Below are 110,484 nucleotides of genomic sequence, written 5' to 3' on the forward strand. Positions count from 1 at the left end.
GCAGAAACAAAAGCCAGGCTTGGACTATTTGCTATACACAGCAAATTAGTGTTCAGCGACTCTCTTTTTGGGAGGCTGAAGGGGAAAGGTTTTCCTTGATACTTAACTCTGCCAACTCTGCAGAAATAATTTACTCCTGATGGACATGGCACTGCTGTTAAGACTGATGAGCTTAACAACCTGCCAGACATGGAGGGTAAAGCCCTGAATAAATCACAACAAATGAAAATACTGTTAGCAGTTTCATAATTTAATGAAAAAGTACTTGTAAAAAGGGGACATCTGAAAAAGACCGAGTCCATCTTGGAAAATTGAATATATATATATATTTATATATATAAAACAAAATGCAAAAACACAAAAAAAATTGACAAATAAGGTTAAGAGGTAATACTTCAAACAGTTAGCCACCGAACACACAATAAAAACTAGCAAATGCACTTTGGGGACAATACTTGAGAACTACATAACCAAGGGCTCCTTCATATATCTATTAAAATCATGTAAAAATTAGCAAAACCATTGCCCGGACTGGAAACAACTGAATTAACCCCAGAAGAGCAGAAACGCTGAGTTTTGCTGAAGCACCATTTTCCCTCTCTTCTGTCATAGGCTTCCGGCCACAAAAAACCATGAATGCTTTGCTGACCTCCCAGAGAAGTGTTCCCAAATCAAGCTTCATAAAATTTCATGACCAGCGAGAGGATTACTAATAAATATCGAAGGAGAACTAAGAGAATCAGAACTGGAATACAAATGAACATTTGTTTACTTACTCTGAACGACCCATGGCTTAGAACACAAAGCATTTCCCATTAAAATAAAATATGTGAAAACCTAAAATGCTACTGCATATTTACACCAAAAGAAATAATTTTGAAGATACAGCTCTAGAAAGATCAATTACACAAATATACATAAAATCAAGAAGTGAAAAAAAAATATAATTAAGATGCGTGAAGCAAACAGAGCAGAAATGCCAAGTGTACTTTTTTTTATTTCACTACTGAAAAGTCCTCCAGCCCCTGACCTGCTAGTCCTATTGCAACTAGGGAGATTTCAAAGTTTAAAAACAATCTAAAAATGTCATTGCCATTTCCCAAGCTACAAGCAATAAATTAAGATTATGAAGAAAATCAGGTGGTTGGTTGGATTCTGCATAGTCATCTTCACACTGGGCAGGGAACACCTTTTGCTCATTTGGTCTAGAAGCAGAAAGGAACCATATGAAGCGCCCCATACAACCTACAGCCAGTGATGTGGGGAGAGAGGATGTTGCGTATTTATGAAATGTACAGCGTTTCAGAGAAAAACAGTGCAGTTGCTTTGTCGATCAACACAACACCATCTGGAAAACAAGAAGTTTGTTGGCATTCAAGCAAAAATCCCCTGCCAGTGAAACGAACAGAAAAGGATTCCTTTCCCTTCTCGCTTTCTCAGCACTGGCCGAAATTCAATCACTACTTAACAACTGCTAATTTTAAAAGGACATACAAAAAAAGTGTTAGTTTGGGAAACAGCAACTGATCCAGAGGTTGAAAAGCAGCTTAACAAAATAATAGATTTTCAGCAATTAAAAAAACAAAACAAAACATACTCCAAATGATGACTGGCTAAAATTTTACAGACCTAGATGCCAGAAGTAAAGCTCCTATGCTTGTACTCAGGCAACCAGGGTTGAAAATTTGTGCCTGGATAAAAAGTTTGGACAAAATTATTTCTAATTCAGCTTATTTTAAAAATACCAGGTACAAACACCTCTGGACATGAAATCTCAGTTTCAAGAGGAACCTGGCATCACCGGTGATTGCCTAAATTTAAGTGTCAAATAGCATTTTTCTTTGAAGTAGTACATCTACTTTTGTAAACACTATCCACAAAATTAGCCATCTGTACTTGTTAGCTGGGTAAAATATTTACAAGTGCATCCCACAACAAGCAACTATGTACAGAGATTAAAAAAACTGAAGTACTAGAAGTTGTATATTTACAAAATAAGCAAATTATTGTGAAGAGAAACACAACCTTCAGCAAGAGCAGGGAACGGGGCGGGGGCACGTCTAGAGGTCAGCGATTTTGGCAGCGCCAGCGACGCCTGCTTCCACCCTCCGCAAGGAGCCTGCAAACACCACTGTGGTTCAAAGCCTCCCGCAGAGGAGGATCGTCACTTAGTAGTCACTTTGGGCCTGATCCAGCAGAGCACACCAGCACGCGCTCATAGATCTGAGCGCGAACGTTCCCGGGGGAAACCAGCAGGACTTTTCACACGCTTATAACTTCCTAACACATCCGCAAGTGCACTGCTGGATCAAAGCCATACTGCAGGTGCCGTAAGAATGCAGTTTCAGTGTCTCCGTTTGCAGCCTCTTGCACCCACGTTAGAGCAATGCAAGGACTTCTTTAATACCTGACCACCACCACAAGGTTGACGTAACATGAACACGTTGCCTCGCACATAAGCTGGCAACGGGGAAGCAGTTTCCTGAATTTACGCAAAGATTAACTGCTTCGTGCTCTCCCAGGTGTTACCCTCTAATAAAGCACAGCGATTTCCACATGACCTTGTAACAATGCAATTAACCTTGCAAAGACTGCAAGCCAATTCACAGTTGAACAAAACTATTCTGATTTCTCTCCCCTCCCCCCATCCCCTACTGCAACTCTTCCTAATGTAGGTCCTGGACTACTTTCTGGAACCTTCTGATGCTGGAGCTTTGCACTGGTACACTGGAATACATAAAGGCTGAGTTACCCCGTGGGGGCTTCTAATCACCTTTGTACCGAACTGTGAGAAATCATATTCTTTTTGTTTCTATTGTGACAATCTCTTCCAAAGTCCTTACTTGGGCTCTCTCTCTCTGAGCTACTTCGTCTTAACCTCACTTGCTCCTTGTTCTCATCGCTTTCTGCTTCAGAGTCACTCAGCTCTAAGTCAGGACAGTACCCGTCGTTGTCCTGGTACGGAGCACCTTCAAGCGTCTGCTTGCTCCACAAGCGATCTTTTGTTGCAAGTCTTCTTGTTGGCTTTTCACAGCACCGGAGATCTTCTGTGGTCCTCACCAGACTGTTGGTAGCCTCTTTAAAGGACCGGCTAAAGTGTTCTATAGTAGATTTTCTGAAACCGCTCTGGCTGGCCAAGTGAGCCGTGAGCATGGACTCTTGTTCGTAGGGCGTCTGGCTTGAGCTGTCTCTCTGGCTTATGTCTCCAGCCCTGCCCATCAGGCCGTTGGACTTGGCTGCCAGCCTCGAGTTCTCCTGCTGCACCCGCCCATTCCCAATGGAAGACTGTCCGTGCAAAGCAGCTTGGAGCGCTAAGGGCTTCCCAGACGGCTGGCCCCGGTGAAACTCCGGCATCTGTATGGGGCCAGAATCCTTCACCTCACTCCGGGGCTTGCCAATCCCTGCCAGCAACCCGTTACTTCTGCTGTCATGCTGATACCTGGAGTAAGATTTTGCTTTAATTTCAAACGATTCCTTTGACATCGGCACGCTCCGTTTGCTGTAAGCAGTGCTGTTGTTGTCAGGAGAAAGTGGTCTGTTGCCAGGTTTCAGTGAGTTATTTTTGCAATCTCCTAGTGCTGATTTGGGCATTTTTAACTTCAGGGTGATCCTGGGAGGTGGGTAGAACAGTGTGTTCTCTAGTGCACTTGTCAGGGTATGGCCTACAGGAGAAAGAGACAAGGGAGCAGAAGAAAGAAAGGCTTTTTAAAAGAAGGGGATAATCCTTTTGTTATCTCAACAAGTTTTATAGTCCATTAGAAGGTCATTGAACAGTAAGAAGCATTTGCAAACAATTAGCGTGAAATTATTTTAGGACATTAAAGAGAAATTGGGATAAAGAAAACCGTTCCAAATTATCCACCATTTCAGAATTTAGGTAAGCATTTTAGCATTTCCATTAAAAACAACAATGTGCCCTTTTTATGGGGCTTTAAGCCAGTGAATTGAACCAGTTTTGAGATATGACTGAAGTAGTTCCAACAGAGTTATAAAAAAGGTTCATAATCAGTTTTGGATGGAGAAAAAACAATGCTTCAAACTGAGTTTCAATTTGGACTTAATTCAACTCTCTGCTTTGTATTATAAAATTCTCTAGACTTCAGAAGTCTTTTCACCCAATATATTAGTCTTTATAATATTATACACATACAGCACCATTGCAAAGTAGCCATCAAGCTATTCTAATAAGCATAAAAAACACGTGTATTTGTAAAGACATAAAATAAATTTAGTAGACATTTCTAATAAAATGCATTTACACAAACCCAAAGTGCTTTAGAGTACTGCTGCTTCCACAAAGTACCAGTCTGATCTAAAATAGTTTAAAAAACCCACTTTGTCAGTACTAACGAAATCTATATTTCAAGGGTAGGAAAAAAAAAAGCACAAAGATGTCACTCTCAATTGGTCATAAAAACATAGTATGTATCTTGAAAGAACAGAGCGGTCTTAATTTTAAATTGAGGAAATAGCTGCCTTCCCTATGGAAAAAAAACCCCAAAACAACAGTAATTGCACTGTAAATATACTCTTCCTCTTTCCAAATGCTGTGTTCCTTGTTTCCGATGGTCGCTATAAAAATGAAGGGCAGGGGGGGTTTTGGTACATCAGCATTCCTAAGCAGTTACTATTCACTATTAAAACCCAGAGTACTTAAACTCTTTTTGAACCAAGGAGAGTAACTGCAGTCAGCAGGCTAAGAAATGCCTCTTTGCACTGTTCATCAAGCATGCAACACAAGAACAACAGCGATTCCTATCAGTCATTCTTCTGTTTTGCCTGAAGGAACCAACTACTGACAGCAACCAAAAAACCTTCTCAGCTGGAAAACAGAGCAGCCGCGGAGAGCTTGCTGTGGGGGAACAGTGCTGTAAACCCGCAACCAAGGAGGTGAAAACACAGATCACCACCAGCTCGTTTCTGCTATCTGGATTCCTTAGTAATGGATAAGTAATAGGCATATACCAGAAATCGCCATAAAATAAAAAAATATCCAAGTAAATGTTTTAAGAGATTAAAGTGTTTTGTGTATGTTGCTACTTTTGTTGACTGTGTACTTGGACAAAGTTTTTAAAGGCAGATTTACAATGGTAAAAAACACTAAGCAGGAACCTAAAAAAGAACACGGTTTTAGTTTAAATACGGATAGAATTTGTAAATATTTTACATTTATATGATTACCTGCAGCAATTTCCTGATTAATGAGCTGAACTTGTAAATTGAAGACCTGTTCATGTACTTTACTGTGAGACAACTTCAGTTTCTCTCTCCTGCTTACCATGTAGCAGAGATTTCTTACCTACAGAGGAATAACAGGAGACTTAAGAGGCAATAAGAAAATAAATCCTGACATAGTTAGAAAAAGTGCATCATCAACAGAATTAAAACATTATGTGCAAAATCCCTTGGCAAAATTCTTGAGAATATTACTGAACACACGAAACTATGTATTTAAAAAATAGCCTGGAATCTTTTTAATTGCCAATTTAATGAATGCTTTGAATATATTCTGCTATATTATATATTATATAATATATTCTCCTATATCATGTATAGGAACAGTGATTGAACACAAAATTCCAGTCAAAAGAAAAGTAAGTAATTTCTAAGACTTGCTTGTCTTTATGCCTGCTTCCACTATGTACGATGCCGGGAATGTTACTGCAGGCAGTGCTGGATTCTCCCAGAATTTCACAGAACCACAGAACAGTAGGGGTTGGAAGGGACTTCTGGAGATCATCTAGTCCAACCCCCCTGCTAGAGCAGGATCACCCAGAGCAGGTTGCACAGGATCGCATCTAGGCGGGTTTTGAATATCTCCAGAGAAGGAGACTCCACAGCCTCTCTGGGCAGCCTGTTCCAGTGCTTGGTCACCCCCACAGTGAAGAAGTTTTTTCTCATGTTCAGGCGGAACTTCCTGTGTTCCAGTTTGTGCCCATTGCCCCTTGTCCTGTCACTGGGCACCACTGAAAAGAGTCTGGCCCCTTCCTCTTGACATCCACCCTTTAGATATTTATAAGCATCCCCTCTCAGTGTTCTCTTCTCCAGGCTAAACAGACCCAGCTCTCTCAGCCTTTCCTCATCAGAGAGATGCTCCAGTCCCCTCATCATCCTTGTAGCCCTCCGCTGCACTCTCTCCAGTTCCCTGTCTTTCTCGAACTGGGGAGCCCAGAACTGGACACAGAACTCCAGATGTGGCCTCACCAGGGCAGAGTAGAGGGGGAGGAGAACCTCCCTCGACCTGCTGGCCACACTCTGCTTAATGTACCCCAGAATACCATTGGACTTCTTGGCCACGAGGGCACACTGCTGGCTCATGGGTAACTTGTTGTCCACCAGGACTCCCAGGTCCTTCTCCGCAGGGCTGCTTCCCAGCAGGTCAACCCCTAACCTGTACTGGTGCCTGGGGTTATTCTTCCCTAGGTACAGGACCCTACACTTGCCCTTGTTGAACTTCATCAGGTTCCTTTCCGCCCAACTCTCTAGCCTGTCCAGGTCTTGCTGAATGGCAGCGCAGCCTTCTGGTGCGTCAGCCACCCCTCCCAGTTTCGTAAGGTCAGCAAATTTGCTGAGGGTACACTCTGTCCCCTCATCCAGGTCACTGATGACTATGTTGAATTAGACCCGACCAAGCACTGACCCTTGGGGCACACCACTAGCTACAGGCCTCCAACTAGACTGTACGCTGCTTATCACAACCCTCTGGGCTCTGCCATTCAGCCAGTTCTCAACCCACCTCACTGACCACTCATCCAACCAACACTTCCTAAGCTTGCTTATGAGGATGTCAAAAGCCTAGCTGAAGTCAAGGTAGACAACATTCACTGCTCTCCCTTCATCTACCCAGCCAGTCATGCCATCATAGAAGGCTGTCAGGTTGGTCAGGCATGATTTCCCCCTGGTGAATCCATGTTGACCACTCCCAATGACCTTCTCCTCCACATGCTTATTGATAACCCCCAGAATGAGTTGTTTTATCACCTTTCTACAGATGGAGGTGAGGCTGACTGGCTTATAGTTTCCTGGGTCCTCCTTCCTGCCCTTTTTGAAGACCGGAGCAACATTGGCGTTCCTCCAGTCCTCAGGCACCTCTCCTGTTCTCCACAACCTTTCAAAGATGATTGAGAGTGGCCTAGCAATAACATCTGCCAGCTCCCTGAGCACTCATGGGTGCATCCCATCAGGGCCCATGGATTTGTGGATGTCAAGTTTGCCTAAATGTTCTCTAACCCAATGCTCCTCAACAAAGAGAAAGTCTTCCTTTCTCTAGCCTTTCTCTCCTATCTCCAGGGTCTGGGATTCTTGAAGGCTGGCCTTAGCAGTAAAGACGGAAGCAAAGAAGGCATTCAGTAACTCTGCCTGCAAAATGTTTCAGAGAATGATTTTTAACAGCTAAACTATGTTTGTTTCCCCTGAAATTACTGCAACATTAAAAAGTAATACTATTTACACAAAGCTACCTGAGAGAGCCAGCCTGTTTGGACCAAAACTAACATGTAGATCACCTCTAAAAGAACACTCTGGCTTCTTATGCAATGGACACATTTTGGCTGACCCATTTAGCAGTTTATTTTCCAACTCTATTGCATTGACTCATGAGGTTCAACAAGGCCAAGTGCAAGGTCCTGCACATGGGTCAGGGCAATGCCCAGTATCAATATGGACTGGGAAATGAATGGATTGAGAGCAGCCCTACAGAGAAGGGCTTGGGGGTACTGGCGGATGAAGAATTGGACATGTGCTCACGGCCCAGAAAGCCAACCATATCCTGTGTTCCATAAAAAGAAGGGTGGCCAACAGGTCAAGAGAGGTGATCCTGCCCCTCTACTCCACTCTCGTGAGTCCTGACCTGCAGTATTGCATTCAGCTCTGGGGTCCCCAACACAAGAAGGACATGGACCTGTTGGAGCAGGTCCAGAGGAGGGCCACAAAGATGGTCAGAGGGCCGGAGCACCTCTCCTACGAAGACACAGTGAGAGAGTTGGGGTTGTTCAGCCTGAAGAAGAGAAGGCTCTGGGGAAAGCAGCCTTCTCTTATAGCAGCCTTCCAGTACCTGAAGAGGGCCTACAGGAAATCTGGAGAGGGATCCTGTCACCTGTAGTGTGACACCTATAGGGACACCGGTTTTAAATTTAAAGAGGGTAGGTTTAGATTGGGCATAAAAAAGACATTTTTTACAGTGAGGTTGGTGAGGCACTGCAACAGGTTGCCCAGAGAGGTTGTGGATGCCCCCACTCCCTGGAAGTGTTCAAGCACAGAACACAGAAACAGCGTAGGGGCTGGGTGAAAGATAGTTGCCAAACATACTTCCCCCAGCACTCAACTCCATCTGTTCAGAACTGGAATCCCTCTCCCCAGAAAAGAAATTTTAAGATTCCCAAATTTATATTCATCCCAAGACATAACAGAGTAGAAAACCTTGTGACACAAGGAAGTTCAGAAACTTTGAGACAGAGGCTTCAAACTAGGAATTACCTCCACTCAGAGTAAGTACATCAATTTAATCAAAATTTGATGCAAACCACTCAAACAAAAAGCTCAAAATGGTCTCTTGAAAGAAAAAAAACCCCAAACACCAAAATCCCAACCCTCCACTCAAAGCATGTTACGGATTTTTACATTCCTTTTCTTTTTAATAAGGATCCATATCCAACTTGGTCCCGGAAAAGGAGATCCAAGATTGATTATGACTAGATTCAAGACAACAGTTACACCGACGAGCACAAATCTCGACTCCAACACGCATCTCCTTGTATTTTCACGTTGTTCTCTCCCCAATGCTGTTTTCCCTTTTCTTACAACACTATTTTCTCTCTTCTGCTTTTCCTTCCCCTCTCCTCTCCAATGTTTCCATATCACATTTAGGACATCTACTTTATTTTGTTACCTTTTTTACATTCACTACCTGTCTCCACACACTTCAAAACTGCAGGTGCTCACTAGCCAACAGACCAACCTAATGGCAGCCTCTGAGTGGTGACAAGCCTGGTGTCTTTCCCCATCAGCTGCCTGAAAAAGGTACTTTGTATGTCTTCCTGATAAATTCCTGCTCTGAATTCTGTTGAAGGACTCCATCTTTTCAAACTACCAGCTAGCCAGCAATCTGAGAAGAGCCCAGGTAGCTACTGATAAAAGGATAATTTCCTTTGCCTCCTTCTCAGTAAAGCCACAAGCAGTGATAGACTCAGTGGGTTATTTTCAGACTGCTAACCAACCATACCACCTAAGGCAGCTACACGCAGTGAAAGCATCTAGGTCAAGAGAGCAACAAGCGATTCAGCCTGCCCGCTACATGGGACTAGCTGACACCAGCATGATGGTGAGGTATGACTCCTGAATCAGGCGTCACCGGAAGTGGTATGAGTACAGACCATCATTCTTCTTCTATGTGTGTGGAGGCAAAAAAGTCGCCATGGAAGTTAACCATCTACGACTTCACCTACTTGTCTTCAAATTATGAGGGTGAGAAGCTCTGCTTTAATATACTTTTAGGATTCTCCAAAAGCTTAATACACACTCAAAGAATACTTACTGCTTTACCTAAGCAAACTGCTTTTTCCAAACCTAGAACTGGCTAATGCTTACCATTCTATTGTAACCACTACAAAATGCCTTTTTAAGTACAAATCCAGAGTCCATCCATCCCAAGGCAGAAGGTGGGAGATAAGAATTTGTTAAGCCTGCCCCATTCCTTCACTGTTAGCACTTACTTTCATGTAATAAAAGTAACATTTTTTTGTTATTGAATCTGTATCACTAGCAACTACTACAGCCGATTCAAATAAATTTACTCTATTTTTCATATTTACTCAATTGAAGCTGAAATCAAAGAGTCAATTAGCAAATATGTCCATTGTGCATAAAAACATGCATCTCAAAATGCATAAAGGAATAACGTTTAAGCAAGTCAGGGAGACACTCCTTTTGCACTGGATGTCTCACTGGACTGAGAAGGGACAGTTCCTGAAAGTCTCTGCAGCAGGCAATGCAGCATATCAAAAGCTTGGAGCTAAAGGCCTTATTTTTTTAAATTTTTTTTTTAGTTATTTTTAAAATAATCTCCCCGTGTTTCCCACATTCCCACTTTCATCCACAAACAAAGAACTCGCTCATCTGCAAATAGTTTTCCAAAACTTTACCAGTTAAATTCTTACCCTCTCTAGATCCTGCCTCAAATGCATGAACATCCTCATGCGAGTATGAATGCTATCTTCTTTTGGCTGCACCAAGCCATTTTCTTCATCCTCCTTGGGAGGAAACAATGGTTTGTTAAAGTTACTTTTTCGCTTTAATTTCCAGTAATTGTAGATGAAGTCTACAGCAAGTTTAGGAAGGCCCAGTTCTGCAGCAACATCCTCCACTTTAACTAGCGAGTAAAACTCTTCTTCCAGCTCCCGGAGTTTCTGGGCTCGCAAACTGGTTTTCTCACTCTCTGTTTGCTTCTGGTCTGACACACCCTTGGGGTGCTCGTCAACATCAGGCAACGAATTCTGTTTGTTCTTGCTGTGCTTTAGACAATACGACTTGAACTTGACCTCATCCCCATCATCCAGGATAGTCTTCATCTCTAAACTATGCTCAAAGGCACAGGTGACATGAAAGGCAGTGATGCAGCTTTTCACGGAGCACTACAGACAAAATAAAACAAAAAACCTCAATCGTTAAGAGTAGCAACAAAGCGGAAAAAAAAAGAATTATCTTAACTACATGAATGTCCATCCCTACAAAACCATATTTTCTAAGCACTCTTGAAAATATCTGTTGATCTCTTTGAAGTTGGTATCAACCAATTTAGTATTTTCTCATTTATAAGCAGTGTTCAGCAGAAGGACCTTTCTACCAATATCTGACCCGCATAGTAGCAGTCCTTACACATCTCAGCCTTAGTCAAAAGAAGGCAACTCAGACTAACTCTTAAATCTCTGCTAGTGAACTAATTTGATAGCAAACAGCTACGAAGAAGTATCCAACGATCATCTGCACAGTAAAGCATCCCTGAACACTAGAAGAACAAAATACAAACACGAAATTGCCCTTCTCACACAGACTGAAGAGTTACCACAGGACAAGTACATACCTGAATGCAAGCACCAGTTTTCAGTTTGCATAAACTACACACTAGAGCCCATCGACTTGGTGGAATGTGAGACACCTTTGTGATTGGCTCCATCCTTTCTGGGCAAGCAATACTGACCTGTAAACAAAAAAACAGCATGGAAAGCAGTTATCCAGGCAATAAAAACAAGCTCTTCATTAATACCAGAAGAAGAAATATGACCACACATTTATCTCACTGCAAGATCGCCATGTGCTCATACTTCTTAGCAAGGGACCCTGAAAGATCCCGCATGAGAACAGTACTGTGGAGTACTACTAGTTTAACCTGGTGGCTAGAAGTTGCAATTCTTCAAAACATTTAAGGGATCTACAGCATGCCTCGTTATGAACCAGTTGAGAGACTGCAGTAAGTGACGCTTACGTTTATTTCCTTTTCATTCTGCTGTTTTGGGTTGGGTTGTTTTGTTTTTCTTCTGTGCTGCTTTAACAGGTCTAACTTAAAAAGTACCAAAATACAAGCTAGTCAGAACAAAATAGGAACACTTACTCATACTTACCGGAAAAGTTCCTTCTTTAAGATCCACAGATCTGCTACAATAGCTACTTCTGCCAGCTCACAATCTGGGGCAGAACCAGATCTATCAGTCAGCAGCCAGGGAAAGCCTCGCTTCCCAGCTCTGCCTCTCCGCTGAGCACTCCCAACGCAAGAGGTGATTCTAATACACTTTCCTAACTACAGATTGTATCAAGCATAAATTGAGAAAGTACACAACAAACTTCTCTTACTGCAAAGCACGGTATATTCTCTTGTGCCAGTTTTCACATACTTAGTCTGGATGATCCATTTCTCTCTGGTAGACCAGACTATGGATATTAATACTAAAAGAAAGAAAAAAATTCAGATAAGCACAGGATACCTTTTCCTATTCTTTGTTATGCTAATGTCCACATATCCATTGTGATAGAAATTTCTCAGCTGCCTGTTGTCCATACTGGGAAACAAGGACTGTCCTCCATAATTTGGACACCAAAACAGACATAAATTATCTCCGTAGGCATCCCCGAGCCACTCCTGACAGACTGGATTTATCCAAGGCCAGAAACAAAACATTGGCCACCTCTGAATGACCAACATGCAGAACTGGGTCACTATGAGAATGGCATGCGGCAGAAGATTTCAGTGAAAGAACTGTTCCATTCCAAGACTACCAGTCTTCAAAAGCTTGGATTTTGATGCTTACACAACACTTTTTGAATTTAGCAGTTGTGTGCTTTGGGGGCTACCTGCCTGAAGCAGAAATACAATGCTGGTTCTAGCTAGGATGATCTCCACACTTTCTATGAAGAATTCAACTGAACAGAGCAGATGTGTATTTCCAGTGGTGGGATAGGGGCCTCTTCTCAAACAGGTCAGATCTAAGAATTCAAAGGAAGGAAGTTCCTAGGTCATGCTCTGTGGCACTGTGAGGCCAGAATAAAGCTGATTCCTTAAGAAATTGGTTAAAGGTGAGATTTAAACAGCATTTTTTTTTCTCCCTAGAAAACTTTACAAGCATTATGCTACAGTAGTTTTCACAGATTACCCCCACAATAAGACTCTCCTAAGGAAACCCAGGGTATATATACTAGTTTAACGTGATAATTAAACAGTTTAGTTTACAAGAGCCAGTAGCCTAAGCTGAATTTCCTAGCTTCCCTTTGGGGGTATATCAACAATCACTGGATGCACATATTCATTTTAAAATCTGCTTAAATCCTTGAGGAGGAAATGCTTTACTTCAGCAGACCTCCTCTGAGAGGTGGACTTATCCAAAGATAGCAGCGGTCAGTTGATCAAGTCTGAGACTCATAGTTGCTATGCTCAAACCGAATATTTTTGTTCCTCTCTCCCTACCATTGCATTGCTCTAAGGAGCGTTTCAGTAGGTGGAAGAGACAGCTTTGCAAGAGCTTGGTTCATCATTTCCACATTTAAAAAAATTGATCAGCAGTTCATGAGTTAATGGCATAAACTGAGTCTAGTAAGACTTGTATTTGTTATAGTACTTCACCTCTGGTCCCTCAACTGCAAGTGACATCTTCTGGAATATACTGAGGTCAACCTGCTGCATGGCATTTCAAGAAGTCTTCATTAGGAAGATAGTGAGATGCTTCAGAGAGGGTCCAGGTTGTACCAGAGAAGAATAGGCAGGCAATATGTAATGCCCTCATCGGGTAGAGATGACAAACAATTTTAATCTGTTGCGGCCTTCCTGTAAATTGGTGGCAAAGTGACAAAGCTGTCCCTGAAACACTTGAATGGTTCCACAAAATCACGTCCAGTGCCCTGAAACATCATCAAATGTAGTTTTTTGATTCCAAAATGAAAGAGCTTTTCATCAACCTAACTTGACCTTGCTCAAAGCAGAGCTGGTTATATGTTGCACACGTATTTCTGAAACAATATCGTATAAAGATTAACTGCAATTCTCATCCCAGTTACCACTACACTAAGAGGCAAGACTTCCTTTGGGAATTAAGAGATTATATCAACTTGTCAGGTTGTCTATATTCCTTTCAAAAAGAAACCAGAATCTTCAGTGAATTTTTCTGGAGATTGAGTAATACCAGCTTTCCACTGTGCTTCCCAGCAGGAGGTGGGAATTCACAGGCCTTCTCCCTGTTTCTCTCTGCCTCTTTTAATGCTCTCCCTGCTACTTCCCCAGAGGGGACTCATAAGGTCAGGAAACATTTATGTTGGAAATACTGTCCATTCAGCTTGTAACGTTGCCTGTTTATATTACCCTGCTTTGTAAAAGCACAAAGAGGCACTTACAGAGTCAGGTGTGATTTATTTATACTGGCCTCATGCCGCTTGCATGTTTCTGATATTCAAAGAGAGGAGTCAAGGCAAAGTCTGTTTGAACTTCACTGCTCACAAGGGATCCAGAGACCAGAGAGGCCAACCTTTTCATTCCCCAAAACCTCCCATCCCAAGGCAGAAATGATCCATCTGCTGTAAGATGTAGCTGTTTTTTCTGTTATTTCTCCAGCTTGTATCAGGTTACATTTTGACTGCTGTACTCTGAAGAAGTTTTAACAGTGGGAGAGAGTGAAGATAACGGGCCATTGAAGCCTCTTATCTGAAACCATTATGCACATGAGCTGCCATCTTGTCACCCTGCTGTCCCCTGCTCCCCGGCCACCAGCAGCTGCACAAGTGCACGACCATCTGCACAAGTGGCTGGGAAGGGCAGCCCAGTGGCTGGAGCACAGCCACTCACAACAGCAGCTAAGGATAGTTAATTTGATACCCTTCCAGTCATAACAAGGAAAAATAACTTTCTGCTTCAACTACCACCACACTGATTGAGGGAGTACGTAACTGTAACAGGTTATCTAAGGCAGAGAAGGACCTTGCATTTCAAAACACTTGGTATAGGTTTTCTTGTCTCAGTGTTTCCTTTTATTTTTTTTTTAAAGAATGCCTTTTAAGAAAACATGAAATAGACTACACATTTACACTAAAAGACAATAAAGGCAGAAGAATAAAAGGATATAAACTGACAATGAGTACACTTTGGAAGGTAAAAACCTTCAAATGTCCCAATCAATCAAGTGTGGGTCAAGAAAGCCTTTTGACACCATTAGTTCACAAGGAAGGGAGGGAAGAAAAAACAGTTTAAGACAGTGCTGAATGAGTTAATGAAGGAAAATATCTGGTGCAATTGTCTGCAATGATGCTAGCCTATGCTTGGTGACTCAGGAAGTCCCGCTTTGAACCTTTTACCACAAGGCAGAGACACGTTCATGGCCCACTCCTCTCTGCATTCTGCCTTGCTCCTATTTATTTAGGCCACAAAAGGAAATGGCAGAGACTTCATAATTAATCTGTTTCTTTTTGGGGAGTTCCAGTGTACTACTATCTTGGGGAGAACAAAACCAGGTATATGAGAATACATATTCGCCCCTGAACTATCCATCCCCAGGTCTTCAAATTCTGGGTCTGTCTTGTACCCTGCAGCACATAAGGCCACAGTGACCCTCCAGACAGGAACTGACCTGCCATTTTAGCACAGATTCCCAAAGGTTTCTCTGGCTTCTCCAGTGACTGAATTGTTTTACAAGTGACAACGTAGGAGACTGAGAGAATGGATCCAAGAGGTATTTCCCACCCCTACTGGCAGGTGTCACCTCCTGGCTATGCCGACACACTTGGTGTTGATGTGGAGACGAGGAAGTGCTCGAGGCTTGGAGAGCCTGGAGCCACTGAATGGGCTGTGGCAGCAGCCGGATTTGAGCTCTCCCACCTGGGTGTTCCCCCAGCAGCTTCTCTCCCTCAGACAGAGGGAGGTGGGCAGGTGGGAGGGCAGTGTGCTCCCTGCCCTGCTGTCACCTGGTTTCCAGACCTGCCGGCGAGAGCATCAAGGCAACCACATGCAGAAAGGATCTCTTAGGAAAAGCAGTCTGCTCGGAGCCAGGAGAGCTTCCAGCCAAGACACTTCATAAGTACAGGAGGAGAAGCCAGGAGATAGATATATATATATTTCAAATTTAAAATAAATATTTTGGTTTTTTCTCAACTTTTCTCTCCTTAAAGGTGGAAGAGATGCCAGGAACTACAAGCAAGCCTGAAAGGAAAGTGCAGCTGCAAAGACAACCTCCTTGAAAAGCAGATATATGCCTGAGACAGAGCTAGGAATTACACATTGCATCTGGCTGCTATGTTAAAAAAACCCCAACCAAACCCAGAATTTTAACATCTTCCTCAAAGTTTTGCAAATGTGAGACCTGTCTGTGCTTGGGCAGCACGTTCAGAAAATAAGGCATTCATCCCTTTGATGTCATGGTGCCAAAAGATCTGGCTACCGCCTCACATTAAACCACCCACCGTAACGGATCTGTGGATCTTACCAGAAAAAGAGAAATATTCCAAGTACAAAATTAAACACAAACCCCACCTATACTCAAGTAAGCATTTAAACTTGATTCAAAGTAGAGGAAGTGTAAAGCTTCATTATTAAACTTACCATATATGTACACATAGATAAATCAAGAAAGTCTCTACTTATAAAATATAACATAGAAGATAAGAAGCCTCATCTCCCCATCATTCAGAAAAAAAATTAGTTAAAAAAAAACCCCTTAACTACAAATCTTCGAATCCATCCTACACAAATAATGCAATGGGGGGGGGGTACTTTTAAAAAAATAAATAAAAAAAGTAGGGGTATGCATATAAATTATACACCTAACTGAGCACACAAATTCATCAGAAAATAAGAGAGACAATGAAGCTGCAGTTGTACAGTGAACGCTAGCTGACATCAGTAACCCTTTCTAGCAGGTCACTCGGATACCATAACGACACCAAGAAGTTACTGCTGAGTAAATGGAGGGGACAAAGTGATTAATCAATGGAACATAAGTTGGACTCTTTCCCAGTCCTCACAGACTATGCAGACTCATCAGAATAAAGTCTGGTATTAAGCCAGAGAGATACCTTAAATCATGAGAACAAAAAAAGGCAGAGGAGGGAACGAGGAGGAGGAGGACAGAGAGGAGAGTAGTCTACAATACAAAAGAAGGCGGCAGAAATCAAGTTTTACCTCTGGAATCCAGAGAGCACAGCTCACATGTGCCCACTTGGTCCCTGTCCTGGTAGCTTTCATGGCACCTCCTCTTTTGGGACACAGGAGGCACTGAGGATGTATTCCAAGGACACAGGTGCGACACAGCCAGCTCCCTTCGGGTACTTTTAAGATTCCATAGCATGCCTTGGAGAAAAACAGGTACTGAGATCATTGCGCTGATATGATTTCACACACAAGTATTAATATTTATATGGACCAAAGCTTTCAAATACTAAAGGCACACCCTGGCCTTTACTTAATCCTTCTCTAGTCTCTTTACCTTAAAACAAGTCAAATGATCAAAGAGATAAACAGCCTCTAAAGTCTTTTTATCCTGGCTTCTTTTTAAAACATGTGCTGGTATTACTTGTTTATAATGTAAAACATATCCATTGTGATTGCACACCACCACTGGTGTTAAGAACCTTCATCTTTCCTTTTAGTGACTTTTAAATTTCTGAAGCAAAACCCAGACATTTCTTTAAATTAGCTTCTGCATCTAATCCTTTTTAAAATCACAATTTCCTACCACTAACAACTTTACACTCTAATGTAATTCTGTTTAGATGTGAAAGGATATGAGCTGTTTGACTGAAGACCATTTCCTGCAACATTAAATTACCTTTGTGGTTACAGTTCTGTGAATTATTTGTTACTTTAAATATTTGTATGATATTGCAACAAAAATCACAGCATATACTTAAATTATGAGGTGCTGGGTTTTATGCTTATTTCCTGAGTATTGCACTTAACCCCTCAGAAAATGAGAAATTTCTTAAGTTTTGCTAGGTTTGAGAATTAAAAACAAAAAGGAAAAGAGAAAAAAAATTAGTCTGCTTTCTGATTCAAAAAACACAGCACATTTATGTCAGGCCTGTAGAGCCAGAGACTTTCCTAAATTAAATCTTGCATTATGGAAACACCAAGATTGACTAACCCAAACGCTATTTTGATGTGACGACTGTTGTAAAAACCCAACAGGGGGAGCTGTAATCTAAATTTTACAAGAGATTTTTTTTTTTCCCCTCTTATGTGGCACATTCCCACCAGCATTCTTTCTATTACTAGTGCAGAAGAGGCATTATATCTAAGGTCACATTTAGGTGAAATTTTAGGAAACTATTTTCTAATTTAATCCAATCAATGAGCAGAGGCGGCCTAGACTACTAAACCAGGAACTTCACGATGTTTTTGAGCTGGCATGATTAGGGCACCTGAAGGAAATCTCTCGCATCTTCCTCCCCATCACCTCCAAACTGCAACTGCAAACAGACCTGAGGCTATGTGGTGAACCAGGGCCAATTCGGATTAGAAACAGAATGACTTTTCGTCGTCGTTGTTAGGATTAGCTCCAGCTCAGGCAGGTCTGGCATGGGGAAGGGAGAGGAGCAAAGAGGCAGCAGGCCATCAGCTCAAGCTCAGCTGTCAGCAGGCAACCACGAGCCTCTGACTGCAAATTCATCATTACTTTTGAAAAGGCACAAGCAGGGGCCGAAGCAGGCGGCCCAGCTGCTGGCCATATTCCTGTCACTGGCTGCGTTACTGGCACTGAGGCTCACGTGGCTGCTTCACGCGGTGAATCAGATCAGGAAAGCAGCCGGGCTGGAAGCCAGCCCACTGCAAGCAGGGAGATGACAGGTCCTTTTTCAGCCAGATACGTTTTTTTGAGTATTACTTGCAGTTGGTACAAAAATACATTTTTAAAAAAACCTTCTCAGTCTCTTTTTAATTTATAGCAAAAACTCCTTCCAGAACAGGACACACAGAAACAAAAGGATTCATATTGCGTTTTTGATTATAAGGATACCTCTGCCTGACTATGCTGAGCTTAGTCAGAATAAAGTCTTGGCTACATCTGAAACACTATAAACGTGAACAACATTCAGACCGAAAGCACGTTATTGCAGGTGCTTATGCCTTCTAAAAAAGATCAGTCTGTTCAAGTGCCTACATGTGGTTTCAGATGTCTAAATTTGGGCAGCCCATGTCTGGTCAATTGACTAATTGGTCAAGGAGGAAAAACCCCAGCTCTAAAACAAAAGACCCTTAGATTCTTCACGTATAGGGTAAGCCAGCATTTCCTGCCCTGTTTATCTTCAAAATCGGGTTTAATAATAGGGGAAAAATTGTTTATGGTCACAGAGGAAGTACTTGGAAGTCCCAAGAACACGCTTTGTGTTTCTATTAGACTGTAGATGTCCACATATTTACCATGCTAGGCCACTTAATCTACTGTAACTGTCAGGGTACAAAACTTCAACTTAGTATTTGTTCTGGTTTCAGCTTGGATAGAGTTAATTTTCTTCCTAGCAGCTGGTATAGTGCTGTGGTTTGGATTTAGGATGAGAGTAAAGCTGATAACACACTGATGTTTTAGTTGTTGCCAAGCAGTTGTTGCACAAGGACTTTTCCAGCTGCCAAGGAGAAGGCTTAAGCTGCCCTGCCAAGGAGAAGGTGTGGGGCGCCCAAGAAGCTGGGAGGGGACACAGCCGGGACAGCTGACCCAAACTGACCAAAGGGATATTCCATACCATGCAATGTCATGCTCCATATATAACAGGAGGAGTTGGCCAGGAGGCGGCGCAGCTCAGGAACTAGCTGAGCCTCAGTTCCAGGCAGTGAGCAATTGTGCTGTGCATCACTTGTTTTGTATATTCTTTTATCATTATTATCCTCTTCCTTTTCTGTCCTAATAAATTGTTTTTATCTCAATCCACAAGTTCTCCATTTTTCCTCTCAATTGTCTCCCCCATCCCACTGGGGGCAAGGGGAAGGAATGGCTGTATGGTTGTTTTATCTGCCTGCCAGGTTAAACCATGACAGTATTGCACCACCCTTCATACATAGAAAATCACAAAGCTCTCCAATTAACATTTAATATTAGTTCAAATTCCACACTTGCCAAGGTAAACTAAGGCCACAGGACAGCGTCAACATTTCTGCAGGCACTAACCTGATGGACACAGATATTACACTTGTCACAAAACACCATGTCATTCCCATCTTCACTGTCAGGGGACCGGCACACATCACAGATGACATCTTCATCGTATTCAATACCCAATCCTTCTTCAGTCTCAATAGCGTGATTCATGTTCTCATGACAGTGCCGCTCCAGCACTTCAATTGTCTTTTCCATTGTGTTTTCATCCAGGGGCCCGCATCCTGCAACCAAGAACAGGGAAAGGGAATTAGAGGGCAGTCAGTGCCTCAGATCGAGTCCGAGATGCAGGAAGAGAGAAAGACAACTTCTAGCAGCTAAAACAGTAGACACAGTGTCTTCTCTCTCATCACACATATTAAAAATAAAAAAATAAAAATAGAAAACCTTTTTCACTCACTGGCTAATTGTAGCATTATCTTATAAATACAAGTAAAACTTCTACTCCACTAGTAGTTCAAGTTGTACATAAAACGCAAGACTGCACCTTGAAGAAGACACTACAGCATAAAAGACAGACAGCAGTTTGTGTAATTGCTAGCTGCTCCCATATGACCCTCCCTCCACCTCCATCACTTTAAGAAACACTAATGACATCCAAAAACACACACAATGTTCTTCTGAAGACTAACTCCCTAGGAAATAAGACTTATCAAGAACACTTTACATCCTATGAGAATAAAGAAGTTGCCACCACCCAGTACCATCCAGTACACTACTTGAGTGATCGGCACAACGGATATGAAAAGTGGTTTTATTGTTTTCTTGGATTTTTTAAAATAAAATAATAATAAAATATAGTGCTGGCAATCCATGCTGTGTGTTCACTTGAACTCTGCACATGCTATATACATGTACCACTAATCAGACTTACTGTAAGCAGAACCATCTAAAAAGGATTTGCTACGAGACTGGTCCTCAGCTTGCAGCTGCAGGACATACACTGCATAAGAAACCCTATGATGTTCACAGCTGCAAGAAATCTCCAAACTGACTCTTCTCAAAATCCTTAGTCAAAAATGCTGCTGCCCATAGTTCACTATTTACTCAGACCTTCAAAGGTTGGGATATTCTTGTAACATTAATAGCAGAGGATAACATTTTAACTGCTGGACTATGCACAAAAATATGGCTACTAATTTGGATCCCTTGTTACAACTGATAAACAGGGAGATGGAAAAGATAAATGACTGCTGATACAAAGTGTCTTCTACTAATTAAACTGTTCTCTCCCATGCCTGCATATTTTCTCACTTCCTGAATGAAAAGCATTACAGGATCACTCCAGTGGGAAGCGACCTTCAGAGGGCTCCAGCCTAATCCCTGGCTCCAAGCAGAGTCAACAGTGAATCCAGACAAGGTTGCTGCTGAAGAGATATGTCTAGTCAGATCTTGAAAATGTCCACGGATGGAGATGTGTCCCCCAGAAAAGCTTTGGTTTTGCTAACAGTATCCCTGTATGCCTGGGAAAGCTTGTCCTTATTTCTACCTCTTACATACATCCTTTGGCACTGGAGCTCAGTCATGAGTTCCCTCCTTCAGCAAGCTGGTGTCTTGACACATCTACTTGTTTTCCTGAATGTCTGCATGGTTCGTTCTTGTGCTTGGAGGAGACTGTCCTCACAGTCCTGCTAGCTCTCTTCAGCAGTTCCACTCTTCAGAGCTGCCTCCCAAATATCACCTCCCATTTAACCAAATAAGTAGAAACCTGCTCTCCGGAAGCCCGGGACCAGAAGGCTACTTCCTTTCCTCAGTCTCCTCAGGATCTCAGTCATGACTACTTCATGGCTACTACAGCCAATGACATCATCGATTATCACATCCCTACAGGTTCTTCCTTGTTTGTAAACAGCAAATCCAGGAGATGTCAAGTATCTCCCTCTTTTGCCCACCTGTCCTTCCTAAAGGACCTGCAATCATCCATGGAAGAAGGCCAGCCACATAGGCTATTCCACCACAACTCAGTTACTCCAGTGATAATTCCAAGATTATTTTCCGCAGCTCACTGCCCCTCAACAGCCTGCTATACCCACAATTTGCATGGGGAAAAAGTTTACTCAGCTAGTTTTAAATGGGCTAACATGTGTGAAACTTAATTACTCTGTTAAGAACCCAGCATGCAAGCTCCTCAGAACTCTGAATTTGTAGCAATAATATGTTCAAGTTTAAGAAATGGAAACATCTGCTTTTTCTACACAAAATTTTTAACTTTTGAAGTCCTAAAATTAATTCCACCTGGTGTGGGCTTTTTCTCTCCTGCCTCAGTCTGCAGAAGTCACACATGATTTTGGAAGAAGTTTTTAGGCACAACAGGTAAAACACAAAACATTAACAGATTGAGCAAGTCATTATTTTAAGCATATTTACCTCCCATTTTTCTTAGCATTTCCATTTGGTTTTTATTCAGCAATCTTTAAGAGATCTCACACAGTAGACTACAACTCAAACAGCAGAAATTAACTGCTGCTTTTAACATTAGAACATGTTGTGAAATTACCCATTTCTGTAAGCTCTTCATTTAGCTCCTGAAGCCAAAAGATGTCCATGTCATCCAAGTCATAGCGACACATAGATTCTGCCAGTTCCAAAATGTTGATGTAACCTGGTTCTGTGGGCTCTTGGCTGGAACAGTGGATGTATTTTCTGGGTCGTGTATACAGTACTTCTTTTACCTTTTCTGCTACAACCCTAGAGTGGGGGAAAAAAAAAAAAAAAAAAAAAAAAAAAAAGAGTTGCAGCTTTTTAAGACCCATCTTTGAAAGACATGAAACATTTGCTACAAGTGCAAAGAAACCTAGTGTTTCACAGATTTTAAACTAGCCGGTACATGTAGCCAGGCTAGGGAAACAGGATTTTGTAAATGTCATTTCTTCACACAAAATGTGCTATGGTTTGCTACATATACAAAATCCTTTTTAAAATGTAAGCCTGTGCATATCATTTTCAATTTAACAAATGCTACTAGTGTGATGATGCAAGTGTTTTTGAAACCCACAGAAAGTATTATGCACAAAACCCCTTACAATCTTTGTTCTATATTCTTCTTAAATGATAGAAGGAAACCTTGCCAACTGATTTCTTGAAAATACCAGCTTTTTCACAAAAGCTTAATTTATTCTACTGCAGTGTGTGTGTGGGAGAAATGCTTGCTCTTCATTTGGGATAAACAGTCTACCTTTATTTTGTAAGGGACACTTTAGCCACGTTACATAACAAAAGTAATAATTTGTAAGAACCATTCTGATGCCAAGCAAAAAATGTAAAGGGAAAAAAAAAAAAACCAGCTAAAAATCATCCAGGAAGCAAAGGAGAAAAATATTGGTGTTTTCAATCTTTCAATTATTTTAAGAGATAAAACTCAGCGTTTGATTAGTACACTAGCCTATGAAAATGGAAAGACTGACCTTAGCTAGATAAAGTAAATCTTTCTCTGAATTCAATGAAAGAGGCCCTGCATGTGAAAGGAAGCCAGGGAGATACTGAGTGGAACAGTGCCATGTGTGAGCAGCTCTGCATGCTTTCTGGAGCGAACCCTCCACAGGACAAGGAGAAAAGAAAAGCTGTGGGAAATAAGGCAAGAGGAGTAAAGAAGGAGCAGGCAGCAGTCAAGCAATATCCCACATAGTTTTTACTGGACAATGTGGGTCGTTAATGTTAGCACAAACAATGTTGTTCAGCCGTTCTTCCTCCCCCTTCACCTTGCTCATTTTTAACTCTAGTTCCCTTGTGAGCTTTTCTTTTCTCTGGTCCAGCCAAATCTATAGCAATTTTTCCCTCTAATGTAATACTGCTGGTATGAGATGCAATATATTTATTTTTAATAACTTGGTACTGACAAAAGCCCCAGTGGAAATTAAATTATGCTGGTATCAGCGCTTTCACTGGACAATTCATTTATCTTCGTCTTGAAGACCACGCTGGCAATAACATTTCTATGTTGAAACACGCTCTGTTTTCACCAGGAATGGCTGCAGGACTACAGTGTTATGTTTTCCTAGTCTAAGCACAGCATAAGAGAACAAAATGTTATTTATTTATCTCCTGAAACTGAGATCACTGAACTTCTATAATGTTAAGCACCTATTTGTGGCAAGAGAAGGCAGAAAGGGTTAAAGCTCTGGCAACAAAAATTAAATTATATGAACAAGTGAGCAACTTTATCAGGTGTCAGTAACTACCCTGTGCCTATTGCTCTATATCATCATGCTTTATAGGGAAGCCTTTCAAGTAACATGTACAAGATTTGGGTTTATTTTTAATTTATTAAACTCACCATACTCAAACGAGAAAAGAGTTTTTCATTTATAGCAAAGCGTGACTCAGGAAGAGAGATCCCCTTTTTAAACTCACAATATAGATACTATAACAGTATACAGACAGAAACAGTTCTGGACTGAAGTGCCACAGAAATGTTTTCCAAATTGGTACTTGTTCGGTTTAAGAACACGCCTGAAGGCTGCTGCATTGGAGATTTAAATATAATAACAGAGAAAAGCTGACTGCATTTAGACAACCTATTTTTGAGAGACTATCTTCTCTAAGTTGACATTTTGTGCAGGTGATCTGCTTCCGATTACCATTACCTGAGAGAAGGCTGTGGAATAGTTTCTGGGCTGGCTGGAACTTGAACCCCTTTCTCCCATTCTTGTTTCCACGTGTCCGCAAAGATATAATATTCATCAGGGTTGACATGGTGAGAATCTGGTAGTTTCATGGCACTAATGAGATCCTTGCGGAACACCTGCAAGAAACACCAGGGAAAAAAGTGGCTTGAGAGAGTGTTGCATTAAAGGAAGCAGTAGGTATTTTTCTTAATCTACACTGAAACAATGTATATACCTTAATAATTTTTATGAATACCAACACACAAACAAGTCAGTTTGAAATTACCTAGATTATTAACTCTCAGTGTATCAGATGCAGTATGACAAGAAGTTTATGCCAACTCAAAACCACGCTCCTACCCAAAGGCTAATCAAAAGGAAGAAGGCTGTTATAGGCGACCAGGGAGAGGGGAAAGGAGACCTGCACCTGATTTAAGACTCCTCACAATATCACTTTCAAACAGCTTATTTTACTTGCCAGGCCGCAGGCTTTATCCCAACTAAGATACAAGGTAGCATATCCTTTTTCCTTCGCTCCGTTTAGCTACTTTGAACTGTCATATTCATCATGGGCTACGAACAGTTACCATGGCAAAATTGATGTATAGGCACTTGTTCATTTATTAAAGCCACTTGAAGTTTTACTGGTTGGGATCTCAGGGATCAAAGATGAACAGCTGCCTTTGCTGAAACATGAGACCCATGTTGCTCTGTGCCTGAATCCCAGCGATGCAGGCAGAGTGATGCAATCAACCCAGCCTCAGCATCCTTTAGCAAACCTATACGATGAAACATGCCATCATGAAACAAAGCAAACCCATCAGTGACAAACCAGCCAGCGATAACATTCAACTCTTGGCTCAAGACAATTCAGTTTTTAGGAGCATACAGCCACGACCATCAGTCATGTCAAAACTTACTTAATGTCAGTGCCTGTCAAATACAGGTGCATACAATTTAAATAAAAGGCATATGTGTGGGGTTTTTTCTCCACTGCTACAGTGCACCAGTTTAACATTCACAGAAGCAAAACAGTGACTGTGGCTTGGTGTTAGGGAGACATCACAACTAATTAGCTGTATTAACATAACGAGAAATCAAATCCTCAAAGGGCAATAAAATGAAACAGAAAATATCCCTGCAATAAGCTGTGGCAGGTTGAACTCTCTTCTTACTAATTCAGTTTTATAGCCAGAAGAGTAATAAAATATCTCCAAGCCAAATATCTTTGTGTACCCTTTTCAATTTGACAGCACCAGACTGGTTATGCCTACTACAAAAATTCTCAGCTGTTCTTGGAAATCAAGTACACATTATTAAAAAAGGCTCTATGCTAAAAACAGGTATTGAAATAGGCTGCCGGTGACCTGGAACATCAGTGGTACTTCATTATGTTCTATAACTGCATCTCACGTGGGCTGCCAGCAGAGCAAGCTGACCAAGGGGAACTCAAACCCACAGACTCAAGGCTCTCTTATTTCCTGCTGATGTGTTACCTGTTTTGGTTCAGACCAGACTGTTCACTCCTGTCCTCTGTGTAAAATTCCTCAGGTACCTAACAGGTCTGTATTCAAATCTGAATGACGAGTGAAAGCATTAAGACTGCAAGCATCCATTTTTTTCTAAGCAGTGCATGTACACACCAAAAAATAAAATGCAAAATGATTTATGCTGCTTAAAAGGCATTTTTATTTTCTGTGTTACAGGTACAGAACCAGGATTATGAGAAACGCTAACATGGCACAATTCCAACAAACTCTACAAGGAAAAAATAATCCAATAAATGAGAAGTGCAATGACTGGTTTAATTATCAGAGAAGATACTCCTCAAAACTTATCTGAGGTAAGTGCTTTGCAAACTACCTTTTAAGCCACTGACAGAATATAGAAGTAGAGTGCTTCATATCAAGCCCACTATTTTTTAAACATTAGATGAAAAATGCTATTAAAGGCATCAGTATCCTAACTACATTGCTTAGCAGCAAATTCATCTTCTGATCATCCATTATGTATGTGAACTATATCATCTCTATTTTTAGAGCACCAATACCCTGGAGCATCAACTTTTTTGTTGGTTTTTTGACTGCCGTACAGTACTGACCACAGCATCATCTCGCTGCAATATTAAGTTGTCTGCTTCAGATTTCTAAAATTTACAATAGAGGTACCACTGAAGGTCAAAGATTTAACCAATACAAACATAACTGTTGAAACCTTAAGGAACCCCAAAACTTGACCAAGACTTCCTAAGAATTGTCTATTCATACTTGTGATAACGGTGCAATTGAGTGTTTCCTGCAGACACTTGGAATCATTACAATCTCCAGCTCTCATCATTCTTCATTTCTTCATATGTGGCCAAGCAAGGTCTTCCAACAGTAAAATTGTCTCAGAGGACAAGGTATGAGAACACATGCCTTGATCACTCCCTCTGTATTTCCTTTTGTTGTGGAAATAAACCAGAACACCCAGGGGACCCAAAGAGAGTTTTCCAACAAATGAAGTAAATTTTGCTTCAGTAGTCAGCCTCAAGGCTATGAACTAAGCCAACTCAACAAAGAGCAGATACATGCCTTCAGGATTTAGATAGCTAGCTTTTCCTTGTGGTTGTTTCTTTTTGGACACTTACTCAAAAAACAATGCAGCTGCTTTACTAACTGCATCCATAAAGCTAGTATCCCTATGCATCCATAAATGTATCCATAAAGCTAAGTCCACTCCACAGCACATACTCTCCTCTGGGCAAGGACCACCTTCACTTCCACAGTTAGCCTATGAAGTGCAATAGTCATCTTTCAGTCACCCAAAAGCAGTTCTATTTCTTGCCACACATAAAACACAACCCTTCAACTTTATTTTAATATCATTGCTAATACCATACATATTAAGGAGACCTGAAAAATGAGCATGCTAGGTCTAGGCTAACAAGGTATTCCCATCTGGACACACGACTCCTCAAGAGCAGAGTTAGCCTAGTGCTGCGTGCTTTTACCATGATAGAGAACGGCCTCACAGAGCTGAATGACAACTAACGGCAGCTAGCAGAGCCAGGTCCATACACACAGAAATGGGAAACTCCCCACCACTGTAAGCATTCACAGTAGTTACTGTGTGACAGTGGGATTTAAAATAAAATAAAATAAAAAAAACAAACAGAGAAAAAAGAAAAAAAGTAGGTTTAGCAATTGAAAACATGACAGAAGAGATCAGTTTTAGCCCTGTTTACCATATAACACTGCTTGGTCTGAACTTGCCATTTCATTTTGCTACCAGGAATTTTTAGTTTCAGCTGAAAACAGTGCAGCATTTTGAAAAATGCTTATGTCATCATCATCATCTTAAGCGTTTTGTCGAGAAACTACTAATTATTTCACACTTTAGAGCTGGGGCTTAAATGTAGAAGAGGAGACCTTGTTCTTTGGTCAAGATTAGCTTTTTGCTCTACAGTAAAAGTCTGCCTGGATTTGCTGAGGCAATGAGAACTTCCTCGTCGCCTCTGCAGAGATGCACTGCTGTCTCTAAAGGCTTTAAAAGCTGAATTCTACAAAAGATTTCCAGAAATAATGATGCTCTGCTCCCCCACAGCACTAACACACCAAGCAATAAAGATATCACAGAGCTGTGGAAGGAAATATATGGTTCATATGTTTTATTTGTTTTTCAGACTTCTGAGTCCTATTTGGAAATGATGTTAGACGAGTATGTCCAAGGAAAATTAACTTCTTGGAATCCGTTTATAAATGCTTCACCAAAAGCTGTCTATGACTTTAACCCAAACTCCCCTGGAAGTGCTCTATGAAAAGTCAATATATAATTTTCCTCACAGGACCCTCCTGTGCTTGCTCTGTGAATAAATCAAGCCTGTGAAACAAAGAACACTATTTTGTGTGAAGTATCCTCATGCACTAAAGGTATCAGGGAGGATACAAGTAACGCTATAGAGAAACACAGTAAGCTATTAGCATCAAACACAAAGAGCAGGTCTTGACAATACAACAGCCTTCTACAAACCCCATCTTCACTGAACAATTCAAACATCAGATATGCACAGACTGTCAGGCACCTTTTGTTCATGACCACTGCAAACCTAAAACCACATTAAAAAAAAAGTCGAGGGGGGAAAAAAAAAAGTCAGATATCTTTTCCAATACCTCTCTGCAAGGTACTAAAGTTGACTGATGCCATTGCTCATTCACCTTGTCTTTCCCAAATGCATGCGTGAAGGAAAACAAATGGATTGTGTCATCTCTTAAAAATGGAAAGAAACCCTATTTCTTCTTGTTACACTCTCTGAGCTTTCAGTTACTTTGTCCACTAGCTTACAAACCCCCAACAAGGGTAAGCCGCTTGTCACAGGCGCCTAGGTCACAACTGGGAACCACACCTTTAAGATTTAAGTAAATTATGGGTTCACTGCTCTGTTGTTACAATCAAAGCGATATTTCTGCTGGATCGTATCTAACTGCTTCAGTCCTAAGGCTTTCCCCCGTGCCCAGCAGAGCCTGGAGCGAGTCAACAACACGTGTTTCTGTTCCTCACGCCCACCACTTAGGGAGTCAGAAGACCCACTGCCCTAGAAACACAGAGCGGCCACTTTTAAAAGGCAGGAGGGAACTACTACGTCCCATCCCGTCCCCTCCAAGAGTATACTGCCAGAAATCTTTCACAAAAAAGAGTGTGGAATGAGGGCCAGTATCTTCTCGAACCAGACAGAACTGAAACAGCTAGCATTTTCCTGGATTTTTGCTCTCCTTCACAACCCATCTCAAAGGCCAACTTTGAAATTCCAGATGCCAAACACTCAAACTCAGCGGGCACTTTCTGTAAAGTGTAAAGTAAATTACACAAGAGTTTTTCATCATATTTGGGGTCAAATAATGTTTTTTTTATTCACCTTTGAAAGGGTCTAGTAACTTTTTATTCTCATAAGCACCCATAAGCATTAAAGCTTACTCTACTATTGCAGTTCTCAAGTACAACACTCTCAGCAAAATTTAAACACATTTATAAAGCAGCATTTTACACCTAAAATCACCTTGTAATTAATAAAAGCCAAATTGTAATATGACCTATTACAAGCGTAATATAGCCACATAGTATCTGAGCATAGATAGTTTAATCTATGTATACATGTTTCACAGTATGTGCAAAAGACTGCCCATTTATGGAAGATGAAGCCATAAGGACAAAATTTGGTGGGCTCATCCTGGAGAGGCAGAATTTTTCTTGTTAATACATTGCAATCTGGGCATGAAGTTTCTGAATTAAGGCATTTTATTATAGAGGAGTCTGGAGACTCAAGACAGGGTGCGTTTTTTTGTTTGTTTGGGGGCTTTTTTTTATAGCAAAGTAAATAAAAGGCAACATAATTTTTAAATGGAAATGAAGCTACAGTCCCAGGCATGTATGCTGACTGGACTGAAAAACTTAAGATGTTAAAAAAGCTGGGACAGAAAGAAATAAGTGTAGCATTAAATTTGTAGGACTCAAACATCCACACAATTTGGACATGCACTGCAGTAAATCCTAATGTTCGAACTCCTAACCCCTAAAACTATTTTTATGGATTATCCAGGACTCAAGCAAATGAAATATTGTACTTTTCTTTTAGGTTGCCATGAATCTTCCTAGCCTCCTTTACAAGCATGTATAGGAAGAGCCAGGAAATCAGATAGTAAATCAACCCTACCTAACATCATGTCTCTGACAGTATCTCATGAGCCAGAAGAATGTGCAAGAACATGTCAAGTTTCCTTCTGGTTGCTAATCAGACATAAGATTCAGATTTTGGGACTAATCCTAACAATCAGTTTTTTAAATACTATTAATTTATACAGATACTTAGAAAAATCTGTACTCATTATCATCTGTCCAATTCCTTTTTTAATCTTGTTTAATTCTCAGTCTCAACAACTTCCTGTAGCAGATGAGCTTCAGTCTAATTACATCATGCATGGAAAGGATATTCTTTTAATTGCTACAGCTTTCCTAACTTTTGTCCTCATTCATTCCCCCCCCCGCCTTTCCTCCCCAATTCTTCCATCACAAGGACATGCAGGACCGAAGCTCTAGCTCTGCTGTTTCCAAGCCATTCATACTTTACTGTTACACTTGCTCGTTCACTTCCAGAGGTAAAATAGCTCAACCTTTGCACAAGCAAGCTTTTCCATGCCCTTATGCATTTGTGTCACCTCTTGCTAAAGAGTTCAAATAGCCTGAGATAGCTAAAATCAGATCATAAAAATAACCAATGAGGTAGCACCTGTGACTTGCCTAAAAGTATTGTAATTTTTTTTTTTTAAAATCAATTAACACAAGCAGGCTAAAAAGCAGCTTATTGAAATGCATAAGGCACAGTTATTCGCCAGAGGTCTTGAGAAGCCTGTACAGATGCCCAAGTGAATTCAGAATTTTCTAAGGTAAGCACATGCATAAAGGTGCCAGCCTCCTATGCCATTATGCATGGTACATGCAAAGCAATATGATTTAACCATGTTGCCCATTCACTCACAGAACAAAACTGACCGCTTTCAAACTGCAAAAAGAACTTGTTTTCTGACAAGAGTCTAGTCTTAGAGGGTGCTCCTCAGGATCAAGAACTACAATTTATGTGGCAGTTAAATGCCTCTAAAGAAGTTTCACATACCAAGTAATTAAAGCAGACCGTTTACTTGTGGAAGACAAGCTACATTTCACATGATAACACAGCTGTCACTATCAGCAATGAGGGATTAAAAACTACTATTGCTGTGAGATTCAAAACCCTATTAGCAAATAGAGGTAAAATACTGTCATCTTATATGGGAAGGGTTAAAAAAAAGCACAATTCTAACTTACCTCCTTTATAGTTTCAAGGGGGAGAGAGGATTTGAAAAATATATATATATAAGCTTGAGTGTCATAAAGATCTCTTAAGCTCTTTTGTGACCCCACTAGCCTAAGGGAAAAGAAATGGTCAATCGTTCAGGACGATCTAGCTAATAGGTTTTCCTTGCAAAAATGATTCCAACTACTCTGCCATCATTTTCTACTGCAGCTTCCACAGAGACAGGAAACTGCAAAGCACAGGCTTCATACTGAGCCAGACATCCAAGTGCCTCCTATCCTGCTACTCCCACACAGCCTACTGCTTAGGCCCGCAAGCCCCTTCTGTCTAGGTTTAAATCCATGAGGGGCAACATCACAAATGGCATGTGGCCAACATCATCAAAAAGGTCTGAAAAACTGTTATGACTTACACAACTGGTGTGCATGTAACCTTAACACAATTTATTTATTCAAAATAAATGCTAAAGCTAATCAGATAGCAGAACTTTTAAATCACCATTTCAGTAGTTTGTGATAGACTGCAATCCAGAAGGGGAGCACCAAGAGCCACAGTCTTGCTTTTGAAATTATGCAGAGAAGCACCATGGTCTGAAGGAGTGCTGTTACAGGCTTGCCTTGTTCTCACCTTCTTCTTCAAGGAGGAGAACGGGGTAAGTGGACCCTGGGTCTGACCAAGTAACATCCCTTCTGCTTTGATGTAAACCCTTGGGGTAAGTCAGGCTCTGGGAACAAGCTTTGACATTTGTACTCTACTGCTGCACCCCTTTGCCCCACAGTAACACCAGACAACCTCACTCCATTGAAGACCGTCCCCATACTTGCCTCAATTCTGAAGTGCCTGAGAGGCAATTCAAGGCAGAGCAGTCCTCAACTGCAGCCACTCATCATTTTTTATAGGCGACCATAGAGGACCACGGCACATACAGACAAGTCCTGTGAAGCAGCTGCCAGATACACTAACTTGCTTGTTGGTCACAGCACCAAAACCCAGCTTTTATTTGGATAGAGAACACAGGTACTTGGGTTGGGCTGGAGATGGTTGAGGAAGTAGAAAAAAGCCTATGTATCCACATGCAATTTAATTGAGAAAGCCAGGCTTACTGACATGAAAGAAAAATTAACGTATGAAGACCACGAGCAAAAATATTCCCAAACAGCTATTTATAGCTTTGACCTTTTAGATTTTCTGCATCACTAACTCAAGAAACAGCCTGCTGCCTGGCAAGCAGAGGTGAATGAAAGGAGAGCAATGCCAACTTGTTAAAGAGAGTCCTTGCTAAAGGGATGCTGTCAGCCTGAAATTTTAAATTTCTATCTAATAGATCTTAGACAACTACTACTACAAAAACCTTGCAGAATTACAACATGATTTTCGGAAGGGTGTGTGGTGGGGTCTCTTTTCAGTCTTTGCTTTACACCCTTGTCACCACTTGGTGCATAAATAATCAATTTCAATGCTCTGCTGACAACAGCATTTCATGTAATACACTCTCCAGCATATGCTTTTCAAGGGGTTGGAAGGAGTGCTTGCTTCTAGCAGAAGGAAACGAAAAACTGGAAGGATAGCCAAGAGTCTTACGCACAAGCAGTAGAGATTATTACTTTCACCTTTCCTTCCCCAGATGACTTTTTTTTTTCCCCAGGGTTGTTTTAAATATTGTACTTGGGACACTGCTCCAGAAGAAGATATATGCTAAGGTTTCTTTTTTTCTGCTTTTATTTTTTTTTCTCTTTTTTTTCCAGGAGGGGAGTCTTAAATGAAAGATGACAAAAAGATGCCAGTATTACTGGAAGGATGATGTTATGAAATACACTTTTTTAATTCCAAGTGTATATTCCAGATTTTGTTCTTCAAAGTTTCATACTTTCAACCATTAAAGGGCTCAAAATTTTGTCTTGGAACAGGTAGAAAGTAGCAAAGATGATCTCGAGAGGAGGAACTGAAAACACTGCTCATTTTAATTCCTAGAAGTTACAGCACACTTATATGCTATATACGTGGACCACATCTTCATAATTATTGTTTATAATGTACATACACACATAAAGACAGCATGGAGCAAAGGCAAAGAAAACAGTAATAGGACAATCCCTAAGAGGAAGAGACAAAAGAAGAAAGCTGGATCGCTGGGCAGAAAGAAGGGATGGGTAAGGGACTAGCACCGAGGTCTAGTTGAAACAGCAACAAATCTGGCAGTGTGTGTGTTTCAGTTCCCACTTGCCCAACTTGGCTAGTAACAAAGCTACTGCCTAGACAAACAGGAACAACAATTACATGACCTCAGTAGCCATGTGCTGTTTCAAGATTAAAATTCTTACAGAACCATAATCCTCAGACCAACATTTTAAACATAAAAAGCATACTAGGCTTTTTTTAACTGTCTTGGTGACTGTAAATAAGACACTGTGGAGCTAGTTCTGGCCGATTTAGCTTTTATTGAAACGTTCATGCAAGATTCTCTTTTAGAAATGAATCAGTGAGTTTTCTTCAATTAACTTGTGATAAAAATTAAGGTTCCTAAGAAAGGACATGTTCTGTAACATTTACCTTGTTCTTACTAAATCAAACTTATCTAGTTCACAGCATTTACAAAAGCAGCATGAAGTATGTTTGCTGAATAGCTTTTGCTGTATGAGCACAATCAATATAGTTTTTGCAACCTCTCAAGTAGTATCTAAGCAGGTAAAAAGCTGCTGGTATAGTACACAAAATTACTTCTGGGACATAACTCTCAGGTTTAAATTCTAGAGAAGCAAAGTGGGTTTTGTCGGTCTTTTTTTCAGTAACCTCAGGCATCAACAGTCATACTAGCATGCTGAAGGACTGACTCAGACAGAATGGGATAGCAAGTAAGGGGAATTAGCTACAAGAAATATTTCTCCCATTTGCAGTTATTATCTGACTTCAGCCCTTAAGAAAGCATCATGGTTTAGCCCCAGCTGGCAGCTGAGCACTACACGGCCGCTCGTTCACTCCTCCCCACCCCCTGTGGGATGGGGAGGAGAATCAGAAGAAAAAGGTAAAACTCGTGGGTTGGGATAAGGGCAGTTTACCCGGACAGCAAAGGAAGAGGAAAATAATAACAACAATACTGATAAAAGAATATATAAAGCAGGTGATACACAATGCAATTTGCTCACCACCCAGAACCGGATGCCCAGCCCATTCCCCAGCAGCAACTCCTCCTCCCAAGCCAGCTCCCCCTTATAAACGGAGCATGATGTCATATGGTATGGAATATCCCTTTGGCGGGTTTGGGTCAGCTGTCCTGGCTGTGTCCTCTCTCAGCTTCTTGTGAAAATTAACTCTATCCCAGCCAAAAACCAAGACAGAAAGCAAGCATCAATTCTGGAGAAGGCAGCCAACAAATCCTCCCCAAAAAGGGCTACCAGGAAAATGGCTGATACGACAGAGCTGAACACTGGATTGTACATAAATGTCATTTTATTCAACTGATGAATACAGATCCAGTGACAGTGGTGATAGGTGTAGAGGTCCTAACAGGTGGGGATGGCAGAGCAAAAAAGCTTTACTGAAGGTAAAGAGCCAAGAGTGAGAAAGTGGCAGAAGATGAGCAAACACTGTTCATATATATCCTGCCCACTTAAGTGTCTCACTGTTTTATTTTTATTGTGAAAGACACATTGAGGTGCTGAAGTGTGTCCAAAGAAGGGCAACAAAGCTGGTGAAGGCTCTAGAGCACAAGTCCTGTGAGGAGCAGCTGAGGGAACTGGGGCGGTTGAGCCTGGAGAAAAGGAGGCTGAGGGGAGACCTTATCGCTCTCTACAACTACCTGACAGGAAGTTGTAGCCAGGTGGGTGTTGTTCTCTTCTCCGAAGAAACAAGTGACAGGAAAAGAGGAAATTGCCTCAAGTTGCACCAAGGAGGTTTAGATCGGATATTAGGAAAAATTTCTTCACCAAAAGGGTTGTCAAGCACTGGAATAGGCTGCCCAGGGAAGTGGCAGTCACCATCCCTGAGGGTATTTAAAAGACACATAGATGTGATGTTAGGGACACGGTTTAGTGGTGGACTTGGCAGTGCTAGGTTAACGGTTGGACTTGATGATCTTAACGGTCTTTTCCAACCAAAAATATTCTATGATTGTATGCTCTCAAATCATCAGATCATCCCAGCTTTTTCAATTTCAAAGTGAGACTAAATTTCAGGGGAAGAAAGAACTACATGTTACTGTCTGCAAATGCCATAAGTCATTTTGGGACATCAAACAACAGAGCTCCTATAATACTCCCGCAGTGGGGAAAACACAGTTTCATGGAGAATTTGACAGGTAACAAAAGGACTCACTGGCACTATTTCAAAGCTCATGATTTCAAGGCTTAGAAACATGAAAACTACATGACAAAAAACTATCAACGACCAATCTTTAACCCTAGCTCTTACCTCAGCAGGTTTCTTTTGTTCATTTGCTGGTGTTTTTGACTTGCTCCTGTATTTAGAACAAGAAGAAAAGGAAGTGGAAGGACCTGTTAAAAAAAAAAAAAGACATAAAAAAGGACCATTATAGCTCATTTCATTTAATTTTTCAGTAAAACACAAGGCACTCCAAGCTCCTGAATTATCATAATTTTTTGACAAGACGTGGGCAAAAAACTCTTAGGCAGCCTGTAGGCTTGATTACAGCTCCTCCTGTTCCACTCATTCTTTGTAAAACCACAGCACATTGAGTTTATGGTTACATTCTGCTCTGCTCAATACAAGCAAGAGTAAACAAAAAAAAGCAGGCAGACCACTTGCCTTCATTTCCTTTCTAACAAAGTGAAAGGAGGAGCAGAACCAAGGAGAGAGTTTGCAAGTGCTAAAAAAAAAAAAAAAAAACAACACCCCACCAGCAAAGCAATGATACTAAAGCTGATGAGAGATGCAAAAACATCCTAGTGTGATGTCTAGACATTTCTGGGCAAAATGTTATTTCAGTACAGGATACATTAATGACTTGCAAGGAATATGACAATGAATCATCATTATGTATAGAGTTATTAGATAGGCACAGGTTTATAAGAAACAAACAAGACCCTACCATACGGGGGCGTGGGGGGGAGCAGTTTGCAGATAAAGTGGGAAGATGCAACCTCAGACAGATGCGTGCTAAGGAACATTTCAAATATAACTTTACTAAATTGTGTAACAGACCAAAATGGAATAGATCAAGAACCAGTATAATGTAACAATCAATATACTGGTTATAACTCTATCTTAGATATAACTCTAACATATCAAAGCCCAAATAGCTTGCTACCCCTAGTAATTTTGAAGTTGAGGCTCTGCACAACAAGAGACAACAGGATTCCTTTAAAACAAAATAAATTACAAAATAAGACCCTGGACAGTAAAATTGCTCTTGAATTACAGAATTCTTTTTCCCAGGTCTAAAAGGGAAAGACATATAAGTTTCTCTTCAAATTCTAAGTAGACTCAAAACTCCCCCCAGGTTTACAGGATCCTTCGACTCATTTTCCTCCCATAACAGGATTAAGAACACCAAAGACCACAGAACGCAAAATCAAGCAAGAAACATTTTTTTTTAATTATAAGAGGTGAAACGGTTTGCCCTCAAACCACAGAAGGAAACCACAAGGGGGTGATAGACCAAAGAAAAACTAGCAGGTATTACTTACTCTCATTGTCTGAACTGTCACTGGTGCTTAGATGCCTGTGGCGTTTCATCCTGACGCATCCTAAAGAGAAAAAAAAAGTTGATGGCAACCATCCTACCAGAAAATCACCGGCTGCTGGCTGACACCAAGCTCTTCACACTGAAAGCAAAGCTCCTCTGAAGAGCTTTCAGGCACATAAATAATCCCAGTTCAGCCACTATGTTTTATTTTTGCAAGCAACTATTAGACCACAGTATTATTTGTGAAACTGAGCACCCGCAAAACCAGCATGCCTCTGCTGGGCAGAGCGTGCTTGAAATTTTGCAGAAAGGAGTGCAACCTGCCAGCTGATTCCCGGCAGGGCGTGAGCGGCGGTGCTCTGCTCTCTGAGGAGACTCAATGTCCCATCTGTTCAGTCAGAGGAAGAGTTGCCATGGTGGCAGTCGCTAGCTGAGAGACAGTGGAGGCCAGGAAGTAAGGTGGATGCACAGCAAGGCAAGGATTTAGAAAAATAACTCACCTTAAAAAAAACAAAAAAACCCCACCCAAAACCACCAAAGGCATCCATTCAAAACAAAAGGCAGACTTTAAATACAGACAACCACAGAAAATGGTGACTGATGCCATTTAATTTAAATCATCTGATCATGGATTAGTTCACACGAAATGTGGTTTTCAGAAGTTTGAGATCAAGGGTATCAGTGAGAAACAGTTCCATGGTGCTGCATCAGATCCATTAAAATAAGGTATTCAGCATTTTGAAAATGTAACGCATACAGAGACTGGGGAAGAAGAAAATTCTGCACTACTACTTACAAAAGAAAGATCAAACTAGTGACCAGCTATATAATCTAAAGAAGTGCCAACAGAAATCCATATAGATTCTTAAAAGTCCTGCCATTCTATAATATTTAATGTTACATTTGTTAAATAAGAATCAGTAACACCTTAGAATTAATAATAATAAATGAAAATCACCCCATCTTTTTAATAGATTGAATGAGCAAATTATTAGAGAAAAAAAGTAACTTTTTTTTTTTTTTTAAAGTAGAAGATAGGCACAAGTAGGTTACAGACTGAAGTGTCCTATCCTAGGCAGACAAACCTGAAATGCCTACAGTATTGGAAGTGCCAGCCTGGCCACACCTGAAACTTAAACAGCTTCATTTCTCAAACAAAACAAAACCACATGCTGTTAAAAAAAGCAACACAGCTAAATATCCCATTTGATAAACTCTCCACGTTAGTTACTGTATAATAGGTCTTGAGATTATCCAAAGACCATGGCATAAAAAAAAAGATTTCCAGATAAAAGAAGCCTGTCCAAAGGTTTTGAAGAGATTGCAGTTGAATTGTTTGCAGCACAATTGTTTAATTTAGTGGAAATTTTCAGCAGCCTTTACATTTATGTGAGTGCATTTACTGAATCTAAATGCAGTGATCACTCAAAGTTTAAAACAATCCTTTCAACCTATCTGTTCTAAAAAGATATTGCCCACACTCCTGCAAGTTGAAAAAGGAAGCGACACGTGCAGTTTTCAACTGGGTAAACACAGAACTTCTGAGTCAGGTATTTAACGTGGGGGGAGGACAGATGGACACAGTGGTCAACAGGATGGGACATCAAAAGGTGTCATTTGTGTCACTTTAAGCAAGCTATAAACTCCCATTATATGACAGTTAATTTCACATTAATTCACCTTCTCACAGCTCAAACAACCTGGGGGAAGCAAGGCAGCCATGCTGTGCACAAAGACCATCATCCAACGGAAGACCTACATCAAAACCAAAATATGTAAGCCACCACAGGACTTCACGTCCAGCTAGCAATGTAGCATAGCTTGTACAGGCACTGGTCAGATGAAGAAACTTTCATGAATCTCTTAGCCAAAAGCTGTTTGACAGGTAAAAGGCTCTTGGGCCAGAAGGGCTTGTCTCTGTGCATGTTTTGGGAGCACCAGACTTGAAGTTAACTGCCAGCTAGTGAGGGGAAGACTAGAAGACTGTTTTCATCTTGCCAACTTGCACAGTTTAAAGGCATGGATTTAACCAAGAGCAAATAAAATGCCATTGCCTATTTGAGAGCTTGTACTCCAGCAGCCAAACCCAGCCCCCCAGAGCACACCGCCCTCCCTAAAAAGGAGCAGGTTCTGCCCGTAGCAACACTTTCTTTGCTGGCAGCCTTCAGCTCCAAACAGCCCTGGCTTACAGACCACCAGGCATGTTACATGACCTTGGGAGACACTGAAAAGATGTATTTAGGTGGGCCAAGCGGTATTCCTTGTTTTGATTTCTTAGCAAGAAACATAAGTGCTTGCTGCCGCTGCTTGCTTTGTTTCTGTGTTCAGATGAATTTTTGAGCAGTTGTTAAAAGGTGTTGAAAGCTTATGGCAAGCAATTCTCATCTCTTATAGTCTATATAAACAAGCAGCAATAAAACCTTTTCACTCCGTACTACAGACGGCTATCTGGAGAGCACATGAACATTCAATTAAAGTAGGGTCAAACACGAGGTTGAGAGAGACAAATGCAGGAGGGAACACCCAGGAAGCCTAGACTTCTGCCTGGGCAACTGGGAAAGCAGGGAGGAGATGGCTACTTCAGAGACAGCTTACACAGAAATGGCAAGTGTAACAAAATCTTCAGAATAGCAACCACATCTCTGCCAACAACTCCATAGAAGGAAAAAAAGCAACAGACCAAAACAAAACAAAAAAATAAAAAAAAAAAGTTGTATTTGAGAAGTGGATTTGTAGCAGCTCAGACAAGAGATTTACACCTCCATCACAGCAGACTGAAACAGGAAAAAGCAGTCACTCAGGGTAAAAGCCCCGAATAGTAGTAACACTGGATTCCTGCCCGATTTTTTGCAGCAATGTTAACCAGAAAAACAGTAAGAGCCCACAGAGCTACAACAAATCGCAGGCACGCTGCATCCAGGAAGACAGGTTATTAGAGTGACCAACGTGCTACAAGTTCGCCGTCTGTCCCTGCATGATGTAGGACTAAGCCTCAGCACCATTCAACAGGACCACCTCCGCAGGGGGCTTCACTGCTGGTTTTAACAGGAGACTCGACTCCTTTGCTGTACCCTTGAGCGCACCAGGACTGCCACGCAACTTCCAGCTCACTTCCACCCCAACGCCTGACAGCTTAACAGAAAGGCTCACTAACGATGTTTCTGCTCCTAGCCATTACAGAGGGATCCCAAAGTAACACCTGTTTTGTGGTAAAGCTCCCGTCTCACTCCTTCATCTGTCTTTGCAGAACACGGAAGAATCAGCAGCCGCTCAGTTCAGAAAGACAGATTCAAAGCCAGTCCCCACAACATGGAAACCAGTATCAGCCTTTCCCAGCTTCAGTACCATTCCCCTGCAAAGCAGTCCGGCACCTTCCAGTTTGTGCCTCAGCTTCAGACAACAATACTATTAGCCAAGTGATACAGTACAGAGCAAGGCTGCAAGCACCCCTGGGCCTCAATTCCTTGCAAAACACTGCGAAGAAATAAAAAATAACAACAAAATATATATATACACACACACACAGTTATATAGCCCTAAAAGGGCTAAATGTAGAAAGAAAGGGCAATCCACGCATATTAAAAACCCAAACTGAACAAGCAGAACCAAAAATCCCACAGAAATTGGTACAACCTGTCATATACCCTAGCTTTGCCCATTTTCTAACTTCACCCCTGAAAACTACGGTGACAATAAAGCCTAGAATAAAGGAGCACAATAATTTTTTTCAACATGTGCATCAAGACTTAATGAAAAAGTGAGAAATAAATTCATGAGATTGTCAGTGCCCTTTTCCTACCTCAGAGTATCAGTTATGATGAGTGGCATGTGGCAACACTGAGAAAATCAAGTATACAGTATTATTTTTACACACAAAATGAAAAATTTAGTGGTTTTATATCAGATAATACTTTTTTCCACAGAATAAAGAAATTTAGAAAAACAGCCTCAAATAGATGCTACTTATAAAAAAAAAAAAAAAAAAAGAGCTAAGAAAAGATGAGCTGTCATTAGGAGCATGACGGAAATGCCATACAGCAAACAGCTAAAACCACCAGCCTCCTTCCACTTCCTTTATCTTTATCCAGGTGTTTTGCAAGTGTGGACATTGAACTTTTTGTTTGAATTTTGAGAACTTAGTTTTAGCAATTTAGAAAGTTTAAATTTTCTCGCAGTTCCAACGTACAAGCTAAGAAAAACAAGGAATGCAAAGCAACTCAACACTGAAATGTTGCAGAGCAAAAGAGGTAAGTGACACCCCCCCCCCCAAAAGAAAAGCCTCAAGAAAAACCTTCTGTGCTGGTTTTGGCTGGGACACAGTTAATTTTCTTCACAGTAGCTAGTACAGGGCTATGGTTTGGGTTTGGGCTGGAAACAGCATTGCTAACACAGGGATGTTTTCGTTACTGCTGAGCAGTGCTCACACAGAGCCAAGGCCTTTGCTGCTTCTCACCACCCCACCAGCGAGTGGGCTGGGGGTGCACAAGGAGTTGGGAGGGGACACAGCCGGGACAGCCGACCCCAACTGACCAAAGGGATATCCCATACCATATGACATCATGCCCAGAATATAAAGCTGGGGGAAGGAGAAGGAAGCAGGGGACACACATTCGGAGTGATGGCATTTGTTTTCCCAAGTACCCATTACGTGTGATGGAGCCCTGCTTTCCTGAGATGGCTGAACACCTGCCTGCCCATGGGAAGTGGTGAATGAATTCCTTGTCTTGCTTTGCTTCTGTCCATGGCTTTTGCTTTATCTATTAAACTGTCTTTATCTCAACCCACAAGTTTTCTTACTTTTACTCTTCCGATTCTCTCCCCCATCCCATCCAGCGTGGCCGGGGGGTTGGAGGTGGTAAGCAGAGAGGAAACGAGGGAGTGGCTGTGTGGTGCTTAGCTGCTGGCTGGGGTTAAACCACGACATCTTATTTCTCAGTCACTGAGTAATGATTTTCACTACCTTAAAGGCAAGTAGGGGTACTTTGGCTGTGGATTCAAAATGTGCTCAAGCCTTATGGTCAAGCACATACTACCTTAAAAATTATAATTAAAAATAAGAACTTAACATGCCATGATCCAAAAGCTTTTTTTGCCTTTTTAAAAAATCCACAGAAAGACTAACAGCTGATCGATCACTTGTATGACCACATATACAAATTCCAAAAATGCTCACCTTCAGGGATCTTTTAGATGAAAATTAAAATACAAGACTGACATTAAGAAATCACCATGTCGCAAGCAAAACCATACTTGACTCTCCAGGCAATTATTGCAATGGCACATTTTCTAGCATAACTTTTAATATTAATTACCAGAGCAGTTCCTAAACTTGAACCATATTCCACCCCGTCACACTTCTAACTTGTCAAGCCATGGCTGTGTGCCTATCCCTGATCAGTTCACAAGCTTAAGACAAGAACCACAACTTAAAAAAGAGAAATAGGCCTCGTTCCCTGCCATCACCTAAAGACCTGAAGGCAGGTCAAGATGCCCTGAATCCTTTGGGTGTTCAACCAAAAATAACCCCAGGAGACGCACTCTCCTCAGCCACAGGCAGCAACATCACGCTGCCAGCATTTCTCCAGCTTCCCGAATGCTGCTGCTTATGTTGGGAATTTTGCCCTGTAGCCAAACCCAATGCTGGATCCAGCACATCACCGCACTTTCAAAGAAAGCCAGGAAAAAGCCATGCTGTACTCACCTGGCTGAAATTAAATACAGATCTCAAGCTAAGAGTAATCAACACATCAGCCAGAACATGCAAGAATCTGACTAAAAGGATAACACTGGTATTTCAAAAAATCTAGGGGACATGTTTTGTAATTAATGATTTCTAAATTATGTTTGGTCCTTTTTGCTTATTCACAAATATCTGCACTCCTGAAGTGAACAAGAAACAGCCACTTGCCTCTACTACCATTCTCTCCTTGAGGAGAATCAATGTTGCACTGACTTCAGGCACTTCCCATTTCTGAAAAGCTAGTTACCATGCATTACTCAAAAAACCCCCAAAAACCCCAACCCCCCCCCCCCCCCCGCCAAAACACAAAACAACAAAAACAGTCAAGCAGCATATGTAAGCAGCAATTAACAAATTTTCAGAGTCTTATTCAAAGCAAAATTCCATTTCAACTACCTGCAGAAACAACAGCAACATTTTTCCCTTTTCAGTTTGCATCAGTATAAACAACTAAATTTACCAAATAAACTATTAAGTTTATCTTCTTGTTCTGACACATTCCTCAGCATAGTTCATCATTAACAGAGTTCGCAGAAAGAAGGATGGGGTATCTCAGAGCCTGAATTCGCACAGCACATTAGACAAGACATCAGTGACAAGCGTACAAAATGAATCCTTAAATCCAGCCAAGATTTCTGAACAAAACAGTATCTCCAAGGAGTAGCAGTCCTTCCTTCCTGGCTTCAGTTTGTTGCAGAGAAAGGTTAAACATATCCATACACTACTCGGTACCTGTTAAGACTTACACAGAAGGAAAAGGCAACCAAGAAATTCAAGGAACTGTAACGCAAATATATCCTAGACCTGCGAGATTTTATTTTTTCACATTTTAAAATAGACTGACAAAAATGGAATTGGCTACAGCACTAAGGAAACTTTCAAGTGGGACAAAAAATAACCTACTTTATCTTATTAAAAAGAAAACCAGCATCTATGTATAAAAACCGAATGACAAGCTACATGCAAATCTCAGGTTAAAACGATGTACTTACATTTTTACAATATGGCTTGTCTACAAAAAAAAAACCAAAACAAAAAGGCAGAGGCAGTAGGTAGAAATTTCCAAGTCTCCAAAATGTGGTTTATGTAACTGTTAAATTTAGATTAGGAAGCAAATTATCTTGAAAGGTCTCCAGGAAATGTAGTACAGTAAAACCATTTAAATAGGTCAAATTTCATAGTCAACTGCCAGGGAAATTACGAAATATGAGTAGAGTTAATACAACCTTTCAAGTAACTAGAGGAAGAGAGATCACTTGTGTTTGGGTTTTTAATTATTATTTTTTAATATCCTATCTAATCTCACAAAAATGCTATATAAACTGGAAAAAACACCCACTCCGAACTTGAGTTAGCAATATTTGCTGCACTGAAAGGGTTGGAAAGGTTAAACAATTCACAGAAAAGGAAGTTTAGCAAAAAAAGTAACATTTTTTCTTTATGTCACTCTAACCGGAAAATTTTAAAAAAAATTAGTAATATACAGGGTTCTTAAGTAGAGTAGGGGTACCAGAGTGACCTCATCTATCCTATCCTCCCCTCACCCCCAAAATAAAATCTTCTTGAATTATTCTCTGAAGACTGTACTGGGGCTACCACAAAATAAAACTTTCCTTGCTACTATTTCATACTAAGTCTTGGTTAATGTAACAACCTGTAATTCAACAAAGGAGGAATGCACCAGTTTTTAGAAGCAGCACTACCAGCAACAGCCAATTCCTTTGTCATTAGGTAAATAATTTTAGTAGGCAAGGCACTGCACATTACAGAAATTTGGCTAGTAACATGGGTCTGACTGAAGTGCAATAGCAACTAGACCTAGTCTCAAGCTCTGATTTCCTTATACGTGACCTTTTTATATAAGGCAATTTGGCAGCTGCCACAAGAATACAGTGGGTTTAAAAATGAGAAGAAAAAAGTTCAAAATATTATCTTCCAGCATGACTTGTCCCCAGAAATAGTTACAATTCTAGACTGAATTCAGCTGATAGATGGTAAAACCAGGATGAAGAAACCCCAAATATAATACCTGCCCTGCATTCATTTATGGATTATGGGCCAAAAGGGAACCCTGACATCATTTCATGTGCCCTTCTACAATGATGATTTATCATTTGGACTAGTGCAAAGCACTTAATACCCATCATTTTGCTTTGTGAGTGTTAAAAGAGGGTAAGTGATGCTACTTCACATTTATAAAGTACTTTGATGATACAATAAAATACAGCACACCCCAAGTACAACTGCCTTTCCTATCTTGAAAACAGAAATGCAGCTTTTAATTTCCAGTGCCATGTCGGTGTGTCGACCCACCGCGAGGTTGGGAACTGGGGGGGGAAACGGACACAGACAGATTTCCACCAGAGGCCTTCAACTGAATCGCCTCATGCCAGGCAGTTTGTTAAAAATCAGAAATCCTTCTCAGAAGAGCAAGTCACCAGCAACATGCACAGTGCCACCATTACCTCAATAAAAGCTCTCCAAGGGGCTAGAAATTAAATCGTGCTCTCTTCCCTGAGCTTCCTTGAGACCCAGCAGTGACCGAGCAGCCTTATTTTGGTCTTTGAAGCCATCTGCACATGTTGGCCTGTACGCAGAGCAGCCAGGTGGGCCAGGCTTACATGGAAATATTTCTGCCTGTTAAACACTGTAGCTTTAGCATTAACACCCTGAAGAGGATACCAATCTGAGCAGAATCAATTTTTAAAACAATAAACAGTATCAGACTATCATTAATTCAAGCAAATACACCAATGTGTACACGGTTCTGCTCCTATCTCAGTCCTCATAATTACCTTCCGCTCCTGAGCACAACACTGTTTTTACACCAGCTGTTTGTTAACAGAACTACTGTTTTCCTAAAACAGCAGTAGAGATTTGGGGACACACACACAAAATTATTTCCTTCAACATACCATATTGTGTTTGAGCAAAAGCCTTTTTTTAAAATACAATAAAAAAGAAGAAGGAAAAAAAAAAAAAAAAAAAAAGCACTTTCTCCCCTGAAACCACAACCAACCCAGCACTACTGGAGGTGCATCTGCCCAGCCGTGGCCTGGTAAACACCCACCTCCTCCACCCACCTCCCGGCATCACTCCCAGTCAGGGGAAACTCTAAAATGAGGTCACAGCCCTCAGGAAAGGGAACCGCTGCCCTCAGCAGGGTACCATGCTCAGCCCTCAGTTGCGCATGGCTGAGGGGGTGCGACACCCCGCCAGTGCTCCCTCTCTGCCCACCGCACATGGCCGGGGGATCCTCCATTGGGGAGTGACAAAGCCCCCAGGGCCATGAAACAAGGAACAAGTTCCCAGCAGGAAAGTCACAGCGGCCTTGAACACATGGAGCACCCGCGGAGCGCCACCATCTCGTCCGCCACGCAGCAGGTCAATGCTGGAGGCAGAGGTGGCCAGCAGGGCGGGCAGGCCCACAGGGCAGGCAGGAGCACCATGTCGCCAGAAGGAAGCCATCACAGCTCTCACTTCCTCAGGCCAGTGTCACACAAAAAACCCCCTCTTGTCAGGCTGTTGGAAACTCCATGGCGGCTAATTGATCCCTGAAGAAAAAACCCCAGGAGGCAGGGGCTAGCTCGTGTATAGCCCTCTCTAACTACACACGTGCGCAAAGCGTTGCCAAAAAGCACCTAGCCCGGCTACGCATGCTTGGGAAGCTCATCTGCTCCAAGGAGCCCTCAGCAGGGGAAACTCGTCACATGTCCGTTTTACAGGGCTCCTTCAGAAGAAAACTCGTACCTGACATTAACACCAAGGCATCTAATAACCAAAGGGCAAAAGAAAAAAAGAAAACCCCACAAGCCCACGCGTACTTACTCAACAAAGACGAAGTTAAGGACAATGTCCGCTTTCATCAAAGACTGATGTGGATGTACTGCTACTAAAAATGAACCAGCACCAGGTCATCCATCGCACCCAGTGCTAAGCAAGGTAAACAAGGAGCTGGATGCCCAGGAGCTCCCCCGAGGGGTTCGACATCCAAAGTCGTCCACGTGCATGTATCTGCAAGGAGACTGCAGTCACGGGCGCGCCAAGTGCCGGCAAGAAACAGGAGCGGCACACACACGCTTCACCAATATGACTGAGCAGAAAAACCTCAGAGAGCGTTTAGCAGGGCTTTCTATTTTAAGCACTGGTATGATTCACGTTACCTTGGCTCTAAGTGTTTTGCAGTCTTTACCATATCTACCCTCACAATAAGCTCATGTTAAGCAAGCACTGAAAACCCTGACATTTCAGAGTTGTGGCGCAGAGCAGCCATACATCACGCGGGGAGCCGCCGGCAAAGCAGGCAGCTGCATCCAGGTCTCCCAAGCGCGTATGCTGCGACCTCACCACTGGCTGCCCTTCCTGCTGATGCACGCGTGGAGTCAAACAGAAAAAAAATATTTAAAAAAAGTATTAAGTCACTAAGCATTGCCCTGCTATTTTACAGCAATGAAATTGCACCCACAGCAAGGTGGGGGGGGGGGAGGGGAGGAGATTAAAAACACACAGAAGCGTCACTACTTAATTGAAAATTAGGCAGTAACGAGTATTACGTTAGTTCAAGTGAAGCTGCCACTTTGCCCTGTCTCCCTGATGCTGCCAGCAGTTGCCCACTTTTATCTGTTTCTCTGCTCTCTGGCTGCACTAACGCATGCTCTCATGACAAAACAGAGGTAAGGAACTAGTATCACAGGTAGGAACACAGGCAGGATATATTATCAAAGAAGGAAGGATCTAGAAATGTTACACGCTATTTGGGATTATGAAAAACAACTTTTCTATTAATAGCACAGGCAACCGTTCTCATATTCTGCAAGATACTCGCTTAAAATAATCAGTTAATTTTTTGGTACTTACTAATAAAAGTAGGTTTCACTGTTCTTGTTTTGTTTTTTCTAAATCTCAAATAATAAAAGAATCAACAACAGTAACCTGCATTAAATATTTTCTCTATTTTGACTCATTTATTTCTTGCTTATAATACTTTGAGAAGGCTAACCACTTTGCTGCAAAGTTTTGCATCACTAACAAAAGTTAACACATTGCAAAAGGTAGAAAACATCAAGTTGCATTTTTATATTCTACTCAAAGAATAAGAAAAAGCAAGAACACAAATATTTTCCTATTAAGAAACATCAAGTTGATAATTTCTTTCCTCATCTGACAAGAAATGGTTTTCAGTTACAAGTCATAAATAAACAATCTGGATTCTAAAGTTTTCCTTAAATAAAAAAAGGGCACTGAGGGGATCACTGGATAAAAACAATTAAAGGGAATGTACTGTCACAGCCAGAACTTAATATTTGGAATAGTCCAAATCATTGGTTGAATATTGACATCCTGCTATACTTCCTAGCATTTCACACGACACGTTTATATGTGGTTGCACTGTTATTTTAGTTCTCCACGTCAAAACATCAAAACATAATAAATCTTCTATTAAAGTTTTGCTTAAAGCACTGTTTATTAAAGTATATTATATATATAATATATATATTATTATATATATTATATATAAATTATATATATATATAACAGATAATACTTTATAAAGTATTTATTTAAAACTTTTTAAAAAGACAACAAAATTTGTCTTAACTCATTAATTTCAATTAATTTTAATGGCCAGTCAATTAATTTAATGTTATGTGCTGCAATATGTAATATATGACACACCAAAGACGTTAAGGGTTCTTTTAGTCAGATTTAAAATAGATTTATAAAGATATAAAGCGCAATCCAGGCTTCTCTAAATCACCAAATGGAGGTGGGAAAAGACATCGTGAAAGAGATGTTTGGACAAACTGATGTTTGTCCATTTTTATGTACATAGACAAAAAGAAAAATGAGTATTTTTTTCTGTCATAACACAAGGTCCAGCAACCACAAAATAAACAGCAAACTTGCCCATGGAGGCTGATGCTGCCCTGGAAAAGGGAATCAAAGGATCATCATACCTGCCCAAGGTTTCTAAAATGCAACATCTTTTTTAAGAAACCAGTTAGGAGATGTGTCCAAAAGACCACATAAGGTTCAATTTGTCATCAAACCGCCAAGTTGAGGCCAAAGTACTTTTACACTTTTTGAATGAGAGGACACGCTGATCAGGACTGACCATTAACACACCTGTAAATTCCTTCTTGCTTTTCCTCCACGTTGACTAAATAAACAAGATTAAAATGAGTAAGACTAGACCACCATCCTCCTAGTGTTCCTAGCAGAAAGCCTGTCCTACTCAACCTGTTTTAAAGCTGAATGGATGGAGGTGGCTTTTTTGGCACAGGAAAAAAGGTGCTATCCCAGAGGGTGTATCACCAACAGCACTGGTACTTGAATAGGTGGAGTCAGAAAGTACAGGAAAATACTATCCTTTCTACCCTATGAGGATAAGGAACTGTCACAGCTGACGTTCCAAAGCTGCAGGGGTGCAAGATAATGAACCTGACTCCAAAGCAGGTCCCTTGGTCCACTCTCCACTCATGTACTGGGAAGAACGAAAGTGCCTACAAGCCATGGAAGTAGGGAGGTGTTTCACCACACCTTTACTCATACGTAAGAGCCCACAACATGCTGCAGTTGCTGCACCTGAATCTCATGCTGTCAAGAGCAGTAATAAGATCTCTGCTGAAAAACAGGGAGAGAAAAGGAGAGGTTACAACTAAAAATGCAACTGTAAAATTGAACAAACAAAACCACCTTTACAGCAGAGTCACTCTTAAGCTTCCAAGACACAATGCAAAACTTGCACAGTCAATATGTTTTGTATATGCAACTCTGTTGGTCAGGGAGGGTTCTATAAACCTGTAAAGAAGTCTCCTGCCGTGCAGGACCTTACCCTGCACAACTGCAGGGCATGGGGCAGGCTGCAGCTGTACTGGTTACCAAGGGCTCTGCAAATGAAAGAAGGCACAACAGAACCCGTGCTCGGGCCATGGCAGAATAAAGCCACCTGAGACTCCTCTTCCACCATCCACCTCCCCAGCTCCGCAACAGCAAAAGCGACTGGTTGATCACACTGGAGCTACAACCCAGCAGCAGCTCAGGCATGGTCTGTCCACTCCCTCGGCCGTCCCTGCCAACCCCAACACTGGCTCCCCGTTAATACACGCACAGCCAGGCCACAGCGCCTACAGGACGCTTCTGACAGGCCTTAAGTAGATGAAAACACACACATTAATTAAATGCCTTTAGAAATGTGGTCCTTGGGCATTCCCAAATCAGCTGCACCAGAAACTATTTTATGAGGAGAACACCACGGAGAGCTGCGCGTTGATACAAGAGAGGCATCCTTCTGGCAAGGCCCAAGAGCAGCAGCGACTCCACCCACACAAGCCCGTCTGGTTTCTTTTGCTACACCCGCTGAGCCACACGGACAAAGCTTTATGGGTGAGCAACGCTAGTAGATCATTCACTTGGCCGAAGAGCAAGGGAATATCTTCTCCCTCCCTCCAGCACCACTGGAGAAAAAGTATTTGCAGAACATGAACCTCCAACTGCAGCTGTAAGGGGAGCGTGCCATGGCTTTAGGGTAAGAGATTAAACAGACTGAGACTACCCAGCTGAGAAAGGGGGATGCAGAATAGGAGAGATCTGCCACAACAGATAAAGGGAAGTGAACAGGATGAAGAGACTATTCACTGTTCCTCATGGCCCAGAAGACAAGGGACACACAAAGTTATCGAACAAACTTCAGAGTAAAGTAATTAAGAGGAAAAAAAAAAAAGTCATTTTGTACAAAATTACTTAGGGAAACTGAATGCTATGGGATGATGCAGGGGTTGAGAAGTAAACAGATTGAAGAGAATTACACAAACAGAGGACAAGGGCTATTAAACACAGTATCTCATGTCAATCTTCCAGAAATCCCAAAGTCAAAATTTTTACGAGAAATAGAGTCTATATGAGCTTTCTAATGCTTTCTTTCCCTAGGTGTCCACTGTCGACCATTATCAGAGACAGTAATTGGCTTAATTCTGCAAGGGAGTTCATCTGAAACCAGACTTACTCATAACAATTCACCTCTGTGCAATGGATTTTATTTTTTTAATAGCAGTTTCCAACCTGACCTCTGTGGACTAAACATCAGATAAGTGGTCTATAGGGCCATGGTAAATACTGAAATGAGTATGTATATCAGACAAGGTTCTGATTATGATGAGCACAACAACCAGAGATTCTGACAGTTGACATACTGTTACCCTGAAGAGTTTGTTAATTGCTGCGCACTGTAGAGAGCTATTCTGGTAAGTAAAAGATTAGATCATTCCCAGTGTGTTAATTGTTACTTTTTTTTTTTTTAAGACAAATTAAATAAACATGCTGTGCAAATACAGCCTACATGCACCTTAGGGCACTATCCATTCAGGATTTTCTTTTGGAGAACTCAAAAGAACGAGAGGAGAAAAAAAAAGTATCCTGGAACACTCTGAAACATATGCATGCACGTACACACACACACACACATATATAAACAACTGCTGCACCTCACAGATCTGCAAAGGAAAGAGCAGTCTTTGCCTTAGGTTACTGCCTCTGGAGGCACAGGTATGCCTTCTATACATTCAACACCTTAATCTTAAAATCACCATTAAGCATTGTTAAACTCAAGGAGGTTTCACCAGTGAATGTCACATAGCTATTAAGGAACTGTTTTACAAAAACAACAGCTTTGAAATCTATTATTCTGTCTTTTTTTCCTTTTCATCATTTTTAGTATCTGCCACAAAGTAGCAGACACACCCCTATTTATATCTACTCCCAACTCCTGTAAGTCATGTCTAAATCTAACATTAATATCTACCAACATACATGGTTGCAAACAAATGCTTTATTCCATTTTCTAGGTATTGCAGTCAAGCTTGCACACAGTTAAGAGAACACTAAAGAGAATGTGCTACAAGGACTTAAAATGGCTAGATCAGCTTTAAGCTACGGAAATTAAAAACAAAACCAAAAATACCAAAACCTCACCACAAAACCAAACAGGCTGTGAGAATTTCTCAAGACCCAAAACCTTTTAAAGTATAAAAAAATCAGAATATGTAATAGCTTGATGGTTAGCACTTTTACAGAGCAGGAATAACTGGAATTATAGCTTTCCTGAAGCTGACCAGTAAGACATTCTTGTTAAGTGACTTGTTAGCAATCAGACAGGTATTTAATACAGAAAAACACACAGAAGTTTATGCCTATTTAATGACTTCTCTATTTTTGTTGGTTTTTTTTCTCCTTCCAAGGAGATTCTGCAGAATCTTCCACGGAGAATCTGCAGAGATTCAATCCCTTTAATAACTAGACTTTCAGTTACACGTCTGAAGTTTAAGAATCCACTACACTCCCATTCCCTTCCATTTTTCCAAATCTGGATAAGTAGCACGATGTTCTCATGTGAATTCTTACAGGTTTATTATCTCAAACCTTTCCAAGATAAGCATCTGAAGTTATTCTGTCTCTCTCCTCACTCACAGGGAAATAACCCAAAACCTGCAGCCAGCACTGCGTTGCTGCATGCTTGAATTCTGTAAGCTAAACTCTTAAAAACCTACTTAAACAGAAAAAAGTAATCATGCTTAAACTTTTGCCTGTAAAGCCCAAACATGATAGTGATCCATCTCATCTGAGCCATTAATTTTATTAGTCAAAACTGTCCAAGGTCATATTTTCCAACTGCAACAGCAAAGTATGTTGCATTGTAGCCCTGCTAACAGTACAGAATCAGGTGGGAGGAGAGACCGATGCTGGTTTTGTGTTGAGAAGAATTGCTAAGCCCTGACCCCTCAAAGACAAAGGGATGGTGCAAGAGTAGTCAAGGCCAAAGCTCTACTTGTAGAAAATCAATGGATTATGCACAATAGCAACTGCACTCAGATGTTCAGAGCCCAGCTGGAGTCCATAGATCTGGACTCTAAATATCTGACACTGAAAACTAGAAAAAACACTCCCCCTCTCCTTTTTTTTTAAATTTTATTTAAACAGTCAAAGCAGAAGCAAGCTTTGAACTAGAAGTCTTGAAATTGAGATGACTGCATCCCTTCTCTTTGCCACTCCGTATGATCTTTGGTAGCCGGCCAAATGGCTCAGCTTAGCTTCACTTTCCACATCAGTCCAAAAGTTGAATAAGGAATACAACTTGCATCAGCAGAGGGCTTTATAATCACATTAGAGACATGCAAGAGAGATCGGCTACCTCGGTTCACTGGACAGTTTCAGCCATGCTTCATAATGAGGTACAGGTGTTGGCACTAATTAGGAATACCCAGCTCACTGCTGACATCAGCCCCTCAAAGCAATGACTGCACTTTAATCCTTTAAGCCACATAAAAGAAAAGCAGAGAGCAGGCAGACCAAAAAAAAAAAAAATTCTCTCTGAAAATGCCTCTGCAGAGGACTGAATTTTTTTTTTTTCCCTTAAGTAAGCAAAAATATAAGTGTCACAAAACTTCAGGAGTTTACTGTGAAGTATCTGAGTACGTAGAAGAAGCTAAACCTTTTGTATATAACCAGAGTTTTTAATTTTAGGAAGGGTATCACCGCATACGGTATGTATTCATCACAACTATCAACATTTACATCCAGAAAAGCAGCACAGAATAAAAAGGAGTAGAAGCAGCACACGTAAATATTGTGGTAAGATAAAATTATTCCATCTATGCCTACCAGCCTTCTAAGCATTACAGGGTACATCGAGATAGATTTTAACTGAAATTATTACAAGGAGTTCTGCAGGCTGGAACCTCATTGTTAACAACTTCTTTTATGACTTCCTCTCCTTTAAAAGGCTTTATATTCCTTTAAAATCCAGAAAACTTTTATTTAAAAGGTGCTATCTGAATGCTGAAGGTATATAGGTTCAATTTACACATTGTAAACACCAACACACACTTTTTATTTTATTTTTTCTTTTTTAAATATCAGTTCCTCCTTCACTTACATGCCAGGTCATGAGGTAGATGCTTTCGCTTCAGCTGATGACATCACAAGCTCCTAAAAAAATGAAAGGAGTGCTATTTAGGTACTAGGAGTGACATCAGGCATTTCACGTTTGACCTACAATTTAAATTTTTGGCAAGTAAGTGAAGGGTATATTATATTTTTATTGCAATTTTCCCAAGAAAATGATACTTTCATAATGTAAACCCTTAAATTCCATAATTCTCACTTAACATACAGAAAAATTAAATGCATCAGCTGTATGTACACATGCTACACTATAAATACACAAAGTACTACAATTAAAAGTAAATTCATAAGAACAATCTCAAAGTCGGCTTTGTCATTCTCTTAACATGAATGGGAATGAACTTTACCAACACCCACAAAACAAAATTTTAATTAGTATATTCTCTACCCTGTTTTGGGAACACAAACCAAAAAGTTCAGGTAGCAGCCTGATTATTCAGCTGACTTAAGGGGCTGATTTCTCCAAATACACTGATGCTTTCTTCCTTCTAAAGGGTCTTCTATGAACTGAGCACGCTTAGAAATTCAAAGGAGGGCAAATAAAAAATAAGTATAGAGGGAAAAACTCCATGTGGCTCCTGCCTTAATTCCTCAAGACATTCCTTTGGACCTCTCCTTGACAATCCCGGATAGCTCAGCTACGCTGGCAGGGATTCTGCTTACTCGCCCTTTTTAATCTAGTCCTGAGCCTTGAGCAATATTAAGAATGGGAATAGCAGGAATTTTTCCCTCCACCATCTGCCCGCATTCCCCTCCTGCAGGATCGCGCACATGTATGTTTTGTGTCCCATTGTAATGGACATGGCAAAAGCATTAAAGTTGTTCCACCCAACAGATGAGTTGCAGCACTCCTCGGAGATGTCAGCAGTTAGACCAGGGGCTGCCCTGGCAGGCAGTCCACCCCATGCCTTAGAGTAAAAAAAACTAACAAAACCAGGACCACTACGAGCTGGGGAACAAAGTATTAGAGAGTAGAAATTCAAGTAAAAAACCAAGGAACCGATAACTGCATACCCTGCCAGAAGAGAAAGAATAAAGGAGGAGGAAGGGGGGATAGCAATGTCTTTAACTGAAATAAGGCAGTTTCTGGCCAAAGTGTCAGCACCATGCTGTAACATTTCTGGTTCTCCACCCATCTGCAGTACAAGAAAAGGATACCACCACCCATCCACCGAGGAGTGGCACAGATCCTATTACTTAAGAACTATTGTTGCTCAACTTAGGCTGTGGCATCAAAGGAAAATGTTTACTTACATTTGGGGAGGGGGGAAAGAAGGGGAACACACAATATGTGAGCACACTCCTGTATGCTGACCTTACAAAATGTTAAAGGTTTTGGCTATGTTAATTTTCTTCGATTTAAGGTTTTGCCTTTGGGGTTTTTATGTTTGTGTGTTTTGGGTGGGTTTTTTTTTTTGTTTCTGGTTGGGTTGTTGGTTTTTTTTTTCTTTTTTAATTGTCCCAGTTTCCTCTTCCCATCTCCTTGACAGTCTCTGGCTATACCCCACATTAAGCAATTAATTTTGAGCAACATGAGAAGATCCGTAGATCAAAGCAGTACCAGAGCCAAGGCTGCCAAAACATGAATCACGCTACACAGGTCGGGTTTTTAACTTGAGATAAGCAGATACACTCCGCCGCCGCCACCACACACACAGCCTGAGGCGATCCACAGGGCCCACGAGCAGGAGACGAAGCACACTTGGCAGGAGCATCGATGGGAGCCTCCGGTCCCCATCCCAAGGGACCCAGCTCGCACGCAGCAGAAAAGATGGCGTGCCAAGCTGGCGCACAGCGAGTGGGGGCGATCGGAGGGACTCGCTTTAAAAAGCCCACTGCTGCTCTGCCCACAAAACCCCGGTATTAACGCTGCCTCTACCCTCCGGCTAAGAAATGCCAAGAGCCTCACCCATAAAATGCACTGGGGGAAGGAGGGCAAGGGAAGAGATGAAGTAAAGAATGAATAAATGCCTGGATCAATTTTTCGAACATGACTTTGAACAAATTTTTCTTATGTTTCATTATGGGATAATTCTTTAGTGTCCCCATTGAACCCCTTTAATGTAAGTTTTCCATAGAAACACAAGCAGAGCCCTGGTTGTGGCAGCTCAAATGGCATCATTAAAATGCAACACAGCCTACAACTTTTAAGTGTGAACAAAACCACAGCTTTTGCCTCTCAGCTGAACCACAAAACTAATATATTTTTGAACTCTTCATTAAAAACACATTTGTTTGCTCAGTTAAATGCTAAGCTGAACTCTGAAATATCAAAAGGTTCAACTAAAAATCTTTTCTTTCTCTAACCCTTACGCTACACAGTCATAATCTTCAGTCCCAACTTTACTTATTTCACAACCATGTACAAATGTACCAAATAGTGTGAAAGATACAGTAGCTGACCCCACAAAATACCACTCTCCTCTTTTTTTTTTTTCTTTCTCCTTTGGAAAGCCAGCCCTAACATACTAATTCAGAAACATTAAACTAATTCATCTGAAATCAATGAGCAGGAGACACTTCGCTAGTAGGTAAAAAACCCAGGAGAGTGCTCCCCAGCCTGGAAGGGGACCTCCCCGTCAGCAGCAAGTTGGGGAGCGGAGTAAGGAACACACAGGAGATGCTCGCCTTGTTTTCCACGCACACTGCTGCCGACAGACTCCTCACTTCTACTCCCTCAATACATTTGAAAAAGCAGCACGGCAGCAACAGAAACCGTAGCACAGAGAAACAGAAAAGCAAAAGAAAAAAATTTATAGGAACTAAAGGAAAATGTAGACACAGAAAACAAAACTTAGAAATGCGCAGTAGCTTTTCATAAACACTGCCTGGAAACTAAGTGTCACCAGGGGAAAAAGCATTTAGGAAGATTTGTTTCTTAAAATACAACTTTTAACAACAGAAAGCCATTTGGAACAAAGACCTATTTTTGCAGTTATCACTACTGTTATACTATCACTCCCTCTGTAATTTACCATAGTACTTACCAACAGCCAAGCCTCCAAACCAAGAATTGCACTGGTTGAAAACAGTGCTTCATGCTTTTCTCCTTACCCGTCCTGCATGGTGCACTACCATTTTAAAAAAAAAAAAAAAAAAAAAAAAAAAAAAAAAAAAAAAAAGGTCACAGAAAAAAAGATCTGCCAGGGTTCTGGAAAACGGCACCGACACAGGAGCAACAGCTCAGACTGTGCCTAACAGAGGCTCCACAGCCTCTCCAGGCGAGCCTCTTCCGCTTCGCGTGACCCTTACTGCCAGAAAGCTTGTCCTGGCGCTTAAAGCACTCGTCTTCCTCCTTCCTTGACACGGTTCAAGCCCTTTACCAGGTTTTTCTCTGTGCTGGACCCTGAAGATATCATCCCTTCCTTCCTTATACACCTAACTTCATGTTTGAACACTATGCTTAACACTTTTGTTAGTACATCCTAGTCTTTTCTCCAGATTAAATAAAACCCAGTTCCTTCACATTTTCTACATTTCTAATCCTTCTAGTCGTTGCTCTCCACCACCCTTTCTAAGGCTGGCGCACAATACCACTATGAGGTTGTGATGCCCAAAGCTGGTTCCAGCTGAACTCTTCCCTACACAGAAAACACTTTTTTCTTGTTCTAGAAAAACATCCTTTTCTGTCATGTGAGCTGCAGATGATAATTCTATGTTCAAACTTCAGTGCATTTGCTTTTGGAACAGCATGACCCTGTTGCCTCACATCCCAGCCATGAGCATTTATTGCTGCTGGGCCCATTGCTCCCGCCACAGAGCGGCTGCTCAGGCCCATTCAACCCCTCCTTCCACACTTCTCCAATCTGTCAAGATAACTCTAAGTTCAAAGCACCTTCTCGGACACATAGCTCCACCTAGTTTCATCTGGGTATTTAATGAGCAGAGTCCTGATTCCTTTATCCACATCATTAATGGTAAATATTAATACTGTACCTAGGAGAGACCACTTAAATCTCACAAAATTCACCTGAATTGTTTGAAACTAATTAAGTAGCTATCTGCCCAGTTTTCTAAGCAGCTGCAAACATTTCTGTGAGCATTTCACCGAATTCACGTTTCCTTAGCTTGCTTCTGATAACATGTGTTGTCTGATAACTTGCATCATCTACTGTGCAATTCCCACCTCACAAATTACTTTCAAGACTGAATTTTCTGAACTGGTCTTGTGATGCTTCATGTCTCCTTCACAATAAATAATCCCATGGATACAACAACTGCTTATGTGGGAAAGCTATTAGAAAATAATTGTATGATTTCCAATTTTTTATAGACTATTTCAGATATCTAATGCATGTAGCTAGCTTCCCATGGACTACCGGTAACATTACACAGACCTCTTACAAAAAGCAGATCAAGATATTAATACTACCAAGACAGCACAGGAGATAAAGCCAGTAGTTTTCAAGATTATAAATATAGTATGAAGCAGGAAGGTAATGGTACTCTTCCCCCTACAGTTCTGGAAAAATCATAATAGGAACAAGTATCCAAATACCAAAACAGTATCCACCATATTTAACAGAAGAGATACTTCCAGGCAATACTTACCCTACAGAGACTTGAAGTAGAAAAAAGTCACTAAGCTTTAAGAAAAGACTTCTAAAATCCTTACTAAGTAGTCATAACAAACAGAGTTGGATTTTTGCTTGTAATAAACTGTGATCTGATGCTGCTTTTTCAAGAGTTTCTAGCAGTGCTAACTACAGTGAGTATTCAGCAGCTTCTTGACTTTTACCTCTTCCACACTGGCTTAGTCAAAAAAGTAATTCAGTACAAATTCATGATCTCATTGTAAAAATCTAAAGATAGTCCATCTCACCTTATGGCAGGTCAGAGACGCAGAAAGCATCTAGCAAAGCCTGCAACTCTAGCACCTTCACTTCCTTCCACCATCACAAAAATATTTCATTACACCTTTATGCAGCAACAAGCCTATTCTTAATAATAACCAGTGACTTAGTAATTCCTAGCAACCAATTAAAATTTGCTGGGAAAACAATTTCCCACAGCAGCTTACCCCGTATTCCAACACACAATGCAGCAGGATGTCTAGAAGGATAGGTTTCATAAGGCAACTAACAAGTAACATCAAGCCGTTTTATGAAACACTCTGAAGTCCTGGGCCCCTAGGCACTCGGATGGAGACCCAACGCATCAGCTATTTAGCACGTGTGTAGCGCCAGCCATTCTGCAAAATACTCAAAATTTCTTATTCAGTGCTTGAAATTACTTGTTACACAATATAATTGACATACACATGCAAAAAAACGAGTCAAGGGCTGAAACCACTGCCCCAAAGGGAAAAGCTACCAAGACTGACAGACACACAGGATTTAACTTAAACACCCAACCTAAGGTGCACACAAAGTTGTTTATATTCTTCGTATACCAGCATGGGTCTGTAAGACATCAGATGTAATGGGATAAATTCAAAGAAAGAAGAAATTTAGACTTTGCATTAAGGAAGGATCCTGACAGTCACAACTACTGGTCTGTGTCCCCAGGGGAAGGATTGGAAGCTGCAGCTCTTGACGTTTAAACAAAGATTGGACAAGAGTCTCGGTAGCTGCACTGCCAAGACAACATGCTCTGGCTCAGCATTTCTCAAACCGGCCCGAGGGCAAGGCAACAACAAATGAGACCCGAGTATAAAGAGGAGGACTGCACAAAGCGGTTTGTTTGGCCTGTCTGCACTTAAGACTGCACACAGTCACACAGGCAAGTTGCTGTGGAGCAGCAAATACTGTGCATCAGCTGCTCCACAGTACACACGCATCTCGCTGCGTGTGGGTGAGAGCAAAGCAATCCCAAGTAGCTATTCCACCCTTATCTCTCTCTTCCCTACACCAGAGGCTGAGGGATATATAGACATCAAGGGATGCTACAGCATACAGCTGCATGAGAGGACAGCTACCGCACATCAGCTCAGGTATGTGCTCCTCTTATTCAAGGAGATGTATTACTTCAACCTGGTGCAGGATGCTCCTTTCTCCCAAGAGTGAGTATTGCCTGCAGCAGGTCGCATTGCAGTGTGGTGGAGTATAGCAGAAAGAGACCACAAATGCACGTGGCAGAAGCCTGCAGTAGAAGAGCTAAATTGGGATAAAGGTATCGGGAATTGGCAGCACGCTTCCCAAACTCACAAAGCCTAGAATAGGGTACAGGCAGAAGTAACAAATATATTTGATGCTACCTACTACCAGGAGCTGGAGAACAGGACTGTGAGTCACAGACCTGCAAAACCAGGCTATTTGTGAGGATCTGGAGCCAAAAATACAAATCCAGTTCTTGAGGAAAGGGAACACTACATGTCTTGCCATTAGCCACAGCCACATGTTGGCCAGTCAGATTTTAACTGTCAACCCATCTCATTCGACTGTCCTAAACAGATGCACTTGTGTGCATTTCCTAAAGCTGAGTGATGGCAGTACTATTTCATGTTGTATTCTGAAGGGAGGTTCAAGGGAACATTTCAGAATCAATAATCTAGATGACCTAGAAGCATCTTTTCCCATAGCTAATTTCCATTATTTAATGCAACTATATTTGTGCACAGTTATAGATATCTTTAGTAGAGATCTTAAAATAAAAAAATAAAATGATTCGCCAAGTGTGAGAACTTTTAAAGTATGTAACAGATGTTATGTTTCTGATGGCACAGCCATGCCATTCTCATACACTCTGTAGCAAGTCCCATGACCCCACCACACACACAAGAGAGTCACAAATGCTAAAAGCAGCATCGCTTATTCTTGCCGAGTCCTCCACACACTGACAATATAAAAGATGAAGGGCCAGATTTAGACTTCAGACCAAACTGTGCACTTCAATGCCTTCAAGTGAGATCTCTTACTCTGGAACAAGAAGAAGATGATGAAGAAACAAACCCCAGAAGGCTTTAACTCCCCATGCAGTGAATGGAAAGGTCTTTACAGTAGGACTCAAAGTGCCCAGCGCGTTCAGGACAGCCAGCTCACACACTGAAGAGGGAATGACGCCAGAAATCTCTCCTCTCACAGATTCAACTGCTGATTTGCAGCCCTGTAAACAGATACCTCCAGCAATCAGATCCATGCTTGGACCTTTCTTCCTCTTCTCCTCACCTCACACACACTCCTCAGGCGGCCAATTCAGCATCGTGTAAGGCCCTCATTCTGCACCTCACCTTCCCAGCCCTCCTCCTTGGCCATTGAGACTCAGCCCCAGACGCCTCCTCCCTCCCAACCACAGCTACCAAACCCTCAGTCCCTCTCCCTCACAGGACTCTGCCGCTGCCTGCCTGGAGCACACAAGCATCCATGGCCTTCCCCACCAGTCCACTTGAAGACCAGTCTGAGCAAGTTTTTCCTAATCTATATCGTACCATTTAGCTTCAACTACTTACTCACAGGATGGTCACCAATTGCTGGGTAGTGTCAGGAAGAGCTCATGTCTCAAACCACAACTGGCTTTTACAAAACAAATGAGCCTGCTGAACCTCTGCTCCTAGTGTCCTCAACACAAATAGAAAAAAACCCCAACCCACAACTAATCAACATCAGTTAGTTTTTAAAAAAAAGATTAAGAATAATTTATGTTTGGATTACAGGAAGAAAGCTATCTCATGGCTGGATGACAGTAGCCAAGAAAAGATCATGTTTCCTTTTCGGGATACGTTCAGTTGTAGTGCTCACCAGGATACAGAACGTGCGCTTTTGAGTTTCTCCACCTGCTCTGGGTATGAGCAATCCGAGTACTTAAAGCAGCATGGATATACTGAGTACACACATCACCTTTCATTTTATTTAACTCACAACAGCTAAGTCTATGCCAAGAGAAAAGTGCAAGAAAGCTGTCAGCATCTGACACTTACCAATTGCTGCATGTTATTTTTTGGTTAGTCCACGGAGTTACTCATCCTGAACAAGAAGTAATTTAATATATTAGTTTCCTCAATACAAATATTCTTTCTTCCTGGCCTTGAAGGCGGCCTCAGTGCCCACAGAAAAAAAAAAAACAACCTGCTGAACAGCTCACCTCATATCAAAACGTTTAGTCAGTATTTAACTGAAGGATAGTCAGTTCCCAGAGAAAAAAAGAAGGGCAAAAGAAAATTAACAGAGTGTTAACTTCACTTGTTCGTCACAGTGATTTGAAGTACTTTCAACATCCTTCAGCAAACTCAGGACATTGGTATTTGTGAGATTTCCTAAGGAAAGGCCCCCTGTTCTTTCTTGGTCAGACATCCGATCACCACACCAGCACTCAAACTGTCACCTCTCTCTGCAAAGAAACCCCATCAATAAATAAAGCTCTCAAGCTTTGCACTTAGACCGCAAAACGCCAGGCTTGGAACACAATCAAATGACAATTAATGAAGCAGCAGACACAAAAACACATTAAATGAGACTTCATCAACTTCATCCTTTGTGACTGTAAATTCCATAGCAGCAACCAAAAATGAATTCTTCTTGAAGATGATCTTAAGGAAAGGGTTGGGTTTTTTTTACTGCTATGAACGAAAAACCTGTGTCAACTAACTAATCCTTTGCCAAAGCCATTCCCGCTCACTCAGACAAAACACATGACAAGCTCTGAGAAACAAGCAGGGAAATTCTGGCCTCAGCGGAGTCAACAGGAATTAAAGTCAGTGCCAAAATGAAGTCAGAAATTAGCAAGGCATTTATCTGATGAATTTGTGAGCAGAACTCCTAAGCGACAAAACTGAGTTTATTTCTTCTCAAAATTTCTTGATGCAGACATTGGTCAATGGGGGGGGAGTTGCAGGATCAAGTTGTAATGCAAGAGAACTATTCCTTTAAAGCACCCGCTGCCAGAAGAGCTTACTGTCAAAAGGAAAAATGTGACCTTTAATAAAATTGTCTATACAGACCTTTATGATTTTTCATAGTTTAATAAAGACTTCTGCTGTATAACGCTGTCGTCTTTACGGAGGCAAAACTTTTGACATTGTTTTGCAAGGTGTTAAACTAGACGTACACAGACTGCTGCTCACGTCAGTATGGACAAGCTTCCACCGGTTCCGAGGAGGACGGCAGGTAACGCTGCTCTTCCAAACAGATTGGTATTTCTGCACTTCAGGCACATGAACGGCACCAAGGTCTCCCATGCTACGCTGCGCCAAACCCCATCAATGACCCAAAAAGAAATAAGAAAAAAATGGTAACTTGCTTTAATAGGTTTGCTCCCCAAGAGTTTTACATCACTGCTGCTTACCTGAAGCACAAAAACTCCTATAATCCTGTCCGTCCTGGAAAGCTCGACAGAGAAAGTGAACAGAGGAGCTGAGTTTTTCTACTTTGAGAACTGCCATCATGCAGTTAAACTCACAATTCTGACGGATGAAAGCTCTCATGAAGAGGCAGAGGTGCTACAGAGTACCCTAACGTGGCATTAAAACCTCTGAAAGAGAGAGACCTAAAGATGCTTTATCATGGCCAAAGTCATCTGGTACGGGAGCAAAGCAGACTCGACTTCCATAGTCCTCGTGCAAGGGCTAACACTAATGCCATTCCTTCAGAATTAAATGCATAAAACCAGTCTGATCATTGTAACGTAGTTACACTTCATGCAACACCTTCAAACTGTTAGAAAAGCAGGTTTCTCCAATAGATTGAGCTGAATACAGATTCCCTAAAATGATTTCAAGGAGGAAAGAAAAACAACCATTTTGACAAAAAAAAGTTCGTAAGGTAGAAAATGGTTAGAAAAGGATTTGAGGTTACTTTTAAGTGTTTTGAAAGTTACTCCACTAAACCAATGCTTTGCCACTGTCTTGTTTTTCCAGCAGTTCCTCTTGATACCTAAGTTTTCTTTTGAAATATACTTATTATCTGTACAAAACACACATCAGAAATTGTATTTACTTTACATCAAACACACAGATTCAACTTGCTTAACTAAGCACAACTTACGTATATACAGGCATAAGAGCACAGAAGTTTTTGTTAAATATACAAGCAAAATATTCATCAATACAAGCATTCACTGAAAAAAAATTGTTATACCATGAATGCTCTATTTTCTATGAATATTTAAAAAAGTACAACTTCATTTTTCAGTGGATGATACTTTTATTTTTTTGCAGCTAGTACATTTGTGTGGGTTTACATATGTGTATATATAACACCTCACATAAAAACACTGATGAGGAAAAAGCCTCTCTTTATTTGACCTAACAAACCTACACAAATCTTATTAAAAAAAAAAAAATCCCCAAAGGTCTGCCAAAATATTTTCAGGCCAATTGCAAATAATCTGTTAAGTCCATACTGTCTGGAGTCTGCTACAGAAACAAATTTAATTTGACCTCACTGATTTATAGGGTCCCGAGAATAATGAGAGACACTCACTAGAAACGCTGTTTTCTCCAATAACAAGGAAAAAGTTGGGAAGTCAAGGCAAACAACAGAGGGGACAGCCAAGGGGAAACTACAAAAGCATCAAAGACATGGCTCGGAGAGATAAGTAGGAACTATAAATCATGTTCAAGTTGTCCTGTACACTCGAGGCTTTTTTTTTCCCCCTTTTAATTTACTTTAGACATTTTTCCAACTTTTAACCCATTCATACCTCAGAAGTGGACTGCTTGAAATGTGAAAGTCAAGCATGCAGAAGCGAGTGTGCTGAAAACAAATTTATTTCGATAATCTTAAAAAAAAAGAATGAAATGGCACCTGCAAAAGCTATTAGACCTCAGCAACCTAAATTCATGCATAGCCCTGTTTGCTGTTACATATAGAGCCTTCTGAAAATCTAGAACAAGTACACAGAAGACACTGAACAAAGGCTCTAAGACAGCACTTAAACCAGATTAATCCATGCAATGGGAGTCCCGGGGCTCTGACTGACACACAGCTGACTGTCAGGAGTACAAGCTTTCTAACAACTTACGTCCCGCCTTCTGAAGTTTCATGGAGTTTACAGAGGAAGAAAAATGAAAACACCACATGTCAGATGTAGCAAAGAACCATACGTATTCCATTTAAAGCAATAAATGACAGAACACACCAAGTACAGATATATAAAGTAATTTTTAGTGTCCTCCTCTTTCATTGAGCTCGGGCCAGAGTCTTCATATTTGACAACAGTTGTTCCACAGTTATTTCACCTCTGTATAGGCATATAGATCTGATTGGAGCAAGTCAGATCTCCATCAAAACTGCAGAAGCACACATGGCTGTAACCTGCTAGTGACTGGCAAAATCTCGTTCTATTTCCACTGTCAGTAAACTCTTTGCACACTAGCTGTATTTAAAAAAAAAAAAGGGTTTTTGATCAAAAATGTCATGCCTACTACCAACTTCAACACACTTAAACACCAGAAAAACATTTGACTAAAGAAAACATTCTAAAATTTTCACAAAATGTCTTTGGGAAACTATAGTATGAGATCTTAAAAAAAATACAAAAAAACCCGCAAAAAATTAAAACCACCTAAATGGATGGATACCAGTTGCAAAGAGCACACAAAACCATCTTGCATTATTTTTATTTATAATAAAAATTTTGAAATATTTCATCTCACAAGTTTTGTCACCTTTTTCTTTTCTTTGGCCCCAAAAAGTGAAGAAGCATTAACAAAAAAAGGTGCAGAAAATTAATTTCTATAATGCAGACAAAATATTTTGCAAAAATAATTTTCATAGAAGAATCAATACCATTAAGCAGGAGTGAATTTTACTTCCTATGTATGCCAACAGCCATTACAATATTGCACCTCAAACAAGCACCTTGTATTAAGATCAACCTTTTGGTTCCTCCCTTACTCTTAGCACATTCTGTTGCAGAGCTGCAAGTTCAAATTTGTCAGGCAAAATGTTTCACTTACTTCTTAAGATTGCTCATTTCATGCTACGCTGGAAATGATTATGTTGTTAACATAAGGAAGACTGCAACTTCATTATCAGATTTAAGTATCTGCCTTTCAGTTGCTTAAATGACAGTTAATTTGATTTTTGTAGAACACCACAACTGTTCTCAAATTAGGCTGAAGTTGAAAAGTTGCTAGAACCCCCCCCAAACAAGGTTAACGCTATCAAAGCATAGCAATGTGACGACTGGTAACCCTCCCCTTGTCAGACCAGCAGTCATCATTCTTGAAAAAACACAGAAAACTATTTTCTGTGCTTGAAATAAGCATTTCTTCTCCTTCCTATCAAACAACATTTAACAAGGTTTACATTGCACTGCGGAGTAATCACCTGTTATCACTATTTCAGTCAGTTACCTGCTGGGAAAAGAGCCTATTTGCATGAAAGCAGGAACAGGAGTAGGAGTTTGTTACTCTTCTTCCCTTGCAAGTACCAATAAAAGTGGGAGAGGTATTACTCCTACCTCTCCTTCTGCTGACACTCCTCCTCACCAGGTAATTGCTGAGCCTACCATTTTCTTGTGGGTCTCCGTAACTTGCTCGCATGCTGCGTATTTTAGCTCCGTGAGGTTTTGGGTGCTTTTTTTTTTTTTTTATTAAAGCCAAAACCTGAGCGAGACATGGCACTATTTCAAACAATGAGTTCTCCACAGTCACTTTGATATCAAAGCCTGCAAATCAACACTGGAAGCATATTAAAGAAATACAAGCAAAGCAGAACAATAAAGAGAATTAAAAACCATAAGCAATCCCACTAGGGACATTTTTTCCTCCCTTGTCAAGATACACATTTCTTCTATACATTTTTTGTATTCAGCGGTTCAAGACGTAAGATCTTCTATGCGGCAGCAGAAATAAAATACTGCCATTTTATTCTGCTATACTTGATATGTAGGGAAGATTTAAATATTTATGCATTAAAAATAATAATTTTCTCAATATTTTCACGCTCTTTAAAGCAAACACTAGTTAAAACCTCTCTGGTCTGTTGGTTAAACCAATACTCACATTTTTAAAGTGGCATGAATGAAAGCTCAGAGTTTAGTTATGATTTTCACGTGTTCCTGAACACCCATGTTACAGTATCAACCTAATAGCATATCAACCCAACAACCTCAATGTCTTTAGTAAAAAACTTTTGTCTAAGATTTATAGCAGATACATCATTTATTTGCATAGGTGAAAGAAATTCCATCATATTACACGATAAAACTATATATCATAATTAAAAGCTACTTAGCGCAAAGGCATGTCCTATTCAGAAGTTCTCCTTCCACTACTTGATCATCTACCCAACAGCATATTCCAAAACAAGAACTACCTGTAAATTTAAAACACAACTTGGAAAACACTTTGTAATGCAGTTGTGGAGAATTAACTATTTGCAATAAACGCTCCAGGTCAGTTGTTTCGCTTTGCACAGCTCAGTAAGTGGGGTACCACTCTCCCTTTGGAGGATCCCAGGCATCCCAGTGTCTACTCACCCACCGCACAGCACTAATTCTTGGAAGCTGTTGGACTTGCTGTGCGTCAAACCACTTGCGCAGGCGTGAAACTGCTCTCTAGGGCACGAGCAAGAGCCTGAGCCTTTCACCAGCAAAGGCTACCACAGTCAGGAGCTTTTAGCAGATATGGCAGACCCTCAGAAAACCCTCAATAAAGAATTTTTTAGAGGGGTAAAAAAAAAAAAAAGGTGGGGGGGAAAGCCCTGGACAGTAGATCAGTGAAATAATACGTAATTCCCTCAGGACTATGTGACAAGCATATTCATTTTAGCAACCAGTCAGGCATGTGTATAAACCTGTTTTTTAACACATCCCTACAGCTCTAATTAAAACACAAGGAGGCATTAATGACACGATATGTTATATTCAGCATTCAATTCAACAAGCAAGAAACACAGCTCTGTAATCTAATGCTGTAACAGGTGTACTTTAAAGATGGAAAGCACTCCAAAGTTTTCAAACAAAGTTTAACAAGCTAAGGCAAGCATCCCAGTATTTAATCCAGGAGAAAGTTACAACAAACAGCATCAGCAGTCATGAGCTCATCCTCCCACCTTCTCCTGCTCCTCTGAACAGGGTGCCTTAACAACTGCCAGTGGAGCCTCTGCAGCCGTGCTCGCAGCTCAGGGTCTCTTCCACTTCTTTAAATCCAAGTAAAGCTTCTATTATAGCTCTACAAACACAGGAGCTTTCGTTAGGCCCAAGATCACACGTCCCAGACTGCTCTAATCCCCAAATTCTTGGTCTCCTACACACTGAAATAAGATCTTAAATGCTGGAAAAGTTCAGATGCCATCTAGAGAAGGGTGACTTGGAAGGAAATAAATATGAAAGAGCGAACAGCCCAAGGAGACAGGGAGGTGGTTAGTAATTACACAGACGTGGAAAGGCAGAGCCAGCAACGTGTGGGTTCAATATCCTTCCATAGAAGTCAACACCCAGGCTGTCACGTTACACTTCTAAAACCTCTTTGCCAGATACCATCTTATAGCTGAAATAAGTTGAAGTATCAATAAAAACAATATCTATAAACACACCTTTCAGGGGTTCTGAATAGCAGATGTGCAGTTGTAGCTAGAAGATAGTATAAAGACAAGTCATTTTAAAGTGACAGTGTAATTGATCATTTAACGTGGATAAATATAAAAGAAATCACCTCTCCCCCTCTTCTTATTTTAAATAGCAGCATTAAGTTAAAATCAGCTGTGCACTAGAATGCACAATTTCATACAGTTATCTCACTTTTCAGAGGTGCCATCAAGCCCTACAGATCTCAGGCATCTTCCACTCCCACCTGACCCAGCCTCCGCCAGCACAAAACCTGCCAGGGCCCTGACATAACATTTTATACATCAGCTCTTCAAGATGCAAATAGCATCTGTTGGCTTCCATTACATAAATATCCCTGATAAGAGCTATTATTAACTTGTTACTTTCCATTTTAAGTAAAGTATGTCAAAATTGCATTTAAGTCTCCAATTACATGAAGCCTCAAGTGTTATAAACACTTCAAATCTTCAGAAAAGACAAACATCGCACGATTTCAGAGGAAGGACTCCCCTCTCCAGAAATTCAAAAGCCCCTGAGTCCACTTAGCTGTAGCTCCCGCAAAAACTGTGGGAGTGGGGAGAGATCAAGCTGGCACAATCAAATGGCAAGTTCTGGCTAAGTCCATCTCTGTCTACAACACAAGAAGTGACCAGCCAAAAAGCAACACCACTGATCTAGACAAAATGGGAAGCTTTTGGTTATAAAATGCATTGAGAGCCGGATAACCATGCTTAACAAAATACTAACTTTTAAATTTCAGTTGAATGCAACATTCTTTGTTATTAAATTGCCCTGTATTTTCTGAAGAGTAGGTATAATGCTACACTATCAAACCTGCTCAAGTAAGAGCCCCGAAAACCACATACCAGCTTCTAAAGGAGACTTCTAGGGACTGAAGGAGAAAGACACAACACAGAAGCAGAGGTTTATGGAAGATTTTCATCCATGGATCGTAAAAGACACACTTCAAAAATAGTACACGTTCCTCCTCCAGCTATATGCCAGGTCTCGCCGAGCTAACAAAAAATGTACAGACGCCATGCCACGCTCCTTACCCTCTGTGACATGATGATCAGAAATTAATTTCAAAGATTGAAATAACCTACCTAAATAGATTACAGGGAACACTGCAGGGGTATCAATTTCAAACTCAAATCTCAAGTCAGCTTGTACAGCGTTTAAGTTCACTTCTCACCAGCAAGTCTTACAAATCCATCCATTTTCACCACAGCCTTGGACAGCTGCCATCACACACGCCATGAGTTCAGGTCACCAGTCACGACAGACCCCAGGCCAGCTGCAGCAAGTTCCGTGGGATAAATGCTCTACAGCACTCAGCACGTGGTAGCTCCTTCAGTGACCGTGCTCATGCATGCTTGCCTATGTGCACATATATAAAGCTGTACAGATGAAAATAATACTCAACTGTAGCCAAGCAGCCTTCGTAAATTCTCCGTAAGCAAACTGCCCAGCTCTATGAAAACTACCCGAATTTTAAAAACCAAAAGCCCACAACAATCTCAATAAATCCCAGATAAAAACATCCTGATTTTCTGCCACAGAGAGGAAGTTCACAGAACAGCAGAGAAGAAAAAAGCTGCGTTTATTCTAACACTACACTGGGATCCTCTAGCCCAGATTTTTACATTCACAGAGGATTTTCATTATTTTAACGAGATCCCAAATGAACGTGCATCCTTGCCAATAAACGCCACTGCATATGTTCCCGCATCAGCTCTCTAGCAAATCTTTGCAGGTACCTGCTACACATACATAACTCAAATAAAACAAACAAAAAAACCCCACAGTTGTGCTGACTGACTCAACTCAGGGGAATTTTTCCTGCTGGGGGAGGGAAGCCTGTTCTGTAAAAGGAACCTAGAAAGAGGAAACATCAAATGAAGGACAGGTAATAGAAACAGCTCTCATTATTTTGATGACTTTTACCACGTACAAAGTCCAACTTTCACATAAGAGAGCTTTCTTCTGTTCCTCTTTGGCATTATAAACAGGGCATGTCATGTCTAGTCTGGAAACAGGTCAGAAGTTCAGTTAAAAAAAAAAACCACAAAAAACTTTGGATCCTAAAAGCACTAACTTGCTTTTAATTTGAAAAGGCACTTTCTTAACTAAAGCAACTTCAAATTGCATTTTTCTCCCTTCATTAAGTGCAGGTGAAGGCTTTTCCGACATTCTGCTAAGGAACTCTGTGACAGGCTTGATAAGTTATGCTAACATGCCTTCATCCAGGTCACCCTTTCCTCTCTAAACTCACCTGGCTCTCACTTTTTCAGGTTAGCTCTAATCACTACTAAGATGTGGTCTCACTTTGTAGAGATTAGCAGGTGTGTTCGAGATGCTTTACAGAACAGCCCACAACAAGCACCAACATGACGTAAAAAGTTGGCTGCAGATAAAACATTTTGCATGCATCAAGACAAAATATGGTTCTCTTAATCTTTCAGTTTTAATGCAAAGGCTCTTTTACGTTAACAGAGGCACAACAGCTTTCAAGTTTCTAGTGTATTTTAATCACGGGATTTCTAATCACAACTAGATGCCATCCCCAGCATCCCCTTATCCTGAACATGAAAAAAAACATGGCTTTAAAGTACAGCACTAATTTAGTGATATCTTAATTGAAGCACATAGCCACTCATTAAAACGATTCGCGAATAATAGCTGAACTCTTCAAATAACTATAGATGCTTTTCATAAAAGAGCTCTAGTTAAAAACTAGAAGAAAGCAGCATTTATTCTTCCCATTAAGATGCATTTTAGGACTCCCTATACCCAAGTCTCCCATTAATAATCACAGAATTATTTGCAAGTGCTACTTTTGCTGCATACCCGTCCGCTAATCATACCGGTCACTGTACGTCCGTAGAACGAAGCCATGCCCTTGCAGAAAGATGAGCGACATTAAAGCAAACACGGTGTGAGGGAGGAAGGTTTGATTTGGAGAAGCGGAGCGGGGACCTTCCCGCTGCTCTCCCCACAAGCCGAGGGGGCACTGGGGCTCCATCCGCGCCCGCTGCCCAGGATAAAACTTACCTTGGCGGCGCGGCGGGCCGGGCTGGGAAGGCGGGAGGGCTGCGCTAGCGCTTCATTGTCAAACTCAGTTCTAGCAAGTTCCTCGACATGCTGGCGGAGCGGTGCTCGGCAGCGGACAAGCGCCCGGCTGTCTGTCTGTCTGCCCGGTTGTCGGTCGGTCGGTCGGTCCGCCCGCAGCCCGGCCGCCACGCCCAGCCACGCTCCGCAGGGCCCCGCCGGCTCGGGGACCGGCGGGTCGCCGCCTCTCCGGGCTGCGGCGAACAAAAGGGCGCTTCGCCGGGGGCCGCTGCCGCCGCCGCCCAGCCCCTGCCCCGCCGCCCCCCGTGGGCACAGCCCGGCGAGCGCGGGGGCGGAGCGGCGGCCCGGCTCCGGCGGGGCGGGGGAACCGCCGCAACTTTTCCCTCCGGACGCGGCCGGGGCCGCAGCGCCCACGCCGGACGGGCGGTCCGCCGCGGCGCCCGGGGGACGCTGCCCAGCCGGTACGGCCACCCCTCACCCCGGCCCGGCTCCGCATCCCCTTCGGCGCCCGACGTACCCGCAGGACCCGCCGCCTCTCCCCGCTCGCCAGTGCTTCCTCCTCCTCCTCCTCCTGCCCGGCCTTGGCGCCAAACGCCGCCGCCGCCTCCCGCCCGCCGCAGGCCCGGCGCCTCCCCCGCGCACAGGCCCGGCGCGGCGGCCCTGGCGGCCCGGCGCCCGCCCCCCGCCCCGCCTCCATGCGGGCAGCCCGGGCCGCGCTCACCTCCCGCCGCCGGCGCGGCACGGCCCGGCCCGGCGCGCCGCCGCGTTCTCCCCTGCTCGCCGGCGTGGGCGGCCGTCAGGGCTGGCGCTCCCGCCGCGGCGGCGGCTGCTGCTGCTCCGACTGCTGCTCCTGCTGGTGCCGTCCCGCGCCGGCGCGCATCGCCTCCGCCCGCCCGGGCCCGTGGCCGGCGGCGGCTCCCGCCCTGCGTGCCGGCTGCTCGGCGCGCCCGCAGCCAGGCCCCAGCCCCGCGCCCGCCCCACTCCTCCTCCTCCGACGGCAGCGGCCGCACAAGAGCCCTATTGTATTATTGACACTGCTGGGCTCCAGGCCCCGCCTCTTCCCCTTCCCTCCTTCCCTTCCCTCCCTGCCCGCGCCGGGCCTTCCTGCCAGCTGCGCCGGCAGAGCCGGCCCGCCCGGGCGAGCGGGAAGGGCCCTGAGGCGAAGGCCTCAGCCCCGGGCTCCTCCACGGGCGTCAGGGCTGCGGGGAGCGAACTGTGCCCGGAACCGGGTGAGAGGCGGGAGGTGACTTCTCCCTTCGAGGTGCCCAGAGCAGATGAAAAGCGAGCGGCAGCGCCCGGCCCGCAGCCCCAAAGCCACCAGCTACCGAGACCCAACTTGGGGCTGAGCGACTGGCGGCAGGGGCAGAGGTCGAATGGTGCCTCACCTCATCCCGTCTGCCCGCCAGCGGCTTCCCATCCCTGCCTGGTCCTGTGCGAAATCGAGAACATTTTACACAAGTGACACAACTTGTAAAATGACAAACATAAAGTCTACCTTAGGGCAGCTTTTAGCCAGCTGTTGGTGTTAGTTGCTGGACCGGTGATGGAGTTCCTCATCTACGTAATGTTTGATAGCACAGTAGGCGACATCAGTTAGAATAAAGGAAACCAGCAAAAATTTGGCAAACCTCCTCCATGATTAGGCCCAACACACACTCCCCATACTGCTGTTACAAAGTACCACCTGCATCAAATGCACTGCAAACCCCTTTTGCCTTCCTTACCAGAAGGGCTGCTGCAAAGAGATTTATCTGGAGAACACCCTTTGGCTGCTGCAGCCCTGATCTCTGTGCACACCGTAACTGAGGCACGGAAAGGCTATGGAAACCTGGCACAGAAGGAAATGGAACCTAGGGTCTTAAATCTGAGATACAGCCCTTCTCTCTAGGCCAGGCACTGAGAAGAAACAGCAAGAATAATATGAGTAGTACAAAGAAAAAGGAATGAAGAGATGAGTATCAAACATGGCTGGGATAGTTTGACACACCTGAGCTGCACTTCTACAGTGTTTCCGGACAGCAACCAAAAGCTGAGGTGAAATGGATGGTAAGAGAGCAGGCACCCTTTCAGGCCAAACGGTCCATCTAGCTCAACAGCCTCCTGCCTGCTCTACCAAGTCACGGGCCCCCCACATCCACTTCCTCCTGGTCCAAGTGGGCATCCACAGTAAGATACTTCCCCCAAGTACTCTGCAAGCCTCCAACTACTTTTCACTCAATTTCCCAAGCAGGATGTGGCACGTCTGTTTAGTAATCCTCAACAGATCATTTCTTCAAGTACTGGCCCAAGTCAGCTTTCATCGAATCCATGTAGGCTTCTGACTGCAAATCACTGCTGCAAGGACTTCCATGGATCTACTGCCTGCTGCAAAAAAAATACAATATTTTTTCTTTTGAATAGCTGGTTAATATTCCTGCGTGTAATATGCAGTGTAGCTTTCTACAAATGCAGTTAGACCGCAACCAAACAGCGATGCTGACACGTATGACTACCTTCATGCACCAGTGGTCATCTCATTTGCCTTCTGCTCATTAATATATACTTGCCAGGAAAACACTCTAAGCAGCTTCCGAAAACCGCAACATCAAGTAAAATAGCAAGAATGCTCCCCCCACCACCACTACCACTTGTGGAATCCTCTATATCAAACCAGGGTCCAGGCAGCAGGGCAGGCAATACTGATGTTTTGTAAGAGACCTCAAGTCAAAAATGAAGAGAATTCAGAGTGATAAAACCAAGTCCATGCACTATAGAAAAAGACCTGTTTTCTAGTCATAAAAGGAATTCAAAGTCCAACTGAGTTAAAATAAACAGAAACCATTTTCAACTACCAGTACCTAAATTCAGATTGTAATACAATTTCTATTTTTTGTGTGTCCATGAAACCCGCTTAGTAGACTGTACATATATACTGTTTAAAGTATCCGTCATTCTGAAGGACAATGAAGAATCTATATTACCACCAGTGAAGGAAACGTTCCTATGAGAAGTTTCCTGCCAGATTACTTTATATATGAATGACTTCATCAGGAGCAGATGCAGCCCAACCCAGGAAAGGTGTTGTGCAGCTATCTTCACTTCTCCTGCCTGGGAGCACCCACTCCGCCTGCACTGGCTGTCACACGTCAGAAGATGACATCCAAACCTCTAGTTCTACAGTGAATCCACAGCTGCATGTGGTGGGCTCAGGGCCAGAAGACAGGTGACACGGGAAAAGCTGTGGCAGAAAGTCCATGGAGCTACTAATTTCAATAAATACTTTTACGTGCAAATGGATTTATCGTTATCTCATCCTGTGTAACTTCTAGCAAACTATTGACTGTTTGATAAGAATTTACACAGAAATGCATTTACATTTGCTATGCATTTCTACAGGAACACCAAGCAAGATGAATAAATAGGAAGCAGATTGTACACTGCTGTTCTTTTTAAAGACATGTGCAACACAGTTTCCGCATTTTCTCGAGAACGGATGAACTACAGATGCTCTTATTCACCTAGAGAATATGAGGAATTTACAGAGCCAGATGTTAACATGTTGATAAAATAATAGCACAAATATGACGTCCTCCCAAGGGAGGAACGCTCTGGAAGCTACGAGTATAAGAGATGTGGTCAGGATGTATGCCATGCTCAAGTTGAACCGAGTCATTATTCAGCTGTACCAAGGCTGCCCATAGTATATTATGGCATTAAGAAAGTTACACTGAAGTAATGTTTAACAGCTGAGAAGTAGGGTCACACAGAGTTTAACACAGACTGGAGCCACAAAAGAAGCATCTCTAATTGAAATATCTAGAAGTATTTCAGTGAATTTCAACAGAAAAGTATTTTTGCTACAAAATCTGCTGTCTCTGACCAGATGCCAGAGAAGTGAAAGACAACAAACACAGAGTAGTGGTTTGGAGGAGAAGTGGAGGGAAATAAGAATCGGAAAGGCCTGGGAGGTTAATTCATACCCCTTACCTCCAAGTCTTTGCAGCACTCCCAGTCTGCACACAGAAGCCTCCATGGGCAGTGATTCTTGTTGACTCTGGTAAGAAAAGAAATACACAGATACCAAAGCCTGGCATACCAGCTTTCTTTGTATAGGTGCTGTATAAAACTTGCTTCATTGGTATATCAGATACCATCGATGAAACCTCGATACAATGTCCTTAAAAGCAGAGCAAGCAGGGGCAGCTATTGGCAAGAGACAGAAAAGCCAAACTCCCTTATTTTCTTTTCACAGTAAGTGAAATTATTGAAGTGTTACCATAAAGCACAAACACCCACCTGCAAACGAGAGAGCTAATTATCACTGTGGAGTAACTTTCATTTGTCTGTGGAAAAAATGCAAAGCAGAATCTCACCTAAGGATGGCTAGCTGTTTTTAAACCCTCTCCTGACTAAAAATGTTTCTGATACTTGCTATTAGAAATAGAAGCAAAAAGCACTCGGAGCTTCAAAAGATCATCTTTAACACTGAATCTAATCCTTCGGCACCTATTGGGGCAGCTATCAAAAGATGTCCTCAGGTCATAGCACAGCCCTTCCATTTAATCTCCAGAACCCTTTAAAAAAAAAAAAAAAAAGCAGCCCCTGAAGGGGTTTTTATGGAGGGACTTCGGAAATGGGGGGGGAAGGTCTCCCCTCACAAAAAGATCAGCACATTCAGATTAAAAAAAAAAAAGTACTTCCACAATCATGAAACATGTACTCTCTTCAGAGCAAAATGTGCCAGCTTCACTTCCCAGGATCTGACAAGTTCAAAGTTTTGTGCTTGGAGAGATCTTGGATTTATCTTTCTCCTTCTAAGACAGTAACACAGGATGGAGAGGACTGCCAGCAGCTTTCAAAACCTATCAGTATTATGGCTCTGTACCTTAAATGCATGCAAGTACCTAACCAAAAAGAATCAAAGAATACATTTTATGCTTGTATTAGTGAAGCAACAAATTGTGTATCTTGCCTAAAAGAGCTGGAAAATCAGCTGCCTCCAAGTTGCCATATGAGCAGTTTGGGGGAAATCTCCCCTACGGCAGGCAGCATCCACGTAAGTAGGGGGAAGTAAGGTGGCTGCTCCCTGCAGCGCTCAGAAATCACAAGTCAACAGTCACTGCACCCTTCCCCACCCCCCCAAAAGTTTGTTTCAATTTTACTTTCTTTTTTTTTTTTTTTTTTTTTTTGACACACACAACTTTAATGGCCCAAATTGCAAAAAAACTTTTCAAGTTCCCCTCACCATGACAAGGACAAAAGTACCTAAAAATGAAAGCAGAGAGTCTCACATGACTGTGAACTGGGACTTCATCACCACAATAACTGTGATAAAATGAAGTTGGAAAAGCAGAGAGATGCATACCTCTGTCACCCAGACACAGAGTCCTTTGAGCCTCCAGTACTGCAGTGGTGCCTAGCCTTAAATTTAGCCTCATCATTTGGGTAGAATCTGTAACAGCACGTTGCTTTTAGCCTATGCCGTTTGGGAAGGTCAAACACTCATTTAAACACTGTTCAAGAGCCTCTTAACCTCACTGTAATTTCCTATCTATCAACTTTACCTGATGCTTTTAAGGACAAACTTTCTACAGCAGTTCTAACAGAAGGATGTGAGGGAAATCCACATGTATTTGGAAGATCTCTTAGACCCTTGACAACACTGGCAATTTTAAAGCCTTGTGCAATGGGAAGGAGGATGACTCGTACTTAACCAATGCTGGTCACATTGCTTAATACATTCTGGGGAGGTACTCAGACACTTAGCCATGAAATTGTACGTAGATGGGGATTATCACTAGATGCATAAAAAAATAAAGGAATGAGCAGTTGCACATTTTTCTTTGTGTACTCAGAAAACTTCAGAGCTTTTTTAAAAAGCTTCTCTCACTTCCCCCTCCTTTTCTTCTCTCTTGCTCGGAACCAGTAATGACTATATATGCATCAGGAAGACCAATTACCACAAACATTACCAGCAACAGTCTTAGGGCAACCAGGCATTCTGAAGAGATGAAAGCACTAAAAAAGCATTCTTCTATCAAACTGGACACCAAGATATTAATGTCTGGCCTGTTAACACACAGTGGCTCCCAACCATTCAGTGAAGCCTCCTGGACATCCTGCTTTTACCAGGTTTGATGCTTGTAAAGTTTTCCCATACGTAAATAGTTGTGTTGAGAGACAAAGCTCAGACTAGCCAGCTTCAACAAAAACTTCCAGGCTGGCACTACAGCAAGTTATTATTTTTCAGAAGTTGTTATCCTCAGCAAATTGCTATAGCTCATACTGTGAGCTCTGCAACGTCCAGGGAACGAGGTGGACCACCACAGAGCTAGGTGCCTTCCAACATACACTGGAGCAAGGATGCAGTACTACAGCACACAACTTGAAGTGCTACAGCTCGCTTGCACCATCCCACTCAAATCCATGCACACTAGAGACAATACTTACCATCAGCACTTATTCATAGATTTTCATACTGTCGGACTAGAATTTAGATGGTTTAGATCAAGTTTAAACATGCTTGGAAGAGCTGTTCCTGCAAATCTCCAAAGACCCAAGTCACCCTTATGGATTCAGAAGGCTTACTCATTAATTCACAAAAGGAACGAATGGCACAAAGGTCTAAGGAGTCAACAAGGAACTTGATAGCAAAAATCCTACAGTTTAGGAACTACTCAGGCAGTAGTTACTACTGGGCTGCTACTAGTTCTTAAAAGATTCATTTCACAGCAGCTTTTAATAAATCTTTAGGAAAAAAGACTGGGGAATCAACACCTAGATGATATTATCAGCCATGCTAATTGAAATGCGCACAGAAAGCTGAATGCTGTATGAATAAAGTCTAAACACTTAAAAGCATTTGAGAGAAGATACTCAGCTACAGAATTCTCGCTCATGCTTAAGTCAGTAAAACTCATTTTCACCCCTGTTAGTCAGAACAACTGAAGCACATATTTTGTATTAAGAAGTTTCAGGCTGCTTTCTGGAATTGGAAAAAAAAAAATCTGTCCCAGTTATGTTAGTGCAGCCTGGTACATGGATTACTTTTAAATCCATGCATTTTATGCATGATTATTTAGATCTATGACAAAATAAGTGACTTAGCAATTGGGGCACAGATACAAAGCTTCTGCATGTTAGTATTTGAGGATGTGATTGGTAAAACTTGTGAAAATACTTAAGGACAGCTTTGCTATGACTTAGATACTATGTAAAAAAGATTACTATGCAACTCAGTTCCAATTGGGGTACAAGATTATTTTTTTTAAACTGCAGAATTGTACAATAATAGCTAAGTGTAAACCAAAAGCTTTGATTCTTTAAAGCCTCACTGTTTAACTCAATATATCCAAATGAAAATTATACTGATATAGTACTTCATGTTCTTAGCAAACATTTACGCTTCATGAAAGTTACTCTAGACCACCTCTAGTTGGAAGATTCTCATTTCTGACTCAGTTTAAAGCTGAGTTTGGAAATGTATTAAATGTTTACCTGTTTTCAGGAGCTTTTCCCTGTTTTCAGATGTTGAATGGGATATACAAATGAATTGCTTTCTAAATGAACAATTCTACCAGTATAACCACCACAATGTGGTTTTGCTGTGAGCACATCGCTAGTATGCATCTAGTACCCAAAGAGGTAAGCACAGTTAAAAAGCACAAAACTTTTACAAGTTAAAAAACAAAACAGAAAGAAATAACCACATGTGCGCACAGATCAGGGAGAACTGCTTTAACAGTCTCCATCCAGGAATCTCTGTACTTATATCTTTACAGCTTATGAGGAAAACTGCAGTGCAAAGTTAATCATATTCTCAGTGACTCTGGGGAAAAATCCCTGCTGTCAAAAAATTCATCTTTTTTGAAGGATGGATGACTGCAGTTAATGCTTATTTTCAATTAATTGTACCTATTAAAGTCCATGTTTAAACATGGAATTCAGTTTTTATACTTAATATAATTATGTTTTGCAATATTTTATAATTTTAAAAAGTCTTCCATAATCCAGAGTTTAGATTTTCAATATTTATTATGAATCACATTCACAGTGCAATACAAGTTACATAAAAAGCTATATAACAAACATACAAAGACTACACGAAGCACGTACCATTCTGTAACGCATACAATACCTGATGCTTAGGCTAGAAGTGTTCTTAACACTAGCAAGAAATTGAATTCAAAAGATAAATAACTGGATTGTGAAACTCCTTCATTATTTAGGTTTCTTTATTAAAACCTCTTTATGTTGGTAAACAGGCTATCAATGGGAAATAAAAAAAAAGCAACACTCTGCTTTTTCCTAACATGTAGAAAAGTTTTTCCCCTGTTTCAAGCCTAGATTAGTTTTCAACTAACCATCCTGTCCTCCAGCAAAAGTAGTCACAAAAATCAATTTAGCACTTTGTTTCTAGAGCAGATTGATGATACAAAAAACCCCAAAACTATAAACATATGTATAATCATCTGTCAGCGTATAAGTTTGGAAATATTATATGTAAAAGTTTAGAGACCAAGATAGTCCAATATATGCACTGATTAGGTAAATTACACAATGACAGTTCTAAAAAATCCCACCATTTCACAGAGGTGACATTTTTCTTATCTTCAGTATACCAATGGTTTAGTGACTTCAGGAGATATTCTTCCCTGTTTAATCTGCATAACTTTAATAGGAGGTCCTAAGGATGTATTCTTAAAACATAGTTGAAACTGAGGGCAAGCATTTGCCTAGTACCAACAAAGTGAGAGCTCAGAACATCTTTCAGGCATGACAGAATTATGAATTTCAGGAGAACAGATTATTTCATGTGCTGATTCTGAAAAAAAATCAGAGATGTGTTTTTAGCCACCCACTTTTGGAGCTCCAGAGCTGTGAAACCAATGAATTGAGACTCATTTTCAGTTAAGATGCACAAGATCTGACCTTTTGACAGATTAACATAATGAGGAAATTATTGCTTTAGCACCTCAACACAGCCCCAGTGCGTTCAGTGGATTGTAAAGGCTACCTAAATTCACAAGCCACAGTTTTAATTAAGTAATTTGGTTTTGTACGTCTGCACACACAATCTGTTCAACTATTACAGAGGGCGTGTAAACCTGGAGATAAACTTTAAGTTCACCTAGAAAAATCAGTAAGGATATAATATGCAAAAATAAATCAATCATGTATTTAATATCCGTATAGATTTGCATTCTAATATGCACTATATAGCAATAAGCATCCTTACTGATCACTATTCAAATGCATCTCCCAAAATGCTAGTAGCACTTCTTCAGTCTGTTTTTAGAATTAATCCAAAATAAACCCTACAGCAGTGTGTAGTGCTTTACAGCCAAATTTTCAGTACTACTGAGTGTAAAACCCTTCTCCTGGGGTCTAGCAAGGAAAAGCTTTTTTAATGCCATCAGAGCCCTTCTCTGACTCCTGGTTGCTGTGTGTCCCTTCTAGCAAACAACAATGGTGCCAGAGACTTATTGCTCCGAGTCCAAGGGAACCTCATGTATATCCCATACACGACTTGGGAATACCAGGGGTAGCTGTATCACCAGAGATGCTACATGGACCTTAGAGCATCTTCGGCAGAGCACTCATGCTCAGAATTCACCTCAAAGCAGAGGAGCCTGGCAAGTGCTCGCTTACCAGAATGCTGTTATGACAACTCTCAGCATAAGTGCTGCTGCAAACAGCTTTAGTCAAAAAAGATGCTGAAGCAGAATAAGCCAGATGTACATTTTACAAGTCACGCACTGCTTCTGAAAGCATGCTATGAGGAGAATTCATTTCAGACGAGGCTTTCAGAGAAAGTCAACAACTACAGCTTCCTCCCTGGCCCCCAATGAAGACAAATTTGCATGTGGGAAAGTCTTGAACAGTAAGTTTCATATAAATGCACTTTCTAAACAATGTGTCTGAGTTAAAGGTAACAATTACTACTGCATCAAATTTGGATCAGCATTGCACTTTTCAAATATATATTACCATTAGATGTTGACAAGAAATATTCAAGTGTCAATAGAAGTTGAGAAATTACTGTAAAAAGTTAGTAGAAAACCTGCATTGTTTCTGGAGTTGAAATATAAACACAACACATGTGGGGAGCTATGCCATTTACTCCAGTTCAGGTAATATGGTATTAAAACCAATAGCTTTATAAAAGGGATATATGAGAAATACAAAAATCAAATGACAAAACTTCTCAGATACTACTGCAATATTCAAGCCAAGTGACATCCAAGTGCCAAGACAAACCGTATGCGAACACCTTCATGTTAAACTTCACATTCCCATCTGCATGTCAGCAAAGTTGTAGAAATTGTCTACATCTTGAGACGCTGATGCCTTGCTCTCTGATACAAAGACCTGTTTATTAAACAAGGAAATAGTTATGCATCACTAATAAAGACGTTCAAGTAGTCTTTGCTCATTTGGAGGCAGTAACGGTTATTTTTATTTTTGCATTTCATGAGAGGCACAACTGTTAGTTTCCACTGTGTGACAGAATACTCCTAGAATTCTCTCAGCCCTGACGCACCCTTTGTTACTGTCACCTGTTCCTAGCAGACATGCTAGCTGCAGTAATCCTATCCTTCCACTGATGAGAATTAAAAGATTTGGGCTCAATTATTTAGGGGTCACAAATTAAGCTAGTGTCCATTTAGATGTATTTTGCTTGGTAAAGTCAAACTCTGTCCAGGAGCAGGGGGAGGAAGAAACACACAAAAACCTTAGACTACTATTAAGCTTTCCTTTAACAGAGAGGCAGAGTTTGTAAGAAAGACTCCCTTGCACTATATTCCCCTCAAAAAACTTAGTTGCTTTGTCATCAGATGATTTTTTTTTTAAAATAACTTCAATTACACTTGCATTTTGCAAAATTGATTAATGCATGTGAAAGTCCAAGCTCTAAGACAGTCATCTTTGAAAGCTTTCAGCAAAGCAACTAAAAATGCCCTAGGCAATGCCCAAATAGTTCAGTGTAACAGACAGTGTTGTGGCTGTTCATCAATCTCAACATCCAAGTGATAGCCTCAATCAAAACCTTAGAGTTGTTACTATCTTATAGTTTCTGTATCTCAAGAGGAAATCATTGCTGTCTCAGCACATCACTGTCGGCACAGTCAACTGAGGTGTTCTGAAGTGCACTGGGACTGTAGGAATGGGTTATTCCAGATGACTATCGTCCTACAGTCGCCACTTCTCTGCTTCAGCTCAGAATACTACATCAATATAAACTATGACAGTTCCCTGAATTGGTTTAAGATTAATATAATGCTGTCCAGTAAATTTCCGATTTTAAAAAAAATAAATTGTATCATTACAAAGCAAGTAGTTTCCTAGACTATTGCTTGGATGCATGGTAGACTTCTGTTTGAAGGGACTTGAAAACATCTACTGATTATATGGCAGTTGTTTGGTGCAACAGCAATTTGTACCATGGTCACAATAGTTGAATACTTTCTTTCAGCATCCTTCCCTACCAGGATATTACAATTTACATTTTTCAGAGTATTTTATGAATTAGTGATGAGACAGAGGAACAGTGCTAGAAAGCACACCAAAAAAAAGTGCAGAAGGTCACACCAGAAAGCATGTCAGAGGTAAAGAGTAGCAGATGTATCTAGTCCACACAAACAGGAAGTAAGCTTAAGGGCATAGCATAGAGCTCTCCCTGTAACATGTTTTTTCTACCAAACAGCTCAAAAAACTCTAGAGGCTCTACTGCTGAAGAACTTTAGATACTCTAATAAGGGTAGAAGAGTTGTTTGTCAGATTTATTTCAGAAACAAAAACCTGGTGAAATTAAGGTTATTAATGGATTAATTTAATCATTTTAACTGTGGTTTTCAAATGCAAATGTAGCCACCTGCTTAAAAGCAGACTAATCTCCTGCAAAGTCTTACAGGATACATGTCTTCTTAAAAGGTTTTGTCATTGTTTCTTGATCAAGGATACCTAAAATTCTTTCTGAGCACTATAACAACTCTCAAACACGATAAGGGCAGCCAACAATGAGGTGAAACCATTTTATAGAGCATTCCTGAACCTTCTAGTAGTAATAAGTCTGATGTTTGTTACTCCCTAAATTACTTCTAAATTATGTTCCAAGAAAGAAATACATTTTCTAAAAAAAAAAAAAAAAATAAAATAAAAAAAAATGTATACTCATGGAATTCAATTATCTAGGGATCCATGCACAAACCCAGTGTTCATCAGAAGTTTTGGAGTTCCATTGTTCCAAAATAAAGATATATACTTCTCAGGAAGCCCAAAGTTCTGCTGCTTAATTCAGTGCAGCAAGTATTTAATAAGTGAGGTAGATTTTACTGTGCAACCAGCCTGTAAACAGAAGTTTTAAATCCAGGTGCAGTAAGGAATTTCACATTTGGAACTGAACCCAAACACTACAGGTGACCTTCAAGAACAATCCTTACTTCACAGGGTGAAGTGCACAGTCTGAGGTTTCTGGATGCATCTCAGATCAGGGCGTTCATAGTCTTATAATAAAAGACACCCATCACTTTAGTGAGGAAAATATAAAATTTTATTTGTCCTACTAATTAATATCACTTCAGTCTTTGAACACAGAAAAAGATCTAGAAGAATCTGTGAATTACCTACCCAGTATCAGCTTTGTTTTGTATGGAAAAAAACCCAAGCGTGCTAACCACACTAAAGTAAAGTCACTGTAAGCTCTTGTTTAAAGAGGCCACGTTTATGGTAAAATTTGCAGTGATGACTTTTGGATCACAAGAAGAAATCAGTAATATCACAACACTGCCCAGACTGTAGTTCTGGTATTCTTTAGACTCATACAGCCAAATGAAGGCCAGCTACACATCAGGATTTTGTGAGAGCAACAGCAAACACGAAAAAAACAAACATTAGGTACATGTGAGGTGAGGGATTACAAGATGACTGTTTTCCAGAAACTGGACAGTCTAGTTCTGAGTAAGTCTTCCAAAAGGAACTGAAAGACAGCAAGGAGCCGTATGAACACTATGTCTCAAAGACATTCTAGTCGTCTTTGAACAGCTGCTTGAAAGCAAAAAGTTTGTCACTCTCTCGCTATCAGGAGTGCTCTAATTGTTTCCAGAAACTTTCTCAAAACCTCTGCCGTTCAGAGAGATGGGGAGAGCAAGCAAAGAGGAGGTGTGGTGTAAAGAAGCTACGGTAAAACAAGCTGACAGAAGAAAAAAGAAAAATGCTTTTCAAAGAAGGCGTTCTGCAATATCCTACACAGCAAAAGTAAACCTTGAAAAAATTGAAATCCCATCATATCACCTTGTCAGGGTCTAATAGACTAGGACATCACAAAGCAGACTTCAGTGTAAGACTTGGAGCAGAGCTTTCCCTACTGTTTTTATAGAACTTGTTTTCACTACTATGTGGAATAACAGTTTTAAGGGGAAATCTTCTATTCGTCAATAGATATGGGAATTTACTACTCCTTCTCCTAGGGCAATTTCTCTTTGCTCCAACAAGCACCTTGAGTTTTGAGTACAAAAAAAAAAAAAAAAAAAAGATATTCAGATTTTACTATTCAGAAACCTAAAAAAGATCGTTCAGTACATCAACACCACAACTTGACCATGAATTATCCTAGACATTGTGTAACATTTTCTGCCAATAAAGCAATACGCCAGCTCACCTTGGTCCCACTAAAAACATCGTTTACAGTGCTTCGACATCCTTCCACTGCACCATCTCCGTTGAACTCCAAAGCAACCACTGGACCTAGAAGATAGTTTCATCTAGAATCAATACAACTTTTAAGCTTGGCATTGAAACAGTAGATTTCTCTGCCCATCGGGAATTGTGAAGCTTGCAAGAAGCATTTTATGTTTTTTGCTTGAGCAGCCATAATGCAGGATAAAGCATTAAAAACACTTAACCATAGCTTCAAAGCACAGTGTTATCTGAGAAGAAAATATCTGCAACTCCATGCTCATTTTTGCAGAGACTCTGGCAGGATTCCAGTTTTACTTCTTGAAAGGCAGCAATGGCACAAAAATGCTAAGGAGCGCAGGGTATCATGGAAGTGAGTCAGACTACACTGCTCAAATAGTGAGCCATTTCACAGACATCTGGAGTAGGACTGAGTCATTCAGGCATTTTTGCCTCAGTCCCAAGATAGCAAACTGCCTGATTTTTAGACTTGTTCTCACCCACTATTTGCAGATCCCCTTTCTCTGGTTTCGTTCTGAACATGTTATTTCTTCCCACGTGGGTGCAAAACAGCCCTTAAACTAGACAGTCATCTGAGAAGTACAATAACTTTTGTCCTATTCTTGCAATGAGCATCACAGACCTCTTACGTTACTATGAAAAAACCTGCATGTTGCTACTAAGTTTGGGAGCGTGTATTGAGCTTTAGCATATAACAGATGGCAAGATGTCAGTACTTCTGCAGAAGAGACAAAAAACAATTACAGTCAGATCAATAAAAAAAGCTTTTGAAACACTCTGACAAGTACACCAGTTATAAACAGGAATTTAACGCTTGCCTGGTTTATACACATCTATGCCGATTTGCTTAAATACATATACAGAAACACTGAACATCTAGGTGGTTGAGCAGCAGTGATGGTAAGATAGAAATAGTTTAAAAACAGGAGCGAGCTTCTTCCTACCACCCCAGACAGATCTCCATGTGCCACTGCTCCCGAGCTATGCGATTGGACCACTAGAGGGGGGGCAGAGCCACAAAATACATGTGGAATAGCTCATTTCTGATGCCTTCAAGAGTGTTGGTTGGTTTAGGGCCTGATTGAGGCTTCCAAAACTCATCTCAACTGGCTTTACACTATGCCCTTGAAACACAGATTTCTCCTTCATTTCTTTTTCTTCTCCAGAACTCCAGTGACAGCTAGACTTCTCTACTAAGAGGAGAAAGAAAACACCACAAACTCACCTTTTTCAAGCAGTGGAATGAATTCTGCTGCACACTGCTGGAAAACTCTGTGACCATCCTCTGCCTTCATTGAGACTTCTTTAGTCTGTACCAGCTGAAAGCCTTTGCCAGTCATCTGTTAACAGAGAAAGAATTCATGTTAAAAATGCTTCTAAGGCAGAGAGTTCAGTTCGAGTATCCAGATTATAATGTAATAGACCCATTTTCCCCATACACATTAAGCCACAGAGCAAAGGGACACATTTTGCTCTTTTCAAAGACCATTTGCTTTTTCTACATTTCTGTTTATTTTCATTCCATTCATCCAGATTTTCTCCTCTCCCTAGTGCACCTAGAGAAGTAAATGTGAATGTTTTTGTTTTATATTATGGCCCAGGGTTGTGTTTTTTTCCCCTCACAAGCTGCAACTAATGGGAGTTAAAAGCATTCAGCATCTGGAGTCAAGCAGTTAGTTCTCATTAGTCTGCAATAGTTCAGTCAAGCATTAGCTCAAACTCTTATCTATCCACTGCTGAAGTTTTCCATTTTAGAAAAAAAAAAAGTTACATACTTCTGAACACACACAGCTTTTAACTTCAAATCTAATACAAAACTAAAAGCATGTGGAGAAGGAGCAACTATATTTGTACTTCCAAAGCATCCATTAATCTACAGAGCAGTAAGATTTCCACAGAATCTTACTTACTAGTCTTTCAGCATCTTCTTAACTCTAAGTTCTAAAGAGCTACTAACACAAGAGAACACATCTATTATCCTCTTTACTGTAGCTATTCCTTCTGCAGAACAAAACAACCCATAAGTATCATTATCTTGCTTCACTCAAGTAGCTGTAACTCAGTTCCATAAAAATTCAACTGGGCAGTGGGGGAGGGGGGCATGGGAACACCCTACAGCTTGCTTTCTTTACAGTTAAAAACCCAAGGGAAGGAGCTCCATGGCTGTTTTGTTGATCATACAACTGCTTTTGCAGATAGCGCTCTCAGAAGCTGCAGCTCATGGTTACTGGCTCTGCTCTGTCATCCCTGGCACTCCAGGGTGCTAAAAGCAGCCAGCCACTCCCAGATTTTAGCCTCAGGAAAGCCCAAACTCAGCCAAGCTTAGGAGCTGTTGCCTCACAAGGAAAAAAAAAAAAAAAACACAGAAAAAGAAAAAAAAAAAAAAGACTGCACCAGCTATTTAAGTGATCCAAGACAGCTGACCAGCTGTGACAAACACTCACTGCCTCTTCCAGAAAAAAAATTCCAATACTGGGTGGCAAGGGGGGCTACAATTTAACATGTTATTTTTTTAAAGTCTTTGTTAGTACTGAAAAAATTTTCAAGACAGACTGTTTTGTTAGCTGTGATTTCTGGTGCAATAAGCTAATAAGTTAATTGGCTATATCCCTTTCACAAGCATTGCCAATCACTTACTCTACATTTGGCCAAGTTCATCAAATCAACTACGCATTTTCTTCAGAACGTAGCTTTGGCATGTCGTGATGGAAAAATACACTGGAACTATTAGAGGACAGATGTGCCAGTCACAGGATGTCAGCTGTAAAACAACTTTCTGATCAGATGAGCTCCAGTGTCTTACCTTGTTTCAAGGTTTTAAACAGTGCAGTTGATCAGTATGGTTATTAGACAAGCAGAGCCTCTGCGTTCTCCCTGCAGGGAGCACCAGAGGCTATCCAGAGGAAAGTTCAACTAGAAATTCAAAAAGCTGAACACAGACAAAGGTCACTTACCTCATCAATTAACTTCCTGGCATTTGCAGTTGTGTAGTCACCAGCAAAAAACACAGCCAAACACGATTCGTCACTGCTTTTCTGTCTCTGCCCTCGAGTTATTGGTATTATGCTTCTCATAGCATCTGTAGAAATTCTGACAGCTTTCAGCTCCTCAGAGCTGGGCAGAGGAACATAATCTTGGACTACAGCATTCTCAGGCAAAAGGCCCCAGTTATTTTCTCCTGACACAGGGGTAAAGTCATGGATGTTGCTCCATGTGTTATTGAAGATACTCAGTCCAGCATCTTTAAATTGTAAGGCAAGCTCAGGATAATAGTACTGGAAACATCCAAATTTCATACCTGTGGAGGACTCGATAATGGGCTGGGTGGCACAGCACAAGAATACCTCCAGCTTTCTGCAGTCCCGAGTACGAAACTGTTGGCAGGCCACTATGCATTTACAATCTTTGCAGCCACGGAAGAACACACTGCCTTTTATCGGTCCTAAAAAGATTTGGCAGTTTACACAGTCATCAATAGTGATCATAGCAGAATGGTCAAATATGTAGATACTACAGTTCTCACAGTCCTGAATGACAAATTGTTGCCCTGCTACTTTTCCAGGCAGTCGACCAACAGTTTCATCTTTAAGTCCAGAAAAGGTGTAATCTTTGGGGTCAATCTGAAGGAAGAAGAAAAAAAGAACATGAAAATCTTCACATACAGAGAATATTATAATGCTAAATGTCAATTGACTTGCATTAATTGAGGTAGCACTGAATTGTACAGGATAATCTGCCAGAAAACTCTTCAAAGAGTGATGAAATATCAGAAGAAGCTCTTTTAGCTAAACTACTGGAATGCACAGTTTTGAAGTACAACAAAGAATTGAAACTACACTTCTGAGATGCTCCAGGAAAAACCCAAACAACCTAATTTAGTTTGTCCTCTAATAAAGAAAGGGGGTGGGAGGAGCTAGTTTTCTCTGTTTCAACAAGGATGATGGTCCCAGGTATTATAGTAATAACCATAATTAATAAATTGGCCAACATACTTAAAGATTCATTAAGCTAAAAAGGAAATACTGTGTATCTTTAAATAGCTTTCTTGGTCATATTTTACCATGCCTCAACATGTTGCAAGGAAAGCTTGCTGCTTTCAAGCAGTATCTCCTTTACTATGTTTGCAAACTACAAAGAGCTTGCTTATCTGGGCCACAGCATTTTCTTGTGCTAACAACTACAGGATTTTTGCACTAACAACAGCTTAACAGACCTCTCCTCCTCCATGCTCCAGCATCCCCCTACCAGGGAGGGACACTTGAGACAGGCTGTGGCTTTCCCTGGGACTCTCCACTGAGGATGAGCAACAAAAGAGCCATGCAGCACCCAGGATGGTATGTGATACAGGTGGACAGCATGGATAATACAGCTGGTGCTGTCGTAACACTGAAGGAATCTGAGTTGGGTCATTTCTAGACATACATGAGTCTCAAGACAATTATGCTTCCCGGAGCAAATTCTACTCTGCCCTCTTGTGAGAGCTTATTAAAATAGCACTTAGAAGTATATAAGTACCTTAAGTAGTCTAACACAAGACAATTACACAAACCTGCTATTTGATTATCAGCCCGAGGGCCCTAAAGCTTGCTGCAAAATCAGTGTTAATGCATTACAACAGTTTCTGTATAGCCCAATTTGTAAGAAACTCCTCCTTCTCTTCAGCAGTTCGAATATTTGCATGAGATAAAGAGACCAGAAAAAGGCATAAACCAGGATGGGCTAGTGCCAGACATTTACTAAACCAGCTCAGCCTATGTAGCTTTGGTCCAGAATAGCTAAGGGAAGCTAAAGTCTCTACCAACCAATAAAATGTACTCCTTTATATACACCACATCTGAGCTCCGGACAGGAAAGGAGGTTTGCAGCTGATGAATCTTTCAAATAAAATGCAAGTTGAGACAATGAAGATGGCTTCCTAGAAATCTCTCCTCAATGATATTTAGTACCACTAGTACACACCCAGGAAAGTTAATTAGAAGAGTTACAAATAAAATTGGGAGGCTCAAATGATAAAGGACGCAGCATGGAGACTCAGCCACACAGTATAATTAGGATTCAAACCCTCTAAGGCCTTAAGTCTCATGTAATGTTACATATTTGATCCATATATAAGATACTCATATTCTCTCATACTTGAGAATATAAGTATCAAAATTGCTTTTGGACACATTCTTCCCAGGCATCTCCTAGAAAATTTATGCATATATATGTTGTTGGGTTTATTTTTTTTTTTTTTTTTTTAGTAACCTTGGGAGACAGGCTTACTGCCTTCAAAACAGGGTACAGAGGAACAGTTACTTCTCTTAGGAAGGAGAAGTTCAAAGTTTCCGGAACTTACAGCTTTTTTTGCAAGTTGGTACCTAAGCATGTCCTTCTAAATTGCTCTGCTCTGAAAAGCCTCTGGAGCAGCACTAGCTCACCCCACATGGCGGCCTTTACAGAGATATGTGAAACTTCAACTTCACCTTGCAATTTTATTTAGGCCTAAGTGAAAACCACAGGTTAGTTACCTAACCCACAGCTTACAGACAGTTTCAAATGAGAGCGCTTGAGAAAGAGTAGTAGTTGAGTTTAATGATAAAAAAAAGTCAGCTTATTACCACATTCAGGAGCTCAATTTTATTTCCCTGGTGTGAATTAACAGTTCTGCCCTGACAACTCTTACTTCTCAGTTTGTTCACCACGCTAGAGAGTTTGCTCGTTTCCTGTAACTTTGCTTTGCAGTTTTCCTTTTAAAGATCAAGAGTATTTATTGTTTAACACTGCCGTACAGACAGAGGGGACTGAATGAAATCAATTTGACACACTCTCTCCACACTGGCTTATTGCCCCTGCAAGGAGCGGGTAACCCAAGAGACTGTAGCAGATCTGAATGTTTCACTTCCTTTGGGTAAAAGAAATACACCAGAAAATGGAGCACGAAGGCAGAACTACGGTTTTGAGGATGCATCCAACAGCTGTTAGTATGCTCATTGCGGAGTTTCACGCTCACCAGCTCTGAAGTTTGCAGCTATTATCAATAGGTTAACATTAAATCGCTGTGTCCACCTTCCTTCACCTCACAGTCAGCACTAACTGCTTCTTAAGCTCTCTCGGCAACATCGCAAAAAAGCGGGCTAGGAAAAGTTAAAGCAACAGAAGGAGGTAACATCTGCAGCCTCCTACAACCATAACCAGGGCTATTGTAGATTTCTCTGCCTGTTCTTCTGGTGAAACTTTTGCTGTAAAATCTTAAGCATGTGGCAGGTCAGCAAAAATCAACTCATCTATTTATCCTTTGCATTTGGATCAAACTTTAAAGAACTTTGTCCAAATCCACCCATCTCACCCAGACAGATGCTTTACTCTCCATCCCTTAACACATTTTAAATGTCTTTTTTCCCCCAGGCTGGTATAAGTCCAAATGGCGACAGTATTTATAAAGGCAGTTTTTAATGCTTTCAGCTGAATTTAAAGAGGTTTTGGAATAGATATGAATCATGCATTAATAGATATGGGTGCAGCTCAAGAGTTGAAACCTTCTATCAGAAGTGCTATGCACAGGTTCAGGAATTACTCCATAGAGTGACCAAAAATAACCAGGTATAATGAGGGAAAAGTAATCCCTGCTTACACTACAGAGGTACAGAAGCCTCATCTTCAGTTATCAGCGATGACATTGGTGATAAGTGTGTTACAAAGGACTGGAGGACAAATTGTAAGGAGCAGGGATTTTAAAGAACAAAGAAAGGAGAGAAGTAAAGACAAACAAAAGTTTGAACTCTAGGAAGTTCTGTTCTTGCAACAAGTGCAAGCAGCTTTCCTTCCTGCAAACACTTGTCTTGCAAGAAGGTCAGAGGCCAGATGTGAAGGCTGCAGATGACATACATCTCTTCAGGCACTGTTATCCAGTTTACTGGCACCAGGAGTAGGCAGCTCCCATTTGGAAGACGACTTAGAAGTCCTAGACTCTCACAGTTTTTAGTGGTAACTGTGCCTGGAATCAGCAAGGATCCCAACAGCTTCTTGAACTCTTTCTGGTATGAGTTCATGCCTTAACAAGACTTTTTCACTGGGTGCATCAGGAAAGGAGTTTTAGTCAGCAATGATATGCTACCACAAACGTGAGAAGGTACTGCTGTTCTTAATGGATTATGGTTACCTAGGTCTAGCCTGCTGAGCAAACAGTAATTTGTAAAGTCTTTCCAAACCACTTACACTAAAGTCTTCTCTTTTAAATATCATTCTCAAAAAATCTTCCCGTATGTCTTTAAATCACAACAGATGGTGGTTCTTCTATACAGTTGGACTGATATACAGATGATGACATACAAGAGTTCGCAGCTGACCCAGCGACATTAAAAGCTGCAGCTATAGGGTAGGCACACAAACTTAAGAGGCTTTACGTGCTATTTGTGTCAGTAGGGGAATTAACAGAAAGGAAATAAGCACGGAAAGTGCATTCCCAGGCCTAGATACTTCTGCATATTCATACTCGCACGGGTTTGGTGCCCTTAAGCACGGAGTTGCAACATCCTCCACAGACGTTAGTTACTCACCTCTGGCAGATTTCTAGATTCTTAGGCAACAAGAAAAGGTGGAAAGAGAAACAACAAGTGCTGGTTCCAGTCACTAGCATACAGTTGTTCATCTTGGAGCATCTCCTGCACACCTTGACGTTAAATATAACTGTATGAATGCACATTTCATTCTATTCTCTGTAATCCTCCTCCTCTTTCAGAGTACCAGTAACAGCATAAAAAGGTCATTCTGAGCAACAAACCATTGCCAAATACTGCAGATAGGAGAAGAGGAAGAAGAAAGGAAGCTACTACATGCCTCTCTCTGACTTAACTGGAAATATTGTTTAATATTAACCTGCTGTTTCTCAGTTGATAAGACTACGTTTTGAGAAATACAGCAGTAGTTCTTCTGGTGCACTGGGAAGCATAAGGCAGATGCACTGGATTCAAGGACAAAAATATTTCACTGTCTAGTTAGGAAAAATAAATAAATGTATATTTTATTTTGTAATATAAATAAAATCACTGTAAGTGGCTACCTAAACGAGATCTAAATAGTTCAAGATGTCCGTGTCAGCTCAGACCATTCTAGCAGAATCCTCTAATGTAAGTTAACTAACAAAAGACTAGCTATGATTTATGTAGAAAGTTATACCTCTGAGGTTTTTTTTAAAACTGTTTGAATACAGCCATCACAGTCCAATATAGCAATGATAGCTGAATGTTTTTTATCAACTAAAGCAGTTAAGTTGCAAATCAACTGACATAAACCAAAACCTTACTTGTTCCTTTTAAAAGGAAAAATCATCTGGGAAGGAAAGCCCCTCTAAGCTTTAAATGTCATTGCGATCATAATGAATCTAATCCTACTTCTTCGAACATGAGACAACAGCAAAAAAGACGATGCAGCTTTCTGTGTTTCTTCTCCTGCTGAGAAGGTCACAGCACGTGGGTATATCTGCCATCACAAGATAGAAAACTCCAGTTCCTGTCTATATGTATTCAGCTACTGCTGTAGTTACCACTCTGGTCACACATGTAAACAACAATAGTGACACAAAGGCAGTAAGGTAAGAAAGGAAAAGGGAGACTGGGAGCAGAAATACAATCTTACGTTCCAGGCTTACATTCTGACTGAAGAAGGTTGAGGAGGGCTGAGCACCACCAAGTTCCTCTCCCATGCTTGGTCAGAAGGGGATTCATGACAGCCCAATGACATCAACACATGACAACTCCCCAGGATGCGGTGCAGTAGTAACAGACTCTGTAATAAACTGTGCTCTACTTATTCTCCTGAATTAAGAATCCCAGAGCAGCAAGAAAATGAATACTCATCCTTTTCCCTTCAGTTTTCAAGATAAGCCGATCCTTTGATTCTTCTACTGCACCATAAGTAATCTTCAAACAGTTCTTCAAACCCAGGGGTCAGCAAGCATTAGAGATCCCAGCAGACTTACGATGCAATCTAAATTTGATTAATTTTTGCACACTTTAAAAACACAGACTTCTGTCCTCGCTTCAATAAGGTCACACAGAAATCTTAATTAAAAGACCCCTCAAATTCATATACTTTCCTTAATTTCAATTAAGCTATCAGCATCTTATAATATTTTGTATTTAGAGTTTTCTACCACATGGTCCATTTTCAGGACTGGTATACGAGAGTTACATGGTCACTAGAATACTGTCATATTACTCTTTGGCTGGGTCTATGCTAGCAGACAGTACCAACAGCAATCATCTTTTGCCACCAGACCACAATGAAAATAGACTACACTAGCGATGCTGTCCTTCAGAAAGAGAAGAAATAGTTTCACTGGAGGAACTCCTCAGGTTCAGAGCTTCTTCCAGCACAGCTGTAAGCTGGCAATCACCCCTTTTCACATCCCTAACCAAACAAGCATGCACACAAGCGTGCCTACATTTCTCTGCCTACAGAGAGAGTGTCAGTACGGCATTAGCTTACAGGAAGACACCAGGAGTGTCTGAGCAGCAAGGCTTACCCACCTGTAAGAACATACAGAGGACAGCTTACAATAACTATAGACAATTGCCAAACCTGCTTGCAGAACTGCACTATATAACCAAAACTGCATCACCAAGTAGGAAAAGCTAAACACACAGCCCCTACCCAAATGGTGCGCTGATACATTATTAAAAGTAACAGAAAACTAAAATCAAAAGACCACTAGCACATCTGTTGACAGAGTTGAAGTTTTCTGGCACTTGATGAACAAGGAGTCTTGATGCCACAAGTTTTCCAACTGATTTCAATCTACCTTTGTGTACAAACACAAATTGTGAAATGAATAAGTATAATGTATGTGATGCATCAGAAATTAGAAAGCAATAGACAACAGGATAATGTACCAGAGACAATACTTAAAGCTACTACATTAACACTGACTTAGTATCACTTAATACAAACTGGGATCAACAAGTTTAGTGCACTAAGGGCTCGGTATTCCTTTGCCTAAGACCAGGTGTCGCAGTACTGCTTTCCTGGTTTAATGTACTAAGCACACACCCAAAAGTCCAAAAGCCCAATGAAAGATAAGGCTACAGAGAGCAGGAGAAATAGGCTTAAACATTAAATAGCTGTTCTTGAGCTGTACAGTACAAAATTAAGCAGCTAATTTGACAGCTTCCACAGTTCAGTAGCACAGCCCAAACTCACCAATTCTTCTGGTTTCTAAGTGTCTTTTATAGAAAAGGAGGAAGTTGTTGTACACGCAATACATTACATGCTTTTTTTCCTCCACATAGATTGTTGGTGCTGTAATAGCCTTGTCTGTTAGCTTGAGCCTTATTCCCGCACATTAACAAGAGTCATGTCCTTAGCAACAAGGCTGGGTGTTCTCTGAATCAAATGTTTCTGTGTCCTGACTTTCCTCCTGTTAGTTTTAGGAGTTAGCGCCATATAAGCAGATGGGGGAAAAAGTCTCATATCGGTTGAGCTTTAGCTGATGAATTTGCTCTAAAATTAAATCATATGATTTCAAATGCTCATTTAGTAATGTATTTTTGCACAGAGCTAAGATTTGTTCTGCTACTCTGACATGCGGTTTTGGTACAGCCCTCTCTCTCCCCGCAAGAACAGTCTCCATACCAGTAACAGGCTGCCATCCTCCCCCTCTCTCTGCCCTGCAAATAATCCTCTAGGGAGTCAAAGCAACAAGCCCAACGCAGATCAACCATCTTTATCCCCAGGGAACTGATTCCTCTGGGCCACGAGCACACTATCTAGCTGATCTCCACCTGAGCTTGTCTTAGTCTACTTGGAAGACTTAAGGGACACCCTAGAGCGCCTAGCCAAGTTTAAAAAACAAGCAAGCAAAGCATTCAAATAAGTTCACGTATTTTCTTTTCTATACTTGTAAAATAATGGCCTAAAGGTTTAGGGATTTTGTTTGTTAAAACCACATCAATTAAGTTTATGGCCTGCCCCATTTTCTCCTTCCCCCACCCAAAGGCTGCTGGAAAGGAGGGGAGACCTAGCAGAGCTATGATGTCATGATGTATTTAGGAAGTGAAACTTGAAACAACGGTGGGAAGAAATATATTTAATCTGGCACTTAAGTGCTTTCCTGCTTGAGACTACGTGATTGCCTTCAAGAAACGGGAAGGATTTTGGTTTCTCTTTATCTGTCACTTCAGAGACTGATAGGCTAGTTCTAGTTCCTCTAGCTTTTCCAAAAAAAAAAGCCCCAAAACAAAACAAACAAACAAAAAAACCCAGCACCACCCAAAACTCCACAACCTAAACAAAAAATAATCCAACAACCCAAGCAGCCAAGCAGGAAGAATAAATATTATTGTCAGGACACAAGACGCAAGTTTTACGCCTGCGCTGTTACAGCAGGGACTTGAGCTCACACAGGCACAGACGGCTATCCGGCAACCCACTAAACCATTACATCGGTTTGCTCAGGTGAAGCACGCACCCAGGGGACTCCAAGCTGTATCAGAAATCCGGCGGTGGGCAGGCAGGCAGGCAGGCAGGCAGAAACTCTCCCCCCGCCGGGAAGCGCGGTGTGCTGCTGTCCCACGGCGAGGCGGCAGCAGGCACCGCCGCCGTACAGCCCGATCCTGACAGGATCCAGCGTGCCGCCCTCTCCGCTTGCACAATTTGAGACTGCCTGGTAAAATCCTTAGGCTAAATACGTTTTCATTTTTTAAATAAACGCACGTAACTGCACAGAGCGGGCTGTAACAGCGGTACCGGGGGGAGACGAGCTCACTGCCGGGGCGCAGCCCCCCACCACACCCCCCGCGCCTGCCCCGTGGCGAGCGGCCGCCGCCCGGCGCACGGGCCCTGCCACGGCTACAGCCCCGCAAAGCCCGGGCGGCAGAGGGCGAGGCGCTGCCCACCAAGACAGCCGATACCCTCGCCCAGCCCGCTGCCCGCGGACGGGGGGTCAACGGCCGGGACGGTACCTTGGCTCGCTGGTCCCAGCTGTACTGCGGCGGCGCCTTCTCCTCGCCGGCCGCCGCGTCTTGGCCGGCTCCGGCGGTCGCTGCTGCCGCCGCCTGCTGCTGCTGCTGCTGCTGCTGCTGGCCACCCTGCGCCGGCTTCCTGCGGCGGGAGAAGAAGCAGCCCATGGCGCCGCCGCCGCCCGGCCGGCCGGCCCGTGGAGAGAGACTAGGAGCACGGGACCGCGCGCCAGCGCAGCGCCTCGCTGCCCCGCCCCGCCCGCTTCCGGTTTCCCCCCGTCTCCCGTGGCGACCGCGACACTGCCCCCGCCTCCCCCCGCCCCGTCCCGCTCCAACCGTCACCGGGCGGCCCGGGGAGGCGCCTGCCGCCGACGGGCGGGACGGGGCCCTGTGTGACAGGGGGCAGAGGCCCGGCCGGAGGCGGGGCGCACGCCAGGGCTGAGGGGACCGGGGAAAGAGGGAAAATGTAGGGTTTCAGTGACTGCCCATCGCCTCCCCCGCGGTGAGGGTGTCCCCACACCCGCCCCCAGGAGCCGGCCTCGGGCCGCCCCGGCACCGGGCGCGACCCCTCCGCAGCGGGTCGGAGGACACGGTGACTGTGAACCAACCCTAACGCGGGAAGCGGCTGCCGCCCGTGCGAACCCGCGTCCCACCGGAGGCCGTAGGCGGCGGGTTCAGCTGCGGAAGTCAGAGGCAAAACGTCAGATGCGGCGTGTAAATACAAGCCGACTAATCCGGTATCAAGCCACTTTCTATCGATGCAACCGGCGTCGTAGGCGAGGACGTTACCCTCTGGATGTGTGACACCGCAGGTATCGATGCCACGCTCGCACTTGTGAGAGGACTGCGCCAGAAGGCCCAGCTCCCTTGGCTTCTCACAAGCATTTCAGAGCACCAGCAGCAAGTGGCAGCATGAGAACTCACGGTGTCCTACTGCTTTGTGCATTCCTTTGCAAATAGTCTGGCTTTTTACGTGGGTTGTGGTTTGTTTGGGGGTTTTTTTTTTCCCCAGAGAAAAAAAAATCTCACAGTTTTTATCAGACTATCCAACCTTTCAAAGACATTTTCTCCCAAGATTGTACAGATTTGATTCCTGGGGGTAGAAGAGGAACACTTCAGAATTGGTTCTGACGCTTTGTTACCCAGTGGTGGGTTGACCTTACTCAGCTGCTATCTGCCCACCCAGCTGCTGGCTCACTGCCCCTCCTCAATGGGACAGGGGAGAAAACATGGAAAAGCTTGTGGGTCAAGATAAAGCCAGGGAGACCAGTTACCAGTTACTGTCAAGGGCAAAACAGACTCAACTTGGGGAAAATTAAATTAGTTTTTTGCAAATTAGAAATAGAGTTGGATAGTGAGAAACAAAGACAAAATGAAAACTCCTCCCCACCGCCACCACTTTCCCTGGGCCAACTTCATCTGTCCATTTCCACCTTTTCTACCTCCCCAGGCAGCACGGAGGAGCTGGGGAATGGGGGCTGCAGTCAGTCCATAACAGCTCCTCTTTGCCCCTCACACTTTGCTCCAGTGTGGGTCTTTCCATGGGCTACAGTCCTACAAGAGCTACGCTGGCATGGGCTTTCCATGGGCCACAGTTCTTTCAGGACATGTGTACCTGCTCTGTCATGGGGTCCTCCATGGGCTACAGCATGGATATCTGCTCCGGCATGGTTCCCTTCATGGGCTGCAGGGAAATCCCTGCTTTAGTGCTTGTAGCACCTCCATCCCCTTTTTTCTTCTCTCACCTTGGTGTTCACACTGTTGTTTCTCTTTCCTTACTCCTCTCTCTTTCACTGCTATGCAGCATTCTTGCCTTTTCTTAAACATGTCTTCCCAGAGGTACCACTGGTGTCACTGAGGGCTCAGCCATGCCATGTGGTGGATCCGTTGCAGATGTCTGGAAGTGGCTGTGTCTGGCATGGGGCAGCTCCTGGCCCCTCCTCGCATAGGCCACCCCTGCAGGCCTCTGCTGCCAGAACCTGTCCGCCTACACTCAATACATACCCACTACCCTGGTTTCAGCTGAAGGAGAGTTAATTTTCTTCACAGTAGCTAGTATGGGGCTATGTTTTGGATTTGTGGTGGAAACAGTGTTGATAATATATAGTTTTTTTATATAGACATGTTTTCGTTACTGCTGAGCAGCACTTACACAGAGCCAAGGCCTTTTCTGCTTCTCACCCCACCGCACCAGTGAGCAGGCTGGGGGTGCGCAAGGAGTTGGAAGGAGACACAGACAGGACAGGTGACCCCAACCAGCCAAAGGGATATTCCACACTATATGATGTCATGCTCAGTTTATAAGAGGCTTGGGGAAGAGGAGGGACTGAGCGGGGGAAGCGGCATTCAGAGTGATGGCATTTGTTTTCCCAAGTACCCATTACCCGTGATGGAGCCCTGCTTTCCTGGGGATGGCTGAACACCTGCCTGCCCATGGGAAGTGGTGAATGAATTCCTTGTCTTGCTTTGCTTGTGCATGCAGCTTTTGCTTTACTTATTAAACTGTCTTTATCTCAACCCACAAGTTTTCTCACTTCCGCTCTTCCAATTCTCTCCCCCATCCCAATGGGGGGGAGTGGGCAAGCGGCTGCGTGGTGCTCAGCTGCTGGCTGGGGTTAAACCGTGACACCCACTTACAAAACTTTAGAGCCATTTTATGTAAACTAAAGGACGGCATTCCTGCTGTAGGAGCAGAAGAGGAGGAAGAGAGGAGAAGCACTGGAAAAGTAGCTGAGAAGTGCTCTGACAGTTGAGCAGGCTGAGAGGCTCGCCTGGCTGAGGGACCCCGGGGACAGCAGAAAAGAGGAAGCAAGACCAATGGGCCAGAAATGGTTGCTAAGGAAGGGAGTGATTGACACCATTTTTGGTGTCAGTTGCACCGCGAAACCTTATGCCTGGGCAGCTATTAAGCCTGCTCTAAGCTTTTGATGCTACAGCCCAAGTCAGCAGCTCAGCCAGTGCTACCAATGACAATGCAAAGTAGAGTTTTACATCTCAGCTACAATGCAGATTTATTCTATGAACCACACATCCAGGTTTCATGGCCACTGGCTGGATCCTGGTCTTGGTCACCGAGTCCTCTGTGCACTAGCTCTTTCCACAGCATGTCCAGCTGGGCCGGCTGGAGACAGTCTGCAACTGTAGATCTAGAGTCTGATACTCCCTCACCTCTTCTGGCTCACTCTCTTTAAGTCTAACAGTCATCCCAGAACACTCTGTAATTTATACAGATTAGCAAGATTCTGCAGTCTTCTGGCAACCAGGCTCCTCTTTCTGTACATCCACTTAAAAATTATAATCATTTTTGATAGAAGGAATAAAAAATAACATTTGATACGTTTTTGTTAAAAGCTAAAATACCATTTAATTAATCTGTGCAAAACCTGAAACTACATTAACAGAACATTGTTACCTCACATTAATGGATTATCTGTCGTGACAGAAGACTTCATAGTCCATGTGTGTGAAGGGACTTCTTCCCCTACTGAGATGCAGCCAGCTCTGCACTGGAAATACCCCATCACCATGTCAGTAATGCTTCACAAAGGTATTTAAATGCAAGAGAAGAAAGTAACTTTTACATTTCTAAAGAGCAGATGCAAGGCAAATGCAAGTTTCTGAGTTGGGATTTTTCCATGCTGCCATGACCAATGTGTTTGTCTTGCAAAATCATCAATCCCATACAAATACAGGATTTTTATATGGCTACAGCTGATCAGGATAGGCCATAGGTTTTCTCTCTCTGTTACAATACAATCTCTCAAGCTTCAGGGTGTTTCCTGACACCAAAGCACCAGAATATTTATTCCAGACCAAATTAATATGACTCGTGACTTGTGAGCATGTGACTTCTTAAGAAATTGCAAATCCCTCGTTCGGTTCTTCATTCTCTATTCATATGCCAGCCAGACCCAACCCTCTTGGCTTGTGAGATTTGATACAGTCATAGCCCAAAGTGTAGTAATACAAGATTGCAATAATATCTTAGTCACTACCTACCATTATTATACTTACCTTAATTTCAACAAACTGCTGTAATTAGTGACTTCCCTCATGGGGATGTTGTGAAATATGTCTAATTACAGTCTAATGCAGAGCTTTGTGATCCCCAGACAGTAGTTTCTAGGTAACTGAGAAATAAAACATTTTCATTGTAAAGGTGAAAGAGACTTGCCATATCCATACCTTCTGGGCACGTGCAGCTCATAGGAGCCTTTCAGACCTCCACGGTCCTTCCAAGGATGGCAGTGATTCTATTTCAGGGAGCGAGAAGTCCCTCTCAGGCAGATGGGCAAAGCTTGTGCATGGGCTGTGTCTCTGTATGGGCTGGCTTTTATCCTCACCTAGCTTTGTAGTTACCCGCAGGAAAGAAGATCCTAACTCCCTTTCTTCCTCTTGTTTGACACTGTTGTGCATCACCCCAAAGGTGGAGAGAGGGAGCTGTGTTCAGTGAACATCGAGACCTGGAAGTCTGCCCAGGTCTCCAACGGGTAGCCTAAGGAAGCGAGAGCTCACTGTGTGCACATCTGCACTTCTAACACCGGGCAGAATCAGGTTTGCTCTGTGCTGCTGGATGCTTGCCAAAACCCACAAAGCCGAACTTTCACAATCTTCTTCTTAATGAGATGCATTGTATTCTCTGTGTATCTTAAAGCTCTTGAAATCATATCTTTGTGACAAAAGCTGAAGGGTGTCTTGTTTAAAGCGGGTTTTTAATTCTATTGATTATAGAGAAGACCTTGAAAATATCACCTCTAAGACATGAAAATCAAGAAGACAAAACAAAAGAACTGAAATACTACTACTTTCTAAAAGCTTATTTCATGTTTTCTATCAGGAAAGGTTATAAATCCTGTACTTGAGATCCATCTAGAATTGGCATAAAGCTTTGAAAAGGATTCCTAGTTAAGATTAGATTCACCTATAGTCATATGAAATTGTGAATTACAGATCAGACAAATTACACCTGACAGTGGCAATTCCTTACGTAGTATTCAACAGAAAGGCAAGGAAGGGTACTTTACTGCTGGGTTCACTCTCTGAGGCCGTGTTCTGATGCACATTTAAGACAGAACTGTTGCAGAGAGCATCCCTTGCCTCCAGCTGCTTATTTAAATCCCCGACCACCTATGCAGTGGGACAGCACAAATGTTTGTACAGATGTGTGGTAAACTGTGTTGAGGAGCTGATGAATGTGAAAAACAACCATTTCAATTAGACATCTGTGCATTTGAGTCTCATACAAACACTCTTTTTTTTTTTGCAGAAGCAGATGACAAATATACAGAATAGTATTTTCACACAGCAGTAATCACATACTCCGAGATGACACTGGCCTTTTTCTGGTCTCTCTAGCAGATTCTCTACTGCTGGAGACTCCTGCCAGACTGAACATCAGCAGAAGCTAGTCTGGAACTTGAGACCAGCCAGAACAAATAATATGGCTAATTTTGTGCAAAAATGTACTAGGATCTATTTTGCAATGCTATGACTGATTTTGGACTAACGTCCTACTGTTTTTCAGGCCATAGATGGCTTTCCAGCATCTCCTTGCATATAGATTTTAGCCCTGGTCACCACTAATTTTGCTGAACCACAATACTGTTGGACAGCAAGGGATTGGATTTTTTGTAGCTGTTCTCAGCAAAGAGTCTGGTAACTGTGATATACAGCTTTAGTGCTGGGGTGATTTAAGCAGGAACAATGGACAGATGTGTCTCTGTCCCACATTACTGTGAACTTAGATGCTATGACAAGGAAAAACACAAGCAGCAAAACTGAATAGCTTACATTTGCTAACTTGTTTGGTCAGAAATGACCTGTCACATATTCCCAATGTAAATTACCTTCCCTGTAAGACATTACGTCATGTCTACACATTTTTTCTGTCGCTGGTTTTCGGGACAAAGATGAGCAGAGTTCTGTGCAGTACATGAGACAGACAGAGAGCATAGGATTTAAAATTGCTCTTAAAAGGCACTATACAAACCTACAAGTAATTTCAGAAGTTTTTTACCGAAGATCTAAATAGTCAATAATTTAAAAGGCATAAGTTAAATATTGTTGGCCAAATGAATGAAAGAATCATAGACCATAATGTATTTTATCCTGTTTAGTTGAAGGATATATCCTAATATTACCTTAATGGACAGCATAACATATGATACAAAACCCACATTAATTCTGAACTTTGCCGCAAGCCATCTCTGTGGCAGAAATTCTGTAGATGAGAGGGTCACAATCTGCTTAAGGGCTGCTAATGTAGTGCTCGCACTTACTCAAACAGAGCATAATTAAGTTTTCAGCTATAAAGCATATTCTTATTTAGCAGTTATGGGTTCATAGATCTTAGACAAGAGTCTAGATCCCCAATCCTTTTTCATGATATGAGATCTGCCATAACCAGCGTGTTGCCCAACGTTCACTTTGCCAGAAAAGCTTGTGTTCCACCCGAGCCTCTAGCTGAGGCAGGCAGGCTCTTCATTTTCATGTTAAATGAAAATATAATGTAATAACAATAAAGTTTATGGAGTGTATCATTTGTGGTTTACGTTTAATAGGGCAGCAATTCAGACAACAAGCTGCAGTGCTGATTCAGCAAGGCATGTACGCACGTGCTAAAACCTACAGATTTCAATGGGATTTAAGCAAGAGCAAAGAGTCAGGCACATAGTTAAAAAGATGAGCTTTTACAGCTTGCTGCATCATAGCCCACCAGCCCCTACTTTCTTCCCTAAGCTTACAGGATTTGTTTTGTTCTAAAGAGGCACTCTAGTTCCCTTTGTATCCTAGTTAAAATTAAGAAGATCATCTGCCAGCATCTGCCTCCAGTTATGTCTCTTTATCCAGGTCTCTAGAACCTAATGTTGGGGTGCTCAGTGGAGCACTGTTCCAAAGGTGAGCTCTTAGAAAATTTCACTCTATCAGAGTCCTAATGTGGAAGAGGAAAGCCAAGGATGCACTGAGTAAAGGTTTCTTGCTCTTATCGCTTAATACGTTGCCATTTTTAGAGCCTAGATAACTTTTTGACTGTAGAAAGATAGAGGTTCTGTTTGTGTTTGTTTTGTTTTTTTTTTTCTTGCTTAGTGTCTGGCGTAGTATCAACTCTATTTCACTTTTGGTTCAAGCTGCTGCTGTGGAATGAGAGAGGGGTTGCTGAGGCCTTGTGTAGACACTGATCTCCTAATTCTGGTGCAGCAGACCATCGAAGACTGGTAGTTGGAGGTAGCAATTTGTAAATTTGCTATTGCATAATTCATCAGAATTTGTCTAGCTGAAGTCTTATTTTACATTGTTGCGCAGTCTATTGATGGTCTTCCAATTTCAAGCTCTTAACATTAATTTTGTGGGGTAGCTTTATCTATGGTGCCAACCTGCCATGCACATCGTCCTCATGGGTGAGAACAGTGGTTGGCTGATGCTGCCAGGGAGACTGGCAAAAAGTGAGAAAAGTGGGATTTCCAACAAAAATGTAGAAGATATCACTTATCCGGACCTCGGTGGAATCCTGGCAAAATATACTCAAGGGCTGCAGCAGTGCTGGACTCTGCCTACATTAACTGTAGGGAATTACGCAGGAGGCTGTAACTCTGAACGATTCACACACAAGTCAAGATTTTTATCATACTTCATCAGCATCATAATGAGCCAGTGAATCGGATCTAAACTACACATTTTAAAATTCAGTGTGAACTGTAAAAAAGCCCTGCTATTAAAGTAAACAAATACAGGATTCCATTTGTTATGCCTTTTCTTCCCTTTCTGTCTTTCGGCAGCATGTGTAATAAACATTCTAGACACTGTTTTTGGAAATACTGCTGCGTCACTATAAGACTCTGAGGAATAAATTAGTTAAACTGTTGATAACACAAAATAGCAAGGGATTCTGCAGAGACAGCAGATGGAAAGAAAATACTGAAGTAATTCTTATTTGGAAGAGTTTAAACTCTAAAACTTGCTTGCATGTTAGGAAGACTTGTTGCACTAAGACTGGTTTTCAAATAAAGTAATTTGCACCAAAGGAGCAAAAGTGTTCAGTAGAGAAATCAATAAATTAAAATGGTCAGAGGGAGAGGAACTGAGGTGGAATGAAAGATACGTTCTCTTGGAAGATAGACCTGTTCCCAGGAGAGAGGTACAAATTAGAGAAATCTGACATGGGGAACGGCCTTCCTCTCAGTCCAGATAGGTAGAAATACAGATTTTAATACTGTAAGGTGAAACACCGAAGGAATTCTGTGATCATATACAGGACTATGTACACTCCATACAACTTACAGATAGTTTAGGCCAGTGGATCCTGACTTAAAGGTTGAAAGAAGGGAAGCACAGCCCTGTCACAAGAACCTGGTGCAGAGCTGGCTGATGAGCAATGGGAAAATGGGAAATGGCTTTGAGTTAGGGCAAATGAAGTCTCTTCTCATTCAGCCCTGTGCTATTTCCATGAATTTTAGTCTCTCTCTTCCCAGGAGCTCGGAAGTGATTCATACTGCAGTAACCTCTCTAAAATTTTTTCAGTGAAAGATAAATAAAAAGAAGAACCCAAGTCCAAAGGTGGCTCACTTTGGGACTCATACTTTACTCTGTTTCAGACCTATTCAGATCTATGTCCCCAACAAAACATTAATTAACTATTAATTGTCTATGATTTAATCAGATGAGGACAAATCTCTCTGCTCTACTTCTGTCAGTGATTGCATATTTTCATTACAGGGAAACTATGAAAAAGCACCTTTCTTTTGGAGATCACTCGCTGGGATCCACTGCTGCCAAACAAGCTAGTTTTGTGGTTAGGTTTCCTTAGCCCTAGCATAGTAGGTCTACTAGTTCGATATATAACTCTGAGTTTGTCACCCAAAGCAATCTCTTTGTTGGCAGTGGAAAATAACTTTGGGATAGCAAATGATCTCCAATAAGCACTTTTGGATGGTAGCTAACCCGACCTACCTCAACTGTCTGTTTTTCTTTGTTACCTATAAAGTCAGCCAAGGGTGATGAACACAGACTTAGACATCAAAACTTTACCTATCTAAAGCTGACCTTCCAAAGCTGTTTTTTAGGTAAATCACACTTTTTTTTTTTTTAATGTGGAACTGTTTATCACTGATTATTTCTGGCAGTTCTCTGTATGTTATAGGTGCTGTATATAAATGTAACCACAGTCCACACCAGAAAGAGCTTACATCTGGAAAGCAGCTAAGCCAAATCAGCTCACAGGCACATTAAAGAGGTGCCTGCTATAACAACTCAGCTTCAAACAACTGGCTAAATTATACTCACTTGTTAATTATGAAGGTGATGTATCTGTTTAGATAACTATAGTGAGTAAATAACCTTGGATCATAACCTGAAACAAATGCATTAAAAATTTTATTCAGGCATACGAAAAGAGGTTCCAATTTAAATACTTCTGTAAGATAAGGCAAACGCAGTGTTAATTTTCTGGATTAAACTGGTTTGTGGTCAGTTTTTTTATATTGCCTATTTAAAACTATTTCCTTTTAAAATAATAATAATAATAATTTCCTTTTAAAATAATTTAAAATAATAATTTTTGAAGTTCTTCTCTCTATTTCTTGGCTATTTATACACCAAAGGACTAAAGAGCAAATAATAGAAAACAACAAGCAAATAATTAGAAAACATCAAAAATACACCCAGGTGCCATGAATGTAAAAGAGGTGCACTAGAGAAAGGCCCCAAGCCCCAGGATGTTAGTGAAACTGAACTTAAGTGCAAATAAAACAAAATATGTCTTCCATGATAAGCAATTGCACTTTGTCAAAACGCCTGTGCGTCTCTCTCAGTTGCGGCTTTCCACTGACGGGGACCGACTCATCGCACCCTCAGCGTGGGTCAGAGGCTGCAGAATATGATGGATGAGAAGGTAAACCATGGGAGCAGGCCCCATAACTCTAAAGAATGTAACTTGTCTGTCTCAGGATGTCCTCCAACCTGCTGGCTGTCCTGCCAAGAGGCTGCGCCGGCAGCTCCCTGTCAGACCACTGGTGTCCCCCTACCAGTCCTGCGGGGAAGCCTGGTTTCCTAATCACACAGTCACATTCAGTGTTTTCTGTTGCCACGTTTGTTGCCATTTCCACCTCATCTTTGTGGCAGTACCTTCTTTCTGGCAGCCCCGGTCCTACGGCTCCCTGCTGCCAAAGTCAGTATCGCGGGCAGCGGGCCATTGCTAGCCTCCTTCTCTTGCTGCGGGGACTCCGGAGCCCCTAAGGGGATGTCAGCAATGACAGCTTCACCTCTTCAAGGGAACAGGACCCACAAAACCAGGGAAACAGAGCACTGTTCTTCTGCTGATGTTAAAAGAAAACGTTACTCCTCTTTGACTTTCTGAGTCAGAGAAGGCATTGCCAGTTTTACCTCCCCGTTCTCATTGCCGTTCGTTCTTGCACTGGTGTTGCCCGGTTCCTTATTTCTCTACATGAAGACAATAGTGGGAAAGATTAATAACTGTGTGTGATCAGTTGACAATGAAAGCATTGCTGCAAGACGTTTGCTCTGCTCAGTGTTTGGAATTTCTGCTGAATTAAAAACTTTTCTCAATCTTATCCTGGCAGTGGGACAAAATTTGGGCCGGCGTAAAGCTGGCAGTAAGGCAGAGTACAGCAGCACAGAACTAGCACGTATGGGGTAGTGCCTCTGTAACCTTGGCTTTTCCCCAACCGCATCAGACTGCTGTGAGTGACTTTGACAGCGCCTTGGGCTTAATACCACTAGAGGTCATGCAATGTACTTATTATCTAAGCCGCTTTTGAAAAATGCTCTAACACTCCACATCTAGTAGATGTGTTTGTGCTGCCTCTATTTACAGACACTGCTTTGGCCTCTAGATGTCCCTGCTTTGTACGCATGTGGTAACCACGCCACCATAAATCACCCCATCTATTCTATTGCCCAAACTTGGAATTTATCTCAAACAGCACACAACTGGGGAAGGGTGAGGAATTGGGAATATGCAAATAATATTAGCATGAAAAGCCTTCTTTATAGAATGAAATATCCTATCCACTAAAAGAAGGAATAAACAGGCATAGACAGTGTGGTGTAACACCACATCCTTCATGACTATGAAGCTGATTCACTATCGTATCTGCCTTGGACTTTTCCTATCTTGGGGGTGCAGCTTGAGATAATATTGACTGCATCTTGAAGCAGCTGACAACTGCTCTCTGTCTTTTGATTTCAAGCCTTTTGTTGTCTTTCTCCTCTTTGCCTTTGGCCAGCAGCGTAGGTGTCAACCAAATAACAAACACCCCTATCTGTATCATCCACATCCAGCTCCATCTCGAATAGGCATGCTTTTAGGGAGCTGTCAGACTGCACATTCTGTCACAACTTGTCCCAGCCCTACTATCATAATTTTTCCAGTAGATGCAGATCTGTTGTGAGAGGGCTCAGCTGTTGGAGCCAGCATGTTTTCCCTTAGAGCTTGCCATTGGTATCAGCCAGGGTCCATCAGGACCTAAAACTTGCCTAAAGGCACTGCACTCACCAGCCCGAGTTTGCTTATTCTTGGAAAAGAACAACCATCTTCCCGGTACTGGCATCACCTGATCTTATGCTGCTCTTATGTCTGATGCTCATCTTTCAACCAGACAGCTCCTTGTGCCTCCCTGACTCAGGGTTCTCCCAAGTTGTGGGGAACTGGCTGCCCCACATGTCTCCAAATTTCCTACATGATTTAGCAGACCTTGTAAAATTGTATCAGTAAGAGTCAATCAGTTGTTTAGTTTCCACAGTAATAAAAATTTATAATTAAATTGTTCTCATCCTTTTGAAGCACCATTTTCTTAGACTTTTGCCAGTCTGGAAAATTCTGGAGATAAGTATTGTTACTGAACCAGATATTACATTCATAATCTCATCATTGATAATCTAATCTCATTTTATCGTACACTGGTAATCTCATCAATGTATATAAATACCTGAAGGCAGGGTCTAAAGAGGATGGAGCTCTGCTCAGTGGTGCTCAGTGGCAGGATGAGAGGCAGTGGGCACAAACTGAAACACAGGAGGTTCCCTCCGAACATCAGGAAACACTTTTTGACTGTGAGGGTGACTGAGCACTGACACAGGCTGCCCAGGGAGGTTGTGGAGTCTCCCTCCTTGGAAATGTTTAAAAGCTGTGTGGACATGGTCCTGTTCAACCTGCTCTAGGTGGCCCTGCTTGAGCAGGGGGGTTGGACCAGATGACCTCCAGAGGTTCCTTCCAACCTCAACCATTCTGTGATTACTGACCAGTTAGATGACTTTTTGTCACTCTCTAAGTCATTTATTGTCTATGTAGGAGATTGCTTAGATTATACAAGTTGACTATATTGTTAATAGTTCAGCCCTTTCAGCACAAAAAGAGCCTATGGGAATATGGCAGGCAAGATGTACCTTCTTACCAAACCACGAAGCTTCTTTCAAAATTGCAGAGCACTCTGTCCAGCATGGTGGGAGCCATTTTTCACTCAAGCCTGCTTCTCCGTGGATGTTTTAGGATCTAATACTTATAGAAGAGCTTGTTTTCCTCTAGAAGAAACTAGAAGTTTCCTGATTTTTTTCCAGAACAAGAGCAAAAGTACAGGCATAACTTCTCAAGATATATCTAACTTTTTTCTTTCCTATGTGTAGCCATGCCTCTGGGCAGCCTAATTCAGATGAAGCCAAGATACTTAGCATAACTTTACTTACAAAGACTCACTTTCTAGCCTATGCAATGCCTACAGGCATAGTGTATTGAGCGTAATTGAGATTTAATCAAACATAATTTTGTCTTTCTGTTTCTCTATCAAGAACAGAACAGCGGGCTTTTCCAGGAGAGCTTTGTCAAAAGATTTTGTATAATTGTATAAATATAGAATAGAAATATTTTATAACAAATTTGAATGCGACAACAGTGTACCCACATTTTTCCTAATCTTTCCTCCTTTGCGCTTTAGAACTGCATTCGAGGAAATCTTCCACAGGCACTGTTTCTGGTAGTGGCCAACTGACAGATGACAGGAACAGAGCATCCATGAGCCTGCTTGCAGTTTCAAATGATGTTCACAAAACTCCTCAGAGGGCTAGAAAAGATTAATTTTGTGCAGGAGGTCAAATTATAATTCATGTGCCTCACTTGCTCTTTTCCAGAACTTTCTCAGACTCTTCTGGCAGAGCTTGAGCCGTGGCACTAGGATATTCATTTTTTAAAATATTTATGGGGAATGTGGTGGGGAGTGATGAGTGATGAGAACAGTGATCACTTAGCTGCTTCTTTGAGCAATTATAACATTGAAAGTCACAACCATGGTTTGCACCTGCAAAGGGTAATGAACTGCCGCCTTCTGAGGAATAAGAGAAAACCTGCTTTGTCCCTAGTAGAATGACACTTCCTGATATCACATCTAGCTAGAAGGGGAAAGCAAGCTGTTTGGGTATGAGGGAGATGGCAGAGTACCCGTCCATAGATAAAATTTCTAGTCATATCCCTCTCAGATGCTTTGAAAGTTTCCCATGACATCAAAGTGGTGAGATGTGGCTGTGCAGTGAGTGACTTTTGCACCTGGAAAATGGCACAGCACAGCTTTAACTCTAGCTAGACTTTTGTCTCCTGGAAAAGCTAATGTTGATTTCTGCATTCATACTGCTGGAAAATGGCAGAGCTGGTACTAACAGAGAAATGTGTCACACTTGTTAACGCTTCCAACAAACTGGAGATTAGAACAAATTTGTTTTTCAGTAAAAACATGACATATTCTTCAGAATTTAATTGCAGGACACTTAGTTATATTTAAACTCACATCTGCAATAGGGCATGTTTTAAGGGATCCTGAGGTGTGGGGATCTTACACGGACACGGGAGGGTAGCCCACAAGACAATCCCACTGTTGCCAGAAACTGGCTCTAGGTTCAAAATGTGTTGCCATTTTAAAGCACAGTGATGGAAGGCTTTGGCTTAAATAAGAAGAAAGGAGAAAGAAAGGGAGGCGGTAAGGAGAGTGG

General features: G+C 41.8%; 2 protein-coding genes across 13 annotated transcripts; both read right to left on the bottom strand.

The window, feature by feature from the left end:
- Positions 1-229: 229 nt before the first annotated feature.
- On the bottom strand, positions 230-71,894 carry JADE3 (jade family PHD finger 3). 11 transcript variants are annotated; one of them, XM_075737154.1, is made up of 15 exons: positions 71,604-71,861; positions 67,798-67,834; positions 67,315-67,433; positions 62,379-62,498; positions 53,352-53,404; positions 36,683-36,742; positions 35,448-35,530; positions 24,194-24,351; positions 22,108-22,298; positions 19,623-19,834; positions 16,646-16,813; positions 11,078-11,194; positions 10,155-10,628; positions 5,182-5,299; positions 230-3,662 (listed from the first exon to the last, which is right to left on the bottom strand). In XM_075737154.1, the coding sequence occupies exons 6-15, from the start codon at positions 36,729-36,731 to the stop codon at positions 2,770-2,772; spliced, it is 2,463 nt and encodes an 820-aa protein (XP_075593269.1). In that variant the 5' UTR covers positions 36,732-36,742; positions 53,352-53,404; positions 62,379-62,498; positions 67,315-67,433; positions 67,798-67,834; positions 71,604-71,861; the 3' UTR covers positions 230-2,769. The 11 variants fall into 11 exon arrangements, with proteins under 11 accessions (XP_075593269.1, XP_075593260.1, XP_075593283.1 ...); XM_075737145.1 differs by lacking the exon at positions 71,604-71,861 and adding an exon at positions 69,006-69,180; XM_075737168.1 differs by lacking the exon at positions 67,798-67,834.
- Positions 71,895-78,876: 6,982 nt separating this feature from the next.
- On the bottom strand, positions 78,877-96,749 carry RP2 (RP2 activator of ARL3 GTPase). Of its 2 annotated transcripts, XM_075737229.1 has the most exons (5): positions 96,499-96,749; positions 87,514-88,179; positions 85,785-85,899; positions 84,522-84,607; positions 78,877-81,232 (listed from the first exon to the last, which is right to left on the bottom strand). In XM_075737229.1, the coding sequence occupies exons 1-5, from the start codon at positions 96,661-96,663 to the stop codon at positions 81,149-81,151; spliced, it is 1,116 nt and encodes a 371-aa protein (XP_075593344.1). In that variant the 5' UTR covers positions 96,664-96,749; the 3' UTR covers positions 78,877-81,148. The 2 variants fall into 2 exon arrangements, with proteins under 2 accessions (XP_075593344.1, XP_075593352.1); XM_075737237.1 differs by lacking the exons at positions 78,877-81,232; positions 84,522-84,607 and adding an exon at positions 87,197-87,320.
- Between the last annotated feature and the right edge of the window lie 13,735 nt (positions 96,750-110,484).

The sequence above is a fragment of the Balearica regulorum genome, chromosome 1, assembly GCF_011004875.1.
Source record: "Balearica regulorum gibbericeps isolate bBalReg1 chromosome 1, bBalReg1.pri, whole genome shotgun sequence".
Classification (NCBI taxonomy): Eukaryota; Metazoa; Chordata; class Aves; order Gruiformes; family Gruidae; genus Balearica; species Balearica regulorum.

Coding starts and splice junctions, on each gene's coding strand:
- JADE3 (XM_075737216.1), bottom strand. CDS start 36,731: ATGAAACGCCACAGGCATCTAAGCACCAGTGACAGTTCAGACAATGAG. Junction 22,299..24,193: donor ATTCCACAGCCTTCTCTCAG/GTAATGGTAATC, acceptor CCCCCACTCTAG/GGTTGTAGCAGAAAAGGTAA. Junction 16,814..19,622: donor GTAATATCTGTGTCCATCAG/GTTAGTGCCTGC, acceptor TTTTTCTCCAAG/GCATGCTATGGAATCTTAAA.
- RP2 (XM_075737229.1), bottom strand. CDS start 96,663: ATGGGCTGCTTCTTCTCCCGCCGCAGGAAGCCGGCGCAGGGTGGCCAG. Junction 88,180..96,498: donor GCTGGGACCAGCGAGCCAAG/GTACCGTCCCGG, acceptor TTCTTCCTTCAG/ATTGACCCCAAAGATTACAC. Junction 84,608..85,784: donor CATTCCACTGCTTGAAAAAG/GTGAGTTTGTGG, acceptor ACTATCTTCTAG/GTCCAGTGGTTGCTTTGGAG.